The sequence below is a fragment of the Patiria miniata genome, unplaced genomic scaffold (assembly GCF_015706575.1).
Source record: "Patiria miniata isolate m_02_andy unplaced genomic scaffold, ASM1570657v1 HiC_scaffold_5, whole genome shotgun sequence".
NCBI classification, from domain to species: Eukaryota; Metazoa; Echinodermata; class Asteroidea; order Valvatida; family Asterinidae; genus Patiria; species Patiria miniata.
The window spans coordinates 35,867,979-36,012,157 of NW_024037072.1; the positions used below are offsets into that span (position 1 = coordinate 35,867,979).

Sequence of the window (144,179 nt, forward strand, 5' to 3'; positions counted from 1 at the left end):
TGAAAGGGGTTAACCTTGCATTATCCCCGCATGCTACCAAAGACACAAGAGACCGGAATCAGAGGCTGCACACTCAGCATTCTTTGTTACCTGTGGCCTGAGCAGCCGTTTATTCAATATGCCAAACATCATGTTCCCGCCCGAAGCTGATAGCGCAGAACTGCAAATTTATTTGGCAATAACGTAAAAGGTTGTTCCCGCCCGAAGCTGATAGCGCAGAACTGCAATTAAACATAGCAATAAAACACAGATTGTTCAGCAATATTGTCACAGATAGTTCCCGCCCGAAGCTGATAGCGCAGAACTGCAATTACATGTATACATAGCAACAATACCACAGATTGTTCAGCATTATTCTCACAGATTGTTCCCGCCCGAAGCTGATAGCGCAGAACTGCAATTATATATAGCAATAATATCACAGATTGTTTAGCATTATTCTCACAGTTTGTTCCCGCCCGAAGCTGATAGCGCAGAACAGCAATTAGCAATAATATCACAGATTGATAAGCAATATATTAGCACAGATTGTTCCCGCCCGAAGCTGATAGCGCAAAACTGCAATTATACTTAGCACGTATAGTTAAAACAATCTTGTCAAAGTCTGCTCCCCTCCAAAGCTTGATAGCAAAACCGCAATTATAAGCAAAACAGTACTGACACTGTTAGTTCCGGTCCAAAGCTGGTGACGCGGAACTCTGCAATTAGCCATGAGCAACATAATTAATATGCAAATACCATCATCAATAATGATACACAATGCAACCGTCATTAGGTATACAATTACCACGAGCAATATAATAAGAAGCAATTAATAGTCAATTAAACCATATCGCAAGGGCCAACTATTAAAAGCAATATCTTAATACCAAAAGCAATATTTATCTGGCCGTGTTTCGGCCTAAGCTTGCTAGCGATATTGCTCAAATAATGACAGATAAACTTCAAGTGTAACTTATGAATATATCAATCAGCAAAATAGGTAAGAGAATACAGACTGCATGCCTTTTGCGATTAATCCCTTAAACATCTTGTGCCTGAATTACCGACAAAGGCAGGGGTCAAGGGGTTTGCCCCCCAAATCCCAGAAGCATCATAAATAATGAATAAAGTGGCCAATATCTGAGGCCTATTTGCGGTCTTGGAATGCAATTCCCGCCAAACGGACATGCTGCGGGACGGAGTTTCGCAACATGACCGCCGCCAAATAGGCTCAGGTCGTATGCAACCGAGGATAAATAGACATAATCATGTATAGCAATACGCAAATAGTGTTTAGCATCGGTTACCCAAAATAAACGAGCAACCTTCATCGGTCAGGTGAACCTCATCTGTGGGGTGCTGCGGAGTGGTCCAAAGAATACGGTGTTCGACTTGTGTGCCGTGGTACATGGGTTCGAATCCTGACCGTGGGAACACGGTGCTTGTGCTCTTAAGCAAGGCACGTTACCGTTATCGCTTCGCCTTTCGGATGGGACGTAAGCCGTAGGTTCCGTGTGTTGTGCAACGCACATTAAAGAAACCAGTAACACCTATCGCTAAGACTCAGTTACTAAGAGAAGGGGTTTTTCCCGGTGTTTCTGTCAGTGGCTGCAATATGCGCTGCATCACCTTGTAAACCCTGAAAGGTGCTACACAATGGGTCTTATATTTCTCATAAACTTTAATCACCTTCCTGTAATAACTGACATAATGTCAAGCACCTTGAGTATACCTTAATGTTGGTAGATACCTGGCTATATAAGACTCCGGCATTATCATTGTTAATATTAATATCTGTCTGATCATATACTCCAACGACGAATTGGAGGCAGCCAAAAATTAATGACTCCCTATATGCATTCCAGAACAGGGAATTATATGCGTAATGAGCGAAAGTCTAACGGCGGATTGCCTATAAGCGCATTTCGGTACACTGTTATGTAGGTGATGCTTGGCAGAATTTCGGAAAAGAAAATAATGAAATAGGAAAGTGTCACCGTGGTCTTGCTTGTTGTCATAGATACGCTAGCCCGCCGTGAGTTTCCAGAGTTGCTTGTGTTTACCAAGCCGAAGTCAATGGAGCCGACCTATAACACTGCACTATGAAGACAGGCAATGACGAAGCCGCAGACCATGCCTAGTGCATCCATAAAAATTCAATGTACTCGGTCATCTGCATTGTGTGCCGGCTGTTGCAATGGAGGCTCTCTCCCAAGGGCGATGACCCCGCCACCCGCGCAAAACCAGTTCAAGAAAGCGTCTCCATGCTCCAACCATGGAGATCCTTTTTACAGCTACATGCTCCTTTTCATAGCTCCATGCGCCAACTTCCCCAATCGGCCTGTCAGGTGGCGAATCTCATGAAAACAGAAAAAGAAAAGTTGAAAACTCCATTAATACTGGGGATATAGATCTTGTTTGAAAATACTGGGCGAAATACGAGTGAAACGACGATAAATAAATACGAAATAGCCTAAATGTGATAAACCTGTCATTGTGAGGCCCGGCCGGCAAACTCAAGGGCACGACGAAGGACTGCAAACTGAAGACGTGTGTGACCGCGCTCCCATCGAAATGAGACGAAAAATATGTGAAGCAAGTGGTAATGTGGAACCAGCAATGTTATAGCCACCTGCACTGCATGGCAAAGCATGGCATGGCATGACGAGTTTGCAAGGCTGGGAAGGAAATAACGTTACCATAAACTGGTCAGTTTTTGAAATACACAGCTCCAGTTCAAACCTAAATGGCGTTACAATCACAACAGTGACAACGGAGTGACATAGCGGGGAAGGCGAACTGCAGGAGTAGGGCAGTAAAATGCAAATAAACCCGTAAAATGCAACGAAAAAGGCAACTCGATATAAAGGCGAGCATCAAAGTGATTCGTGCATGCAAACGGCCTCTATATACCGACACAATGCGGCATAAGATACCAAAGTGATGGAGCGCCGTCTATCATCGCTTTACTACAAACTGCTTTGTTACTTTTATGAGGAAAACTCAGCTACTATACATTTGAAGAAAAATCAGATAGGTATGAAGTAATCGAAGCAGGGGCATAACTAGATACCGACAATAAAATGAACTTAACAAGCTGCAGCATGGAGGGACAACGCTCGGCATCAAATTCCTGGCGTGCACGGAACTGAAAAGATGTCAAGCCCTCCAATATAAAAGGCTCGTGCGAGGGGCTTGGGCAATGGCGTTTTGGAAACTGATGACGCTTGGACGAAAGTCTATTGATGATCAAACCATGGAGCTACAACACCTTGGTCAAAAAATCCCTGTTCAATGTTGCCATGCAAGCACAAATGGAAACAACTCCATACAAGCGATAGAAAGGAACTTCACCTTAACATGTGCTGACCATTCGGTGTTTTAGTGAGAAATTTTGAAAAACACGTGGTTCTTTTGTAACTGTACTGGTGCTATTGTTGACTGTTTTGCAAATAGTAAATGCTGCGAAACCATGGAAAATGCTAAACCCAAAAAAGTAAGTTCGTTGTCCCGATTTTTTCTCCGTAACGTGGGGGCAAAAGCGCTCCCAAACCACTTGAAAGATTGAAGGGAACGGGCGCACTCATTAGAGCGACTAGCACCCATGCCAGAGAAATTACAGAAAAACTCCAAAATGTTTTTGAGAGCAGCAGCCTTACGAGTACATGAGTACTCAAGGAAAGTACTAAACCGTTCAAACAAGACACATGAAATAGCGCATACCATGGGCACACATTTATCGTAATAAAAATGGCCATAAAAACCCCAGCAAATCAAAATCATCCGGATGAACAGGTAAAAAGCGAAAAGCTAATGTCATATCCGACCGTATTAAAGTGCATCCTAGCTTATCGAAACTAGAAATCCGAGTTATGCATCATCAAACTCGTGTAAATGACGGCAGTGATAGATGGGTCAACGAAGCCGTTCACTGAACTAGTGGTATTGGGGACAAATTGAGAATCAACCGAAATCAGTTGCGTAGGTACCTGTACCAGACCCACCGGTGAACAACGTGAAATTGGGAAGGGCTCAGACAAAAACGGACCGGCCACACGACCCAAGTCAATCTCACAATTGATGTTGCAATGTAAAATGGCTGGATGTTCACGAGCAGACTGAGAATTACGCGCAGAAGAACTAACCCTTGGTCCGGAAAAATCTAGTTGAAAATCATAAAAACCTTCCTTCAAACCGTGTGTAGGCCTACATTGTAACTATGGTAATGGAAAAACACGCAGAAAATTGGAGCATTCGAATTAGTACGATCGCGCTCTGCTGGGACGAAAATTAGGCTGTTGTAAGACGGGTGCCCCGTACAGTGTTAACCAAGTTTCGGCATCGATGTTTGCCCCAGAGCGGGACGGCAAACGCGCCTGCTGCAGGCGCAACTGAAAATCAAAATCTCGCCAGGCATAGCCAACACGTCAGAATGCGGCAGAGCGGATGGTTATTGCCTATAACAGCAAATGACGAGCATGCGAAAAGGGTGTCGGCACAAATAAACCGAAGCAAAAAACTAGAAAGGCAGATGTCAACTACTCGAATGATGTTAAACGGGGAGTTTGCTTATAATGAGGACAAATCAGCCAAGCCGGCGACTCAAAGTAAAACAGTATTACTCAAAGAATCATCAGTAAACTCAACCATGTACATGAAGTGACTGCAAAAGTGCGCCGAACCCTACACACTCCCTTTGCCAAATTATTTCCTGCAAATTAAGGGAGACTCCACACCGCAGATCATCACATACACTAGTTAAAGTGGCATCAATGGCAAAAGAGGAAAGAAGCAGTTGAATCAGCTATGTAGGGGCCGAAGTTACGAGCAATGGGAACTTGTAACCCACTAATTCAGGAGTAAGTTCGACATGAATGGACTTACCGCAACACCAAAGTCGTCATATAGACGAGTTCCCTCCAGGCCGACCGAAGCATGGTGAATGGCGCAGCTAGCAGACGGTCAATAAGGATGCCGCTCCCCAGTCCCACGGTATACAAAGGGACCGCGGAACTTGCAACGTCCGTCGACTACGCGTCGTTTCCCGTGTCCCACCTGATGAACTCCCACGTCAACCGGTGGCTGGGACTGGAACCTGCCGGGCGGACGATCGAGGCTGTCGCCGCCTTCACTTCACCCCATCGACCGGCCAAGAGGCAGCTCGCCCAACAAAAATATCAACTGGATTTTTTTCAGCAAGACAAAACTTTCTTGCCAGACCTAACTGCGTGGCTGCTCAAGCAAAAGTGACCGTGTGCTCGAACTTTCAGTTACAGTCCAATTACAGTGAACTAGTTCATGCACTTAAATCATTGTGGCCACAAGGGGATCGGGAGTGACCTGGAATGGCTAACCTTCCAACCAGCCCTGTCAACGGTCCAGCGGTGATAAATTGTTTGAAGCTTCAATTTCATTTGCCTCAAATCGATTACACTCAGACACGAATACATGTACAATCAAAACATCATTAACCAATATATTGGATTTGCCGCAGCCTGAATGTGTTTATTAAATCTTCATGCCAAATCAAAGCATGTTTTGTTTTCCGTTTTACCATACGCACCACCAACATAAATAGACGGCCAGATACCAGTCTTTCATTGCTGAAATCCTTTGGGCAAACTGACTCTTACAAACCATTGGGTTGATCAGGCCCACCGAACCTGGGGTACATAACCGGGCCCCCACTCCGGATCCACTTTAAACCGTACCTGGGGTAATAACGGTCCCCCACTCCGAAAACCACCTGTGGTATATCCACGCCCCTTCTAAATTGCTCCGAAATTGATAGGACACTTGTAGAAACTTTTAAGGTAATTTCCTTAATTGAAACACAAAGTTCGCTGGCATAAATAACCGGAATGCTTCGCGGTCGGAACCGACTTTGTGGAAGCAAACCCTAGCCGGCACAGGCTGGGTTATTGTTGTAAAGGTTTGGAATTAAACAATTATAAATCAATGTCAACACATTTCACTGGACAGGCTCAGCTACCCGCTACGCGACCTAAGCTAATTTCCTTATTGATATTTTCAATGACTATTTTGGGCTGTAGTGAGGCGGAGGAAAGGCATTTCGCCTCACGCGACACACGGGGACCTTGGTAATGTAAAGTAAACCTCATAAGAAAATCCTACACGTAATTCCGCCGCTCTAACATCGGGATAAACGGAAAGCCATTCGGTTAAAATGTCAAATTTAATTGGGGTTGGAAGAACGAAAATTGTCTCCAGCACGCGATTCTCTGGCTCTAGCCCCCTGCGAAGCCGTCGTAGGGGGTTCCTAGTACTAGCTACGCCAGCAATTTTGTGCTGCGCAGAAGTCATCCCAGAAGAGGGCTGCCGTTTCGGCTCGAAAAAACCTACACGGCAAGTTAGCGCTCTATGGCCAAAACGGTTACAACTTGTGCACTTATATGAGCGAATTTACATTTCGCCCAGTGGCAACCCTTCGCCTGGTTAAAGGCGAAGCAGAAACCACCGCCTTTGGATGTACGATGCGCAAAAGTGGCACCAGAACTAGGTGGTGCAGATGAAGTGGAATTGGCGAGTACGGCAGCGGCTGCTACCGTAACCCACAACTCCATGTCAATGGCCCCCCAGGAACGGCTCGGATTAGCTTCTTGGCGCAGACGAAACTGCTCGTCATACGCGCGCCATCCTAAGCCGCTAAATTGGGAGGCAGCCATCCTCACCGTCTCCGTGTACTTGAGTAATTCGCCTACCCGGAGAGGGTGGCGCACCGCAAAAATGGCCGTAAAGGTGTTAAAGGCAGTGAGCCATTTGTCAATGGTATCGAGTTTCCTTTTAGGAGACTCGAGCTTGCAAACAAAAGCCCCATTTTCAAGCGCTAACTTTAAAGTTTTATCACTTGGTTGCACCAGAGAAGTCGCGGCCGGATCATGAAAAAGTAAGGAAAGATCTATGTACTTCCCACTCCAAATTTTCTCTTTAACCCCAATTGGGTACTTGAAACCCTAACGGAGCCTCGCCCTGGCCTGAAAAGACCGGGTCGGCCGGGCCTATACAAATTCTGCTCAAGTGCTGGCATGGCTGGGGCTGGTACAGGCCGAATATCGCCAAGCTGGGAGACGGAACCGTCAACCCGTGCAAAATTACTAGAACTATTAATATTACCACTACTATCTAGTGAGCCAGTCGTGGCTGGCTCGCAAAAAGAAGCGTGATTAATGTTCATTGCAGGCAAAGATGACACCCCAGACTCACCCCGCCTTGCTTGTTGGCTCTCAGATCCACTCGGTCCTGGTGCAGGTTCGATCGGCAGCTCCGGTTGTCCTCACGCCGGGTGCTGACTTCTGACCACCGGCGTCGGCACATCGTCAATCCGAACACGACGTGCCCTCACCCCAGACTGCGTGGCCCGTGTACGAGGTCTCCCGCGCTGCGCCTCCTGCCAATGCCGGCATCCATTCTGTTCGCAGCTGGAGTTGATGACCGGGTGGATTTAGGCATTCTTGGAAGTTACTCGACGAGATCCAACTTCGACCAGACAACGAAACTACTTTAAGAAATTCGAAGCCAACTTCGGATAAATTTCGAAGTATAACTTGAAGCTGAACAGGAGAAAAGCGATAACGATGTTTCCACATTCAGTTACTGCAACGAAGTGGTCTTCTCCACGTGACAACAGGCCACACCTTGCCTCTGTCTAACCACGTTGCTGCTGGGCTAGCCAATCCGCTGATTAATGCATTATTCATGATCTCCAATAAATCATTAAACATAAAACCCATTCGTGCTGCGTGTAAGATATTTTATCGTTCAGTCGATAAAATTGATTTTTAGCAAAATTCGGCAAAATCAGATGTTTCTGAAAAAAAATCCGATGTAAGGAGTTAACCTTACTTTTTTTAGTGAAATTTGGCAAAATTAGATGTTGATGAACAATTTCAAATTGTAAGGGGTTCACCTTGCATTTTTAGCAAAATTGGGAAAAATGTTAATGTTTATGAAAAATTTCAAATTGTAAGGGATTAACCATTGATTTTTTAGCAAAATAGGGCAAAATCAGGTGTTTATGGAAAATTTCAGATTGTAAGGGGTTAACTTTTCATTTTTTTAGCAAAATAGGGCAAAATCACAGGTTTCTAGATAATTCAGATTGTAAGGGGATAACCGTGCCAAACTAGGGCAAAATCAGATGTTTCTCAAAAATTGCAGATTGTAAGGGCTTAACCTCACATTTTTAGCAAAATTGGGCAAAATAAATGTTTATGAAATGTTAATTTTTTTAGTGAAATTTGGCAAAGTTGGATGTTGATGAAAAATTCAAATTGTAAGGGGTTAACCCTGCATTTTTTTAAGCGAAATTGGGAAAAATCAGATGTTTCTGGAAAATTGCAGAATTGTATGGGGTTAACTTGGCATTTTTAGCAAAATTCGGCAAAATCAGATGTTTCTGAAAAAAAATCCGATGTAAGGAATTAACCTTACTTTTTTTAGTGAAATTCGGCAAAATTAGATGTTGATGAAAAATTTCAAATTGTAAGGGGTTCACCTTGCATTTTTAGCAAAATTGGGAAAAATGTTAATGTTTATGAAAAATTCAAATTGTAAGGGATTAACCATTGATTTTTTAGCAAAATGGGGCAAAATCAGGTGTTTATGGAAAATTTCAGATTGTAAGGGGTTAACTTTTCATTTTTTTTAGCAAAATAGGGCAAAATCACAGGTTTCTAGAAAATTCAGATTGTAAGGGGATAACCTTGCCAAACTATGGCAAAATCAGATGTTTCTCAAAAATTGCAGATTGTAAGGGCTCAACCTCACATTTTTAGCAATATTGGGCAAAAAGAAATGTTTATGAAATGTTTATTTTTTTAGTCAAATTTGGCAAAGTTGGATGTTTATGAAAAATTCAAATTGTAAGGGGTTAACCCTGCATTTTTTAAAGCAAAATTGGGAAAAATCAGATGTTTCTGGAAAATTTCAGAATTGTATGGGGTTAACTTGGCATTTTTAGCAAAATTCGGCAAAATCAGATGTTTCTGAAAAAAAATCCGATGTAAGGAATTAACCTTACTTTTTTTAGTGAAATTTGGCAAAATTAGATGTTGATGAAAAGGTTAACCCCTTACAATTTTTGATTTTTCATACGAATCTGATTTAGCCCAATTTTGCTAAAAATGCAAGGTTAACCCCTTTCAATCTGCAATTTTTTCATAAATACCTGATTTTGCCCTAATTTGGCAAAGGTTAACCCCTTACAATTTGAAATTTTTCATAAAAATATCATTTTGCCGAATTTTGCTAAAATGCAAGGTTAACCCCTGGCTTTTCAATCTGCAATTTTCTAGAAACTTCTCATTTTGCCCTAATTTGGCAAATGTTAACCCCTTACAATTTTTGATTTTTCATAAACACCTGATTTTGCCCTATTTTGCTAAAAAATGCAAGGTTAACCCCTAAAAATTCAAAAAACAAGGGTAACCCCTTACAATTTGAAATGTTTCAGAAACATCTCATTTTGCCCAATTTTGCTAAAAATGCAAGGTTCACGCCTTACAATTCGAGATGTTACATAAAAATCTGATATTGCCCAGTTTTGCTAAAAATGCCAAGTTAACCCAATACAATACTGTAATTTTCCAGAAAGATCAGATTTTTCCCAATTTCGTTTAAAAAAATGCAGGGTTAACCCCTTACAATTTGAACTTTTTCATAAACATCCAACTGTGCCAAATTTCACTAAAAAAGCAAAGTTAACCCCTTTCAATCTGCTTTTTTCCAGAAACATCTGATTTTGCCCTAATTTGGCAAGGTTAACCCCTTACAATTTTTGATTTTCATACAAATCTGACTTTGCCCAGTTTTGCTAAAAATGCAAAGTTAACCCCTTAAAATCTGAAATTTTCCATAAACACCTGATTTTGCCCTATTTTGCTAAAAAAATGCAAGGTTAACCCCTGACAATTTTAAATTTTTCATAAACATTTAAATTTTTCCAATTGTACTAAAAAAGCAAGGTTAACCCCTTACAATTTGAAATTTTTCATAAACATTTGATTGTGCCAAATTTCACTAAAAAAGCAAGGTTAACCCCTTACAATCTGAAATTTTCCAGAAAGATCTGATTTTGCCCAATTTCGCTAAAATATGTAAGGTTCACCCCTTACAATTTGAAATGTTTCATAAACATCTAACCCCATACAATCTGCATTTTTCCAGAAACATCTGAGTTTTCCGAATTTTGCTAAAAATGTAAGGCTAACTCCTTGCAAACTGTTAAATCAATACATGAAGTGTCCCATTTGACTTTTTTAAAACAAATTATATTTCCAGTTTTTAGGGTAAAGGAATTTTTTCTTTTTCCTTTCTCTTTCGTTGTTGCTATATTGTGCGAATTAACTCATTCGTATAGAATGCTCATAGTCAATCAAAGAATATTTCACACATAGGGGCCTAAATTATATTTTGTTTAATTTAATAGAGACGCAATGATCGTGCTATCATATACCATTCTATTGCTATTGCGAATTACTGTATTGTTTGGAATGCTCACAATTAAAGACACGTTATTTGAAAGATGTATCAATAATATTTATATTACAATGTACATCTTTATTCTTTCCCGGTATAATTCATGGCGTTTCTTACGTCAATTGGCAATCGCGTCATTATATAATGATAGTCAAATTGATCAAACGAAATTCCGTTTTGATTATAGTCAATTGTGAAATATTCATTGATTTATGACATACACCTTTGTTTCAATTTTGATACTACCCGTAGACCTACCGAGCAGCTGTAGATATCAAACTAAACCAAAGTATAAAAGATAGAGGGTAAAAAAAATCAAAAAGTTATGTGCTAGTCAAGCTTTCAGGGATCGGTCTGAGCCATAACAATGCCCCAGCCGATCCCTTAGTTCTCTTCCGGGGTCTCGGCGTCCCCGACCAATACACACTTCCTTCCCTATCCATCCATATAACCCCGGAGGGCCAGGCACCATGTAAAAGCAAAGAGCTAAGGGAGGAACAGGGCGGCCCCTAAGCCCTGATCCTCCGAGTGGACCACATGCCCTGAACCTGTACGAAGGCGCCAACCTGGAACTCGCGGACAGTACCAGCAGCAGTGCTTACCGATTAAGCTAAGGTACTTTACGACGGGAAATTAAATCTCTTATAGTAAATGATTGAACTCATACGTTAAAAACCAAAAAGACACCAGCGGGATTCGAACCCGGGACCCCTCTAACCGTGGACGACGAATCATAACCACTCGGCCATTTCGTTACCTTAGAATTTTCCTTAAATTGAGAAAAGTTGTCTTTATAGGTGAGCAAACGCGCCAGGAAGATTACTGGGTCCATTTGCTTTACCTTAATGGGTAAAAACAAGTCGATATAATGAGCCCAGTGTGTTTGGTTTGTTAGGAAGCTGCATAACACAGCCTGATGTGCAAAACAGTCGTGTGCTAGGCGGATCATTACGCAACAATGAACACCGCAATTGTGTATTTTCAAAAGGCAGACGCGTAGATTTCTACTCTTTGTATCTGGGCACATATAGATTCTCACCTCCCTCTTCAGCTATTTGGACTTTCTTAAAAAGAAAAATAGAGACTGTCAGCGAATCTCCGGGAGTTGAAATAAGGATCGTCCCCTCGATAGACCTCAGACTCAGTAAAGTTCAACATTGGGCTCTTTTTCAACAGCTGTTTTTGCGGAAACTTTACATCCGGATTTTTTAGAAGCATCTGATTTTGCCCAATTTTTAAGTAAAATATGCTCCCAATTTTGCTAAAAAAGCAAGCTTAACACCTTAGAATCTGCAATTTTCCAGAAACATTTGATTTTTTCCCATTTTCGCTTTAAAAAAATGCGAGGTTAACCCCTTTCAATTTGAAATTTTTCGTAACATTTTACAAAATTTCACTTAAAAAGCAAGGTTAATCCCTTACATCTGAAATGTTTCGGAAACATCTGATTTTGCCCAATTTTGCTAAAATATGCAATGTTCACGCCTTACAATTTGAAATGTTTCTTAAACAACTAACCCCATACAATCTGCAATTTTCCAGAAACATCTGATTTTTCCCGATTTTGCTAAAAAAATGCAAGGTTAACCCCTTACAATTTGATTTTTTTTCATGAACATCTAATTTTGCCCAATTTTACATCAGCTTATGCTAACAAATTATCAGGTAACTGGATCATTAAACGGGACAGGTGCACATCGGCCTTGGAGCTCAGACCATGTGTCATGCACTCCTCAATGCATGATGCACACAACACTATGGGTAGTACAGGCACAGCTGGGGGTACTGCCCAAACAATGATGAACGCATTGCGTATGCTTAAAGAATTACCCACAACTCCGGTTTTTACCGTTTAGGTCTGGCTCTAATCACGTTACGCGATCCCCTGACGTCTCATACACTGACTTTAGGCAAAATAGTCAGACTTTCGCGGTCTAGTAACCAGACTTTGACTCTTAACGAAACATCGAATGAAAAGGGAAACATCAAATGCATATTGCAAAAGATCGAATGCAAACATACCGATGAAACATCGAATACAAATAGCTCGAAATGCCAAACATAATTATGTGTAAAACATTGCTCACATATTTGAGAATATCGCAAATATATTGTAAAACAACACACACAATTGTATCGAAAAACATCGCACATTTAATGCAAAAAATCGAACATAATATTGAAAACATCGCACATATAAATTGAAAATCGCATATAAATGTAAAACATCGCAGTTCGCACACATATATTGAACATCGCACATATATTGTAAAACATCGCACAAATATATTAAACATCGCGCAAATAATGAAAAACATCGCACACTTATATTGAACATCGCACATAAATGTAAAAGATAACAAACACATATTGAACATCCAACATATATATTGCAAAATATTGAATATTGCAACGTTTGACACGCCATAGGAATGGTGTTCGCATCCAATACTGTATGAAGCGCAAGCATGGCGGTGAGCCGCCCGGTCGAAGTTCGTTGACTGAGATACATGTAGTAGCTTACGAGGTACAACATGTATATAGGGGCGATATGGAACTAAATACTTTAGACTATTACCGCACACGCTCATTAAGGGCATGCAGTCACAGAATATTCACCAGATTGTCAAGGCATATAGTAGCGGCATCATACGAGTATATGCCACATGTTATTAACAGTATTGTGGGTGGCTCCCGAAACACGTAACCGATCATGACTTAGGGGTTCGGGGTTGTCCCCAGTTGAAGTAAAATTGCAGTTAACGTCAACGCATGAGTTATCATATGAACCATACTTGTGAATGGGTGCCTGCAGTACACTTAATGTGCGGGTTACAGACACGGTCGTTCACTACAATTATGGTTTAATTAAGTGTTGTCTTCAATGGAGTCACATACTCACGTTGTAAACGCAAACCAGGTTGATTGCATTACTGAAGCTGTAGTCGATCATTTATGGATACCAGGTTGGTTAGAGACAATTCGTAGTGTATATGACTATTGAAGGGATTATACTTATTTTGCTACTGAATTGTGATTAATTGGCAAACCAGCCGATTGGCGACAAAACATGGTAGTTGATCATGCGGAAGTGGTATTAGAACAAGAGGTATAAGATTTGAGGCTTTGCATGGTGGGGTATCGGTATCGTTTCGGTTTGCGGTAACACCATGTGGTAATAACTACTGCTTAGAAGATATTAGTTCTGAGAAGAACTTGTCCTGCTTATTATCTACTTGCTAAGTAGTTTTTTGTTCTGTTTAGAACAGTCCTGCTGTAAGTTCTAAAAGAACTTGTCTTTGGTTTGAGACCAAAGACAAGTTCTTTTAGAACTTACAGCAGGACTGTTCTAAACAGAACAAAAAACTATTTAGCAAGTTGATAATAAGCAGGACAAGTTCTTCTCAGAACTAATATCTTCTAAGCAGTAGTTATTACCACATGGTGTTACCGCAAACCGAAACGAGAACAAGAGGTGTAACACATAATTGCAGTCGATCGTGACTTAATGGTAAACCAGGTTCAAGTTGTAGTCAATCCCGGCTTATTGGGTAAACCCAGGCTTGTTACGCCATCAATCGAGCAGGTATTACGGTTACACTTGCTGTCGATCATTTGACTGATTAATTCATTATTCTGAACAGTCGTTCAGGATTTGATGGCGAACCAGATTATAACAAAATTGTATTCGAAGTCAATCATGAGGCATTGCTGAACCAGGTTGGTTAAAAACAAGTGGTACGTACGTTGCCGTTCAGGCCTTAGGGGTAATTGGTTGTTATACAATATTCGGTATCCGCTCATGTCGTAATTGTGAAGTGGCCAGTGGGAGTAACTTACAAGGAATTTCATACAACACAACCCGATCAACTCCTGGCTATAATTACATATCATGCGGTTAAGCGCCTTCGATGACTTATCAGTATAGTTGGTTTCCCGGATTTACGATTGTATAGGCGTTCTGGTTCTGGCGTGAACTGCACTTCACGTTGGCTTGCGCCACTAAGTGGACACCCATTTAAATTAGACATAAATAGGGTCATAGGAAAAGTAACCTCGTAATGCAGTCTGTAAATGGGAATCCAATTTTCAGGTTGGCATGAGATAGCAAGCTTGGGGCCAAAAATACGTTCTCATTTTTCTCAACGAGTTTTGAGTTTTCGTAGTCGGCGACTATATCTCGATTGGCTACCCGAGAGTTACGTGAGCGGGAAGAAAAAGGCTGGAAAACTGATGTGGATATTCAATTAATGCGAAGGTTTAATTAATCCCAGACAAGTGGCATTGTCAAGTTGGCAAATTAGATAAAGCAAAGTTTGTGTTAATAATTATCCACAGTAGGCTGTAACATATAAGGACCCGTGGTGCGAAATCAGACCAGCACGATCCAAATTATTGGGTAATGTGTATATTATTAATTTACTAGATTTTGGGTTTATTCAAGGATTAAATGGAGAACAGTATAGCCTCCAGTAAATTACCAGTCGGCCACAACTGGTTCACCAGGCCACAAAAAAAAAATAAAATAATGGAGTTATGGGTGTTTGGATGGTTTGAGCCCAGGGAGAGAGAGGTGAGACACAAACGGACGAGCCACTATCGCCGGGGGTGCTGGCTCACGTCCATTATCCTTGGAATGATGGATCTCAGCCAATCTCCCTCCATGGGCTCTTGTGCTGCGGATAAGTGATTTATCCGCAGCGTTTATCAGCTTGCGAATAGCGATGGCGCTTCTAAGTGTGAGAAGCGATTGCGCTTATTTTTGCGACAAGCGACTGCGCTTCTAAATGTAGGGACATCTATAGTCCCCTGGGACTTGTGAGAAGCGATTGCGTTTCTAACTGCATGTACGGATATCCGTAGTCCATTGGGACTTTTGGAGAAGCGATTGCGCTTCTAACTATACGGATATCCGTAGTCCATTGGGACTTGTGAGAAGTGATTGCGCTTCTAAATTAGTGTAGGGATAGCCGTATAGTCCCTTGGGACTTGGGTGAAGCAATTGCGCTTCTAGGTGTAGGGATATCCGTAGTATTGGAATGTTATAACCGTTAGCATGTAAGTGGTAACTATGGGAATTTAATTAGCCATGCTGGTAGTTACATGGACCTGTTAATTATTAGAACTGGTAGCAGGTAAATTGTACATGTGATTGTTAAACCATGCTTGTTGGACTGTTTCAAGCGAATAAATGATTGCCGAGTGACAACAGTGCTTTTCTCCGGTGTGATTCTCTTCACAAAGTGCTATTTTCATGATTTTTCAGTATTTGAAAGAAAAAGCTCTCAGCTTTAATTTGATACCCAAAACATTAAAATCCAACGATTTTTATCTCAAAAAGGCAAATATTTTAGGGTTGCATTTGGTACGTTCCTGAAAGACCAATCACAAAACAAACACCTACTGGAGTTTAAAACAAACGAACGGGAGCTCCCTCTCATCTCCATTGGTTAAGTCAGCAAAATCATTACTGGACCAAGCCCAGTCTAATGTGGCTTTCGCGAACCCGTGAATCCCGGGTTCGTATTCATGACCCGTGAATCCCGGGTTCGTATTCATGAGCCCCCTACTAAGATAATGGCTATTTAATCAGTTGATGACCATAAATATGTTCTTGATAAGCACTCAGGCTATCCCCAATGTATATGCGTCTGTTGTTTAGAGCCAGCCTGCCTCCCATCAGAATTTGAGTGATGAGTGATGCGCCAGTTAAGTGCTGGAAAGCTACCAACAGCTAAGAAAGCCTCTTTAGACTGGGCTTGGTCCAGTAATGATGTCCTGCCGGATACATCAACGCTAACTTGATAGTATTTTAACATCTTATGATGTTGAAAGGGTTTAAAATAGGACTAAAAAGGATAAGATACCTGTTCAGGTGGAAAATAAAAGGTATTGCCATCAAATTAGTTTGTACTCGTCTCATAATATGTGTCGTGTTGCTTGTATCAGGATTAGGACATGCACAAATAGGTACAGTGAAAATCCCTTTTTATTTTTTGAAAAAAAAATCAAAAAAATAAGAACTATGTCCTGTAAAAGTCATACAGTGTTAAAAACAATGGATTTATCAAAAATACTTTATCATATTTATCAAAAAGCTTGTTCTAGGATCCTGTCTACTTGGCATCCTCACAGGATGCCACTTCACACTTCATTGACTTCGCCTTTTGCTACTTAAGTATTCACTTTCTTAGAGTTTAGGCACTCTCCTGAAGACGGTCAGAGCATACTGACCGGAACGTCGAGTTTATACCTCTGGCTCTTTTCAGAACCATTCTCTTAGTTTAGAAATTATTCGCACATGGTGTTTCCGCAAACCTTTCATTATTCCCTTACATGAGGTAAGTTTTTTGTGTGAATAGGATTAAAAATGACTACTTTTGAAGTGACAAAGTACATGTACCAGTATCCCAAAACTTGGACATGTCATAACCAGCCAATCACAAAGCGGAGACAGAAAATTCAATGTTCTTCTATTTTGTCTCCCCCAAACCATCTCAACAACATTTAACCATTTTGAACTCGAGACCTGAGAGGATAAACGTATTTGTAGCCATCTGAGCATCTTGGTTGGTCATAGCAAGGTATTAAGTGAAAACAGCTATGACCCCCACCCCCAAAAGTTTGCCAATAATACAAACCCTATAGATACTGTAATATCTTTACGGTTTAATTGTAGTAGACAAAGTCTTGGCTAAATGCAAATAGATTTTATACTTTGGTGATTCACCTTTATTCTCTCGGTTGTTAAGAGGAACAGTAAATTCTCAGTTGATTTTTATTTTTTGAAAAAAAAATCAAACAAATAAGGACTATGTTCTGTAAAAGTCATACAATGTTAAAAACAATGGGTTTATCAAAAATACTTCATACAACTTTGTAACCCGCCGTTTTCAAAGTGATTTCGTTAAAGTTAAGTTTAGCATTTCTGCCCAAAAGAATTTCTGATAGATCGAAAAATAAAGTTTTATTATGGAAGCATAACACGTGCTGTATATCAATATACAAGTTATTTTCTTTCAATTAAAACATCTTGAATACCATGCAGGCTACACACTTCAAAACACTTTAAATCTTGTGAAACCTGGACCTTATTATGAAGAACAAACGCAAATGACATAACTTCACTGACAGATATGTGAAAAAAAGACAATCAGGCCAAATACATGTTAATAAAAAAAAACCTGTTTAGCGTCCTGCCTTTTTGAAAAAAAAGGGAGGAGCCCCCTTTTTTTTCTTTTCAAAATGGCCGCACAACCGGGCTTTTTTTCAAGATGGCCGCCAGCTTTTTTTAAATTTATATCCGCCACTTAGACTCAGGAATGACTTACCATTAGGGGGGGGGGGGGGGGGGGGGGGGGGGGCTAGATGCAACGGACAAAGAGGCCAAAATGATGTCACTGTTTGAATTTTATCATTCTTTTTGTGTTAAAAGAAAAAGAAAAAAGGAGGCGGCCTCCGAAAAGGAAGCTGGCGAGGATGCTAAACATTTTTTTTTATTTGGCATAAACAATCAATTTCATCTTTAAGGTACAACTACATTGTATTACAAACGATTACGTTCATAAAATGAGGACCACTAGCGACCATTGAAAAATTTAGATGAACATTGCATCACACACCAAATGGCTGTTAACAAGTTCAATTATGATTTTGAAGATTGTACATGTGTTCGTAATTTAGCTCTATGATTTAGCATTTTGATTGTTGTTACCCCCAATGTATGGTGTAAAACATTAGATAACAATACTCTTTATCATATGAAAAAAAAAACCATCAAAACAACTTTGGTGCACAGCAATCAAACAATAGCAAATGAGTCTATTAATAAATGCCTTTTTATTCAACTTAATTTGTTATACATATGCCTATATATTCTGAGTAAACTTTCGATTAATCTTTTTGATACAAATACCTTTTCACATACATGTAATACCGAAAGATCTAGATGATCAAGTGTTAATACAATTTTTGTTGTCAATAATTAAAATTATTTTTTTTTTGTAGGGCTTTCTTCATCAGTACATTTTAATATTTTTACAACATATTCAGTTATATTATTTTTTTTTCGTAAAATGTAAAACTACTATCTCTAATTCAACAAAACCCTCTTAAAATTTGCTAAACTAAATTCCAAACCTGCAATATTGGCAGTGACTGATATACAAATGGGAGTTTTCACAAGTGAACGGATATTTGTTTAATCGGGTTTGATTTGCTTGAAAGGGGATAAATTGCTCAACATAATGTGCCATTTGTCTGTGTTTCAAAAACAGGATTAGTCGCAGAAACAAGGTTTTCATCGGAGGCTGTCATTTTAGATACTGCTTTTATTGGTAAGGGTTCTGATAACTAAGTGTATGCATATGCGTACATGGTGCGAAAACAATGGAACGGTCAATAGAGTACCGAAGTGTGACGTCATTTAGAACCAGAAAGTGTAGTGCAAACGAATGGAGTGCGCACGTGTTGGTTCACGGGCTGAATCACGCCCTAATGCCTTTTACACACATTTTTGTGCGCCTGATGTATTCACTTCGGTAGTCTATAACGGTTACGGCTAGCTAAACATATCCGTTCAGAAGCGAAACCTCTCTAAATACTAGAATTTTTCAAAATAAAAGAATGAGTACAAACCCACTTTTCAATTAAATAGTTTTATGGGCTACCAGCTATATTTAAAAATTAATAAATGAATGCAAGTATGGAAAAGTAACTCTAATTTTTCTATACTTGCAGAATGGTTAAACAAATTAAAGGGCTATATTAATTTTAAAAAAAGTGAATTTAAAACTCAAAAACATATTTTGTGCATATGTAATGGGGAAACTCTCTTTTGTTTACACAAATGGGCATTTCTAGCATCATGTTATGTCCGTGACTGGGCTTTGGACAGGTCCGTGAATAAACCTGAAAATATATTTTACAAATCTTATACATCCAACATCTAGTAATGGTCAAGGAGATTACAAACCAGGAGTTGTGGATCATGTCTCATTATTTAATTGGCTGTCAAGGACATTACACTTCCTTTCATAATGATAGAACTGCCCGACCGTAAAACTCTTTTATTTATTTTTTGCTTTTTTTTTTATATATATATTTTACCTTTAAAGAGAATCATCAAAACAAAACAAAAAAATGGGAAACTTTTTAAAGATTATAACACAAAAACTGTTTCTACAATGAAAAAGCCCTGTGAAATATTTAATAAAAAAACAAATAATAGTGAGTTTCTTATAGAGGTGAATATAATTTAAAAATGCACCCTCATGTTTACCACCATTCCCCCCCCCCCTCTAAATCGCAGTGAAAACTTTTGTATAGCACAGTTATCCGAATCCCAAGGTAGATTAATAATAACCCAAAGTGAGGAAAAACAGAACATAAATGTACCCGAGTCTTACTACATTCTTTCTGCTCTCGTAACAAACAATATTGACTGCACCATTTCACTGAGAAAATGCATGGTTATTATTTGATATACTGCCGCAGTCGGGTGGGGGTGTTCTCATCCACCCCCTTGCATACTTGAGGTCCCCCTCCCCCGTCCAAACTAGGGGAAGGCAAAAGGACTGATTTATTTTGAAAAATGCATGTAAAAAAATGAGGCCCCCCTACGTGCCATCCTGCAAACTTGACCCCAGTTTAATACACCATTGATTTGATTGTGCACGGTCAACTGTTTTAAGGCACATGGGGCAGAAACATACTATAGGGTGAGTCAAAAAAAGCGGAACCCAAACCCAATAAAATATATTTCATATTTTAAAAAATATGTAGCGCCAAAAATAATAATGACTGAAAAGGTAATTTCATAAGCTACTTTTAGATGAAAAAATTACTGTAATTGCTCAATCCGTTCAAAGAATATCACCATTTAAACGCAATGACCCTAAAACCTGTCTCGTCCAAAAAAGCAATTCATTGTGTGTTTTAAACAACAAAGAAAATGACACATAATACTTGTTTTAACAACTGTCACCAAATGTAAAACACAATATCTTTATTAACAACCCAGGTTAGGCAAACAACATGATTTATAAAAATGTACTTTTTGTAAAGGACGGGTCTCCAAAGGGATTCTGTTGAATATTTTTAACGTTTAAACTGAGATTTTATCGCTGGTGATGTTTAAAGACAATTGCGACAACGATTCTTGAAATCGCATTTTTTTGGACGAGAGGGGTTCTAGGGTCATTGTGTTTAAATGGTGATATTTTCCGAACGGATTGACCAATTTCAGTCATTTTTTTCATCTAAAAGTACCTCATGAAATTGGCTTTCCAGTCGTTATTATTTTTGGTGCAACATATTTTTGTAAATATGAAATATAATTTTTGGGGTTTGGGTTCCGCTTTGTTTGACTCACCCTGTATGGTGATATTTAAGTAGCTGAGCCTGTTTTTTTTTACATAACCTGAATTGCTTCATTTGACATTGAATCAAGGGAAAAAGTCTCCAATTTGAATTGGATCTGAAGGCACTTCGCTACTATGGACGCACAAAGAAGGGTGTGTATGTTCCAGGCTCTGGCGGAGGAAACTGGAGAAAAACAAAATAAAAAGTATATTCTTTAGGAACTTATTTAGGTGGACATTATTATGCACCTGTGAACATTGTAACTTAGATCCAGTATGTTAGCTACCTTGATAAAAGATGTACATGTCGCTGTTTTGAACTGAAAAAGCCCAGAAAAGTATATTTGCTTCAGAGCTTTTCCCCCCAATTTAGTATTAGGCATAATACGTATGTCACTACTGGTTCCTGATTGTAACAAGTGCTTACACTTTGAAGTTCATGGGCCCTTCTTCAATACCCATTAAGCGCCCATGTGCATTGGATAGTTCAGGTTTTCAACTTGGGTTATGTACATCAGTGTTCGATGTCTGACGGACTAACTCACACTGAGGCCAAAAAAAGTCTCCGGTTTCTGGTATGGAGCTTGCCTTAAAAGTAATGCGGCGACGAGTTTTTTTTTCCCCTACTTTTTTTTTCTTCTAATGTCAGCTGATGTTGCACATGTCGCTTCCATCCCTTAAAACTCTCAAAAATATCCTTCTGAGTGGAGCTTGAGGTGACCTCAGTGAGGCCATAAGGCTTGAGAATTCTGCACCCATTTACTGCAAAAATATGGGAGCTGAGAGAGGCCACATAAAGCTTATACTCGATTGTAACCCCATCTAAAAAAACTCTAAAATTGTGCAGCAGCAGGATTCCAGTCAAACCAGTGAGTTTGGCAGTTTTGAGACATCATCTTATATTGAAAAAAAAAAACCTTTTAATTTGGCTGACGCCAAAGCTACAGCTACGCGGACGCAGACCAGAAACCGGAAACTTTTTCTTTTGCCTTATAGATTTCTCTCTTCTTGCCAGAGTTGTAGTCATACATGTACATGTATATCAAGTCCTCACAAGTCTGTCACAAGTCTGTCATATGTCTGTAACAAGTCGGTCAATCCCAAATTAAGTACAAGTCATTCAGTCTTAAGTCAAGTCACAAGCTAGTCAAGTAAATGAAGAAAAAAAAAACATTCCTTGATTTATCATTGTATTACAGGAGGCCGGCCTTGAAATTTGACTTGAGATGGACTTGTGATTTGACTTGAGATGGACTTGTGATTTGACTTTTGATGGACTTGTGACTTGTAGTAGTACAGTAAACTCCGGCTAAACCAACATCGTACAACTCGTCAAATCGTTCAAGTCGGCCGTCTGAATACAGTCCCGATTGTCCGTAATGCATTTCCATTGAATTTTTTATTTCTAAGTCGGCTTTTATAAGTCGCCATTTCGCTCAAGTCGTTGTGTTACTCTCGGTCCCGTTTCCATAAAAAGCATGACAAAATCCTTTGCCTAAGTGGGCATTGAACAAATCACGCATTGGCATCGACTTTCTGTACTGCGGTTTCCAAGAAGTGTCGAGTGAAAAGTGGTTTGGCACGGCCCGTGATCGCTGTATGTATCGTTGTCGAAAAGGGTGTCCTACTGCATACATCGCATATGCATCGTGAGCATATCAATACCAGTACCTCCTCTAGTCTATACGCATGCGCTCTGTCCATTTTGGGGGTCGTCAGTCGTCTTATGAATGACTAGTGCTGCAGTCAATGCGTTCGTGGTATATACCAGACCACGCACGCATTCAATTTGTTACTATGCACGTACATATGTATCGTGGTCTCCACTATCAATACCCCAAATGTGATGATTCAATTCGAGGATTAATTTGCCGGATTCAACTCAAGCATAAAGGAAATGAACCAGGGTAAATCGAAGCCAATTAGTGCAATGAATCATGTGTGCAAAAGGCCATTCATAAAAGTCGTCAAAATGACGATTTACAGCAGATGTCGGCATTCGCGTAAGCCGTCACAATTTCTCGGGTCCCGAGAGTGCCGACTTGGCCGGAGTTTACTGTATTACAAGAATTCTGCTTCATATGACCTATATATATGAACTCAAGTGCCTTGAACTTATTAAATAAGGAGGGTTATTGGTAAATGAGTAAATGAAGAAAATCTCCATTACCTGTTTGGTAAATTGGTCTTGGCAGGCCATGCGGATCCTCTCGGCCGTGGCTGGACTGTCCAGCTTTAAGGTCCCAGGAACACCTGCATCATCCCTGGCTGACTGGATGGCATCCTTGATGGCAAAGAAAACTGATGCTGCCAGGAACAAGGGTGGTTCACCAATCGCCTGCATGCAAGAAAATGTAAGACCGGCAACTTGATTAGAACATGATGTATGTTATCTAAACTATCAAATTAACTGAAAATGCTCAAATTTAAATAAGAAAGCAATTAGGATTTAAAGAAGTTATCAAGCCAACTTTACAGAGCATTTTTTTTAACCCTCAATAACAGAAAATGAGAAAATATGTCAGAAAATGGGGTGATAATATAGCAAGCTTAATCACTGACCGACTGCAGAGTCTGTGGACAAATACTATGGCCCTGTCACACTGTCTGCAATCATACATGTGCTCCCACTGCGTCCTTGAAAAATGGCTGGGGTGCAACAACAACTACTAGATCGCAGCGACAACTACATGTACATAGGTCGCCAGATGGGTGTCAGAGGGTCTTAATGGTCTCCGATGAGCACCAAAGTCTTTGACCATGCTCAAAACAATCGGAACCTCTCTGCACTCTGGCCAGGGCGCCGTAATGACGCAACTTGGGCACTGTGCGAGCGTGAATCGTGCGACATTGACTTGGCATTGACGCAGCCTAGGCGCAAGGTAGTCGATGTAGTCGCCATGAAAAAGTAACTGGACTGCGATGAATTTGTAGAATAAATTTGAAACTGGACTGCGGATCGACCGTTTTGTCGTGGTAATTATACTGCGCAAGTGACGTCACGTGAGCCTATTTTCGTCGGATAGAGAGCGCGACGCAAGCTACTAAGACGTATCAACAGCGAGCAGAGCGTAGTGTGAGCGCAGTGACAGCGCAGCGGCGGCAACTAGATCGAGTAACTGAGCTTGACAGGGGCGCATAGAGAGCGAGATGAGCGCATCGTTAGCGCAAGATGAGCACAGTATGAGCGTAGCTTGAGCTACTTTCTGGCCACTTAAGACAGAAAATTGTCATTTTCTTGCGTCCTCTACAGACTATATAATTGAAGTTAAGCACATACAGCAAATCAATGATAAAACGAGAGAAATGATGGAAATCAAGTTACTCTTCCCCATAGTGCCTATTAAATGCAGAATTCATGCAATGTCTACAGACTTTATGAAAGCTTTGGCATATACAGACGAACAATGGTAAGAACTACGGAACTGATATCAACCAACCTTAGAGGAGCAGACGGCAAACGGATTAGGTGCCCTGGTGAGCAGACTGACGTTGAACTCTGACGGGATGTCGCCAAACCCTGGGATCTTGTAGAAACCAGGCCCTTTAGTCAGCAGTTGACCGGTTGGGGTCACTCGGTAATCCTCCAGGACGAATAGCCCATAGCCCTGAATGAAAGCACCCTCAATCTACCAATGGAAAAAATGAAACATTTGAGTCCGTCAATGCCAGACTTTGCTGTACACATTGCACTTACGTGCTGTATATTTTTCAGTCAGTAGGTAAAGCCTATTAGCCTGGGCTTCACATGACTAATAAAAATTGTTGCACTTTGTATGGAACTCAATACACTGAAGTAAAATAGGGTCGTGCATGGGCAATTCCACGGTTACTCGCGTTACATTTTTGATGTACTTTTGAGTTTCCTTGGGCTGTAATTACCTTACTGAAAAGGTTTAACCCTCCGACGCAGAAACTAGCCCTTTTGGGGACCCAATTTGGTTAATTACCTTAATAAAAAAAAAATTTCCAACCAATTCTGGTGATCTTCCATCTAATCCTAGCCAGAGACACCCACTACGGATATATGCAGTCACCTTTAGTGTGTGACCCCGGGTCAGGCATATCTGAGCCTGACAACCTGGGCTGCCCATATACACGTGCACAAAACAAAGTCACTTGGGGGGTAGCCAAGTGCACGACTTGACCACAGACTATGTATACAACATCTGTTTCCTGTCAATGACCTCCTTATTTATAGTCTACAGACATGTCGAGATTGTATACATATAGATACTGTGTTGTGTAGCCTCAAACCAAGGCGCTAAATATCTGGGTCCCCGGAGGGACCCCTTACTGTAAGCGTGTTAGTAAATGTGCTTTCTGCGTCGGAGGGTTAATAACTGTTATCCCCTTGGTAGATAGAGTAGACCTAGATCTACCTAAGCACCAAAGATGACATCCAGAAAAATGTGTTATGTATGATAAACAAGATGCACAAAATCGGTTACTCAGGTTACATTTTCGTAACGTGAGTAACCAATTTTGTGTAAGGTAAGGTAATTACAGCCCAAGGAAACTCAAAAGTACATCAAAAATGTAACGTGAGTAACCATGGAATTGCCCTTATGGGTAAAATGGGAACAAGGTACACGCTTAAAAATACAAAACCACAGGTACCCGTTAAAGAAGCCCCAAGTCCAAAATTCAAATCTCGGAAGATGTTCAGATAGTTCACAAAGGTCCGCAAAATAATACTACCACATCGGTGTGTCAATGCAACAAGATACAAGTGTGAACAGGGAGCATAGCTTTCATGTGTAAAGTGCAACTTTCAAGAACGTTATAAATGTGAATTATGTTTTGCTTTCACACGAAGCCCTGTTTTCATTTTGAAAATGCTCCATGAATGGCATTCAAAAACTTTCTTTTTCACTGTCTGAGAAGTTACTCAGTAATACGTAAAGTTGGTTACGAGTACACGATTCCATAATCTGAAACCGGTTCCTGACATCAGAGTATGCAAATTATGTAAAAATGTCACATTTAGTAGTCAATAATATGTGACCGGCTCCACCAAAAAGAGTATTAAGTCGCACTGAGCATTATTGTGTAATGGCCTGCTCAACATTGAGAGGGTGAAAATTTCGTCAAAATGTGATATTATATTTTTGTTATGAATGACATCTTTAATGCCTAAAGTTTCAGGTTTCATTCACGAAAATGTGGATTTTGATGAATAAAAAGGGAAAAACAACCATTTTGTGTGCATTGTTCTGTTGTTCTACAACAAAGCCAGCTATTTCAAAGCCTGTTTTCTCAGTTGTGTAATTTGAACTCCAAGGAAGTAATTAATATGTAAATACGTCATATCTCCAAAACAGCAGGAGCTATGGGGCTCTATCATATACCAAATGAAAGCTTACATTGTGGGCTTGCCAGCCACATATATAACTCAATTAACATAATACCCTTTTTTTGTTGAGCTGGTCACATTAATTCCTATGGTATTTCCTATCAGGTGGAAAATGCCGCATATCTTTTGATTATTTTTTTTCTAATTCGGTCACTTTCTTTTTGACTCACCCTGTATGGTCTGTACAATTCATATTTTTTGGGGTTAATTTTAAACTTATTGGAATGATGAAAAAGTGGAATTTTGTGAAGCCTACCTGACCGATATCGATGGCTGGGTTGATACTGTCTCCCACATCCATGACAATATCTGTCCTCAGTACTTGGTGATCCCCAGTCAGACAATCGATCTCAACCTCCGAGACTGCGACGCCGTGGCAGAAATAATTGAATGGCTTGCCGTTGCCGGTTTGCCAATCAAAGTACAAGTTGGGAGTCCTACAAGTGGACAAAGCAAAAGATTTTGTTAGGTCAGAATGCTTCATTTTTGTATTAAGTTAATTAGGTGAACTTTTCTTTTGTATATGTATTCTTTTGTCGAAAGAGGGCGATGTTGCTTACCACCATTAGTAAATCAGTTATGTCAAAACGTTAAGATAATGTCAACTTTCACGTCAGCGTCACATGTTTTGTCAGGAAATATGTTCCTAAAGGACAGCCCGAGGTCGTCATTTTTCGAAACCAACATTTAAAAAAAAATGACTGTAAAACATTTAAAGAACAAGGTCATTAGGTTATTTTGTAGATAATTACGTTATTTTGGTGTTAATTTATTGGGGAAAATTTGTGTAAAAGTGACATGAGAAAATATGCATCATAGGCTTTAATACACAACATTATATGGAGCCCACACATGTAATACACATTTTGTGCAGTAATTTGGATACATGTACATTCGGGACTCACACATATGCCAGCTTATTTACAACTGACTTTGACACATGTTACATTGTTCTATTTTATCAATCTTGATTGGTATTTGTTATTGTCTGTTTTAAGTAGATGAAACCGTGATTGCGTGATTAAAGATACATGTACGTGTTACGTGATATGGATACATGATACACTAAACATCATTCCTTTTTCATGCTAAGGTTAACTGGAGCATTCGCGTGCAAACCTTTACAATGACTTCTTCAATAGGAAAAATAGGAGAAGGAACTTCAACGATAACCTGATTTGCTTGTGAGAGTATCTTATTGATACATATCTTGTTTTCCATGCAGTTACTATGTGTACTATGAGAAGGGAGAAACTACATTAAAAAAGGCATTACATGTTTGGTACATAATTTATTTCTCTGTGAACGTGATTTTGTTCAAATCTTGTTTTCTACAAAGTCATCTTCTGTGTTCTACTTTTTATACATGTACAGCCTGTCTCAAAAAAAAATGGTACAATCGAAAACAATTTTTTTTTTCAATATTAAATCTCAACATAAGTAAGTCGTTTTGAGCATCACATTAAAGAAAAAAGACCAGGCTTTCCAGTACTTTTTGTTTCATCTCATTTGCTTTTGTCAATCCAGAGATAACTCCAGTTACTGCGGAACACAAAAATCGAGTTTTTTTTTTGGCCAAGTTGCAATCTTTTGTGAGCTTCAAGACAGCATGGCACAGCACTCGAAACAACTCTGCCCATGCATAAAAGTGGCACAAAATCGATTTTGGTGTATTGCACTAAATTGATTATATCTCTGAATTGACAAAAGCAAATAAGATCAAACAAACACTATTGGAAAGCCCAGTCTTTGTTCTTTAATATTATGCCAAGTAAGAATGACTTATTTTGAAATTTCATATTTAACCAATTTTTTTTCTGATTGTACCATTTTTTTGAGACAGGCTGTAGTTCAAATGTGAATGTCAAATCTGTCTTTGTCTCTGTAACAAACCAGTTGTTGTTGAAATTTTACTGAATGGGTTAACCAGCTGACATAAATGAGAATATGTACTTTGGAAAATAATCCAGAAGTTAAAAACAATATGTTAATCAACGAGACAGCATCTTTATCACAGAGAAAAAGAAGAAGAAAAAAGTGGTTGACTCACGAGTAGAATCCAGTGGTAGAAAGGCTGACACGATTCATGTAGGCGGCTTTCACCTGAAACAAGGCATTGATTGACAAAGTTTCTTACAGGTAGAGTAGATCATTTGCAGCTATCCAAAAAGTAACTGACCAAATTACTGTTAAAAAGTTTGTACTTGGTTTAAAGATAGTAATGGCACTCCCTGTGAAATAATTCCCTCTGGCATGCTGTCATTTTGAAGAAAACAATAATAGGTCATTTTCAAAGATGAGTCAAGTGACAAATTTTTAGAAATTTCTGTTAGTTGGGTTGTAATTGTGCGAATCCGTGAATGGGTGCGCGCAAGCATTGACAGAACACCAAGCGTGGTTGCTATTATTCGTCGATTCAGTGCTCTAAGAACCCGGCTCTAGATTTTGAGCACTTTTGGCCAAGTTCGGGCAAGGACCATTAGTTGACTAGTGGTTGATTTGTGACGTACCATACGCCGGCGCACTAATAGCAATGTGCGAACGTCTCTAGTCAAATGCCGGTCAAAATGTCATCGCAAAACGTCTGGATCCTGGCTCCCTGCTGTACGTTATGAATGCGTGCGGCTATTGGTTACCAGCCATGTAACCAGCCCCAGTAGGTTGGTTCCAAATAGTCGACTAGCGTAGTCAACCATCATTCGACTAGACAGAGTTCCGGCTAACTTTAGTCGAACTATGGTTAACCAATGGTCAACAACAGTTCTTGCGTGAACTTTTCCTTTGTTGCTTCAAACGAAACAAATGCACAAATGACAAATGATCTACTCTGCCTTTAAACGGAACTTCATAAATAAAAATAACAAAGAGGTCAAATTATTTAAAAAGTGAGACTTGAGGGAGATTCAAACCTGCAGCCTCTAGAATACTGTGCTGGTACAGTGTTTCAAAAGTAAAAGAAGTAACACAACAATTACAATGGAAGGAACTGTTCAGGGCTTGATATTGATAAAACAATCAAAAGAGACAATTGTTGACATGTGCTCACCCACTCTTCCCAGGTTCCTTTGGGGTTGTCGCGCACGAATGGTTCCAAGTTCTGCAACAGTGTTTCGCAAGCAGCCTTGGGAAAACAAACATATATTCATTGATTGCAAGGTATCAAGATTAGTTCAGTAGTTTCCTACTTGGAAAAAGGGGGTGTAGTGTGTGGTCAGAGAACCAAATAACAAAGAGTTGCTAAAATTGCTGATCACCTGAAATTTTCACTTGACGAAACAGGTTACACTGCTTGACAAGTGAAAAATAGTGCTGAGCAAATTTTTGTGATGAGCATAATATAGCCTGGGAATAAGTGAAAAGCAGAACACATTGAAGAGCATGTTTTGCTGTTGATAAAGTCATTCCTTTCACACTCGGCCAATTCTGGTGCCATGTAGATCAGGACATACATAGACAGAAGTGTAACAGGAACATTTTAAGAAGGATCGTTTGCCATTAAATATTGGCATTATCTGCCCATGTTTAGAACATCCATAAGCCTGGTGGTGGAGGTGGTGGTGGTTGGGTGTGTGGATGGGTGGGTGGGTGAGTCTGTTTCTGTGTTCGAACAATAGAAGACAATAGGGTACTAGTTCCCGAGATGTCCCCAATTTGGATTCGTGTACAAAACATATGGGAGGTCTTCTTAAAAAGTTAAAGTAGAAACAAAAGAGGGACAATAGGGGGTCCCCGATTGTAGGCTTACACACTTGTGTGGGTGGGTGGGAGTAGATGTCATTTGGCACACGAGTGGCACTATTCATGACACACACACACATACTGGAATTTGTATCCTTGTGGAGACACTCCTTTGTTCTCGTGTACTAAAATTTTCGAGTTTGAAAGTGTAGTTTAAAAATGCTCTTATTTTATTAACCAGAATTAATTTCCTTAGCTGAAATTTGGACTTAATTTCCCTTTTCTAAAACTCTTCCATTTGCGAGAGATCAACATAGCTTGGAAATTCCTAGTTTTTGAGTGAAATCCATATATCTATTTCATGAAAACCTTGTGGAGACATATTCATCTATAGAAATTGCCCTGTGGAGATGTATACAATCTTTTGTTCCCTATTGAACACACGTCTCCAGAGGGTACAGTGTATCAGATCATTCACAACACACACACTCAACATATGCACACACTCTTGTTTTATAGGCCACATTCCAAAATTTGCTTTACATTTTTATTTATTACTTTTTTAGGGTGACGGTCCAAGCCCCAAAACATCCTCTCATCTAATACGCAACTGAACAATGAGCATATCCTCACCTTGATAGCCATTCCGTTGAGGTCAGAGCCAGAGCTGGCAGCAGTTGGGGAAGTGTTGGGCACCATCGCTGTATTGGTCTCCAGGATGTGGATCTTCTCTTGAGGGATTCTCAACGCCCGACTTGCCACCTGGATCATCTTGGTGTGTAACCCTTGACCCATCTCCACACCGCTGTGACTGATTAACACTGCACCGTCCGTGTAGATGTGTACCAAGGCACCGGCCTATGTGAGAAAAAAACAAGGCTTCATTTTAATACTTGTAACCAGTGTTGCAGTCGAGTTCTTTTTTTCCAAGTACCGAGTACTGCCGAGTACTTAGGGTACCGAGTACGAGTACTTGTATTCCGAGTACGAGTACTGGTACTTCTTTTTCCGAATACGGCCATACGACAAATGGTTCATTGTGCATAATTAGCCCAGGCCCACTCAGACCGATATACAGACCCACTCACGGCTAGCTGTTAAAAGTGTTTGTCTGAACATGCACAGAGAAAATTCAGGAAACTTTGATTTGTCTGCAAGCCAATCAAACATTTCAAACTGAAAGTATCAATAAAATAAGGCTGTGGTTTAAGTCAAGCTATACCATTTGTTTCGAGTGCTGATATTTGAGTACGAGTACTTTGATGATCGAGTACATTTTCGACATGTTGAGTACGAGTACTTTGCTGCCCGAGTACGAGTACCGTCATTTCGAGTATGAGTACTTTGACATTCGAGTACGAGTATGAGTACTCTAAAAAAAGTACTTGAGTAGTAATCGAGTATGAGTACCGAGTACGAGTACTACAACACTGCTTGTTACTTAAGGCCAAAAAAAAAAAGTCTCCGGTTTCTGGTATGCGCGCGCGTCGCCGTAGCCATGCGCGTCGGTAAAATGAAAAAGTTTTTTTTTTCAATGAAAGATGATGTCTCAAAACCGCCAAACTCCCTGGTTTGACTGGAATCCTGCTGCTGCACAATTTTAACGTGTTTTTAGATGGGGTTATGATCGAGAATGAGCTTTATGTGGCCTCTCTGGACTCCCATGTATTTGCACGAAGTTTAGTCGGGCACCATTTGCAGTCATCAGCCGACATTTGAAGCAGAAAAGTCAGGTAAAAAAAAAACAAGCCGCGTCGCCGCACCACTTTTTGGACAAGCTCCATACCAGAAACCGGAGACTTATTTTTTTTGGCCTAACAGTGAATAGGCCCAAATTTGTGATAAGCTTTTACAAAATAATGGTGAAATTACTAATATTTTTGTGCAAAGCTTTTAAAAAATTGATTACATTCACCTTTAAGAACCAGTCCTGTACTACACTATAAAAAGCTCTTACTCAGTTCCATTCATTAGTAAAGCAAAGTCCCCACACGTTTGAGGTGTGGCGCCCTAAAAAATAAATTGTAAATTGAATTGACATTTTCAGCATTATAAAAAGTATGAACTTTCCAATGAGACATCAAACAAAAATTGGTTCACATATTCATATTTTTTTATTTCAACTTTTAAAAAGGAGTGGGACCCTCCTAATTCAGGTTAGACTTGACTCAAGTTGGACTACGTCATAACAACCGAGCCCTAAATTCCTTTATCAACGTCATGTCCAAAGTGAAACAAGTGCCATATTAACTCGAGTACCACTTCATTGTGTGTACGTGTACGCATGCTGCAGCGAGCAAGCGCAACACCTGACTCGGGCCATGTTTAATTCAGCTTGAGCTAAAACAAGCACAGCGTTCAAAACTCTTTTTTAATGGAATCATTGCCTCGTAATGCTCTTTAAAAAAACTTAAGGGGGATAACATAGCCAGATGTGTCCTTTAAAGCCACTAGCATAATTACCCCAATAACTTGAAAGATTTATAAAAGAAAAGACAGCGACATTTTCAAATCTAACAGTTGTAAAATCACACTTTCATTATAAAAATGGCGCAATTGCCTTGCCGCAAAGCGGGCACGGTTGCCTCCTTTGCGGGGGTGAAGTTGCCCACTTTGTGGCTGATCAACTCGTGAACAACTTGTGAACACACACACTTTTTGCGCTTAATAGTATACAGTGATTCAAAAAGAGATAGAGTGACCAATGAATAACAAGCATATTCTTCCACTCATCTTAAAAAACACAGAATCCTTGCTATCAGAAGGTATGCATGTTTAACTAAAAGAAACCATTTTCACAGCTGTCCATGAAACGCTAAATGCTTTGAAGCTATATTAAAGATATATTTTATTTCATTCTCTATTCAAGGTACGCCAAACAATAATGCTCCAAAGTTGAGTCATTTTTACTTTTAGATTTTGTGTGTGTACATGAGGAATAAATCAAAACATTTTCTGGAATGAGAATTGCATGTGTTTTTCCATTGTATTTAAAGGGTATTCATCAATGCGTATCAGTAAAATGACCAGTGGTGGACAACTGAGTTTTGTGATATTTTTATTAAAATAGATATAACTTGTGAATGGAGTATGCAAATTACATGAAATTTTCACAGTTAGTAGTCAATGACTTGTTTTTTATTCCTATGTAATTTTTTTTTATAAATGGAGCGAGCCATCTTTTTAACATTTTTTCTTACTGGGTCACTTTCTTTTTGACTCACACTGTAAGAATAATGGCACTATAAGGAGCACTGAACTAAGCCCACCTGATTCAGAGGTTTGAAGGTGAAGGCGATACCATACTTGGTGGGAATGACTGCGATCCCTCGCTTACGCCAGCGATTCTCACTTGAAAGACAAACCCATGAAACATTATTTATAAGATGAGATTTTTGCACCGGGGTGATGTAAATCAGATTAGGTTTTGCCCTTCAATAGTTAATGCGGTACCCGCTGCTATGTACATCAGATCTGAACCAGCCAACCGATCCTGTTACCTCGGTGGTCGAGTGGTAAGACATCTGCACTAGAAAGCAGGAGGTCGTGGGTTTGAGTCCCACCCGAGTGATTTTTTTCAACTTTCACTCAGGAGGTAACACACTGAGTATACAGTGTTTATACGTCGGTGAAGGGCAAAACCTAATTTGATTTACATGAAACATTGAACATATTTAAAGTCAATAGACTGAACCGTTAGGCCCCATCACCCACTGCACATATGGGCAACAACAAGTGCACCTCTGCAATACCTCTGCAATTCCACACTGCATGGTTCAGCCCCGCATGGCAGCGCGTCACATGTACGTGCAAGCATGTCGGACCATTGTGCAAGCATGTCGGACCATTGTGCAGGCATGTCGGACCATTGTGCACGCATGTCGGACCATTGTGCACGCATGTCGGACCATTGTGCACGCATGTCGGACCATTGTGCAAGCATGTCGGACCATTGTGCACGCATGTCGGACTATTGTGCAAGCATGTCGGACCATTGTGCAAGCATGTCGGACCATTGTGCACGCATGTCGGACCATTGTGCACGCATGTCGGACCATTGTGCACGCATGTCGGACCATTGTGCACGCATGTCGGACCATTGTGCAAGCATGTCGGACCATTGTGCACGCATGTCGGACTATTGTGCAAGCATGTCGGACCATTGTGCAAGCATGTCGGACCATTGTGCAAGCATGTCAGACATTAATCACTCCTGTGATTGGTCAAAGCATCATGGGGCGGGGCTAAGTGGATCGGCCTATTACAAGACTGGACACGAGTAACAAAAGATGAATAGTAACAGTTAATTGTGACAGTTAATCTTAGTAACACTTCATTTGACTTCAGATAGGCCGACTTGTGATGACTGGATTTAAACTCTATTACAGATACATAAGGCAGCCCAATATCACCCAATTTAGATATTTTTCCCCAAGTTTATTAGTTGTTGCAATCAGGGCATACACTGTATGAAAAAATCAACTGGGGTGGGATTTGATTGGGCTGCCCCAGGAACACCACCATTCTGGTACTCTACCAGCCGAGTAATCAGCCCCAAAGTCAGTTTCCGAATTAATTTGTTGATTGCAAATTCACAACTAAGGAGGCAACATGCCAAGATGAACATCTGGGAATTACAAGAGAAAAACATTAAAGCTAAGCTAGAATGGTGCCTAGTTTGAAAGTTGGGCAAAGGTAGCGACTATCTCTGAAAAATACAGTTATTCTCTAGATGATGGTCAAAGGCACACTGACAAAAATGGGATTTGAGGATTCCAGAGAATTGGTTCCAAGAAGAACCAAAATAACCAGATTGGTTTAACTTTGGTTCCTCTCAGATACAAAATAAACACATTGGTTTTCAAAGGAATTAGAGGTGTTAAACCCTTCTGGTTCATCTGATCACTCCTTCACCTGTTGAATTGGTCAACGTCTCGCCGGCGGTTGTCATAGTCACTCTTGGTCAGGCACTCTGTCCAACATCGCTTCAGATTCCAATGTTTCAGTTCTTGGCCAAAGTGAGTGATGTCACCCTCGCAATAGAAGTAGCGTTCACGCATCTACACCGCAAAGTTAGCAAGACATGAGCATTTAACTTTAAAATTACAACACTGACGCTCAGTTATTTGGCTTTTTTCCCTTTTTGTTAGCATTGCCATTAGTATTGCCAAAGGCTGTTTCTGATGTAATATAACAAAGAAAGTACATATGCAGAGTTGCTTTAATCATGAGAAGGGAAACAAAAGGAAGAAAATGGGAGAAGATAAGAAAAGGACCTAACCACCCCCCCCCCCGATATTTTCTCTTTTAATATCAGCAAGTACATTGTGTGGGGTGGGGTGGGGGTTGGGTGGGGGGGGTGGGGTGTGAGGGAGTATAGGCAAATCCAGGCACGTGATCCCTGAACACGCACTTGACCCCCCTTAAATGGCGAAAGCATTGCGCAAGCTATTGTGAAAAGCTACTGCCCCATGATGGATTATCTGAACAATAGCTAGCACAATGCTCTCGCCATTGAAGGGGGCCTTCGCGGTAGAAGCGACAGCGTGCCCGGATTGGTCTGTAGGAGGCAACCTAACTCTTTGACTATGGAATCGCCTTGAATAAATAGATTTAAAGGGAATGTACAACATTTGCTTTTGCTGCAATTTTCAGGAATAAATGGATTTGGAGGATTAGTATGTTATAGCAAATATTGTTAAACTGACTTGTTTCACATTTTGGGCTTGTAGATGCTGGAAAAACCAAGAAAACCAATTATGGTATTGTAGTCTGGTTCCCTGACCCCACTTAAGATGAAACAGAGCAATTTGTAGACTTTGGGGAATTGTAAGGTCAGAGAATCAGTCTAGCAGGCTTGCACCCCTTCACAGGTGTGTAATCAATTGCAAAGAAAATGCGGAATAAATATGAATATAATTAGGAGCAGTTTTAAAAAAAAAAGCCAGTTTTCTCTAATGCTGGTCGGCCCTGGTCAGCCGACCAGCATTGGAAAAATAAACTTTTGTCAGGACACCAGGAGCCATAATTTTACAGGAAAATTTAGATTTCCCTAACAATCCAGTAAAGTATTTTGTGATAATTTGATCATTTTCATTTTTTGATGTTTGCAAATGTTGTATCTTCCCTTTAATGCCCTTTGATGTTCAAGCCATTATATAAGCTCTCAGGGGTATCAGGGGGTGATACAGTGAACAGCAGCTTAGGATCAGGTCTTTCCAATTTCAAAACTCACTTTCAACTCTGACATCCCGTATCTACCAGCAATCTCCGACAGGATAGATTCCATGACAAACAGCCCCTGAGGTCCTCCGAACCCCCGGAAGGCCGTGTTAGACGGCAGATTGGTCTTGCACAGGTGGCCCCGGACTTGGAAGTTGGGGATGTTGTAGCAGTTGTCTGAGTGAAAAACTGCCCTCTCCATAACCTTAAAAAAAAAAAAAAAAAATCAATTTACATGTTCTGTCACAAGTCACTTGGAATAGACAATAATGAAGGAATGCTAGCTGTCACAGATCATCTGAATAGCTTGTGACTTGACTTGGGACTCAAGGACTTCAGAAAGACCTTATGCGTTGCAGTATCTCAGACAGTGTTCTTTGTTATTTCAATTTAGTAACAACAAATGGGCAAATGGATTACTCATGCCTACCCAAGTGGTATTTATACAAAAGCATTGCTCTCTAACTCTGCCTTAAGGCCCTGTCACACTGTCTGTGATCTTATATGCGCTCTCACTGCGTCCTTGAAAAATAGCTGGGGTGCAACAACGACTACTTGATCGCAACGACAACTACATAGGTCGCCAGATGGGCGCCAGAGAGTATTAATGGTCTCCGATGAGCCCAAAGGTCTTTGAACATGCTCAAAACAATCGCAACACCTCTGCGCTCTGGCCAGGGCGCCGTAATGACGCAACTTGGGCGCTGTGCCAGCGTGAATCGTGCGACATTGAAGTGGCATTGAGGCAGCTTATAGGCGCAAGTCTCTATGAGAAAGTATAACTTGACTGCGATGAACTTGTATAATAATTTTTGAAACTGGACTGTGTATTGACCGTTTTGTCGTGGTATTTATATAGCACAAGTGACGTCGCATGAGCGTATATTGGTCAAATAGAGAGCGCGACGCGAGCTACTAAGACGTATCAACAGCGAGCAGAGCGTAGTGTGGGCGCAGTGACAGCGGAGCGGCAGCGACTAGATCGAGTAATTGGGCTTGACAGGGGCGCATAGAGAGCGAGTTGAACGCATCATAAGCGCGGGAAGAGCACAGTATGAGCGTAGCTTGAGCTTCTTTGAGACAGAAAGTTGTTATTTTCTTGCGTCCTCGCTGCGATTGTTCAATTTATGAGAAAAAAAATTGGTCGCTGTAAGGTCTCCTATGAGAGCACATATAACGTGGCAGGCCCTTTAACGTATAAGGTCTACTGACTTGTGATGGTCTTTAATAATGCCATGTGTTCCAAAAACATGAATACATGTCATAAGTTTCCCCTCTGCGCCGAACAGAACCTCCGACGATTCTTTGAAACCCATAAACACCGTCTCATATGAATCATGTCCCATTTCAAATAGCTGCATACTATTTTCTTAATTGGCGAAACTGTTTTTCCTCCCAAGGGCTTTGGACAATTCTACAGAATACATGCATGTTAATCATATGGACATCTATTGAACAAGTTCTTTTGCCTTGCTTCTCTGTTAAAATAACAAAACAAAACTAGAAATGTGTTTGTCACATGGACAAACACAGCTATGACATGTCATGACATCATCATGACGTATGACGTCATTTTAAATTTCATCTACAACAGAGAGTCCCAGTTTAGGTACATACCGAGCTACAACCCAATCGGACCTATAGTTCTATAGGTATACCGGTAGCCCTTAGAAAAATGCCCCTTTAATGTGACGTCACATGACTTGTGATGATGTCATCATGACGTCACTTCAATTTTTATTTAAAACACATCCCGGTTTAGGCACCTACCAAGTTACAACCAAATTGGACATACAGTTCTGTACATGTAGACATACACCTTTAACCATGTTAACCTATGAAGAAGGAAAAACCGAAGAAATAAAACCCCAAAAATCTTAACCAAAACAAAAAATGTTTCGGCAGATTTGCCGAAACAATTAATAACTCACTGCATTGGAAAGATCATTGGAGAATCCACAGTTGGAGTACAGATCAATCTGAAGCGCCCTCATTTCGCCATCTTTAGCCAGTCCCACTTTGTAGCGACCTAGGAATGGATGGCGGGTCCCCGTCATGCTCATATCCTCGTCTCGGTCCAGCATCAACCGCACTGGACGATTGACTCTGTGATGGGATCAAAAAGACTTTTGATTAAACCCTGACTGATGCAACACGGCGCGACAGGTGCTGAAGTCTATGGGACCTAGCTTGCTGCATTAACCCTAACCCACCTCACTCCTCCAAAATCCTCCTGGCGGTTTTGGAGGATTCTAGAGGATTGAGGATGAATGGTGATTGAATCAAATGAGGATTCTGGAGGATTGAGGATGAATGGTGATTGAAGCACATGAGGATTTTGGAGGATTGAGGATGAATGGTGATTGAAGCACAAGAGGATTTTGGAGGATTGAGGATGAATGCATTTTGAGGCAGGACTGTCTGATGATTTTGAAGGATTTGGCATTGGTTATCCTTCATTTAAACACGAGTGCAAAGTTTTGGGATGAGGAGGATTTTGGAGGATTGAGGATGAATGCATTTTGAGGCAGGACTGTCTGACAATTTTGAAAAATTTAGTCGGAGTTGAAAAATTTTGGAGGATTTTGGAGGATTGAGGATGGTTGTAAGCAACAAGGGCCTAGGGGGTTAGGGTTAACTGCCGATGTTGAGACTGTGGGAGTTAAGCCCCCTTGAACAATGCCACAGTTGTGTCCTGCTGCAGTTGGCAACCACATACTCTTAACCCTTCGGGCTGCGCAGGGGCTCACGCGCTTGTCCCTTTTTTGTTTCTTAACTTTTTTTTATGAAGCTATCGCCCAATTCCCTTGAAACTACATGTAATCCTAAAGTGAACCTTGTGGTTTGAGATGGTATGGTCGCTTTTCTTGTAGGAGTTCACTTGGGGGTCAGCCGCCCCTGGGAAAGTTGGGCCTCCAGCCTAAGCCCATTCACTTGTGCACAAAAAAAGTTCTCTGTGTTTTACATACCGCCGTCACAACAATGTCATCAATCGTCCTCTACTGCTGGCCCAGTGACAGCTGTCTAGAGCCACAGAAAGGCTGTCTCGACTGTTTCATGTCCATCTTTTTTGGGGGGATCCAACATGTAATGGTCGATCCAACATGTAATGGTCAATCCAACATGTAATGGTCACAGCGCATGCAGTGTATATGTACATGACTGTGCAGCCACAATGTCTGTGAGTGACCTACTGGAGGGGATTCAATCTTGTGTGGGTTCGGGGGACCTGCATTCATAATATTTAGACTATTAGAGAAAGGACTGTGTCCACAAAATAGTATTTTATACACGAAATCAAAACTGCCTCACGCGTGAGCACCTCAGCTACGCGGCGTAAGTTTTTACGCTTCGCAGCTCGCAGGGTTAAGCAGTTCGGGCATAGAAGTTTTGACCTTGTTTCACAGGGCAGGCTTCTCACTTTGACAACAGTTGTATGTTGTTGCATTGAGCAGGATTCTAGACGAAATACATGTACATGTGTACCTTAAGGTAAGGGTTGATGATTAGCCAAGAAAGAAATATGACGCTTATGGTGTTGGAAGTCCTCCATTTAATTTCTGTGCATAATATGGGCTCCGTGTACAAGTACCCTCTCAACAGACATACATTTACGCGAAGCTGCTATGGTTTTGTGCACATTCAGAATAAAATAGTCTTGCCTACTTCCCCGAGCGAATAATTGTTGTACTTAGTAAATTTCTGGGCTTAGCAGTTCAAAGAAATTGGCTCCTGAATTTCAGGTATTTTCTTTTTTTGCACCCGATTTCACGAAGCGCTGCGACGCATTGCAACTCGAGTTACGACGTGTAACACGTTGCAACTCGTGACGCGTCCTATAATCCATTTCATGAAACATGCGATGAGTTGAACGCGTCGTAAGTTCCTTGACAACGGCTTTTAAACACGTCGCAAGTTACGACGTGTCTAGTGGTCATCGCAAAATAAGAAGAGTCCCTTTCCTAGCCAGTTTAATGCCAAAAACATTACATAAACGAGATTATAATACCGAGGCAATGTGTGTAAAGTTATAAATAGAAAATGCATTGAATAATTATGAATTAGCCTGGAATATTGCAGTTGAAATTTCAAAAAAGCTTCACAGTCCACTGAGAGCTTGTTTTCCTTTAAAATTGCATCACATGGCCGCCATTTTGTTTTACATTTTAACAAATTTTGAGCGGAGATCCGATGACTCTTTGTTGAATATCAGACAACTATTTACTGTACATATAAAATATAATAAAACAGTCACCGAGTTGTGCTATAAATACACCTACGACGCGTCACACTTACGACGTGTTTTGTGAAATGGATCGCAGGACGCGCCGCAGCTGCGACGCATTGTAGGGATACGACGAATCGCATTGCTGCGCGATGCATCATAAGTTACGATGAGTTTCGTGAAATCGGGTGCAGGCCTTGTTACCCTATGCTTAAGACACCAATACGAAGAAATCCAGACAGCAATATAATTAATCTTTTTCTAAACCCTCCATGAAAAGAATATGGAAGAAACTTACTTGTTGGCTGCCACAGCACAGGCTGCTGCATGTACACAGCACCTGGTTTCCTTGCCACCGAAGCCACCGCCGAGCCTCTTGACTTTAGACACAACCCTGTTATTGGGGATCCCAAGGGCTTTGGCTACCAGGTCCTGTGTTCAGAAAAAAAAAGGCAATCGACTAACAAAGTTACACATCAACTTGCTCTAGAAGAATGGAATGGAGCGATTTTCAATGTTTTATGAAGCAACTCAACACAGAAAAGAAAATAGGTTTATTAAGCTATTGCATATTTTGTATTTACATGTCATTTTTGATAGTAAAACTCAACAGCACGGTCGTAATCGGTGGCAAAAATGAAGCATTTGACATCAATCTGGTGTTTTCTCTGTTTTCTCACAATGTTTAGAAATCGAACGGGTCAGTTATTATTCACCCTTCCTAAATTTTGTGTAATTTTTCTAACTTCAATTGAAAATATGAATTGTTTGAAATGATGACACACTTCTATGGACACTTTCACCACAATTTCCTGAGGAATACCAACATCTATTATTTTAACTACTGACTGCAGCAATGGGCCTCATTTCATGAGGAAACCATTTTGATCGTGTTCCCTGTATTTTATTTACACACGTATACATGATTTTGTGGTGCCCACAATTCAATGAGCGCCTTTACAAATCGCGCAATTTGTTTATTTATTAAATTTGTTCACACACGCGCATGTGACATTGCTGCACGACAGAGTGGAAAATCGAAATGGTGGAAATAGGCAAGAGAAGGTAACAATTGTTTTCCTTTCAAAATTTGGCTTACCTAGCTCTCAGTTACTTACTTGGCTCAGTATTTAGCCATCGGTGTATTACTATATTCCGCTTTCAAAATAAACTCAAGATTAACAATTTGTTAAACCTGAATGGTTTCATTATGTCAAACCAGAGCTCCAAACGAGGTGTATTCAAAATGTATTACTCTTTTGATAAACGTCCCCGCTTTTGAATTTTGAACAGGTTTTCACCAGCTACCGAGAAGAAATGTGCGTAGGCCGCCCGGCTTTTCGATGTGTGGAAAGCGGAGAGAAACAAAATGGCCGTAATGAACTCCAAATTATCAGTGCGATACGTGTTGAGCTGGTCGAGATGTCAAAAGATGAATTACAGTAAACTCCGGCTAAACTGGCACTCTCGGGACCCGAGAATTTGTGACGACTTACGCGAATGCCGACATCTGCTGTAAGTCGTCATTTTGCCGACTTACATGAATGGCCTTTTGCACACATGATTCATTGCACTAATTGGCTTCGATTTATCCTGGATTATCTCCTTATAATGCTTGAGTTGAATCCAGCAAATTAATCCTCGAATTGTATCATCACGTTTGGGGTATTGATAGTGGAGACCACGATACATATGTACGTGCACAGTAATGAATTAAATGCGTGCGTGGTGCGGTATATACCACGCAGGGATTGACTGCAGCAGTCGTCATTCAATAAGACGACCCCCAAAATGGACAGAGCACATGCGTACAGCCTAGAGGGGGTACTGGTATTGATATGCTCGCGATGCATATGCGATGTATGCAGCAAAGATCCTTTAGCGCCGCGTAGTGGTATGCAGTAGGACACCCTTTTTCAACACCGATGCATGCAACGATCACGGGCCGTGCGAAACCACTTTTCACGCGACACTTTGCCAACCGCAATACAGGAAGTCGATGCCAATGCGTGATTTGTTGAATGCCGACTTACACAAAGGATTTTATAATGCTTTTCATGGAAAGGGGACCGAGAGTAACACGACGACTTGAGCGAAGTGGCGACTTATAAAAGCCGACTTAGAAATAAAAAATCGAATGGAAATGCATTACGGACAATCGGGACTTTAGTCAGACGGCCGACTTGATCGATTTGACAAGTTGTACGATGTCGGTTTAGCCGGAGTTTACTGTATGTTACTCATTGTGCCGCTTCGTCATGGAAGCTAAGAAGGAGAACAGACAGGATTATCCAGCAGAAACTTTGTACGAACTTGTCATTCCATTACAGCTGTATCTGGAAACAAAGGGGAGAAGCATGAAGCTCCTTAATGAGGAGATTTTCAAGCCGCTCAAGAACACTCTGTCGTCTGTCCGTAAGAAGGCGCCAAGAAGGCCAGCACAAGTGATCTCTGAGGACGAGGAGGCCGAGCTGTGGTACAGAGGACTCCTTGGCACCGACACACCCCAAAAACTGGTGGACCCTGTGCTGTACATGATCGGCCTGCATTTTGCTCTGCGAGCAGGAAAGGAGCATCGCTCACTTCGCTTTGTTAACTTGCAAATGTCTCTCCACACCGACAGTCATGGCAACAGATTGCTGAGATATTCAGAAAGCGTTTCGAAAAACAGCCAAGGAGGGCTGCGCCACAGGAGAGTGCAACCATGCCAAAAGTTGTCGATGCTTACGAACAGAATGACCCCTCGCGATGTATTGTCAACATCTACGAGACCTACATCAAACATCGACCAACGTCTACCAAGTGCTCCCCAGCGTTTTACCTCCGGCCACTGACAAATCTCGACACTGACGTGTGATACTCCTGCCAACTGAGGGGACAACATGAGTTAGCGAAGGTAAAATACATGTGCACTGCCTCTTGTAAAGTTTAAAATCCTTCTCATCTGGGCTCCTAAAACTATGAAATATATTTCCCACTGAAATTCAATATTCTGAAACCTATTACATGTACATATTTTAAAGTGCAAATGCACCCTTTTTCATGGGCGTCGCCAGGATTTTTTTTTCTGGAGGGAGGCAAAGCACATTTTCCCCCCAAAATCCCTATTTTTTTCCAGCAATTTCCTGATTGATCATTTTTTCAAGGGTGGGTATGGACATTTGCCCCACCCCAACCCTACAAGCGTCCGTAGCATCTCGCCTCTACAACAAGGGCTTGGATGAGCAGCTCATCGCAGAAACCACAGGCCACCGGTCGAACGCCATTCGGGCGTACAAGAGAACCAGCGAGGACCAGAAGAAAGCCGTCAGCAGGGCCACGTGCGGGGAACTAAAGCAGGCTTAAGTGCGCGTGGAAACAGCAAAGAGACAGTGCACTGCTGAGAGCAGCTCTGGAAAGACTGTCAGCATAGGTCTCACTGTTAATCTCAACCATTAGATGCCCAGCCAGAATGATAAAGTTGATTTTTTTGCCATGCATGCAGTTGTAATACACATAAAAATAGCAATTTCTGTGTAGATTGTGTCTTTTTTTCTGTTTCGATTTTTTTTTAAAGAATGAACGGTTTACTGTCGATTATTTTTAAGAATGTACAGTTAACTGTAGCACTTTACTGAATAGAGTGACGTCACAAGATTAGTTTAATCATCAGAGCACAATGGTATTAATGTGTAATTATCTTCATTTCATTACTTTCAATAAGCCTCTGTACTGATGACGTTGCACTTTGTTTTCGTGTGTGCTTTCCTATGGTACTTGGTGGGCCTTGGGCCCCCACTGGCTCCATAGGAAAGTGCACATGTAAACAAAGTGTGACGTCATCAGTATACAGAGGCTTATTCTTTTCACAAGTTCCAAAAATGAAGATTTTACCTCACTTTCAATTCAATATGGCCGACCCGTGAATATGGTCAAAGTGCAGAAAGGTTTTGAAAATTGTCATGTATATTTTTTTGCTCTCAGTTATTATTTGGATTTTGTTTAAAAAGAGTAATCATTCATAATGACGATTGTTGTGGAAATCTATAAAAAAGTGCTTCTTCTGAGCCCTGAGAATACACTACGAAACCTACTTGAGTTGTTGTCAATGCCTGGGTTGACGATATGACTTCCACCTCTCCCCCTTCGCCGGGGATGACCAGCGTGCTGGTAGTCTCCAAGTAGAAGTGTTCCTGGGCACCTGTGCGCACCTCTCCCTCAAGGATGTGATCACAGCTCTCGAGGACCTCCTGAACGTTGCCTCGCTTCAGGAAAAGGTTGGAGGGCAGATAGGAGTCTTGCTCGATGGCTTCCTGTTTGAAGCAGGTCAAAGCAAAAAAAAAAAACGAAAGAAAAGTTTGCAAGAGACTGATTGGTTTGTCTTTATTTGAACATGTTATTAAAACCCTAAACAGGTAATTTGGCTTAAAACTTTGCTGAATGCTGTCTTGGGACAAGACTAGTTTTGGATTTTGTTATTATAATGCAACCAGTTTCTAGAAAGCGCAGTCCAGCCCTTGCCATGTCAGAGAGCACTACTGGTCAACAAGATCAATCACGCTAATCGAGCACACGAGGTATGCTTGGAATTTCTCAGTGTTGTAGTCGAGTCTGTCACAAGTCCTCACAAGTCTTGATTCAAGTCACAAGCTATTCAAATGAACTGTGAAAAAGACACTCCTTTGTTATTGTTCATCCCCTGTTGCTTGTGCCTGGACTTGTGAATGGACTTGTGATTTACTAATGAAAGGACTTTAACGGACTTGCGGTGGACTCAACTACATCACTGGTCCCTGTGCCGAATTTCTCAAGACTGGGTTTGATTCATCTCTTTGGTGGTGCCCTCTACCCTCTGGCACGGTTCAGGATCCGGACCAGCTGCATTTAATCACCAATCCTCTACACAAGGATAAACGACTTCCCCAAATTTCCGGTTACTTACATAATACAGCACTTGGGCATCGTGCATGCGTGTGTGCGAGACGCGCACGCACGCACGACTCTACAGTCAAATTTGTAGGGTGCCAGCTAGCTGTCGGGCACGCGCGCACATTGTTCTTCTTCTCTTCTTCCAGTTGAGTGCTAACTTCACAATTGAAAGACTACAGCACTTTTGGTGGGGTGTGATGCGAGAGACGGCTTAATTTTTAGTTAGAGCCCCTTTAAATGTATCGGCAGTTGGTGCCTGGATGACAGATTGTGGCAAGACATTCCAATCCCTCGCAGTGCGAGCAACGCATAGATGTTCTACATGTTCTATGCATTGTTCTATGCGCGGACGCATGTAGACAATCCGCTCCATACATCTTGTACACAAGCTCAGATGAGTCGTTTATCCTTGTGTAGAGGATCCGTGATTTAATAGAGGAATCAAAAACAAACCAAGAAAACAATTCCAAAAAAACCAAAACATGAACAAACAACACATGAAACAGTTGTCAAAGTCAGAAGCTAGACGCCACATTAAAACGGAGTTGTGAGCGAGTTACCACAAGCCAATCCTATGTCATCCAGTCTAAATTGACATCACAAATGATTCAATTGAAATGTGAAACAGGCTTTCCTTTTTTTTAAGTGCTCATCCCCTGTTTGCTGAGACCTGACTTGTGAGTTCGCAACAAACAAATTCCCTCCTACTAACCTCTATGGTGATGATGGCCGGTAGTTCCTCATATTCCACTTGGACGAGTTTAGCTGCCTTCTGGGCAATGGCCTGGCTGTCTGCAACCACCAGACCAATCAGCTGGCCCACGTGAACCACCTGCAATACACAAAGGCATTTGTGGTTAAATAAAATTCAAACCAAAACAGTTTCAGTCACAGCTGAGAAAACAGTTTCAACACTGCACAACTATCAAATCAATATACAATGTAAATGATTCATTAAAAATATCACACTAAGTTTAAACTGAAATTCAAAATATTTAGTTTCACTGGGGGGTTTGTTGCCTTTGTATTAAAGATTTGAGACTTCAAATGTTCTTTTTAACCCTAACTCCCTAGGCCTTTTTGCTAGGATGTAGCCTCAATCCAGCAAAATCCTCCAATTGGCCTCGTGGAAAAATAGCATATAGCATCAATCCTTCAAACTCCTCCATTATTTCTTGAATATGGTCCGTGGAGGGGTGACCACTGCCTGAATCCTGCAAAATGCTGCAGCAGTGACTGTCAATATTTGGCCAGTGACACCCTGGAGCAGTACGGAAGATTTCAAGCATAATCCAGGCCTATATTTATGCACGGCTGAGCAAAAACAACACAAGGTCCGGCCCAAGTCCTTGACAAAGTGCATCCTACGAAATCAGTAATGCACTTTTGCCATGTAACCTCAATCCTCCAAATTCCTCCACTTTGGCAAAGAGGATTTTGAAGGAGTCAGGGTGGTTAGGGTTTTAAAATGAAATTACACTCTCCAAATGAAGCAATTTGCAAGGTTTAATACCTTCACACGTATTCATCTACTTTTAAGGTATAGAAAGATGTAATTAATCTGGGAAGGTTTGTTTATAGTTGGTTATGCGATGATCCGGTTTATAGTAGTCACTATTAAAAGGGCAAGATAACAGTGCCCAAGGATGTTGGCTACATCAAACTAAACCGGCCTGTGTTTAGTTATTTAATTATTGCTTTACAAAATTTGAATTTCTGGCTGCTTGGCAATAATTCCGTAAGCTTGTTCCCACCCCAAAATCAGTGTCGATAATGTACAGACCAGGAACCAGTCTGCTCACAAATCGGATCTGTTTGTACCTAAAACAAAACCCTGGGTTGCAGCTGTCCAAAAAAAGGGGGAAAAGTGATTTGTTTGGTTGGAATAAAAATCCACATGTTAAACATTTAGTAATAGAGGAAAAAAAAACGAATTTGTTGAACAGCATGGGGAACGCAAACTTTCAGGAAGTTAGGTTTCAAGCACTTCCAAAAAAAGAGTAAAGGTCTAGAAATTCTAACCTCTCCATCAGCAAAGACGGGATCATCTTGTGGTGCAGTGGGACCGATCATATTACAGCCTGGCACATCATTAACATCCACAAAGGCATGGACACCCTCTAGTGCCAGGGCTGCAGTCGCATTTACTGACCTGCCAAGATGAGAAATTGTCATTTTAGTTTTTGTATTAAAACTTTTTCCCTAGTTAAAAATCGCATAAATGATTATGATATAGGAATGCCGTAATGAAATCTAAATACATGTATTTATAAAAAACTATGAACAAGGAAAACAAAAACTCCACCTCCTCTCTCTGTGTTCTCTAAAATTATGTCAAAAGGTTAAAAACAGAATGATATTGTACAATCTCCCAAAATCTTTTAAGTTAAGATTACAACGCTGATCTATGCTTGCAAATCGTGGACTGTCTACAGCAGACATGTGAGATGGAAGAACCACTTCCACACAGTCTGCCTTCGCAAACTGATCAGCTGGATACATGTACGTCAGGCGCATGGATGACCAGAGGCTCTCAAAGCTACTCTTGTATGGTGAACTGGCAGATGGCAAGCGTGCCGTCGGACGACCCAAGCTCCGCTTCCAGGACAACCTGAAGACCACCTTGAAGAGCCTTGAGATACCCGTCGAAAGTTGGGAAAACCTGGCAGCAGACCGGCCCTCTTGGTGCAGCCTGACGAAGAGAGGAGCATATAGCTCGCCGAGCAGCATCCCAGAGCTGTAGCTGAAAACAAGCGCACAGCAGGGAAAACCAGAGCAGCGCCAGCCCATCAGCCCAGCCAACCGATGCCCCAAAATGCAAGTCCTGTGGCAGAGAGTTCCGTGCCCGGATAGGACTCATTAGCCACCTTGAACAGCAGTTGAAGTTGGGGTCATCATCAACATCGATGGACGAACATCATCATCTCATGTGGCAACTCTCAAATCTTTAAGGTTAAAATTCAACAAATTTCTTAGCCATATACTGAAAGGGTATCAAATTTGCGCTCATGTCACGCCCGTGTGTTCTGAAAGTTGAGGTGCACGCCTAAATTGGTAAATTTGAAGGATCATCAAGTGCTTCTGTATAATCTGCATGCAAGAGTGGTAGCACCCCAGTATAAATGGCGCGGCGGTTTCCTCTACCCGTGCCCTGACACTCGCGCGACTAAGTGTGGCGCGCACGAGTAGATATGCAGAGGCCGTCCGTTTGGGGAAAATATATTCCGTCTACTGGGAAGACAACGACTGACGAACAAAATGACTGAATCGAGTCAATGAAGCATGCAATGAAGCAGACAGTGACAGAAGTAATCAGGTTCAACACATTTATTGGGTAACACAACCAAACTGGTACAAATGTAGATGACACTCTTTACAGCCTATGCAGCAGACCCACACGCCAAATGCTCACCTCCAACAGCATGTATCACTGCACTTGGCTCAAGTCCGGTGTTGTCCGCAGCTCTGGCAGTATATGCGCGCCTCTCGCATGCTCATCGACGGGTCAACACTGTGATTGATCAGTTAACTGGCTACCAGCAGACTTATGCACTGCGCCTCCTTGTGCAACCATGCCCGCATAACTGCGCCTGATCCAAAAGCTTAAACACAATAAACTAACATTGATAAAAATTACATTGATTAAAAATTACAACAATTTTGTCAAATACCAAAGGTACCTCCTGCGAACTTTAATGCTGGAGATATTCTAAGTCTCGTTTGCTTTAACAGGTTGTATTGAAAACACAATAAGAACAATTTTAAACAATGGAGTATCTCCAACGGGAGCATCACTCATATAGTATTTGATTTGGACTCAATAAGCTCACATTCCTTTCTTCTTCTTAAACTCGGCGTCGAAGATAGACGACGTCAGACACCCTCGTTCTTTCCTGTTCCCCGATTGTGATGCCAGACTGATATTTGGTGACTATGAGTCCCTCTCAATGTTTCCTCAAAGGAGATGTCTGGCACTAACTCAGTCCCGGATTGCTGGATGACAACAGTCACATGTTGTTATTCTGGGGAATATGGGAGCCTCTGAAAGTAATGAAGGTGCTGTAGTAGCAGGACTTGTGGTCAGTATGGTTGGAGGTACTATGCCCTTGGCCATGGTTCCTCAGCAGGGATGATGGCAACTACAGTGTTGGATCTGGACGTGGGGAAGATGTCAACGTGGTAGAAGGGGCCAGAGACAAGTCATTGTCAGGAACGTGAGGTCACTCCTCGATCGTGTCATAAGGGAGAAGTGTCACAAAGGCAGCTACCACTGGAGGTGCACTCATCTCTTTGGTACCACCAGATGGGTCTGGAAGTGTAGCAGTCTCGGGAGCACGATGGCTCTATACCCGCTACAGCTCCGCAGGGCCGGGTTGGTGTAGGCAACCTTGCATGGCAATGTCCTTGGAGGGTTCTGCAAGTTCAATGGCAACGGATGTCTCTCCTGTCTGTGCTGGATATATCAACGATGAAAAACTCCCAGTCATGGTGCGCAGTCGCTGTTCCCTCTCAACTTTGGTCTCCATGCAGATGAGATTCATGTCATCCAGATGAAAAGAATGCTTTCATCTTAATGCCGTCGTAGGTTTAGGGTCAAACTTCATGAAAAAACCCACTGGACCGCAGGGCCAGTTCCTCTTAAAACTTACTAGACTGTAACACATTTTAAAAGACCACTGCAAAAAAAACAAAAGCGATTATGAACAAATGATTTTATTATAGATGTTCATATACATGTTAGAACACATTAAAATTAAAGTAATACATGTGCTTGCACATGTACATTTATCTCAAAAGAAAAAAAAAATTTACTGCCATTCAAACCAGAGTTGTTTACTTGCGAAGTTAGCTTAACTGCTGTGCCATCAATGAATTTCGCGGAAAAGATACCATGCACCTGATCGCCAAACATACTGTTAAGTGCGGCAAACATATCCTAAGAGACTAAAAGTCTGCATGCTCGGGACTATGCGTAAATATAACATGTTGTCGCAACCATGCCACACAACGTTCTTTGCCTGGCGTACATGTACAGGTACATGTACATGTACTGGTACATGTACATGTACTTCTATCATGTCGATGAATGCAAAGAAATTTGGATATCGTCTGAGCATACATAGTCTTGCATGCTTCTCGTGTGCACATTTGTACGTGTATACATGTTTCCTGAATTCCCATCAATGAAACCTAGATATAGACCTACGAGTACCTCCAGTTGAGAGGACTTTGCAGAAGTCTTCCTTCCTTTAAAGAGGGAACATTTTGGATGAATAAAATCTTGTGGCCAAAGTTACTCGTAAAACAGTCTACATGTATTATCTGCCTGCACACATCCCACTTCTGACACCATTTGTGGCGATGCTCTTTACCCACACTCAACACCTGTAGGTCTGAGTGCGGCGCATACAATACAATCAGATGTGGCGGTGCAGTCTGGACGTCTGGAAGTATACATGTATGTGCATCTCTCACATGCTCACCAGTGGGTCGACAGTGCGAGAGCTCAGTTCCCCAGCTACCAGCAGACTGATGCGCTGCACCTCCTTGTGCAACTATGCCCGCGCAACTATGCCGGAAAGCTCAAACACAATAAACTAACAAATTTCAAGGATAAAAATTACAACATTTCATTGAAATACACAAAGGTAGTTCCTGCTAACTTTAATACTGGAGATGTTCTAAAAGTTTGTTTGCTTTAATAATAACTTGTTAGGAGCACATAAAGAATATCTTTAAACAATGAAGTGTCTCCAACGGCAGCATCACTCATACAGTGTTTAACTTGGTGTCGAAGATGACGTCAAACACCCGCATCCTCTTCTGTTCTTCGATTGTGATGTCCAATTGATACTTAGTGATGATGAGTCCCTCTCAATGGCGCTTCAAGGTCGATGTCTGGCACTACATGTAGCTCTTTCCTGGATTGTCGGATGAAAACGGTCAACTTTGGTTGTTCTGGAGAGGAATGCTCATCTGTGACATCACTCTCTTCGGATGGAGAAGACTTCTGTGTCTTTGATGCATCGCCATCCACGCCTCCCAAGGGATTTTCAAGGTTCAAGGTTTGTTCATTTTCACGGTACCAAAACATCAATCAATATAAGAGAAAATAGTTACAAATAATACAACAAACTATACAGAAAGTGAATGTTTTGAAGATACTGCAGAGGAGCACATTGAGAAGCAAAGCCTTTAAGCATGAGCCCCAGACAGGCACGCTAATTGAGCCCGAACCAAGTGAAAGAAGTTACATACACAGAACAATATTGAATGGTCAGTCACACGTAATACATGGTAGGGCTTAATGAGCGTGCTGTTCCAGCTAGGGTCGTTCAGGGGGATCTGGGAGCCTTGGTAGGTAAGAAAGGTGCGGTAGGTAAGGAAGGTGCGGCAGTAGCGGGTCTCTTGGTTGGTATGGTTGGAGGAACTATGCCCTTTGTCATGGCTGGTTTCTCAGCAGGGATGTTGGCAACTAGTGTTTGATCTGGAGGTGGGGTAGACGTCAAAGTGGTACGGTAGATAGAAGGGGCCAGAGACAAGTCATCATCAGGAATGTGAGATTGCTCCTCAATCGTGTTATCAGGGAGTTGAGTCACAAAGGCAGCTACCACTGGAGGTACACTCATCTCTTTGGTACCACCAGATGGGTCTGATCGGTAGCAGTCTCGGGAGCACGATGGGGCCTCGGTGGCTTTAAATCTGCCACAGCTCTGCAGGGCCGGGAACGGTGGTGTAGGCAATTTAGCATGGCGATGTCCTGGGAGGGTTCCGCTAGTACGATGGCAACGGATGTCTCTCCTGTCTGTGCTGGATATATCAAGATGAAAAACTCCCAGTCATGGTGCGCAGTCGCTGTTCCCTCTCAACTTTAGTCTCCATGCAGATGAGATCCATGTCATCCAGATGAACAGAATGCTCTCATCTTTAATGCCCTTGTAGGTTGAGGGATCGAACTTCATGAAAAAACAACAACACTGGACCACAGGGCCAGTTCCTTTTAAAACTTACTGGACTGGAACACATTTTAAAAGACCAACGCATTAAAAACAAAAGCGATTATGAACAAATTGTTTTATTATAGATGTACATGTAAAAACTCACTAAAATTTATGTTATACACGTGCTTGCACATTTATCTCAAAAGAAAAATGACTTTATAACTGCCATTCAAACCAGAGTAATTTAAATGCGAATTTAGCTTAGCCATAAATGAATTTTGCGGAATAAGATACCATGCACGTGATCGCCAAACCTGCTGGTAAGCGCGGCACACATATCCGAAGAGATTTTAAATTCTCGCATGCTCACCAGTTGGTTGACAGTGCAAGAGCTCAGTTCCCTGGCTACCAGCAGACTGACACACTGTGCCTCCTTGTGCAACTATGCCCGGAAGCTTAAACACAATAAACTAACAAATTTCATGGATAAAGATTACAACAATGTCATCGAAATAACACAAAGGTAGTTTCTACTAACTTTAATACTGGAGATATTCTAAAGTCTTGTTTCCTTTAACAACAACTTGTTAGGAACACACTAATAAAATCTTTAAACAATGAAGTGTCTCCTATGGGAGCATCACTCATACAGTATTTAACTCGGCGGGTCGAAGATGACGTCAAAAACCTGCCTCCTCTTCTGTTCCTCGATTGTGATGTCCAATTGATACTTGGTGACGATGAGTCCCTCTCAATATCTCCTCAAGGTCGATATCCAGCTCTTTCCTGGATTGTTGGATGAAAACGGTCAACTTTGGTTGTTCTGGAGAGGAATGCTCATCTGGGACATCACTCTCTTTGGATGGAGAAGACTTCGGTGTCTGATGCATCACAATCCACGCCTCCCGAGGGATTTTCAAGGGTCAAGGTTTATTTATTTGCACAGTATCAAAAAATTAATTTTATTTCAGCCACATCCAACAGCGCAAGCGCCAATAACAGGATGGATTAATGGAGAGAAGACAATGAGAAGAAATTACAGTTTTAGAGGTGGGAGGAAAAGCCAAGAAGAATATTCTGGGGAAAACCCACGGAATCAGGCAGGGACTGAAAACCCAATCCACATATTGGCCCAGGCGGGAAGCGAACCCAGGTCACAGCGGTGGGAGGCGAGGAAAGTACCGCTACGCCAACCTGACTCCCCTCAATCAATCAATAAGAGAAAATAGTTACAAATAATACAACACACTATACAGAAAGTGAATGTTTTGAAGATACTGCAGAGGGACCCATTAAGAAGCAAAGCTTTAAAGCATGAATCCCAGACAGGCACGCTAGCCCGAACCAAGAGAAAGGAAGTAACATACAAAGAACAATATTGAATGGTCAGTCACATGTAACACGAGATAGGGTTCAATGAGCGTGCTGTTCCAGCTACGGTCGTTCAGGGTGATCTGGGACCCTTGGTAGGTAAAAAGGTGCGGTAGGTAAGGAAGATGCAGTAGTAGCGGGTCTCTTGGTTGATATGGCTGGAGGTACTATGCCCATGGTCATGGTTCCTCAGCAGGTATGATGGCAACTATAGTGCTGGATCTGGAGGTGGGGAAGCTGTCAATGTGGTAGAAGGGGCCAGAGACAAGTCATCATCAGGAACTTGAAGTCACTCCTCGATCGTGTCAGCAGGCAGTTGTGTCACAAAGGCAGCTACCACTGGAGGTGCACTCATCTCTTTGGTACCACCACATGGGTCTGTTCGTGTAGCAGTCTTGATGGGAGCACGGTGGCGCCTTGGTGGCTAAATATCTGCCACAGTTACTCAGGGCAGGGGTGGTGTAGGCATCTTGGCATGGCAATGTTCTGGGAGGGTTCCGCTAGTACGATGGCAACGGATGTCTCTCCTGTCTGTGCTGGATTTATCAACGATGAAAAACTCCCAGTCATGGTGCGCAGTCGCTGTTCCCTCTCAACTTTGGTCTCCATGCAGATGAGATTCATGTTATCCAAATGAATGGAATGCTTTCATCTTTAATGCCATCATAGGTTCAGGGGTCAAACATCATGAAAAAAACCCACTGGACCGCAGGGCCAGTTCCTCTTAAAAATTACTGGACTGGAACACATTTTACAAGACCAACACAATAACAACAAAAGGGATCATGAACCAATCGTTTTATTATACATGTAAAAACTCATTAAAAGTAATGTAACAAATGTGCTTGTACATTAATTTAATTTTAACAATTAATTTAACTGCCATTCAAACCAGTTAGTTATTTACCTACAGATTTAGCCATCAATGAATTTCACGGGAAAAAAAATACCATGCACGTGATTGCCAAACCTGCTGGTAAGCACGGCACACATATCCGAAGAGACTTTAAAGTCTGGAGCACGCTCGGGACTATGCCTGATAATAAACACTTCAGTCGCACCCCAGCCACACAATGTTTTATTTGCGCGTACATAGTCTTGCATGCTGCTCATGTGCATGTGTATGCAAGTATTCTGAATCCAGACAACCTGGTATCCACCATAGGTCTTTACATAAGGTGCAGAATTGTGTACCAGCGATCGACTTGCTATCGGTCAACTCCCCACATATTTAAAATCTAGTGGCATAACATAAAGATTATAAAAAGAAAGGAAATGCACTTACTTAACCTCATTTTTCTAAATGTTTACATAAACTTTGAAATTACATGTAAATAAATTTAGCAAATGTTAAGGGGAAAAAAACACTTGTATTGTTATTGATGCTGCAAGACAGATGCCAAAAATCACTGGCCTCAGTCCACTAGTCCAGCGGGTATTTTAAACCCCGAGTTTGTCCTGGCGCTTACTTCGAATAAGGCAACGTCGATACCTGGCATAAAGGGTGGGCCACTCTCAACCTGGAGGTTGTGGTTCAGATTCCAGAATGAACAGCTTCCTGCACTTTCCACACGTGCATACTTGTAGAGGTGTGCTTGAGTCAGTGTCAAGGGCTGTGTTGCACGCCTCACACTGACAGAGGTGTTGGTGCTTACTTTCACTTCCTCCCAGAGTTGTCTATAGTGTCCATACTCTCCTCCAGTGACTGGTTTCGGTTGAGAGTAATTGCTCAATAGCTGAAAACAAATTTGTGGGCTGAACTACATGTGTGTGTCATGGGGTTCCCGTCAATGGAATCTAGAAACGGACCTCCGAGTGTCTCCAGTTGAGAGAACGTTGCAGATGTCTTCCTCTCTTAAAAGAGGGAACTTGTTAGATGAAAAAAATCTTGTGGCAAAAGTTACTTGTACAGCAGCTGATTATCTGCCTGTAAACATCCCACTTCTGACACCATTGGTGGCGGTTCTCTGTACCCGCACCCCGGCACCTGAGCGTCTGAGTGTGGCGAGTGGATATGTATATCCATATCCCCATCCACAGGCACGACAATGGACTGAGGAACAAGACAACTGTATCGAGTCAAAGAAGCATGCAATGATGGAGACAGTGACAGCAGTCATTAGGGTCAACATATTTATTAAGTAACACAACCAAACTGGTAGATTGTACAGCCTATGCAGCGGGTCCACTCGCAAAATGTGTTCCTCAAACAGCATGTATGAGTCTGCAACCAATGCTGCAGCATACCTAAGCAAACACACTCAACAATGTGTACATGTATACTCACAAGGCCCAACCAAGTATGCTGGCTCGTCACTCAGACGTGGTGGTGCAGTCCAGACCTCCGTTATATGCGTGCCTCTCGCACGCTCACCAGCGGGTCAACACTGCAAGTGCTCAGTTCCCTGGCTACCAGTAGACTGATGTACTGCGCCTCGCCGCGCAACTACGTTTTCATTGATCACGCTAACTAAACAGATCACGTGACACGCTTTATAACAACTCACGCAGCAATGTACAATAGCATCTTAATACCTTGGTATGGTCTGCTTGAATAAAAGATTTAATCTTAAGCACTTACAGTAGCTTTGCATGGGCTTTCTTGCTACACACCATGCCAAGATAAAGCTCGTCTGTTAACAAAAATAAAGATAATAAAGTCTACAGGTAAACCTCAACGAATCCCAAAAGTGCTGATATCTACAGTACATTAACAAGTAACAAATTGTTGTTGATATGTATGAAAATAAACTGTTGGAGTTTGCATTGTTGTAGTCGAGTCCATCACAAGTCCTCATAATCCATCACAAGTCCTCATAATCCATCATAATCCATTAAGTCAAGTCACAAGCTTATCGAACAAATGTTGACAAAAACATTTCTGTGTCATTGTTCATCCCCAGTTGCTTGTGACTGGACTTGTGAAAGGGCTTTTTGATTTACTCTTGACTGGACTTGTGTCAGACTTGTGATGGACTCAGCTACAACACTGGGACTCTGTTCAAATTGGTAGGCATTACATTCCAAGTTGCTCAAGAGGTATTAGTTAAGAACTCTTTTTTTTATTTTAAGGAAGGACAGAGATTTGTTCACCTCTTGCTGGTGTAATGTCATCGACGTACAAAGCTTCACCGGTGACCTGCTTGAGGGCAGCAAGGTGGGTCAAAGGTCGGCCCACAGCATCAGAATCAGGCTGACCTGCAGGGACCTCCTGATGAAGAAATGGACATTTTGTTGGGCATGAAAATAGAAGACCCCTGCCAAACGTGGCTGACTAATGCGCTTAATATTCAAATGATTCAAATGCCAGCAATGGAGCTTCTCAATGCCTAACAGGGCATGGGATGACTTATTACTGTACCGTCCCTCATATTTTATGAGCCAAATGTAATTATTCAATTCGGGCGATTCACAATGCAGTGCGCCGCCAAGAGTTTGCCGTGGAGAGTCCATTATTCAAGTTTACGGTCGACAAAACATGGCCCATTTGAATGAGTGTCAGTAGACAACTTGAGCTAATTTGTTATAGATTGGGGCATAGCGTTCAGCCGCCTTACAAAAAAAAGTCTACAGTGATAAAGAGAAAAGAAAAGGGCAAACAGATACTCGAATCATGCTTACGAAACTACTGACTGGAAAAAACTAACTATTTCAAATGACCCGCGCTGCAAATTTGTCGACCATATCCCATAATGCACCGGGAAAAATGAACTCTCTGTGGCTAACTCTTGGTGGCGCACTGCATTGTGAAACGCCCGAATTACTCAATTGGTCAAAGCATTACAGAATTTAAAGGCACTGACTCTTTGATGTGTGATGCCCTTGAAAACAGCCGTGTAGTTGCGAAGTATAGCATCTAATTATGTAATCGGATTAACTTTGTTTGACAAATGGACACTTAGGCCTTCGTAACTACATGGCTGTTGATACCACTCCCAGCAGGAAGAATAGAGACAGTCTGGTGTTCCGCATTCAACAAGCAGATTGTTCAAATCTGTACTGCCTGAGGCCGCCAGAGCAATCTATGGTTTTTTGATTTATCAGTAAACAAACACAATGTAACACTTTGTAGTTCCGGTGCTAATAATGGAATGCCCTACTTCTGTTGGGAACGCCAATTATTTTCAAAATGTGTTCTCATCAGGAGTTCTCCAAATGGCTGAGGAGAGTTCCGGATTTTGGGACGCCCAATATAAAGTCATATGAAATTAATGTGTTGATCAGACCAGCGACAGGAAATGATTCATCATCAATACAGGGTGAGTAAAAAAAACCGAAACCCAAATGTCGGGACCATTGTTTTAGTGAAGTTCTGCATGTAGCACTTTCAAAATCTATGATATGAAAGCCCAATTCATAAGCTTTCTTTTAGTACAATAATCATTCAAATCACTCATGTGCTTTTCAAGTTACAGAATTTTAAACACAACCGCCATTTTAAGATTACCTGATACATCTGCACTCCCCGAGCCGAGTTCTTATGGTACTGCTGATTGGCCGACTTGAAGGACGCAGGGATAGATGTGTCACTCAGACCAGGCTTAATGAGGAGAAATGAAAAAAAGTAAAAATGTCTTACTGCAATAAAAATATTCCTCAAAAATAAAGATATATTACTCAAAAATATAACGGAATCATTTTTATAACAAACAGGCATGATCAAGCAACACGACATTAATGAACCCAAACAGAACTCAACCCATCAAACCCCAACGGCACGTTTTGTTGGAATCTGTCAGGATGGGTACAGTACCCCTAAACTGACAGTCTTTTACATTGTGTTGGCACACCTCCAGAATCAAATTTAGTCAGAAATATGTGTGTGCACTTTCCCATATGGTGTTGGAATTTGCCAGGATGGGTATGGTTCCTAGTAAATCATGCCAGGGAGTTAGGGTCAAGGGATTATTTTTTACATGTACGTGGTTCACGGGGACAGACAGAATTACAGAACAAAATGGTCACTCACCAATTTGAGCTTCAACTCCTCCAAGACCCCAAGGTAGAACTTGAAGAAGAAGCTGAGGGTGAGTGACTGTCGGTAGGGTTCCATGCCGCCCGGTGCCCCAGGGGGTAGGGGCAAATCCTCGGCCAATAACGGGCACATTGCCTCCACTAAACCGTCAGCCCAGTGCCTGGTCAAAAACATAACATAAAAACAGTTGGGTGAAACCAGGGCACAATTTCAAGAGCACACCTAGAATATCCGTCCTCTATATCCCTATCTTGCTATGCAAGAAATCACGAACAGAGTACAACTGACCAAAGCACTGAAATGAATGACAACAAAAATTACTTTTTCAATTCAACACCATTGAGACAAATTTGCCCAATGTATGTCTAATTAGAATGCTAGATGGTTAAATTACACATTACCAAAACTGTCATTGACCAGTTTACCATTAAATGGACACTGGGTCCTGGAACAGTCCAATTGGGCTACAAAACGCACTTTGAACGAGATGATGTTAATCGGAAAGAACGTTTAAAAGTAGGATATAAACATCCACACAACTATCCTTTAAAAACTGGGCGTTTTTGTGTTATTCCTGTAGTATGTGTGCGAAAACAAATTTCGGGGTCCACTTTTGCAACCCCAAAAATTCGAGCTGTTTTGATGCTAGTTGTGATCTCATTCGTAAAGTGTTCGCCTTTTGCGGACGTTGGAGAAACCATATTTTTGGCATTGGTGATTGGTCACCGCTGTTCCTGAGACACACAACGTGTATATCGTACACTGAGAACGACACGAAAAACGTAATCGTACTCCGTCGTGTCCGATGTAAACAAGCGGGTTTTTTTCGTCGTTTCTCGGGAACGGTAAGATATTAGGTTGGTTTCCTTTCAACCAGATGTTTGAAATAGGCTAAGTAAACAATCCAAAACATGAAATTTTCGGGGAATTCAGGACCTAGCGCCCCTTTAACCAGTAATTTACAATTAAGCCTGACGATGTTATTGAAAATTAAATATCTTATTGAAAATCTTTCCTTCTAATATGCATGATACAAGTTTTAAAGCCTGAAAAAAGCAACTGACCTTTCTTTGATGCTTGCCATGGTCTTTGAGGCCAGCACCGATGTAGGAGCCATGCCACCGAATGCCAGGGTACAATCCTCTACCACGTTGGTGCCAGGTTTCATGAGGACCCTCATGCCAGCATTCACTATGGCTATATCATCCTCACGTCGTGGGGCCTGCTTGAAGCCGTAGAAATACTCGTTCTGTGGATTGAATCAAAGTCAACTCAATTCGGGTTTTGTTTATCATTCACGCACAAATAGACATGAAGTGTATTTGTCCATGTCCTAAACACACATTTAAACAAACAAGAACATTTCAAGTTTATATATGGGTCATTCAATAAATGTTAAGTCCATTTTTTGTTCTTTTTTCCTATTATATCAAACATTAAACACCCAGCTAGACAACAGGAATACAAATAAACACCAAAGAATGAAAGCATGCCTTTAGGCACCAAAAAAGTTTTCAAAAATGCAGACATTAAAGAGAAAACAAACAGTCATGCAGGTAAAAAATAAATCCATCAATTTCAGTGGAGTGTCATGGCCTAGCGGTTAAGAGCACTGGACTCATGCTCTGGTGTTTCAGATGCAACGGTGGCATGGGTTTGAGCCCATGCCCGGGCACTTGTGCCCTTAAGCAAGGCACTTAACCATTATTGCTTCGTCCTTCGGATGGGACGTTAAGCCGGAGGTCCCATGTGTTGTATAAGGCCTAACGCACGTAAAAGAACCCAGTAACACTTATCGCTATTAAAAGAGAAGGGGGTTTGCCCCGGTGTTTCTGGCCTCCTAGTTATACTCCCTTGTGGAAGTCCTTAGGAGAAGAACCAACCAATTACCAAGTACCAAGTACCAGACATTGGCATCTTAAAAAGCTTACACTATACATGCAATTACTTTTATTTCTAGCATCTACAATATGTGAGTAGTATTTGTGACTCCCAATTTTTTAAATGGTAACTCTCACCTCTGATGTGAATGGAATATTAACAGCTAGGATGACCTCATTCGGGCCGATGATATTTTTTCGGTAACCAGTGAAAAAGTTGCCATCCATGGTAACTGCGTGTGAACCTGTTCAATAAATGGTCAAAAGTATTTACACTCAAAGTCAAGAAAAATACAGAAGCCATTCCTGCAGTAGGCAGGGCATTGTTCAAGCAGGCCATGTACATGTAGTTACAAAAAGTTCTGTCCAAGTCCTAAATCTGAGTTTGTTTTACTTGGTTAATTCTTGGTTAATTAAGAAATATTTATGAAGAAAAAATTTACAGAAATTGTCCTTTTTATTTTTCAATCCTTGCCAAATATCTTCTGAGATTAGGTGCCTTAAACTAATTACCCCTATGTTTTAGCCCGCCCCGAAAAAGTGAAGTTTCAAACTACGCACGTCATATTTTCAAACTCAATACAATTTGTAGTACATTGTACACAAGGACTCAATACTTGATCAGTTTATATAATTTTAAAGATACGTGGGATCATTTTGTAATTACCCTGAAAAGTGCCTTCCACTTTACTGAGCGAAACATTGCTCAAAGTGAAGATAGGACTGGTATCAAATACATGTACATGTACCCTGTGAAGTTGTTCCCCCTGAAGTGGTGTTGTTTGGACGAAACTAATATTGAAGGTGGTTTCAAAATAGGATGCCTGCGGGCACACGTTTTACGTGCGTAAGCAAGTGAGCGGAAATTTCAACAGGCTAGTTGTTATGTACTCTACTTAAGATTTTCAGCAATTGTGTTGCATCAAATGAAAAAGCAAATGCACAAATTTTTATCTGGACTACTAATTTTTGGGAATTAGAAACCAATTACGAGGTTAAATAAAGACAGACTAAGCTGTTATACATTGACGGTAGCTTGCAGATGGATTTTTGATTCTTACCTTGTTTGGAGGTGAGCTCCAGGGTACACCTTGCAGCCATGAGCAGGGGATTCATGTCCGATATGGGGCTCCCGGTCGCTATGTTACCACCCAAACACTGATTGGATATTGACAACGGGCAGAGGCATAAAATACAAAGATAAAAGTAATTACATCATGTTAACTTCTGCAAAGATCAAAACGAAAGGTGTTTTTGATACATTGATTTGTTTCCTGACAAAATAACGGAGTAAAACTACCGACTGTTTCCCAAAGTGTCTTAACATACATGTGTTTGTCCAGCCACTCGTGAATTTCTATATGCCCGAGGACAATGCTTTGTGTTTCCATTTGTCCCAGTAATATAACACTCTCCCATAGAATAAGCACCTAATCGTATGATCAAGGACCATTTTCAACAAAAAGACCCAACGCTCGAGGACCGAAAGGATCTTTTGTTCTCAAATTGTGTGTCTGTCCTCTATAGATCGTAAAGCCATACATGAACAGAGTCGCATGAGAACTGAAAATCCGTGTTCTGTGGTTTTCAAACAAAACGACAACTTTTCATGCCAACTCACCTACATGTAAAAAGTTACTGAATGTAATTTGAGTTTTCAAATCATGAAATCATATTTGATTCTCATATCATCCATTTCATCATTATTAGGCTACACACCTCACTCTTAATAGTCAATTATCATCCCTGTGGCTTGCCTACAATCCACACCCTCAAAGTTAAATACAAACCACCACTCACTGCTACTATGTGTTAAACTTATGTTGCAATTTGTCAACTCTCTGGGTTTACTCCACTAGCCTTCAGAACAACAAATGTGGAAAAATAAACTCACAGCGACATTCCTGATCTGATGTCCAGCAAACCAGCGAAGCATCTCCACAATGGCTGCATAGATGCGTGTCTTATGTTCTGTCCACATAAAGACCAACAAAATGGGCATTTTTGTTGTACACAGGAAAAACAATGGAAGTTAAAGGGTTAAAATAAACAATTTAAAAAAAATACCTTTTGCTTTCACAATGCACATGATATTTCTTATATTTTCATTCATAATAAACAAAAATGATCTATCATAAGAAGTTCCAAATTACATAGGTGTAGTTAAAAAGAAATTCACAATGGTTCAAAACAAATAAAAAAAAAGAAGACAGACAATCCGAGTTGTTTTATAATTGAGGTCTGGACTCATAATCATGGTATTTCAGGCAAGGTTGTAGCCATAGAGCTGTATTAAATTACTAGAGTGTTAACTTCGTGTACAAAGTAATGCCTGCTGGGCGCATCCATGTTTGTGCACAAACCTATGGAGACCTAGACATTTTGTACGGCTTTTGTACGGCTATTTGCATATCTGTGTTTGTATTCCATACCGGTGCGTTACCGAAGCCAATACGCCCAAAACCGAAACGCATGATCAGCTAATGAGCGTGTCATTTTGCTCTAAGCAACAGTGCAACGCGTGCACGTATTCGCTGCAGATGCTTTTTGCCGTCACGTTTTTTTGAACCGCCAATGACGCGCTTAAGTTGTCTGCGTACGTTCTACTTACGCATTGCATTTAGAGTACACTTTCAAAATTCAATCCATCTACTTTCATTATGTTCTACAGACAGCCACATGAATTCAAAATTTCTGTGCCCAGGACAGCTTCAAAGCGTCTCCGCGAGCAGAATGACGAGTTAGCGCTCTAGTAATTTAACATAGTTCTATGGTTGTAGCTCAACTTCTATCTCGCCCGAAATATTGGTTGGTCTAATAAATGGAATACCAATATTCCTATCCCTAACAATTACTCATTTTCAGCCACTACACATACCTGGCTGGTCTTGGATGACCTTCTTCAGATAACCATCAAGACACGACAGCGACACTGAGGCCCCTACTCTCACCCCATAGGGTGTGGTCTCAATACTGGTCATCTCTGGAATGTGGTTGATATCAATAATGACGGGATAGACTTGATTCTTGAACTTGACTTCAACACCTGAGAGACAAAGCAGACAAAATGTTCAAAATGTGGTCCTCATAAATGTAGATCATTATGAGTTAAATTTAAGGCTCTTCACGTAAGGTTTTGTTTTAGTCTGTACTTCCTTTTACTTTTTACTTTGTCTTTAAATGTATTTAGTAAATTGTAATCTACGCCAGGCCCTACTGGAATCCAGTTTTTTATTTTTTATTATCAGTTTTTTTGGCAAACATTGTGTATTAGGAAATGTAATAAATAAATTTAGTTTTTTATCACATGCGGCCACAGAACATTTGAGTTCACAATCTCTGCACTGTTATTGCTGTTAAATTTGAGTGACCACAATCTTGGCAGTTTTCTATATTTTAAGTCCTTTTTTGTATTTAACTTGAGTCCATTGAGAAAGAATCTCAGGTTGGCGTTACGGTACTTTCCTCGCCTTCCACCTCTGTGACCCGGGTTCGAATCCCGCCTGGGCCAACATGTGGATTGGGTTTTCAGTCCCTGCCTGATTCTGTGGGTTTTCCCCAGAATATTCTTCTGGGCTTTTCCTCCCACCTCTAAAACTGTAATTTCTTCTCATTGTCTTCTCTCTACAGGTTTCTTCAGGCTTGCGAGCTACAGTGCCTTGGGCGCTTTTGAGGAATCCTTGGTTTCATTACCAGAAATGATTAATAATAAATAATAACAATAATAATAAAAATAATCTCAGACCTACGGTATGGAAGATTCCACCACTTCTACAGACCATGTCACATTTTTTAAATAAGTACATGTGAAATGTTTAATGAGGGCAAAGCAACATACAATGTTTACATGTTTGGATTGCTTGTTGGTATGATGCCACAGGTGACATGGTCCATACGTTGTAGGTGCATGTTTTATTGCCTGTTGTAGCAATGCAATTTGGATGCAGCCTGTATTGCATAAAGGTCGGTTCATACTCGGCGCGAAGGCGAACCCGGATGCAAATTTGTGATGCAGGGCAAGCAGTTTTCATGCTGCGAATTCGCAAAAGTTGAACACATTTCAACTCCAATGAATTTCGCAGCAAATGCTCCGTGACACGTCAAATTCGCATCATATATGCTTTCACATGAAGAATGAACCGGGTTTAGGAATCAGTACGGCAGTTTTGATTTAGTGACAAATCTGTAGTCCGAATGTCTCTGCCACCAACAGTCTTTGTGTGCTCAAACAACAACCATTCAGCAGCTTGTTTTCTGGTGCAGTGCATTCTACATCAGGCTCCAGTTGGCACTGAGCTTAATTAAACCTAACTCCCTAGCATAATTTACTAGGAACCATACCCATTCAGGCAAATTCCAACACCCACATGGGAAATCGTACACACACAGTGTGGGACTTAGTTTCTGGAGGTATGCCAAACTCAATGTAAAAGACCATCAGTTTAGGGGTACTGTACCCATTCTAACAGATTTTAACAACACCTGCTGTTGGACTTTGATGGGTTGAGTTCGGTTAGGGTTAACAGGACTTCTTGACAGAGTCAGTTTTAATAATAAAAAGAGGTGTTATGCACCATGGTTTGAGAAGAACTAGAGTGAAACATCCGGTCCTGAGATGTTGACTTATATATCTACCTTTTGATGTGAAGAAAGGCGAGGTTGCAAAATGTTTAAACTGCAAGTCAATCTTGGGTACTTCTTTCCTACTGATTGGTTGTAAGATTATGCACATGCCTATTTCTACTTCCAAAACACACTGGACCAATGATAGAAGCCCATTTGGCTCATTATGTGCGAGGTGCAATAAACAAGGCTTCTTCACTCACCAACTTCAGTGTTTCCGGCGACCATTTTGGCTTGGGGATACTTGACCTTAAGGTCAAGCAGTTGGCTGACTGTGGCTGGGCGTAACCAGATCAAATTGTTACCCTCAAATTTCTGGACTGCTAGAGTCCCTTCATCCAGCATAAGCTGTTAATGTACAAAGAAAGGAACAGTTATTTACAATGCTGCACCACACTCAGTCAGTGAACACACTTGTGCAAGTACATGTAGCTATATTATGATCTGGGATTTAGGGTCTTAGGTTGTTAAGAGAATTCCTAACTGGACAATTAAGGCTAGTTTAAATCACAGCAAGCCTACCAGTATCACTAGACTGTCACAATATAGCATCATTGCAGAAAAAGGGCCAGCATCCACTTTGTAGTATATATTGTTTAATTTAATCGTTCATTATACAGGGTGAGTAAAAACCATGAAACCCAAATGTTGGGACCATTGTTTTAGTAAAGTTCTGCATGTAGCGCTGTCAAAATCTAGGATATACAAGCCCAATTCATAAGCTTTCTTTTAGTACAAGAATCATTCAAATCACTCATGTACTTTTCAAGTTACGGAGTTTTAAACACAACCGCCGTTTTAAGGTTCTGTCCACGGATCACAAAAAGTTCATTGTTCTTTCAGCAAAACGAAAAAAAATCCCATAAGGATGTGTGTGAGTTGTTTACATTTTGCTGAAAGTACGCACACCTTTTTTTGTGATCCGTGGACAAAACTTTAAAACGGTGGTTGTAAAACTCCGTAACTTGAAAAGTAAATGAATGATTTGAATGATTCTTGTACTAAAAGAATGCTTATTAATTGGGCTTTCATATCCTAGATTTTGAAAGTGCTACATGCAGAACTTCACTAAAACAATGGTCCCGACATTTGGGTTGTGTTTTTTTACTCACCCTGTATACAATGTTATGTTCGGAAATAAATCCAATCAAATTTAAAAAAATCAGAAGTCTGAACAAACATTTTGTAAACAAATGCTTTCCATTATTTTTTACACAGTGTACATGTACATGGTGTAAAGGCGTGGATGTATGCATGTACAAATTATGTCTACATTTGATTTTTTTTTGGAGCCTTTGTAGCTCATCTCTTTGGAGAGTTTCATGCAAACTTGCACTATAGTCTATCAATGACACTAAGAGAGGGGTACATTAAGGATCTGGAAATAACCTGATTTCAATGTTTGATTGGTACAACTTACCATCAGTTCTGGAGGGAATATTGGCTCTTGAGTGGGGTCGTAAGGCGTAAACTCACTCGGGTCAAAAAGCTGCGTGGAAACCTTCAAACAGGACCAACCAAAACATAATAATGATAATAAAACTGAATTAAATTGGAAAACACAGTGTCCAACTTATGCAACAATTTTTTTTGGCTTTACATGCATATGGGCAATTCCACGGTTACTCATGTTACATTTTTGATGTACTTTTGAGTTTCCTTGGGCTGTAATTACCTTAAAGGTTTAAAAACTGTTATCCCCATGGTAGATAGAGTAGACCTAGACCTACCTAAGCACCAAAGATGACATCCAGAAAAATGTGTTATGCATGATAAACAAGAAGCACAAAATCAGTTACTCACGTTACAAAAATATAACGTGAGGAACCAAGTTTGTGCGTCTTGTTTATCATGCATAACACATTTTTCTGGATGTCATCTTTGGTGCTTAGGTAGGTCTAGGTCTACTCTATCTACCATGGGGATAACAGTTATTAAACCTTTTCAGTAAGGTAATTACAGCCCAAGGAAACTCAAAAGTACATCAAAAATGTAACGTGAGTAACCGTGGAATTGCCCATATAGCATCTTTTGCTTTTCCAGCATTTTATTCGTTAATAATAACACCACTCTAAATCCAACGACAAATGTTCAAAACCTAATGTGTTGACGTTTCTGCTCACTACATATTACAGTTTTCAAGAAAACTGGAAATCCATGCACAACCTTTTGGTCACAAAACACAACTTCTTCAATAGCACTCTTTATTCCAAAAACCAGTCAAGTGACTGATCGTTGGAAATCACCTTCGTTTCATGATTTCTTTTAAATGACAGCAAGCAACACAGAACAATTTCACGGGGCATTTAGTTTAACTACAGTCCTAAATCCAAGTAAGCTTTTTATAATAATTTAGTTGATTACTTTGGGGACGAGTGCAAAAGATTTTTATTTCAACTTTTGCTTGGGAGGTAGCACGCCGAGTATACATGTACAGTATTTATACGTCTGTGAAGGGCAAAAACCTAATTTGATATATACATCACCCCGATGCAAAATTCCATCTTGTGAATTGCAAATGATGTCTTTAACCAATTCAGTTATCTCAAGGTTGAAAAATCAAAATGTATTATAAAAGGGAATGTACAACATTTGCTTTTGCTGCAATTTTTGAAAATAAATGGATTTGGAGGATTAGTATGTTATAGCAAATATTGTTGAAATGACTTGTTTCACGTTTTGAGCTTGTACATGCTGGAAAAACCATGAAACCAATCGTGTTCTTGTAGTCTGGTTCCCTGACCCCACTTTAGATGAATCGGAGCAATCATGACTATGGGAAATTGTAAGGTCAGAGAAGCAGTCTAGCACGCTTGTACCCCTTCACAGGTGGGTAAACAATTGCAAAGAAAACGCGGAATAACTAATTATGAAAAATTAGTAGCAGTTTTTGAAAAAAAGCCAGTTTTCTCCAACGCTGGTCGGCCAACCAGCGTTGGAAAAATACCATTTTTCTTGAAAATGGCAGCACACCAGGAGCCACAATTTTACAGGATGCTTTAGACTGTCATTCCCCAACAATCTAGTGAGGTATCTCGTGATTATTTGATCGTTTCGTTTTGTGATGTTTGCAAATGTTGTTTCTTCCCTTTAATAGCAAACACACAAAACATCACATTGGTTTGATTCATGATTTTCGTCATTTCAAATGAGTTATTTTGATCAATGAATCTTGTATTTTTCTTTTTTAGTTTGGCTTCTTCCACTCCTTGTCATGCTTGTGTTTACTCTTTGGTAGTCAAAGTGTTTTAGTGATTATCTTACATACCCCTTCTTCCCTGATGCCATTCTGATCGGTGTTCATGCAGCAATTCGTGACATTGCCACCACAGCATCCTTCCTGAAATTTAAAAATGCAAACTTTAAAAATGACAAAATAGTTTATGAGTGGTAATACTTTTCTTTTTAAATGTCAGTTTTCGTGGTTGAGTAAAGTGCAACCTAAGGCATGTATTTGTTTTATTTTCAAGATAACAATCAATAATTTTGTTGTAAGAATACAGAAACTAGCCATTTTGTTCTGAAACTTTCAGATGTTTCAGGTAAATCATAATTTTTTGGAAATTCTGTAACAAATCTATTTCAGTGCAACAAAAGACATAATGTGTTTTTGTGTTTGTGTACTACAAACATATAACGTACATCTTTTGTTGAGAACGGTCCTTGAACGCAAGTCTGTATGCTTGGTCTGTGGCAGCGTGTCATGTTGTACTGCACAAAGGGAAACACAATGCCTCGTCCTCAGATGTAATGGCAAAGTACATGTACCAGAGTGTGTGGGCACGCAGGCTACATGTGTATGTTTCATGAACTGCATGACCAAAGGCAACTAGTGGTAGCTTGAAGAGCTAGAGTCGGACCTACAAACACCAAGGCTTTATGAGGGCAATAGGGATGGGTCCAACCTCGTCCCCAGGGTGTCTCTCGATCAGCCTGGTATTGGATCATTTGCATGTGCAAGATTTTTGAACACATATGCAAATGAGGAATAGTCTGGTGCCTGGATATGCATTACATTGGCGTTTGTGTTTGTATGCCGTGTCTGGGGTAAAAACAGAGTCAATTCGTCGCAGCGCGAGCATGGCATGAGTTACGAAATCACGTTTTTTAAAATCAAACTCTTACGATCTTATCGAGACAACATGCAGTATCATATTTCATATTAATATGAACAAATTGGAAAGGAAATTAGTATTTTCGAGAAGGTGTTTACAAATGATCGCGAAAACATGTATTGCACGTTGTGAATAATAACACCAAGTACACGATAAAAATCCATTACTAGCCAATTGCGGTATCGAATCAGGATACAGGAAGAAAGTTTCCTATCCAGGGTTTACTATTGGAAACGAGGTTGGAAATAAAGTGAGCACTGGGGACAAGGTTGGGGAAGGGTCTATTTCCCCCACTTCCCCCCGCAGAATTTTGAACTGACCATTTACAATAAAAGGGGCCCAAAAACTTGTACACAGGTAGGTCCTTACCTTGGTAAAGGTCTTGTAGCCCTGAAGGATTGGCCGGTACCCCGTACAGCGACACAGGTTGCCCTCGAACGCACTCTCTATGTCCTCCATGGTAGGCTGTGGATTGTTCCTCAACAGGGTGTACATTGACATAACAATGCCGGGAGTACAGAAACCACACTGGGAGCCATGGGCCTTAGCTATACGCTCCTATATATACCAAGAAAAAACAAGGCTCACAATAGTTAACCAAATCTGACATTTTTATAACAACTGTGGTATTTTTTTAAAGGTGGAAGGAAAATCTCTATATTAACAGGACTAGGCAAGTCTAGTAAAGCTGGTCCCAGAGCACACAACAGTTTATTCCATTGATCTGAAATGGCTAAAATGTTTGCAGATCACATGACAACGTGGTGGAAATAGGTAACAATAGTCAATTCACAAGTGAAAAGTCAATCAGTGAGATATGTAATCAGTCTAATCCACAAGTGGAAGCCACGCAGTGCAATAGGTACTAATTAACATGTCTGATTTACAAGTCAGTAAAAGAATTCAGTCCATGAGATAAGTATAATCAGTCTAGTTCACAACTGACAGTCAGCCAGCAAGTCTAATTTACACGTTACAAGTACAATCAGTCATTCTGTCTGTCCGTCAGTCAATCTGTCTGTCAGTCAGTCAGGTATAAAGAGGAGAATCATTCGGCGACAGCCATTTTCTGAGGTGGAACCAGGCTCGTGTGAATTGCGCTCAGGTAGTACGCATGCACTCCGGGCTCCGTCGACCTGGGTTTAATACCCAAATGCATGTGTGCATCGGCTAGACCCTAAACCTTACCAAATTCTCTAAAATCCTCTTTGCAAAATCATGGAGGAGTTTGCAGGATTGAGGCTCTATGGTAAAACAAGTGTTGCTGATTTTCAAGCATGCAGTGTCAAGGTCTTGGGCCGGACCAATTGTGTTGTTTATGCTCAGCTGTGCACAAATTCAGGCCTAAATACATACATGTGTACATATATTAGACAAATACTTGAAGTCCTCTGAGCTGGTCAAGGATGTCACCGGCTCTGCCTCAACATATTGACAGCGATTGCTGGAGGATTTTGCAGGATTGAGGCAGTGGTGCACCCCTCCAAATAACACATTCAAGAAAAACAGAGGATTTTGCAGGGTTGAGGCTGTATGCAATTTCTATAAGGAGGCAGTTGGAGGATTTTGCAGGATTGAGTATGCATCCTAGACTAGTGAATTAGGGTTAAGCCAGCGTGTGGCATGAGTGCAAAATTATGCCACCTTAAAGATATAGTCCATCATTTGTAATTTGTGCATTTTGTTCGTTTGAAGCAACAAACGTACTAAAAATCTGAAGAAGGGTGCTGAACAACTAACCTGATGAAGTTTCAGCTCAGCTTCAGCTGTATATTCCGAGAAAAATAGCATTCTAGGATCCAATTTCATATTAAAAGTTGCTGAATCATGTTTTGAATTGGGCCTGAATTCAGCGTCCGAGACACGTTCTCCGCTGAGCCGAATGCAGCTACGCGATGTTGCGCACCGATGGATGAATTATAGCAACCGCGCGCGCGGGTGCATAGTGCCAACGCTTGCATGCGCTTCGCCGAATGAAAAAAACGAACTACTAACGGAAATTTCCTACGTTGCGTCTTAAGACGCACCGTTGGAAAGGCCTTCTTTCGTTGATTTCTTCAAAACGACAGCTTGCCAGAAAGAATAATTTCACAGGGAGTTTAGTTCCCTTACTATCTTTCAACCAAGCTCGTTTTTCAACAATAATTACGTCAGTTACTTTTTGGATAGCTGCAAATGATGGACTATAGCTTTAAAAAATGGCTTTTAATTTTGTTCGCCAAATTTGTCCACAGACTGGCTTCTCTAGGGACCTGCTAAACCCAAAGGAATAAACTGATCTACATGTACATCTGTACAGCTCCACCACCAACTACGCACTTGCAACACTGAAAAAGTGCATCTCCCTAACGCCACACAGCCTGTTCCAACCACACAGCTTTTTGTCATACATTGAGAACTGTGAGCTTCCACGGCCACTATATTTGTATATTATTCTTGATCCTGAGAGAAATTGGCCTTTAATAAGTTAGCAATATTTTACTGATCCGTAGTAATAACAATAAATTAAGGGTTATTATCATACCATCTGTTGCGCTTATTACTAGCAAGGCAAATGAATTCTGGTGAGGCAGTTGATTTCAGTTCACTAAATTGGAGCATGTTGATAGCAGCAATTAACTTTTATCCTTTCAAACGCTGTGTAAAATTCAACAATAACAATGGCAAAAGATAAATTTATTTTCAAAAAAAAACCCCACCCTAGTACGTGATTTGTAAGTGACGCTGCATCATATTGATGCAGACCCTATACAGTTGACTCACCGGGCCTAAAATGTTAATGAAGTTTTTAGCAGAGGTGTTGCTCTTTGCTGTTTTTTTAAATTACATTTAAACCTCGATTATGAGACATGTTGTTAACACAAATTACCAGTCTGACATTATAACTTTACTCTTGTGTTTGTCATTTGGCAGTGGGTTGTGGTATTAGTCACTGAAACTGCATATATAATGTTGCCTTGGCTGACTAAAACAAATTAAAACGTTTTACAGAGCAAAATTACAACTTCTGTGAAGTGTTTCAATTAATGGAATAGCTCGAGTGGGTTAATTAATGCAACTGTTACATGCTGTACAGTGGCTATTAATCTTATGGGTTATTCCACGGTGACTCGTGTTACATTTAACCCTGCGAGCGGCGAAGCGTAAAAACTTACAAGCGGCCCTGAGGTGCTCACGCGTGAGGCAGTTTTGATTTCGTGTATAAAATACTATTTTGTGGACACAATCCTTTCTCTAATGGTCTAAATATTATGAATGCAGGTCCCCCGAACCCACACAAGATTGAATCCCCTCCAGTAGGTCACTCACAGACATTGTGGCTGCACAGTCATGTACATATAGTTCAGTCGGAAAAGGGGGGTATCGTGCACCCTCGGAAATCAATTTCTAATCAACGTTTCTAGGTCAGAAAAAATGCGTAGAAAACGATTTGCTATGTTAAAAAATTCAAAAAATGTCCCAGGTATTGTTTTTATGCAAATTAGTGCCGCCATTACCGAAAAATCTATTTGTAACTATATCTCAGCCAATATTGCAGATAACTGAACGAACTAGGTGTCTAAACCCATGTTTTCAAGGTCAGAGATCACAATAAAACTATTCTGGAAGTGACCACATGTGTCTGTGGCATAGGAATATGCAAATTACTGCCGCAAATACCGGAAAGTCATGTTTTTGGCATATCTCGGCCAATATAGCACATAACTACACCAGTAAGGTGTCTAAACCCATGTTTTGAGGGTCAAGTATCATTAGAAGACCATTCACGAAGTAACTATGTGTGTCTTTGGCATGAAAATATGTAAATTATAAAGTGTCGGTTTATCAGATATTTGATTTTTAGCCAATATCTCGGCCAATATTGCACATAACTACACAAGTAAGGTGTCTAAACCCATGTTTTGAGGGTCAGGTATCATTAGAAGACCATTCACGAAGTAACTATGTGTGTCCTTGGCAGGTAAATATGTAAATTCTAAAGTGTCGATTTATCAGAAATTTGATTTTTAGCCAATATCTCGGCCAATATTGCAGCTAATGTTGACAGAATGGTTTTTGATAAGCAATAATGATCAAAGTTTATTTTAAGCCATCATATTCAAAATTAACTGTAATATTGGCTGAAATTGAATATAATTTGGCTGAAAATCATTTTTTTGATAAACCGGCAATTTAGAATTTACATATTTTCATGCCAAAGACACACATAGTTACTTCATGAATGGTCTTCTAATGATACCTGACCCTCAAAACATGGGTTTAGACACCTTACTTGTGTAGTTAAGTGCAATATTGGCCGAGATATTGGCTAAAAATCAAATATCTGATAAACCGACACTTCATAATTTACATATTTTCATGCCAAGGACACACATAGTTACTTCGTGAATGGTCTTCTAATGATACTTGACCCTCAAAACATGGGTTTAGACACCTTACTGGTGTAGTTATGTTCTATATTGGCCGAGATATGCCAAAAACATGATTTTCCGGTATTAGCGGCACTAATTTGCATATTCCTATGCCACAGACACATGTGGTCACTTCCAGAATAGTTTTATTGTGATCTCTGACCTTGAAAACATGGGTTTAGACACCTAGTTTGTTCAGTTATCTGCAATATTGGCTGAGATATAGTTACAAATAGATTTTTCGGTAATGGCGGCACTAATTTGCATAAAAACAATACGTGGGACATTTTTTGAATTTTTTAACATAGCAAATCGTTTTCAACGCATTTTTTCTGACCTAGAAACGTTGATTAGAAATTGATTTCCGAGGGTGCACGATACCCCCTTCTTCCGACTAAACTAATTACATGTACACTGCATGCACTGTGACCATTACATGTTGGATCGTCCATTACATGTTGGATCCCCAAAAAAAGATGGACATGAAACAGTCGAGACAGCATCAGTACAGACTGATGACCTTTCTGTGGCTCTAGACAGCTGTCACTGGGCCAGCAGTAGAGGATGATTGATGACATTGTTGTGGCCTAAAACACAGAGAACTTTTTTTGTGCACAAGTGAATGGGCTTTGGCTGGAGGCCCAACTTTCCCAGGGGCGGCTGACCCCCAAGTGAACTCCTACAAGAAAAGCGACCATACCATCTCAAACTACAAGGTTCACTTTATGAATACATGTAGTTTCAAGGGAATTGGGCGATAGCTTCATAAAAAAAAGTAAAGAAACAAAAAAAAAGTAAAGAAACAAAAAAAAAGTGCCTCGCGTGCTCGCAGCTCGCAGGGTTTGGGTGTCCTCTGTCAACACTCTAAGTAATGTTATTCTATAAATTCAAAGAATTTAGGGTGGATTTATCTCACAGAAGACCCCCTTAAACCTAACTCACTACTGACTTTTACTACCGGGTAAGTACTGGACCAGGTCTGCCAAAATCCATCAATCACACTGCTTCCAATGCATGCTTTGCCTTAGGCCTCCAGGCCCAAGTCCATCATACTCCATCAATATTTAGTCACACCAGGCCTGCAGGACCAAGTCCCCCAAACTCCACCAAAATGAGGGGGACAAATTTTGACGGAGTTGGGGAGGTTACCGTGAAGTTAAGTGACTAAACTACACAAAAGAGGCCAACAAAACAAAATTCTGTTGGTTTGGCAATAACTTTTTTATCGGTAACTTGTGTACATAAAAAAGGACATGGCAAAAAAATTAAATACTTTGCATTTGAAAATGTACTCATACTGTGACATGTTGGAAAAATCTTTTCAGTGTCATTTAGTACATCATTAGGATGCGAATCATATGCTACCATAACAATTATTCATTAAGAAATAATCAATCATGACACCTCTAGAGGGATGTATTTCGGTAACTCGTGCTACGGTAACTCGCATCGGTAACAGTTTTTGGACAAAAAATACATTTGATGGTATTCCATCTCACTGGCACACCACTCAAATGAAAGGTCTTGATGTCCCATTGAATTTGATACCACATTTGAGGCTGTGATGCTTTGGACTTTCTGATGATTTTACAAATTGTCCACTTTTCTGCCATGTCCACTTTTGCATGGAATTGACCTTTTTTTTTTTTTTTTTAGTTTTTTGATCTGATCTGAAAACCTAAATGTGTACATCTGTGACATTTTTATCAATGTAAGGTATGTATGTGAATTGTAATCTAAAAATAGACTTCCTTGTTTATTAGATTATTATATTTCTGTATCAAATTGTAATCACCAAACAAGTGTTTACACAACAACATGGGTGTGAACATTTGTCCTAGAAATTCAAGACCACCTGACCCTAATTTTCAAAACAGCCATATATGCCTATAAAACATATTTTAAGATAGAAACTATTTAATGATTAAGTTAATCTTTTGTTGTTTGATCTATTTCGCAAGCAAGGCTAAAGACATCTATTCTGGTAATTCCACTTTACATTCTAGACTGGCACACATGTACCTGTACTGGATGGAGTCTAGTCTTGGTGCTGCCAATCCCCTCCACAGTTGTGACGGCCATACCCTGCACAGAGCAGATGGGCGCCAGGCAGGCGTTGACAGCAAGGTGGCTGAAAAGAAACCAACAAAAAACAGAAATTACAAACTTTACAATGCCAGTTTTAGAGGAAATTTAAAGGGGCAAAGGGTAAGGCCACTAATAGGGTGAGTGAACCGTAACCAAAAAAATCTTTACAAGACTTTGTACCGTGTTTTTCAATTTTTAATGGCATAAGTGTTTAGTGAAAGACGAGGAAACCAGCTGATCCGAGGAAAAGTTAATTGCATGCCCGACTTAGAAATCAATGGTTTTTGAGTCTTGGGTGTTGAAAGGTTATTGCAACCCATGAAAACTGGGGGTAAGGGGGGTAATTTATCCCCCGAATATTTTCTAAAGACTGCCCTTTTCCATTGAAATGCCCTTTCTCACCAGCACTTAACCCCCCCCCCCCCAAATATTTTTGTAGGAGTGGCCTTTTTTTTATTAAAGTACCCTTTTTTCTGAACATTAAGTGCCCTTTTAAAAAATAATTGGTGCCCTTTTTGTGCCAGTGGGCATTCGGGTGCCTTTTTTGTTTAACATGACGGTCGTATCGCTCTGAATAGTCCCATTGTCTGTTAGTTTTGAAAACTGTGTAGTTTCGGACCCCGTGTGCTGGATCTGCCGGTATTTCGCGAGGATCTGCCGGTATTTTGCATACATCCATGATGGCGGCCACTTTTATCGTCGTGGGAATGCCGCTTTCATTCTTGTTTTACTTGCTTTCATACAATGACTTGCCAAGTTATAAGCTATCTGGACAAGGTTGTCCTAAAATAAATAACCCTTGTTTGTTTATATCAAGGTTGCAGCTATACATGTAGGACTTGTCCAGCGTCCATGTTTACACTAGAAAGATAAGGCTTTTCAAACTTACTCTGTTTTATTAATTTTTTTTCTGCCTGTACATTTAACATATTTAATGGAAAGACAGAAGTGGGGATTTTCATGAGAAAGTGACAAACCTCTAGAATCTCTATTGCAACTCAATGAGAATTTCCAGAATTATTTTTATCTACAACAGCAAAAAGTAAACAAATCCTTAATATTCGTAGCCTTGAACATTAGTTAGAGCAAGGGACCAGTGTAGTGTGACATGTGAAATACGTACTGGGATAGTGACAAGGTCACTTGTCAGGTATTAGAGTCCATAAAGGTAAAGAGACCACATTTCATAGGGGCCCAAATTTTCTATGACACCAGTATATAATAATAATACATACATGTAACAAAAATAATATTGAGTTTCTTATATAAAAGCGCTCATACATGTATCCACAATTTAATGGTGCTCATGATCAAGGCACTTCACAATTATTACCCCTGCTCATTGGGCCAATAAAACATTCCAAAGACAAAATCAGCTCCATGGGGAATATACATGTACAGTCTACATGTACAGATGCTGCCATATTCAGAGCAAAATACATGTGTACATGTAGCTCAAATTGATTACAATTACCATCTATGCCATCACAGGCATCCATGTTCACTGTATGTACTCCTATGACAAACACCATAACCCCAGGCTGGACTCGAACCCTCAACCAGCAGGACTATACTAGCAGACCGTGACTTCAATGCATCAAACCACATGGCACAATGTTTTTTTTAAATCCCATTAATTATTCTTTTTCCTATGTTATAATCATGCCCAAATAAATGATGATAATAAACAGCCACTAACTTGATGGTTTTGTCTTTTGGAGAATACTTGGACACCATGACTGTACAAGCTCCACACCCACCTTCCCCGCAGCCAAGCTTGCTACCAGTAAGGCGTACTGTTGGAAGTCACAGTTAAAGGGAAAATACAACATTTGCAAACAGCGAAAATTAAAACGACCAAGTTTTTACGAAATACCTTACAGGATGTTGGTAAATGACAGTCTAAAGTATCCTGTAAAATTATGGCATACATTTCCAACGGTATACATTTCCAACGGTGGTCGGCCGACCACCGTAGGAAAAACCTAACTATTTTTCATTTCTGCTCCAAATTTACCATTTTCTTCAGTCCAAATTTTGTTTGCTATTGGTTTCATGTTCATGAATGGGTGCAGGCCAGCTAGACTGGTTCCCTTACTGAACAATTTTACGGCATCTGTAAATTGATCCATTTCATCTTCAGTGGAGTCGGGGAACCAGACTACTTGAACATTTTTGTTTTTCTTGGTTTTTCCAGCATTTTCGAAAACAAAACTTCAAACATGTCAGTGTAACAATAATTTGATCTATTATACTAACCCCTCAAATAGTTCATTTCTGAAAATTAAAGCAAAAGCCAATGATGTACATTCCCTTTAAGGGCATTCTCTGTATTTGGAATGTGGGTCATTCTGTACATTTGGGGTCCACTGTTTTTCCTGTCCCTGTTACATCTGACATACAGTATATGACATTATAGTTCTGATGTACTCTTTTAATGCAGTCCTCCTCCAAGAGTGATTATGAATAGAAACTACCTACCCAACAAATAAACCATTGTTTAAAGTTGATTCTTTATGATAGTAGAATGGCAAATTACAAAGTACCAAGTTAATAACAGGGACAGGAAACAGGCCTATGTGTACATGTACATGTAGGTCACACTTTGGACTTGGGATATTTATAGAATGACCCACATGCAGCTGCTGTCTCTTTTTCACCCACAACTAGCACATGTAACACACTGTATTACACTGTATTTATTTCCGGAAAAAATAAATAATAAAAAACACAGGTTATGATCATACAGGCAGTGCAGTCATGGGCGTCGCCAGGATTTTTTTCTAGAGGGGGGGCAAAACATATTTTCCCAAAAAATTCTTGTATTTCTCAACCAATTCTCGATTTATCAGTTTTAGAGGGGGGGAGGGACATTTTCCCCCCCTCCCAACTCATTAAATTTACACCACTATGACATCGCGCCTCTTTTTTTTTTTTTTTCCAGGGGGGGGGGGCAAGCGCCCCCCCCCCCCCCCCTTGTCCCCCCCCCCTCGCGACGCCCATGAGTGCAGTTAGCATGGTTAGGGGCAGCAGTACAAGAAACATTGAGTGAAGTAACTGGTTTATATATGCAATCCATTACTCACATAAAAACCTTTAAAATTGGAAAACACTTTTTCATTGTTTTTACTGGTATTTTACCATCTTTGGGAGATAACAAAATTACATTTTGTAGCCGATGAAATGAAAAAAAAAAACCAGATTGGGAAATAACATTTAATCTGAAGTTGCCTTTTTTCATGAATTTGTTCCAACGAACATATTGGGGGCCTACATGTAATTGCACCCCAGACATGCCAGATACAGCATCGTCCGGTCCCAACTATTGTTAGGGTTTTCTCAACTGAAGTTGGGACTGCCCAAACTGTAGTTGGGACCAATGCTGTATTTGGGGCGTATAAACAAACACAAGCAAAACAGTTTTTAAATGCAATGTTACCTGTTTCAAATCGTGCATAATAACCCAAAGTTATGCTGTTTCAGAATAAAAAGATTTCTTTTGACATAAGTTGGCAAAATTATATGAGCCAAAAATTATTTTACCATAGCCCTCACCCAAACACACCAAAAGTTGTGTGCAAAACGGCACCCACAGACAATGACAGACTTTATAAATGAACCCCCACTTGGAATTTGTGATTTAATTAACCGGAACCCCTTACTAGAAAGTATCCTGAATCCACCAAAATCCACCAATTGTGTCATGCACAAACATTTTGGTGTTGGTGACTGCTCAGTATGGAGGTATCCTGAATCCATCAAAATCCTGCAGTACACTAGGCTTACAATCCTAATCCATCAAAATCCCCTGTTTTCAATAATTGAGGTATCCTGAATCCGCCGAAATACTCCAAAACAGGGGTATGGATTTTAATGGATTCAGGGTGGTTAGGGCTAATCTGATGATTAATATGATTGCAATCTGCAACGGGAGACAATGTTAAACAACCACAAAAAAATACAATCCTGGCATCACATGGCATTTCAAAGGATACATTTGGTGCGTAGGTATGCAAGCAATGTAAGTTCTGGCTCCACATGGTGGTCAACAACCTTCAAACATAAACATGAAAAACATCAAAATGATAAACTAAGAAATGAAAACACACTGTAATTCATTATGTGTCATACAGGTAAGACTGAAATTGTGATTACAATTGGAATGTTCTATAATTTACAAAATTCAAGCAATTTGCAAAAATATTACTACCAGAAAGAGACATGATACACGTACCAAATTAAAGGTAATACTGTGAAAATTTCAGATATTGGAATCTTAATCACAGCTTTCAATTTGTGCATTAATGAACACTGAAAGAAATAATAAAATCGTGACTGTTGAAGTTGGGAATGATCATAATGATTCAAAATTCATTTTGTTGTTGTTTAGGTTATTTACTATGCATACACTTTATAGCAAATATTAAAGTTACATGGGAAAGAATGTAGTGTCGTGACGCCACTTCTTTGGTTGTGTACAGACATGACAGATGTCTATGACGAGTCAAGAACATTTTCAAATTATTCTTAACAAAATCAGAAGTTTATGTTTCTCAGTCTTTTAAATTTTATTGCAATGACTGACCTTCACTGAGATGATACAATGTACATATAAAAGTGGCGTCAGGTTGCAACATTCTTTGCTTTATTCTTGTTCACTCTTGTGTTTTTAACACCGAATGCATTTTACAAAATGTTGAAAAGCAATGTAAAAATGCAATTCTTTGTGATAGAAACTCAAAACTTTGCGTAAATAATCTCTGAACCATGCTCTTAACATTAATATTCATGGTTAAAGTAGTTGGTAAGGGATGAGTTGAATATCACAACTTTGAGATATGTAACAGTTTGTAGTAAAATGTACAAATGTTATCATGTTCATGGATGTTTCACAAGTTTAGAGGTAATCCTTACTTTAAGGACACCTCTATTTTGTACGAATTCTGTTCAAAACTGACTTTTGCAGATGACTGTCCAGTACCAAAGTGACTTTTGTAGGCAAGAAGTCTTTTTTCTTCAGACATGTCAGACAAACTCATGTTAGTTATAATTTTGAAAGCACTTTCAAAGAAAATGTGACTTTCCTACCTTTTTTGCAGTTCGCCATCTTGCTTTTAAAATTTATTTTCTGTTTGTCATCGTCGTCTTTAACCCCTCATAAATCAAAACCCTGCCCTCTTTCTACAAAATCAAACCTGCTGATATTCAAGAGGTGTCATTGCCAAATGTTCAAATGCGTCAATAAATATCAGAATGTCACTTTTGAGTGTCATTTAGTCAGCTGTTTTGGTGAGTCTTTTAACCTTATATAGGAAAGGGGTCCTAAAAGTAAGGATTACCAGTTTAGAGTTAGATTTAACATGTTTAAGCTCAGACTTTTACATTTCTTATAAATATAATTAGTTTTGATGCTACAACATGTACAACATGTTTGAAGTGTGCTGACATAGGCCCTATTTTCATTTGTTTACCCTCTTGGTTGACAAAAATACATATTAAAAATACCAGAGCCATAATGTATTGTGAAATAGCATTTTTACATCCATGTTTTAAGTATATATATATTACAAGCATACCGGTACATAATGCGGATGAAGTACGGCAAATATCAGATGTGACACAATGAGAATGATGCTGGACTTCACTGTCATGACTGTTCCAACGACTTTAAGTCTTTATTACCGTCATTCAAAACTTGGAAAGATATCACAGGGAAAGGTAACAACTAACACTCACTTTTTTGCCATTGCAGAAAAACACCAATATATTGGGGGGTTTGTCAGCTGATGAAGCTTTCTCCGCTGTGAACATCTTGAAATCTTTACCGCACGCACCTCCAACCACAGGTTAAAAAGGAAAAGCGTTAGAAAGCTAGGGGCGGCCTAGATAATATTCCAAGTTGATAAACTACTGCAATGAAGCATAGCAAATAAGCCGTACGTGGTACTATACTGTGACCTTGAAACCTGATCATTAGAGTAAGGGGGTATTAATGATATAAACTACGGGGTTGAAAAAAGGGGCAAAATAGTTGGAAAAAAAATTAAAAGGAAAAAGATGAATCCCTAAAGCATAATTAGTCTGGACTATTTTCGAAATGTTGATTTTAGTATGCACCGTAAAGATTTATGCAACATGCACAACGTGGCAATCTCCCTACCTCCTAATGGTAAAACCTACTTTATCTTAGACTAGTTTCCAGTCGTCTCTGAGACCTTTGGTATCTGCATGCATCGACTCCGGCCGGGCCCAGTGAGGTTGTTTATTACCTAGAGCATTTGCGGGAGGCTAGGGACGAGGCGAGGTCAACCTGTGTTTTCCCTGTTCGGTACCTAGACTGCAGTACGCCTAATAGAACGGTTTTCAATGTCAAAACAAACAGGTATCAGTCGATCAGCCGGTCGTTTTGGTGTGTCATCATCATTTCCTAAAATAGACCACAGGTTTTATTGTTCGTGTAGGAAAACGCTGTTTTTACTCGGATTTCCCCAAATGATGGACACGGTTTAGGTTTATCAGTATTCGGAGAGGTGTTTTGTAGTATGGCAACTCGTTCTAGAACCACAGATCATCATAAAATCCCCGGTTCGAAACGTATCTGCCAAGAGCGATTTTCCTGCAACGGATCCAAGGCAGAGTTCGATTGTTTTGACTGCGGGACAAGGCAGTGCAGTGAATGCGCGACACGGCTTCATGCGAGCGATCCTCGGTTCGTAGACCACGACCGCGTCCGGATTCAACAGCCAGTGTTCCCACCATCAGTCCAGCAATGTGGCATGTGGTGTAACCCCATCAATCCTGCCGAGTATTCTTGTATTGAGTGCAAGGGAGTTTTATGCGGGGAATGCAATCGGGTTTTTCACAGGGGTAAACTGTCCAAACATCACCGCCGACCCATTGTCATTTCGACCCCAACATGTGTTGATGCATCTGATGCAAATAAAGTCTTGACCGTACTGGCATCTCCCGTCACTGACAATCATTCTGACCACGAGCAGACTTTCTATGAAACTTCTCCAACAAGCCCGAGCGTAAACTCACTTTCTGAGGATCAGTTTCAAAGTGCAGTTGGCATCAGCTCAGATGAAACTTTGCCAGTCTTGCAGAAGTTAGAAAGCCCACCAGAATTCAACCTGAAGCTGGCACAAGGATGCTTTGAGGAACTGACAACTGTTGCCATGGATGAGGTGTCCAGCAATGAATTCCTTAGTCTTGAGGAAGGCCTCGAGAAAGTGATGAAGGAGAATCCCCAAACGGCTGAGCTAGATATTGACCGCTTTGGAACGTCTGAAGAACCAAGTGCTCTTCCCTTGAGCTCAGGACATTTCACCTCCGGGGCTGATACTAGTGGTCCGCATGCTCATCAAGCTGTAAAACCGACACCCAAAGCACGAACTACAAAGCAGGTGGTATCTTCTCAGTCTGGAAAAGACACAGCCTTCCCGAAACAAGAAGTAAACCCATCACATCTGAGTGCCACAGCTCAACAGGTCCTTCTCCACCCTGTTGATGACAAACAGGATAAGCGGAAGAGTGGCTCCCATTCTAAAATGGATTCTCAACAAAGACCTCCCGTTTTGTCCAATCCAAGTCGTGAGCCAAACTTGGTCCGGCCAGTAGCATCCGTTATGGGCACCTCTCAGAACTCCACCAGTTCCAATGATGGGGATGGAGAGATGGAATCCCCAAGGGGTAGTTTCAGTCGGAGGCAGGGCAGCATTCAAGAAGCAGGGAGGGATGATTCTGTCTTGTCTAGACCTCAGCTCAAGGACAAAGAACCTGTCATCAAATACAAGCCAGGCTTCCTTCTGGTTGATGACAATGAAAATCTTCAGGTGCTTAATGTTTGCCTTTATACATGTACATCTACATGAACATGTACCTGTCACTATAGCTAGGCATGTAAGAAGCCAGTGGTTTTGTCAACACATCACAATCATGCAGCTATAATCATGTGTCACTTCATTTTAATAGGAAAACATTAGAAAACAGTGGATACATTCAAAGCTCTAGTTTTTCGTTAAAGCAAAACTAATTTGACGCAAAGTGGCCTACATTTTACAACCATGCAAATAGTGGCTCACAATCATCCATACGAAAAAAGTAATGGTGGGAGAAATTGGGATTTCAAAATCGTGTTGTCCTACTTTTTTTTCAAACCAAGTTACAGTTGTCTGATTTCACTGGGAGTTCTCATCCAGCTCACAGTCATGTTAATAAAATGTGACAGAAAGCTTGAGAGATTCATTGACCACTTGGCCTTCACAAAAACACTGAAGAATTGCAGTGGTGATCAAAACTCTCTGATCAGTTGAATGAGCAGGCTATTCATGAACCAAGAAGACCATTAAGCGAGTGAATGCGGTCACAATCAGAGACCATGGAGCAAATTGGGAGATGTTCCAACAAGTATTTCCTTTAGCTTGTGTCACAAAAAAAATGAAACCTTAAGATTGGTTTCATTCACCTACTCTTAAAGGGAAAATACAACATTTGCAAACATCAAAAAATAAAACTACCAAATCATTTTGAAATACCTTGCTGGACTGTTAGTGAATGACAGTGTAAAGCATCCTGTAAAATCATGGCACCTGGTATACTGTCATTTTCAAGAAAAGTGGTATTTTGTATCAATATCCAACGCTGATCGGCCGATCAGCGTTGGAAAAAAAATGGCTTTTTTTTCAAATACTGGCCCCAATTGACCATCGCACTTGTTTGCAATTGATTACAAACCTATGAACGGGTACGAGCCAGCTAGACTGGTTCCCTGACCTTACAATTCCCCAATGTATGTAAACTGCTCTGTTTCTTCTTATATGGAGTCAGGGTACCAGACTACAGGAAAATGATTGTTTTTCTTGGTTTTTATAGCATATTCGAACCCAAAACCTCAAAAAAGTCAGTGTAACTATATTTGCTATATATTTCCAACCCCCCAATTCCATCCAATTCTGAAAATTACAGTAAAAGCAAATGATGTATATTCCCTTTAAAGTTGAATTGGGTCTGGATGGCATGTGATTACCTTGTATTGACTTGTGATCAATATTACAAGTATCTCGACTAAAACACTGCTAGTCATGACCCTTTGCTGTTTATTTGATGAAAATTACTTCAACGTTTAAATATTTCAGGTTGAGACAGCAGCCAGATTTGCAGAGCATCTTGGTTGCCCGGCAGACACGCCAGTCAAGGTGGTCTCCATCTTTGGCAACACCGGAGACGGCAAGTCGCACTCTCTCAACCACACCTTCTTTGGCGGGCAGGATGTGTTCCGCACCTCCCCAGCTCAGGATTCTTGCACCATTGGCATCTGGGCTGCTTACGACGACGCCACAAGCGTCATTGTCACAGACACCGAGGGCCTCCAGGTAGGGTTTAGTTAGACCTGTAAACGGGGCTTGGGCTACAACGCCCCATCTCAGAAGCATGGGGAAACGTTCAAAAAGTCACTTTCGCATCCTCTACATTTATGAGCTGAAATTTCATCTAAATGTTTAGTCCTTTACATTGTACATATGAGGCTATCCACAAATTACAATTTGCGCAGTATTCGTTCCTTCCACAAAAAAGAAGGTACATTAATTGGTCCCAATATTCACCACATACAATTTCTGGATGCTACAGAATTTCTGAACGATCAGACACGGTACTGTCACTCCTAAATGGTAGGAGCCTTTGAGGCACCATTGTTTGGCAGTGGTGGCAACTGTCGAAATACTAACAGCTGTTGTGTCATGTCACAGTACTATAGACCTGCACCCGATTTCACGAAGCGCTGCGACGCGTCGCAACTCGAGTTACGACTTGTAACACGTCGCAACTCGCGACGCGTCGTATAATCCATTTCACGAAAGTTGCCATGTGTTGAACACTTCGTAAGTTGCTTGACAATGGCTTAAAACACGTCGCAAGTTACGACGTGTCTAGTTGTCGTCGCAAAATAAGAAGAGTCCGTTTTTAGCCAGTTTTGTGCCATAAACAATACATAAACGAGATAATAATACTGAGGCAAGGTGTGTAAAGTTCTAAATAGAAATTTCATTCAATAATTATGAATTACCCTGGAATATTGCAGTTGAAATTCCAAAGTAGCTACACAGTCCACTGAGAGCTCGTTTTCGTTTAAAATTGCATCACACGGCCGCCATTTTGTCCTACGTTTTAACAAATTTCGAGCGGAGATCCGACGACTCTTTGTTGAATACCAGACGACTATTTACTGTACGCTGACTTAATACATAAAACAGTCACCGAGTTGTGCTATAAATACACATACGCTGCGTCGCACTTACATGTACGACGCGTTTTGTGAAATGGATCGCAGGATGCGTCGCAGCTGCGACGCATCGTAGGGATACGATGCGTTGCATCGTTGCGACGCATCGTAAGTTACGAAGAGTTTCGTGAAATCGGGTGCTGGTCGAAGTGACACAGAGTAAGTGACTTTTCAAACATTTTCTCATGCTTCTGAGACAACACCCCCTGTACCGGTCCAGAGTTTAAGGGGAAAATGCAAAATTAACATGATTAAACTGGTGGTAATTTGAGGTTTACCTCAAGCTTTTATTGGGTTTTACTGGGTACCTCGGTGTTCAACCATTGGCCTTTTACATTAAACAAGTTAATGAAATTTTTTTTTAAAAATTACGAATACATATTACCCAAAAAACACAGTACATGTACTTCACTAAGAAGAATGATATAAAAATATGTCATTAATCAAAATTCAGTAAAGATAAAATACCACACAGAACCTAAAAAAGCTTGTTTAAAGTTATGTGGGTACAATTAAAATCCTGTTTTGGTCTCTGTAATATTAACTACTTTAACAAATGTTCGTGAAATTTAAGGACCCTCCATATTCACTATTCCAATCCCATAAATTCGGAAGGCTACGTTGAAAGATAAAATACTGCACAGAACCTAAAAAAGCCTGTTTAAAATTCCACGTGGGAACATTAAAATCCACTGTTGGTCTCTGTAGTAATTAGAAAGTAATGAAAATAAATATAAGTATAAAAAACGTACAAACCAGTAAAAAGATTGCATTCTCCCTAAATGTGGAACAAACTATTGGAGAACCACCAGCAATACAAAGTCACCTTGTCTCAGTAAGTGCTTACTGTATAGCAAAGTACCAGCATCAGTTATAATCTCATTCGAATATGCATTAGCCATGAGGATATCCGTTTGGACATGTTGGATGCACTCAATAAGTGCTTTATAACAATACCACTTTGTTCACCAGAGACTCACCATGCATAACAAAAGGTGGAGCTCCCCAAAACCGAATGGAAAATTGAGAAATTCCCTATAGTGAAAAAATGGTACACCACTCTGGAAAATTATGTGCCACATGAAAAACAACAGACATTGTTAATACTTCCCCCACCCTTTTAGATAAAAGAGGGGTATCGCATGCAAGTGGCTTCGCATATACGTTTTGCTACCCGTAACCATGATCACTCACTTCACATTGTTTTTCATCATGTACATTTACGCATACGTTTAAAATCCGTCAGACATCCGTACCATGTGCACCTATTGCAGATAACGAGTTGTGTACACGTATGACGTCACGAGACCGCACAAACTTACCCAGCACGCTAGTTAACCCTATCCGTTTGCTTGCAAATCCTCTCTAATCTTCCGCCCTCATCTTTGTCATAAAGCCACCATTTTAAATATCAAGCCTGCACTTTGAATGAAACTCCTGGTGAGACCACTGTTCTTCACATTTCTTTATATTTGATTTGCTACGCTCCAACTAGACTATCAGTCCTAACTAAAGTGTTCCAGCTGGAATGCCCAAGTTGGGAGGTCCCAGCTTAAGTTGAGACCATGCATGGGCTAGTTGCGGCATAACATGTTCTCGATGATTAGCTGGTTGTGTCAGTCATTCATCTGTGGCATTCTGTTTGGTTCAATATATTGAATATCGCTTTGTGAATATGAAGGCTTCAGTTTAAATCCACGCATGCAAGCTTGCTCAGGTAGGATTCGAACCCACAACCTCCTGCTCACTAGTGCAGACATATTAACCACCTGACAACCAAGCTTGTCAGGGTCAGTTATTGATACATTGATAAATCTTTTAACACTTGTACATACCTGCAGGGTATATCTACCAATGAGAATCAGCGCACCCGACTACTGCTTAAAGTCCTAGCCATCTCGGACGTGGTGGTGTACCGCACCCGAGCCGACCGCCTCCACAGGGACCTGTTCCAGTTTCTGGGTGACGCCTCCAAGGCCTACAGCCGTCATTTCAATCGGGAGCTGAAGGCGGCCTCGGAGAGGGGTCACCTGAGTGGCTCCCTGACCAGCCTGGGGCCGGCTGTCATTGTATTCCAGGAGACAACCCATACTGTGCCCCTGGGATCTGGTAAGATCAGGGCCATATAGGATTACACACTGATTATTCCACTTCAGTTTGAAACAGCAGACATCACATCGTCGTGTCCGTGCAACAAGGTCGTATCTCCTAAAATGGGCCGTACATGAACATGATGAAACGCGAGTTTCAGAATGTCAAAAGGTCGAATCACTTAATATAACCCGGATGTACACACAGAGTCAACGGACGTCGCGATACGACCTTGTTGCACAGAGCGTATTCGCGCGAGATACGACTTTGTTGCAGAATGGAGTTACGACCTTGTTGCACTGACACGATAACATTTTGAAATGAAATTGAGCTTTTTTGGAAAACCCTACATGGTGTTTGTGCAAAAAGAGAAACAAAACATCTGTATTATCAATCACACAAATAAAGTGCACAGCTCAGTTGGTTTTGAAAAAAAAAAAAAATCACACAAAAAGTTTGTGTAGCCATTTTCAAAGCACACAGGAACGCAATGAAAGGAGACTTTGACTTGTTTCCAGTGTACTAATGGTTGAAACAGAATTTAGCTTTTTCCACAAAAAGTAACCCTGCTGCTATCAACATCAACTATTTAGGTGATTCTAGCAAGACAAAAGTGAGGTTTTAACTATAGGAGTAGGGTCCTAAACTATAATTTTGCAAAGAATAATAAAACTTGATTCCAGACTTTTAGATTACATACATTTATGTGAAGAAATATACCTTTATTTGGCATAGAATTTTCATTTGACAGTTACTTTGTGTCTTCCAGACCAACCCGCACAAGGCGACAGCCTTGGTGTTTCAGCCGACGCCATCCTGCGAGAACGCTTCAAGGAATACGGCCACAGCATCGAAGCCTTCAGCTGCGTCCAGTACATCGGCACTCAGACCATCGCGCCTCCGACGGACTTCAGAGGCCTACGCAAGGCCATATTGGCCCACGTGAGGAACGGCAGTGTCAGGTCCCCGCGGCTATCAACAGTTGTCTACAATGCTCTCAAGGTACGTATTCAGTTTTTATGGTCCACTTTAAAAATGGTGAACTCGTGAGCTTTTGTTAACTGCCTCAGTAAGATTGTCTAAGGTGCTTTTTATTTTCCAAATCTTAGTTTCGTCTGCAGGTTTGGCTTCAGGAGAATTTACAAAATGTAGGCTCCTACTTTCTGTTCAATTCAGTGCGATTTGGTTCAGTTAATTTTATTAATTTTTTTCACTTTAATGCTGGACAGTAAAATACTGCTAAAACACCGCTACAATTGACTATAACAAACATCCCTTTGGCTCCCGACGTATTACATTCTATTATAATGCACAATCACTATAAAGAACGACCACTATAACAAACTTTTTTTTTATGAACCGCACCGTGTTTGCCATATAGTGGCGTTCTACTGTATCACCACTTGTGCATTGAGCACTTACATGTACTTGTTACAGTGCCGATTTTGACCTCTTTCATAAAGGTCACATTCAGTCATTCATGACAATGATGACCTTAATACCATTGGATAGTAGAGGACATCCTGGCCTTTTTTCTTGTTGCCTCTTTCTAAAATATTCTGTGCATTCCTGATAAATTGCAAGTAAAAATGAGCATTGTTTTTTTTTTGGAGAGGCCTGTTCACCTATGGTATGAATGTAACCGACTTTCGTTCATATTCATGTATGTAATTGTTTTACTTTGATGGCTGTAGGTCCTGAATGACAAATTCAGTGGTGAGATAGACGCTACCGTGCCGTCCACCTTCCCTGATGAGTACTTCACATGCTCAGATCGTTGTCTGTCCTGCGATGCCCGCTGTGGTCGCACCATGAACCACACCAAGGACAACCTGTCGCATGACTCAGAGTCGCGCTGCCGATACCAACACCAGTATGACAACCAGGTGTTTACTTGCAAGGTAGGTCAACAATGGAGCTGAAACCAGGAGTCCTTAGTCTGATCCATTAGGCTATGCCCACTACTTTTACGGAGGAGAAAGTTCACAGAAAAACACCTCTGCCATAAATATTCGTTGACGAGTGATATGTAACGCAACAGTTACTGCTGGTCACAAAGGAACAGCCTACTGTCCCCTTTGGATGTATCTCACTGGTCACCGACTATGTCCCTTGTGAATTACACTAGGCTGGGAGCACCATTACAAGGCTTGTTTATTCATGTCTTGTAGAATTATACCACATGTGCATTAGTCTTGCCACTTTCATGATGCGTGTGTAGGCTATGGGCTCCGTGCACCAACAAAAGAGGGCGAGTTTTTACCTCTTTTGAGAGTTCCGTGGACAGGACACACAGGTGCGGGTACTGTTCTGTACTGGTTCGCACGCGAAGTACGCACGACTTCCTGAATGTGCAAATTCCACTTGCGATAGTCTCTGAGACTAATCCTCACCTCCAATAACTTTGGATACATTAGAAATATGCAGTGAGTGGATCGGGAACCAGTCTAGGTCACCCCCAACTCTCCTTTTCTGGCAATTGATGGGGTACTTGTCCACAGAGGCCATAAGTCAAGTCTTCATGTGAACAGTGAAAGTGGATTTTTCAGTTCCATTATTTAACCACTACATCTTATTCTACAAAGTTTTTAGCCATTCTGATTCAATTGAAAAGAATTTTGCACACTCCGAGACTGTCGTCATTTTCTTTTAACTTCATTGCAATCGCTTTGAGGCTAATAATAGAGGCATGCAACTTTCCCTCGGATCCGCTGATGTCCTCGTTTTCTTTAGTTCTCATTAATACCATTACAAATTGAAAAACACTGTATGAAGTCTTGTGTGGTTTGGAATTTCAGGTTTTTTTCTCTTATACTTCCCAGTTGCATGCGTGATGATAGGTCTTGCTAGCTTGTAAAGAATGGATCTCTGAGACATTTTGTTCTGATGGTTTTTTTTCTTGCCGATTAATGACAGTCTTGCTATGAGCGTGGCGAGGAAGTATTAGTGGTTCCCAAGACTTCATCCTCGGGAGATACATCATGGCTAGGCCTTGTCAAATATGCCTGGTCAGGGTGAGTTGGCTTTATGTGATGTATTCTATTCAATATTTAGTTTTGCTTTTCATATAGACCACATTTGAGCATGTAAACAGCACTTTGTATCGACCATGTTACCTGTGATGTTATACATGTACCCGCAGACAATAAGCAACCCAAACATGTTATTTTGCCCACATTAAACATTGTTTATCCACCACTTTTACACCAATCATAGAGATACACATGCACTTTGCTGAAAGTTAGCGTCACATACCTTTAGAAAGAAAAAAAACATCGTGTGAAAGTTTTGAACCCGCAATCTTTGGTATAACATGTATAAGGGTCCCATTGCCTTCCCTGTGGAGCGAATTTATGATGTTATATATGCCAAGAGCATTACGTACACGCACATACATGTACATACATGAATAAAAGGATTGTAGGGCCCTGCTACGCGACGTTCTACTTTAATATGGCAACATCCTCCCTTCTATGGAACATGCACTCTGAGCCATGCTGTTACTTGGGTAAATTTTGGTCAAGTGACCCTTTGTTTTGTTAAAAGTATGCCAAGGGAAGTGGAATAAAACTTTAACTGTTTGTGTCCTTTTATAGAGCAGGAGGGTTAATGGTCATCCTTTAATATGGCAAAAAGGCTAACATTATAGGGCAGTCCCACAATTGGGTCAACCCACCTATTCAAATAATATTACAATTAGTTCAGTTTGTAACCTTTTATCGTGATGTGATTTTGTAGATATGTTTTGGAGTGTCCCTACTGTGGGATCATCTACCGCAGTCGACAGCACTGGTATGGGAACCTAGATCCTGAGCAGACTGCCGTGAGAACAGAAATCAGACACGTGTGGCCAGGGGTACGTAAAATTCTCTACCTACAATGAATTGTAGTAGACATGTGATACACAGTAAACTCGTGAGGCCCCCTTCAATGGAGAAACCATTGTGTTTGCTATTGTACTAAGCAACTGCATGGTGATAGATTATCTGAACAATAGGTAGCTCAATGCTTTTGCCATTGAAGAGGGCCTACATGCTTGGATTGGTCTGTATACCAGCAGCAGATTTTTTTTACTGACTTTGTGCAGCGCACATATGTTTGATTTTTGAGTGGTGATAGTAAGCATAAACATGTCCTGTAAGCAGAACCACACACACACGTCTTACAACCACGTTTTATCACTCGTCAGGGTTGCACCGTGCTGCAAGGTACCCACAATGCAGCCAGGCGTGTTCTGGATGGACTCTCCTCCGTCATGGAGTCAGTAGGGTCAGTCAGCGCTCGCCCCACCCAGATGGTGACGCAATGGATGACAGACCAGATAGCACCAGCATACTGGCGACCCAACGCACAGATTACGGTATGTGAATAAGATGCAAATTTACTTGGTGGCATATTAGTACACCAATTTCCATAGAAACCAGGGGCGGCGGAACCGGGGGGCAGGGAGGCACTCTCCCCCCCCCCCCCTCAGATTTACCCAAGGGCCCTCTTGCGGACATACATGTGTCCCTTGGAGCGTAAATATGCCCCCTCAAGATAAAAAACAAAACTGGCCCTAAAATTTCAGACAATTTATTTTCAGTAACCATTTCCCAAAATGGTATAGAAAGTTCTGATATGAACGAGGAATATGAAAACCAAGCCCCAAAACCCTTACATGTACAATGCGCCCTGAAAATGGGCACATAATGTGTAGTTTGCGTAATGGCCAGTTTTGAAGAGCGCCCCCTATTTTGGAAGATGCTACCAGCCCACCCCCCTCCCCCACCCCACACACACTATTTGATTTTACGGAGGTCAAGCGTCCAGTGTAGTGCTTTGCAAAATTTACCTACGATCTCTTAAAGCTACAGTCCATCAGTTCAGTTGAAGCTATCCAATAAGTAACTGACGTATTTATTGTTGAAAAAAATACTTGGTTGAAAGATAGTAAGGGAACTAAACTCCCTGTTATATTCTTTCTTGCATGCTGTCATTTTGAAGAAATCAACGAAAGAAGGCCTTTCCAACGATGCGTCCAAAGACGCATCATTGAAAATTTCCGTTTTAGTAGTTCGTTTTTTTTATTCAGCGACGCGCGCAAGTGTTGACACGACACACACACGCACGCGGTTGCTATAATTTATCGGATCAGTGCGTGACATCGCGTAGCTGCAATCGGCTCAGTGAGAACATGTCTCGGATGCTGAATTCAGGCCCAATTCAAAACATGATTAAGCAACTTTTGATTTGAAATCAAGATCCTAGAATGTTGTTTTTCTCGAAATAAACAGCTGAAGCTGAGCTGAAACTTCATCAGGTTAGTTGTTCAGCATCCTTCTTTAGATTTTGAGCACTTTTGTTGCTTCAATCAAACAAAATGCACAAATTACAATTGATGGACAGTACCTTTAACAGTTTCCTGTTATGAAACTAGACTAATTGTGTAAGTATTTTTCACCAGAATTTGAAATAATGGTCGGACATCCTTTATTTTCAAACACAGCCGGACGTGTCAAGTCTCAGTGCATTAGATAGTGAAGGAATTTGACACCCTGCATGTGACAGCTCAAAGCCGATTGTACAAGTTTGTTTTTCGCAGTAGTTTGTGTGTCTTAATTTCACCCTCTGTCTCACTGTCTTTGTCACCAGGTCTGCCGTGATTGCGAGCGTCCGTTTGATGAGGGAGAGAAGATCCACCATTGCAGGGCCTGCGGGGAAGGGTTCTGTGACGACTGTTCATCCCATCAGATGGCGGTACCGGAGCGAGGCTGGGGGGACAAGCTCGTCAGGGTGTGCGAGCACTGCTACAATGCGAAATGCCAGGGTAAACGCTGAAGAAAAGCAGTGTTGTATAGTCATGATACATCTCAAGTCCTGTTATAAGTAAATTAATGAATACATTGGAGAGTTGATAGCTTCTGATTGGTCGAGACTTGATCACGCGGGGGTGCATTAAAATGTGATATGAAGACCGGCTGCAAGAACAAGCGACTAAATGGCCCCTGAACCAGCATTGATCCAGCATCATGAAAGTCAAATGATTGGCCAAAGTTACAACAGTCCTACTGTAGCTTGTTACAATACAGCAGCACACATGCGCTCAACCACCATAGTGTAAAGACTTACGTGCCCATCCACAACTCAGTTGCTATGTGTGGTTGTACGCTTGTAAGGAAGTTTTCAAATGACATGTTCATACTGCATTGCCGAGGATGTTTACGATGAAAGCGTGGATCGATCTGCAGTATATTTACTGTAAACACTTCGCCCACGGACATATTTACATTTTCTAAACCGAGCATTCTGCAAACAAGGAATGTGTAAAAGAAATTTCAGCTTCCTCCATCAGGTAAAAAGATGAAAAAAATTGTTGTAATTGGTTTCGCTACGGCAGCAGAAGTTCATACCCTGGACGTCAGTGGTCGTAATGCAATGAAGACGTCATCTTTGCACAGCCTGGGCCCAGCTAGGGTGGTATATAACAATGCATATTGAAGAAGCAGGGTACCACGTATAAGCTAAAATATGGCCACTGAACATGAACACAAAAAAAGGTCTGGAAATATCACCGAAAGAAAAGTCACAAAATTGAAGCATTTTGACTGTTTATTTCGTTAAAAAGCCAGTGATAATGGACCTCGCCTCTGGCTCTGTCTATAAACACAGACCATCCCCCAACCCAGTCATTTTCACGCAGTGAAGACTGGCTCCTCACACTGTTATTTCCTAATTTCCAAGTTACTGTTATTCCCAAGTCTAGTCACACATGAGGGGACGAACGGTAACGAACAATTCCTTTGTCACAGTTAATTTGAATAGCTTGTGATCACTTGTGATCACGAGTACCTCGACTAAAACACTGTTTACAGGGAACGAATCACGGAACTTGAAATGTGCTCAGTGTGAATTCAATTGTGGGGTGCTGTGGTTCAGTGGTTACGGTGTTCGATTTGTGTGCCGTGGTACATGGGTTCGAATCCTGACCGTGGGAACATGGTGCTTGTGCTCTTAAACAAGGCACTTTACCATTCTTGCTTCGTCCTTCGGATGGGACGTAAAGCCGTAGGTCCCGTGTGTTGTGTAATGCACGTTAAAGAACCCAGTAACACTTATCGCTAAGAGAAGGGGTTTGCCCCTGTGTTTCTGGCAGTGGCTGCAATATGCGCCGCAGCACCTTGTCAACCCTTATAAGGTGCTACATAATGGGTCTCATATTTCTCATATACTTTATTTACCTTTCTTTAATTATAGACATAATAACCAGCGCCTTGAGTACCTAATTGTTGGTAGATACGTGCGTTATATAAGACTCCGTTGTTATTATTATTATTATATTATTATTAATCAATTTCCATTATGAAAGTTGTTTTTGTTTCATATTTCATCCTTAATTGTGGCGGACACTTCATATTCCTTGCCACATTTGCATGAAGTTGGCCAATCTTGTTAGATCATGTTTATCTACTGAGCAATATGTCTAACTTTTCAACTTTAAGCTTTTAATGGTTGAGAAGTTTGCAGATACACTCCACACTATTGAAACTTACTACATATATCACTGGGGAAAAAAAGGCGGTTCAGAGATGAACCAGCGGTAGTGACTTGAAATGGACACTTTAATGTAGGTTCAGATTTAGTTCACATCTTGGGCTGCTTGGTCTCAAAAATGTCAAAGTCTTTGTACTTAGTATACAGTTTGTAACTTGTTGCATTTTTTTCTTTAGATCCTAGTTCAGAGAAGATCACTCCAGAGGGAGTAGCAGAGGAGCCTGTAACAGTCAGGAAAGTTGGAGAAGTTGTACAGTCCACGTTCAGTGTGCTTGGAAATGCCATGCAATATCCTCTTGGTAAGAAATATGAACAGTAGATTTGAATTATCAGTGTTAAGTCATTCGGAAATATGAAACTTTATGGTCATATGGCTTTTGGGCATGTTTAGATCCCATGATTAGCAAAGCTTTTCTTTTTCCGCAAGAGCTGTAAGCACAAATGGCGATTGTAAGCACAGAATTCCGAGGTTAGTCGAGCCATGAAAATTGGCCCTGCACTGCCCTGCCGACTTGCACATCTGTTCTGAAGTCAAATTACAAGCTATTGAAATACACTGTGCTGTAAGGCATTCCTTTTTTCATTGCTCATCCCCTGTTCCTGCTGACCTGAATTGTGATTTACTTGGCTTGTGGTGGACTTCACTACAGCTCTGGTACTTCTATACCATACAGAGCAGAGGTTTCAGCAGGAGTCAGTGTTATGTTTTCTCACGGTTCCTCCCAATGTTCATAGGTTTCATGGTAGATGCTGCACGTCCTGCGTACTGGATACCAGACAGCGAGATCACCGTCTGCTCCTGCTGTCAGGTAGAGTTTACCAGCAAGATGCGCAAGCACCACTGCCGTGCCTGCGGGAAGGGGGTGTGCGATGAGTGTTCGGGGAAACGTTCCCCTGTGCCGTCACGGGGTTGGGATGAGGCTGTCAGGGTGTGCGACAACTGTGACAAGAAACAAGGCCCACTGTAGTGGCTACAGTCTGGTTTGGTAGGACACAGGGGGAGTTACAAACACACTATATATGCATGTATTTATCTTCAAGCAAACTTAAATCCTTGATCCTGATTGGTCTATTCATGGCAACAACAGTGTGATATACCTAATAGCACGGTCGATATTGCACTTTGCGTATCACGCTTTTCCAAGATGCGCGTGTCGTTCCTTCTGCATGCACGTATAATGGGATAACCGCTCGTGTACCACGTACATGTTCATTTTACTGTGCTACAAGTTTGCTTGAAGATATGAAGATAGATTTTTTGTCCCGCTTGGCTCATTGAACCCCTAAAATGTAGTCTTGTGTCCTACATACCTTAGTCCTCATGGTATGTGGGACACAGATGAACTACATTATTCGGTGTTCCGCACATACTCGTAGGATAACTCATAATATAGTTTTTCTTGCAAGCGTTTGTCCAAGAAAGAAATTGAGTTTTCTATTACATTGAGAAAAAAGTAGTTTTTTTTTTTTTTGTTTTTGTTTTTTTTTAAGTTTTTTTAGCCAGAAAGAATAGGATGGGATGATGTCTGTGTCATTTTAAAATTGTTTTTTTTTCTGTTTTTTTTTGGTATGCATGCATAGCAACTGTTCATTCTGCCTTTGCTTCGCTGTTTATAGGCTTCACTACACGGTGTGGTGAGACCACACGGCTGACCGACTTACGGAAAATGAAATAACATTTTGAAACATGAGAAAAACGTGCGCAAAAACAGGGATTTTATTATTTAAAACATTTTTTTTGATTGAAAAGATTTAGATTCTGCATGATTTTTGGGTTGTTTTGCATTATAGGAAACAAGTATTTTTTTCCCCTTCACGTTAGATTTGACATCTGCATATCAGATAATTGTATCAATGCATTATGTTGCCTCAAATGCTGCCATTGCAGAATGTACATAATTTACCTGTTTTTGTGAAAAAAAACAGAATTCCCAGAAAAGGAGACAGGGAACTTGTCCCCCGATCAGTTGCATTCGTCTCTTGTTTATGGCCCTTTAAAATGAATTTTTTTATCACTGGTTCAGCGTTTTCTAAGGAGTAGTTTTCTCCACTTCTGTTAGTTTGTTGTTGTGTAAGTCTTAGAAACCCAACTGCTTTTTCACTTTCAATTTAATTGATTCTCAGTCTCCTGTCAGAATTATCGAGTCAAAAATAAAATTATCGAGTCAAATTCAGTTGTCTGTTCAGCAGTGTTCTGTAGGGCTGTCCAAAATATAAACCTGAATATATAATAATCGACCGAATATCCCAATATTCTTTTTGTTTTCTTCAAATATTTGAAAAATTTGAGCAGTCTTGACTCTCGAGGAGATGATGAAAAACATCCACATTGTTTTTTTAATTGTAAGTTTCATGGTTTTATTGTTTGTAAAATGCCACACTTTTGTTGAAAGCGACTTGACAAATGATTGGAGAGCTTCCATGAGGAATATGAGCCGAACTTTTTTTTTTTAAATCAACCATTCAGCTCTATACGATGTTCTGTATATTATTGTAATGTGCCGTGTCAGTTTTCGGCATATTCAGATGCATGCAAATCCCGATCGGCAGCCAATTTTGGCTCGTGCGTGCTTACTTTGATCAGTGCATTTAAAAAATAGAAAAAAATAAATAACCGTAGGAATAATCGAATACTAAATTATTTGAAAATGCCCAGCCCTAGTGTACTGAGGCAGAAAAGCTCCAGTGCAGTTACTTAAAGTAGTTCAAAATAATGTCAGATTTAAAGTTAAAGGTTTACATGGTGCAGTCTCCAACAAGAATAGTACGTTTGTGGTTGCACTATGTGACAAGAGATCTCTTTTGTGAGATTGTGTGGTTCTAAAATGAACTAGGAAAAACTCAACATTTCAGTGAGTATGCTCTACTCATCACGGGAGACTCGCTCTCACAAAGGAGATTTCTAGGCACACGATGCAAATCTGCGGACTTTAGTTCAAAATTTAGATGATGTCTATTCGGTGATCTCATAATTATGTTAAACAGGTTTGCACCCTATTTCATAGCTGGAGTTATGCATGTCTTGTAAATTGTAAAAAAAGTCATTTAATATGCATTAACCAACTTAATCCAACTAGAGTCTGTATTTGCACCTACAAGTAGTAAACTTAGATACAGAATTCTCAGCTTGTTGCGTTGTTATAGATACTTGTGATTTTTTGGAACTCGAGCGGCTGGTCTTCTGTAGACAAACCAGACGGCAGTAGTGAAATGCTTGAGGGCGCCTGAGTATTTAGCTCACTGTTCATGCACTGTACTTTGTATCTGGCCTATTGAGTCCATTGAAGTCAACACAACACTGGGAATTTTCATCCAAATGCATGCAAGAAGGGACACTCAGCAAGAAGCTATGCTGTTAACAAAATATACCAGCGACAGTATAAAGATCAAAAGTGATCGCAAAGTCCACACATGAGTTTTGGGGTTACAGGACATTCATGAGCCTATGGGAAAAACAGTATACAGTTGAGTCTGGTTAATACAAACTCATTCGGACCTAGCCAAATTGTTTGTTTTATCAGAATTTTGGGAAAGATTTCCATATACGAAGTTCACTAATTTTCCTCTGTATTGAATAACAATCCCCCAGATAGCAATTTCATGTCATCAAAGTCAATTTGAGCAGTGAGAAAATACAAGCATTTTCTTAGAAAACACTTAGAATTTTTCAGTCCAATCTCATAGGGTTTGTACACAGGGTGTTGAGTGAACTTCGTGTATGGAAATCTTTCCGAATTTTGTATTAAGAGGAACATCAGTCCCATTCATTGTGCACAACTGCACATAAATGCACAGTCGGGACTAAGGCTTTATATTTGTTATAACCAGGATTTTGTATTAACAGAGTTTGTACTAACGAGATTCGACTGTATATGCTGATCAACTTTGTAACCAGGAACTTAAGGTTTTTTTGTCCACACTAAATCAGCTTCAGCCTTATGAATAACCTTCAGCCTGTCTGTTGCTACCAGTAAACTGTACATACTTTCTGACCAAAAAAACTTTCGAAATTTATGAGTCTCAAACTGATCTTTGTAATGTGAATGCAGATGTAGGAATACATGACTGTATAATGTAAGGCCAGTCAATATCCTTCTATCATACTCATACATATAAAGAATGTGCTTTAAATATTTCATCATTAATGATACTGTATATTAAGGTAAACTCTGTTAAAAGATTTTACTGAATTTGCTGAGAGGTACATGTTAAAGTATTAAGTTAATGAATGGAATGAAGATTATTATCAGGTATTTTTTTTCAGATCATATCTTGGTGATTAAGTATATTCTTATTGTGTAAGATATTTTTAATCCTTGGATTATTCTGTGCTTTTCTTCTCTCATGTTCACACGTTTAAACATGTTTATATTAATCATTTCGAATTTAAATCCAGATCACATTCAGTAAAGTTAGAATGAAATTATTTTAAAAAAAATTTGAAGAGTTTTAAAGGTTTTTTTTCACAACATTCTCTGTGGATTTGTGCTTTTTAATTTATTTTCCATTTGTTTGCATTAATATTTATGAAAGTTCGCATTCTAAAATGACTGTTGTTACATTCATGGGACAAGTTGTATCTGCAGCTTGGACTGCCTTCAAATCTTTCCTCGTATACAGAGACATGCATTAACCTCATTTAGAAATTGCAAATAGGCCGAACATCTGGATTTTTCAACAACCTAAATTTCACCCTTAAACTTGAACTTAAAACTTCTAAAAGCCTGGGGGGGTTTTGGTGAAAAAAAATCCACATTTTTGGAAAGTCTTAAATGTTCTTAAGATTTGGTATTGCTTTTGAATTGGGATCGTGAATAACGGTACCGGTTTTGAAGTTATAGATTTTGTTTTTAAATTACAATGCGCATGATACTTGAAATTGTTTTTTTTTAAGTCTGAATTGTACTTGCTTACCCAGACTGCATGAAATGTTTTTGGATCTGAAATGATTTCAAAGAAATGGTTTTTAATAGACTGTTTACGAAGGGAGTGTATATAATGTAATAATGTCTTGCCGTGATTGAATAAAGGCAAATATGAATTGATATTTTGTCATTCGGTTCATGTCCTCAACTGTGCACATCTCACCAGTGCAACTGAAGAGAGAAAAAAACACAAGGTCTTTTTATGACTTGAGTAGCCCTGCCTTTCCGAGAGTTCTGTTCTGTTTATACATTTCTTTGGTCATCACGTAATACAGCGTGAACTGATAATTTTGCAATTAACAACAAACCGAATCCAGTCAAAGTTGCACTGTATGTGCTATTTCCGAGTTTCACCCGGAAAAATGTGTTTAATAGCTCCATGGTTAATCGAACCATTGTGGCCGAGTCGCCATTGAACAAAATATAACCATTATGGCCGAGTCGCCAATGAACAAAATATAATACACTGCAGCGGAAATTTTATGTGCAACTTCTTGCCCTAAATTGGTGTAAATATCAACTTCCCATCTTTTGGTCACTTATACATTGACCAACTGTCATTGGCAGGCAATTTCGACCAGAAGATGAGTAAAACAAAGATTGCCAGCTGATGATCAGACATCCTTTCCCAATTAGGTGGTCAATTAATAATATCCATTTTATTGGTCAAATTAATTAACTTACACAATTCGATGGCATTTTGGCTTTGACCAATACATGGAACATTTACTCAATTAATTAATGGTCAACTTTACTTCAACAACATTGGTCGAGTGTCTCTCATACCTTCTCATAAAGTGGTTACTGGCTTTTCACCAACGTTTATTTACATTTAACGGTCAACTATGATTGCAAGAAAATTGGTCAGGCTTATTTTCACATTGTGCAACAAGACACATTTTCATACATCAAACGTTGGGCAAACTAGGTTGATATGTAGACCAGTGCTAGTCAACATATTAACAGGTTAAACTCTTGCGCAAATATTTCCCAATAGCTGGACATTTTTTACCCAAATCAACCCACAATTAATGGGGTAATTTCAAACCAATGTTGTAAAATTACATTGCCCAACAATGTTTTACCCAACATATTTTTTTTATAGTTGTCAAGAAACGCACTTGCGCTCACGTCCTACATCACATATGTCAAAACGAGCATCACTTAACAAAGTATTATTCAGCACTTTACGCCCAGCTTATCCGTGGACAGAACCTTAAAACGGCGGTTGTGTTTAAAACTCCGTAACTTGAAAAGTACATGAGTGATTTGAATGATTCTTGTACTAAAAGAAAGCTTAATTATGAATTGGGCTTTTATATCCTAGATTTTGAAAGTGCTATATGCACAACTTCACTAAAACAATGGCCCCGACATTTGGGTTTAGTTTTTTTTTACTCGCCCTGTAGAATGGACCGTGACGTATTGGAAAATTATGTAGTCCTTAACCACGCTTGCACTTCATTGTACTGCAATTTATTTATCACTGACAAAACAATGAAACCATTCATGATCAACATTAAATAACTTGTGTGTAATATCTTGGTGTGTAAATGTATAGGTTGAACCCAGATTGCATTGGCTTATTCAATTAAATCAATTTGGTTGTGAGCTGTGAAATAATCCGAGGTACCTGGGGCGGATCTTGCTTTCAGGAAACCGGGAGGCGGGGGGGGGTTGAGTAACACGCCTTAGGACGTCCTGCAGGGTACTGGGGGCTTGCCCCGGGATTGTTTTTTTTAACGATGCTTTCTCCTACATATTCTGGTAATTTGAGAATTTAGAAAGGAACTTTAGCATTCCAGTTTTTATTTTGGACTTCATTTTACTAGTTTCATGACACTAGTCAGCGGCTGAACGGGGGAAGGTGTGCAACCTCCCCCCCCCCCCCGAAGATCCGCTACTGGGTATCATGGAGAAAGGAATAGACCATGGAGGTATACGTAACGGCCCCAGTCTTTCCCCGGTAGATCACTTAAAAGTTCCCCTTATGTTGTCTCAATATGTATCGCAATGCATGGTTGGTGGACCAAAGCGAGTATTTATACCTGTGTCGTCTAACTTGTCAAACATCAGGAGGCATACCATCAATATCCCCTTCATGCCATCACTATAGGCCTATTCATCGATTTTCGGCAGACTACTTCCGTGACTGCTTTACTAAAATATTCTCCGCCGCTTTTGAATGATAAAAGTTCATAGTTGCTCAAAAATCTGTTTTTAAGTTCAAGTCCATGGAATGACACAGATTACCATTCAGGTATCGAGCTCTCGTTTGTACCGTACCATTATACCAGTAACAAAAAAAAGGATTTATTTCCTGATGGCCTAGGGAAGCTATAGGTAGTCGTTTAGAGAGTTTCTTCTCTCTGAAGTTAGATGGCCGGCTAAAAGCAAAACCAAAAACACTTATCAAATAAGTTGCTTTTGCTCTAAAACAACAACAAACCTCCCAGAATAAATATTTGGCGAGTTTAAATGGATCACAAAATGACAAGACCGTGAACGAGATCATCGCACAGAGGAGGGCTAACAGCTATACCGCTATACCGTTAACTGTGTTCAGCTGACAGGGGAGTGTCAACATCCAGCCACGCAACAACAGACTGCCGCACACGGTGTTTGCTGTCTCTGTGAGTTTCAATACGTTTAAGGCCAAGGGGAAATAGATGTTTTGATTTGAAATTAATATGTTTTGGCAAAACACAAAATTGTTAATAAGTATCTGCCAAAGTTGATAAAATGCTTAGGAAGTTGGTGACACAAACATATTGTCTACAATTACATTTTGCCTTAATTATTTGTTTTATCAAGTACACTATTTTACATTTGATTTCATCATGTGTTATAGCGATTCTCATTTAACGGGCTATTTATAATGATGTGAATGAGTGCGTAAAAACGTGAACGATCGCCAGTAATCTTCCGACCAGGAAGGTATCTGGCCCGGTGGACGAGCCGTTCACTGTGTTCGGCTGACGGAACGTACACGACGAGAACAAACTGTCTGAGGATGAGGGGTTATTATTAGGTTTTTAGCACTTTTAAAAAGCTGAATTAAATGAAACGACATTCCAATTCCAATATTAAACAGTAAATGTGAATTCTACAGTTTTTATGTTTGGCACATGCACCCCAATTCCCGACGTTTGAGAAGCGATCGATGAAACATAATACATATAAACTAGTCGAATCTGCTTTAGATGTCACAAAAGTTTGAAGTAGAATATACCAGAATGTGAAAGACCAATCACATTTCAAGTCTCACGTCGAGTAGCAAGCACTTCGGTAAATCGGCGACAATTGTCTTTTTTTATTTTATTGTTCATCCCATAATTCGTTTTACCTTATTATACTTGTGATTTGAATTGTTCGAACAGTAACATTTGTTTTGACTGACGAGTAATGGACTTGAATAGGCTACATCTTTGGCATATTCTCAGTGCAAAAACAGCCTCAGCCATCGCATCGTCCTCCTCAGTTGAACGGAATTTGTGATATAACATAACCGGTGGAGCACAAAAAGCAATGATCTTATGATCTTTATTATTTATTCGCAATCTATAAAGGTCTTACAAATATTCATTGATTGATTGAACTTGCAGACTAAGTCTCTGCAGACTAAGGGCACTGTTTTAACAATCATTTTATCTAAAGAAAAATGGCTTGCTAATTCGGTTTGTCAGATTCAGTGAAACTGGAAAAGATTCGCATTCGCTCCTATATCCATCCTACGACGTCATTTGTGTTAGTTAGCCTGTATTAATGTTATATTTAGGCTATTCACGATTACAGTAAAAACTATTCGTTGCTTGTCTTACTCATGTAGAGTCATACTATAAGGAACTTTATACGCAAGAATTACCGCCCATAACAGGGGATCTATCCCCCTTTAATGCACAAATCATTTTCAAAAATATATTTGCTCCAGGTACCGGTATGTAGTAGGCCTCTCAACCGCCATTTAGGCCTTATGGCCATTGTTCATTTTATATCTTAGGACATTGATATAAAATAAAGTAAAGACAAATTGTCCACACCAGCTCAGAACAAACGTTTGTAAACATTTCAGATCAGCGATGTGTCTGACCGAAGTAAAATCATAATTAATATGAATGGAAAATTCTGATTAATATGGTGGAAATAATTAAGTTTGTCATATTATTTCACGCATTGATCTTGTCTTTCAAGCCCTAATCGCACCGAGGCCGTACCATAAGTCCGACACCTCATAAGTCCGACGCCTCATTGGCCCGACGCCTCATAATTCCGACGCCGGAAAAAACGAGGCGTCGGACATATGAGGCGTTGGAGCTATGGACTGTTACCAGAAAAGGTTCAAGGCAAGAACGAGATGTATACAAAAAAAATACGACGTTTTAAGTCCGCGAGGTTGTCTACTTGTCTACTCACGAACGGCGCACTGTGAATGGCATGAACTAACTTGCCGCAGATCAGTCCGCCAGCGCTGGCGTAGTATTTGGCGAAAGGGTTGATGCTACGGGCGCAAATTTCTTGTGTGTTTTTTTGCAAGTAGGAATACCGAACTGTATTGGGTGACATTTGTGAGATCATTCGTATGGGAACGTCCCCAATCGTTCCCATTTTCGCAATACCGAAGTTCCTCCTGATAACCCCTCCCCCAATTTACCTTTTGTCAAACACGCCATGTCATCGATGCAGACCAAAGCAGCTGGCAATTATTATCTCTTCTTTTTTTTTACTCGTCAAACATCAATAGCCACTTTATCCCCTACATTTTCATAAATGCATTGTATGCAAATACTTTCATCGATTTTGCAGTCAAAAATAAAATATGTCCGTAATGCAGACCTACTCTGTTCTATCTCCGTTGAAATGAAGCTCACGCCTTTTGAAACGGCAGTTCACATGATTGATCACAAAACTCGCGTGTGCGTCACATACCATGTACTTCGCAACTATGGATTTTTTACTTCCTCGTCGAACTTATTTCTCGGTTGAACCTATCTGCTCATGACTTGGATGGCAGCAGGGACAACTGGTTAAGTTTTGTTGGGTGTAAAAGCTTTACAAAGCAAAATTTGATAGCTTAATTGTGTATAACTTAAATGTTCAAGACAACGGCGGTGATCGTCAAGAAGGTGCACCGCAGCCTGCAGGCACCTGAAGCTTATTAAGCTGAAATTGGAACATAGTGACTGATGCCCGCATTGGCGGAGGGGGCGGGGGGAGGGGGTTGCTTGATTCAAAAGAGATCGAGAGCGAAGAACAGGCACTGGGTGTTTAAGAAAAACACACACAAAATACGTTACGCAACAGATCGCAACTATAATTGGCGCGCTGCACCGTCGCTCTACAACGGAAATGACAAAATAACCCGTAAACAATTGAAACCAATCACGTTTCAAGTCTCACGTCGAGTAGCAAGCGCTTCGGGGAATCGGTGACAGTTCTTTTTCTTCTTCTTCTTCTTCTTAACTGTTCATCCCTAAATTCTTTTACCTTATTTTACTTGTGATTTGAATCGTGCGAACAATGATTCTTTGTTTTGACTGACGAGTAATGGACTTGACTAAATCTCTGAATGCTCAGTGCAGACTGAAGCAAACCAAAAACTCAGAAGCATCCGCATCGTCCTCTTTATGCATTTTAAAGGAATTTGTGACATATTAACTAACTTGTTGAGTACAAACAGAAGATGATCTTATGACCTTTAATATTTATTTGCGATCTAAAACGTCTTACAACTATGCCTTGATTGATTGAACTTGCCATCTTTGCAGACTGACGGCACCGTTTTTAACATGCAGACTGACGGCATTGTTTTTAACAATCATTTTATCTAAAGAAAAATGGCTTGCTAATTCGGTTTGACAGATTCAGTGAAACTGGAAAAGATTCGCATTCGCTCCTATATCCATCCTACGACGTCATCTGTGTTAGTTATAGCCTGTATTAATTGTATAACAATTAAATAACTAAGATTCAGCCCTCTCTTCCTTTCTAAGGTGTATTTATTCACGATTACAGTGGAAACTATTCGTTGCTTGTCTTACTCATGTAAGTCTGTACCCAAACCCAACCAAGTACACTGACTTTAAATTAACTGTTATATAAGAGCATATAACAGACTCTTTATATGTGCACGTCGAGGACAGAGAAAGAGTCATACTATAAGGAACTTTATACGCAAGAATGACCGCCCATAACAGGGGATCTATCCCCCTAGAATGTACAAATCATTTTCAAAATTATATTTGCTCCAGGTACCGGTATGTAGTAGGCCTCTCAACCGCCACTTAGGCCCTATGGCCATTGTTCATTTTATATCTTAGGACATTGATATAAAATAAAGTAAAAACAAATTGTCCACACCAGTTCAGGACAAACATTTGCAAACATTTCAGACCAGCGATGTGTCTGACCGAAGTAAAATCATAATTAATATGAATAGAAAATTCTGATTAATATGGTGGAAATAATTAAGTTTCTCATTTTATTTCACGCATTGATTTTGTTATTCAAGCCCTCGTCGCACCGCGGCCGTACCATAAGTCCGACGCCTCATAGGCCCGACGCTTCATAAGTCCGACGCCTCATAAGTCCGACGTCTGAAAAACGAGGCGTCGGACATATGAGGCGTCGGAGCTATGGACTGTTACCAGAAAAGGTTCAAGGCGAGAACGAGGTGTAAAAAAAAAAATTACGAAGTTTTAAGTCCGCGATGTTGTCTACTTGTCTACTCACGAATGGCGCACTGTGAATGACCTTGCCGCAGATCAGTCCGCCAGCGCTGGCGCAGTATTTGGCGAAAGGGTTGATGCTACGGGCGCAAATTTCTTGTGTGTTTTTTTGCAAGTAGGAATACCGAACTGTATTGGGTGACATTTGTGAGATCATTCGCATGGGAACGTCCCCAATCTTTCCCATTTTCGCAATACCAAAGTTCCTCCTGATAACCCCTCCCCCAATTTACCTTTTGTCAAACACGCCATCGGTGCAGACCAAAGCAGCTGGCAATTATTTTCTCTTTCTTTCTTTTTTACTCGTCAAACATCAATAGCCACTTTATCCCCTACATTTTCATAAATGCATTGTATGCAAATACTTTCATCGATTTTGCAGTCAAAAATAAAATATGTCCGTATAAAAAAAATGCAGACCTACTCTGTTCCATCTCCGTTGAAATGAAGCTCACGCCTTTTGAAACGGCAGTTCACATGATTGATCACAAAACTCGCGTGTGCGTCACATACCATGTACTTCGCAACTATGGATTTTTTACTTCCTCGTCGAACTTATTTCTCGGTTGAACCTATCTGCTCATGACTTGGATGGCAGCAGGGACAACTGGTTAAGTTTTGTTGGGTGTAAAAGCTTTACAAAGCAAAATTTGAAAGCTTAATTGTGTATAACTTACATGTTCAAGACAACGGCGGTGATCGTCAAGAAGGTGCACCGCGGCCTGCAGGCACCTGAAGCTTATTAAGCTGAAATTGGAACATAGTGACTGATGCCCGCATTGGCGGAGGGGGCGGGGGGAGGGGGTTGCTTGATTCAAAAGAGATCGAGAGCGAAGAACAGGCACTGGGTGTAAAAAAAATAACACACACAAAATACGTTACGCAACAGATCGCGACTATAATTGGCGCGCTGCACCGTCGCTCTACAACGGAAATGACAAAATAACCCGTAAACAATTGAAACCAATTTAACGTCCCGATCTTAAGAATACAATGAATGGTTCTTAGTTTTTAAACTCGAACGTAACTGTAACTAAAGTGAAATAGCCTAGTGGTTAAATTGCTGACCCACGGGTGGAGAATCGGAGGTTCGATTCCCGCATGTGTAATTTTAATTTTGCACACGCGCTGTCCGACACTTTCTATAAAGGATTTAATTTACCGTCCTAAAATATCAATAGTACCTTAGCTTAATCGTTAAGCACTGCTGTTGGGACTGTCTGCGAAGTCCAGGTTGGCATCTTCGTACAGGTTAAATGTATGTGGTCCACTCGGGTTATCAGAGCTTGGGGTGCCGCCTTGTTCCTCCCTTTTACATGGTGCCTGGCCCTCGGGTTACATGGATGGACAGGGAAGGAAATGTGTGGGCCGGGATCGCCGAGATCCCAGAAGAGTCCTATAAGGGATCGGCATGGGTTTATTGCGATGGCTCATCTGACCCCTGAATGCTTGGTCAGCACATAACTTTTTGTTTTATTCAGCACAGTTTTTTTTTCAAACACTTGCAACAAGTGTTAATTCATGGATTTTGTTTTACTTTTTGCAGGAAAGAAACAAATTACAGTCTCGGCATTAAGCATTTAATACTATCTGCAAAAAACTTCAGTGAAATAGGCCTAGTCAAGTTTTGAAAACAAAATGAAAACATAATGCATACAGACTGAGGTCAGCAAATCTGCAAACAAATGTGCACATGATAACGCTTTTAATCTTACGCGATTACATCCACTTATACTATTACAGTCTCACTATAATTTTCTCTAACCGTTACAAAATATTTACGAAGAACTCTCTGATATATCGGTAGCTCTTATTTCTATAACAAGTTTCCAACAATGTCCGTCACCTTTAGTAGTTCCACGATATTTGCAGCCTGATTACAATTCGGGCAAAATTACAGGCCCGGATTATAGGATAGTATATGCACTGTGCCTCATGCCTACGAAAAATTCGGGGGCCTACGAAAAAATCGAGGGCCTACGAAAATACCGCAGGGTGCAATAAAACACGTAAATAGGCCTACCCAGCACACGCACCCACACGCAGAGAAAAGTTTTAAAAATTTAAGGGTCTCTCTCGGAATTTTCGATTTCACCAACTGACGCTGTATACAACGTGTAAAGTCTGTCGTTCTGAAGCACGGTGCCAACTATGGACGTCAATCGGGATTCGGTGGGGGACGGGGGACATGTCGTTTCCCACCCCCAACTTTTTTCGCCCCCGAATAAACAATTGTTGCCTACACTATCACTCAGAATACCTTATTCAATTACTCCAAACTCAAAAATGATGTTCTTTTGGATAAAGTGGTCAGAAATTGCCCCAGATCGCACCACAGAGCATGTACACTCATTTTTTTCCCCGGGGCCCTCTAGCGGGCCCCGAACTCCACGCCGTTAGGCTTTGCACTCGCATTAGTTCTGATCAGATGTATACCACCCCCACTTTTGAGACTGAGCGATTGACGCCCTTGGTGTCACAGGCTTTTAGAGCTAGTCGGACCTATACCAGTTTGCCCTTGCTTGATTTGTAGTACAGTGCTCTGTACTTTAATAGCATGAATTTTGTGCCGGTGTCTAGGGTGAAGAATAGGGCCTATAAGGGTGAAGTATAGGGCCTAGCGGAACACATGGTGCCTAGGGTCTACGAAACACTTAACCCGGGCCATGGCATGCTGGCTCGCAAAGAATGGACAAAGATTCGACAGCAGTAACCAACCACCCAGCTTTTATTTTGATGACTTTAAAATAAATATATATAATTTATGTACCCTCAAAACAAATGCTTAATTGCTACTCATTGCCACTTCTAACAAAATTGCTCAAGATAATATAGATAGGGCACGTAACAACAACGTGAAACAATAATGGTAACGCCTTAGTTTCAGACGCGTTTCTGATAACACTTTATGAACTTGAAAGACTTTAGTTCAGTACATGTAGGCTATATTGCCTAAAACATTGATGATGTTTATTACTTTAAATCTAATAGTAAACATATACACATAAACGTGGTAATAACCTATTGCTCATTGCAAGTGATATTATTGGGACATGTTGTTTTGAACTTAGGCCTATATTTGAATTTAAAGGATTTTGCAGAAACTGAATCACTTATATAATTTGGTATTATAATAATGTAATTGCAGTTGATATTATGAATATTTTCCAATAACAATAACTTGAAAACGAAAGAAGTTTAGTTGCCATCCACTGACAACTCACCGTCTGTGCACGCTGATGGGTGGTACTGCCTTCTCGTGTAAACACTGAAGGAAGTCATTTTGCCAAATCAGAAAAAAGAGTTTGACGAGGGTGCCCCTTGATAACTATCTCAGTGCTTCTATTTCATATAGCTGGTTGCTTTCATTTTGTTTTAACGGACAACGTAATTTTGAACACTCATTGATTCTATAAGAATATCAATAACACAATATGTAAACAGGCCTACATGTAGGCCTACTCCCACCCCGAACTTTTTAAGTTTACTTTTCTCGACCTATAAGGAATCGCTTGAAGCATTTTGCGACCACAAAATTGACTAGTGTCTCCCTGTAAAATAGTTTACTAGAACATGTAAAATAATTGAATAGAAAGTGTCTCCCCAAGGTACCAACTGTAATTATATGCCTTATTTGTAAATACTACAAGACTCAAGTTCAGCATTTGCTTCGGAGGCTTGTGATAAATAAGCTTAGATTGATACGGTTGGAATAAAAGCATGTTTTCATGTGTTTAAATCACAGGCTATAGAAAGGGAAGGGGGTGAACGTTATGCCTCAACGCACTCATTTACCTTGGGACTCCCCCGAAAATGTCCAAATCATAAATTTACATAGTTGTAAATGGTGTAAGTATTGTATGCAAATAAGAAAAAAAACCTTTGTCTAAGCCATGTTAGAAAGGGGGGAATGGACACAAAGGGTACGTTATGCCTGAACGCCCACATTCACCTTGGGATTTCCCCCGAAAATTTCCAAATTAATATAAATTTCCCTTGCAATCCCATTGCAAATGGGAAAAGCACCCTTTCCCGAACTAAATTTAAAAATCGTTTCAAAGCCAGGTACTACCCTGCACCATATTAAGTTTCCACGTGATGTTTTTCTTTTGAACGGCAGGAATGTATGCTTATGAAAAGTGTCTATGCATGTTGCTCATGTTAGTCTATTTACACCAATGCAGTAGGCCTATGCTGGTGCGATTCCAAAGATTGACGCATGAGCTTGAGAAAAAAAATGAAATGTAGAAGTAATTTTTCTATTTTTTGGAACAGTCAAACCAAATAGTACTTGATAGAAGTTGTGGATACCCCTTATTGTGAGTACCTGTAGAGCTTCATCCTTGCAGGAATCATTTAGTTTTAATATACATGTACATATAGGCCAATAGTTGCCATTTTATCAACTACTTTTAACCTTGATAATATACACGGAACATCCAGCACTGTACTATTATTTCCAATGTTCGATCCCTTTATTTGCTTTTGCGAAAGGTTTCTTTTACTTTTTGTGATCTGTAAAATTCAGGATGTCCGTGCCTCTTAAAAGTAATCCCTTTGGGTGATTCTTTAAGGGTAAGTTCAAATTTGGCCAAGTCCATAACTTAGATTTTTCGAGACAGTGTTTGGTCGTGGCTATGTTCTTGTGTAAAGCCGTAAATAAAGCCCCATTGTTGTATTGATCTTTTGATCGTCAGAAATATAATGGTTCGTGTCATGCTATGCATGTTTTAAACTCGATTATTTTGTTTTATTATTACCCTCGCACATCATTGACTCCATGTCGGTACATTTCAGGTAACTATGAGTACAACACGGCGAGCAAGTGGGACAGACGCCACAGCACCGGCCTCGCCCAAACCATTCCGGCATTCTTCTCTGATCGAAGATCCCAGGGGTAAAATCCCAATCGACAATAACATGTCTAGCGATCGCACAAACTCGGATGCAGGATTCGCATCGATGGATGAATTGAGCGTGGGAGATATTCATCACAAACAGGGCCCGTCCTGCGAATATCGGAAACACAGCAGCGACTTCTCGTTGGCCATGCCTACCCAGAAACATACATTCGGCACAGACAACTTGGGAATGACAGAAGACGAATCAGGTGCGAAGGGTGGAGAATCCGATATGTACCTCGACGATCAAGGTGGGCCATTGCAGGCGCAGGACGGTAATCGGAGCTCAGTGGAAGGCCCTGGGCTAGACAACAATGTCAGAGTGCCTCGTCCTAAGTCAGTTATCTCCATGGGGACCAATGACAGCGGACATCTGTCCACTCCCTCTCCAAGATCATCTAATTACACTGAGGATGAGAATACGGGAGAGCCATCAGTGACAACTGGCCATGAGGAGGGGCTGGTGACTCGGGTTGAGGTGGGTCATAACTCAAGAATCTTCTCCTGGGGAGGGGATTCACGGAAAGGAAGCGACGTCAGTAATTTCTCTCTCGCGGACGTCGAGTCATTCCGGAGTGGCAGTGTGGACAGCGCCATCGACGTGAATTCTTGGAAGCCCGGACCTAGAGCCAGGAGTATGCAAAGATCCTCTCTTTACGAGCCTATTTTGGAGCATGTCGTTACGGAGGAGAGAGAAGCGGAGCCCAGTTCCAGTGCCGAGGGAGGCCAAGAACTGCAGGTGCATTCAGCCACTCCAGATCAGCCGCAGCAACGTGCCCCTGACACGGTGCGGTTAGACCTGGTGGAAAACACCGTCGACTATCCATCCCGTTGGTTTCGCCCAGCACTACGGTTGATCCGATTCATTTTGCGCATAGTGACCATCTGCATTCCACGCGCACATGCAAGGTCTGTCGAGGCGTCATATGAAAATGAAGCATACGTGGAGGGTGCAGAAGTCGCGAACTGCAGGTCAACTGACGTGGAGCAAACTTTACCACTGTCGTCCGCCGCACCGACATCACCGCCATCACCGCCATCACCGCCATCACCGCCATCTCCACCAGCACAATTCAGCGGTGCTGCTTCCTCCAAGAAAGACGAGGTCCTCGCGTCGTTTGTTCGAATATGTTCTAAGGCGAAAGACAAGAACATAGATGTGGTTGGCCGCGTAATTCAGATCGACAACTTCGCTGCTGCAGTGCTGGATAGCCGCGGTGGCTCTCTGTCCATTAACGCCTTGGATGTTCATCTGTTCATTCCACCTGGTGCAATACCAGCCGAGGAATCTCCCCAGAAAGTCTATATTTTTGCCCAAGGCAGCTCAGCTGGTGGCCGCAACCACCTCACCCCGTATGTCCACTGTGGACCATCGGGATTCCACTTCCGCACAGATGTCTTCCTGACCCTTCCGCACTGCGCCAAGGATGCACTCGACAAACAGTTCACTTTCGAGAGGTCAACATCAAAGGGAACTGAAAGCATTCAGCATCCCGAAGATAGGATTGTCATTGTTGACCGCCACTCCCTGACTTTGTCGATGGATCATTTCTGCGGATTTGGAGCAAGTGGTAAAATTGAGAAGTTCATGCTGGTATGTCCGTTCATTAAACAAAGCAGTGATGCGGAAAAGGTAGACATCCATGTTCGAGTCTTCGACAACCTCGAAGTCAATATGCAGGTAGGTCCATTGAAACAAACAATCCCCTTAAGTGTCGTTCCTCTCTGTTGTGTTGGTCATTGATTAACAGTTAACCATCATGATTATGTCCCCATGATTTTGTTTATGTGTCGATATTATTAGTGATGAATGAACTAGCCAAAAAATGTTTTCTTTAGTAGGCAAACATTGCTATTAGGATTATTGACATTCTTGAAAGAATAATTTTTGTATGTGTGTATGTGAAATCTTAAAAAAACCTTTCATTCATCAGTCACGATCAAGTTACAAATTCACGATCAAGTCACGATCAAGTTACATATTCCTTGTAATTGCTATTAGGATTATTGATATTCTTGAAAAAATAATTTTTGTATGTGTGTATGTGATATCTTAAAAAAACTTTCATTCATTCTGATGTCCTAACATGACGTAACGCAAATCCCCTCTAACCTTTACAATGAACCACATCGGATGTTCATGAGTTTTCTTCTGAGTTTGATTCGAAAGCGGTTCAATTTTTCCTAAATAGGAAGTGAATAGGGAAGAGAACGCCCTTGGTTTCGTTTTTGGAGAAAAACGGGAATTGACAGTGCAGAAGACGGACCAGGAAGTTGTCGTCAATCTCAGCTCAAAAGCGGACTCCTGGAAAATCACTTATCCGGAGACTGCATGTTGCGAACAGGTATGTCTTCGAAATTACAACACCGCGCAGCCACCGCAGATCAGTCACGATCAAGTTACATATTCCTATATGTAGTCGACTTGCTATAGTCGAGTTACCCTGAAATCAATGTTTCAATTATCTGTTGATTTTCTAAGAGCATTTGCCAGAAAAAAATATGATCGCCCGATGAATTGATCGGCTACAAACTTTCAGATTTCGTCAGACCACAAATCAAGTCACAAGTAACAGATGTCTCATGCCCTGTTCACAACTTGTGGCTTGAAACGTGACTGAATGACACGTGAATGACATGAGATGGTATCAATTGATTACAACACTTCTTATTTTTTGTTCCCTTGCTATAGACCATTCAATCCGAGTACCTATGGAGGGAGTACGATCGACAGAACGTACGCGCCTTCCCATGTAAGCCATTTCGTGCAAGAAACAGCTCGTCCTCAGACACTAGCCCTTTCAACGCCGTCCTGAAAGTCTTCCAAGTACAACGAGAAGGACACGGCGTGGATTTTATGTTGGAGGTTCCCACGGGTGTCAAGATCCAACAGGTGAGACTTTCTTCTGTACTAGATTTTTCTTTTAGTTATCTTGGCAAACGGTACAAGTGCCGATTTCAGTCAAAGGTTTTATCGACACTGTCTTGGCTGTATTTTAAGGGGCCATGACCTATATATCAGTTTCAGAAAACTCATCTCCGAGTCTACTTGCCAAACCAGTTTCAGTGTAGTTCCCCGAAGGCATCGGTCATGCATTGATGGCATTGGGCGCTAATCTTCCAAAGTTGTGCTCACTTAATCATGCTGAGTATTTTTCTTTTAATGTGTTCTCATTTAGAAACCATGCGAAACATTGGATGACTTGATGTGGAGGCAAATGCAACCAAAAAGCGGTTGCGACACCGAGCCATGCATGTGGTTGGCTCAAGATAAATGCGTGAGCATTTGCAAGGCGTTAGACGAGCCCAATACTCTTCAAAAGGACTGGCACGTTCTCGCCGAGCATCTGTTCGGGGCGGACGGGGTTCACGGACACAGCTGGGTAGATGACGTCGAAAAGAGGGCGAAACGTCATTTATGTAGTCCGACAAAATACGTCCTGGACGCGTTTTTCAAAGCTTCAGCAAATAAGGGAAAAGAGAAAACCCTGAGGGTGCTGGTCGAAGGACTCTCCGAACTGTGCACTGATAGACCAGATATAAAACCAATCGTCGATGCCATCAAAAGGCAGTCGAGAAAAGGGGACAGTCAATATTATTCAATTGGAAGCATGAGTGACCAGGACAACGCGCCCGTTGAAGTGTCAAACTATGAGGATGAAATCTGAACTCGTTTTCGATTGTTTCTCTAAATTTAGAACGGCTCCTTCAGGGTTTGCTTTATTCGCAGACATATACAGTAACAGGAGGGAATGTTTAGTGATCATTGAAGTTGCATTCTCATTTATGCCTTATTTACCAGTATACCGACGCCGTATTATCTGGAATAGTCTTATTTTGGTCAGTGATCTTGCACATTGCCGCCATATTTTCCCAGTTTCCAATAGCTGCTCTCGTGTATGAAGACCCACTGTAAATGTTCCGTTATATACCCAATTGAAGACTGATAACCTCCTGTCAGGACTGTTCAATATCATATTGTAAATGTTTACAATAATAATGATATGGTAATTATGTGAAATCGGAATTTTATCAATATGTATTGATACAAAGTTAAGCATAAAGCATAAAGTTAATTTTGTACTTATCCATACACAACCCCAAACGATTTGCTTATAAGTTGTAACGAAATTCTTTAACATTTCTATATCTAATAAGTTTTCTTGTAGTCATCGCGTTACTACACAGAAATGTAAATAGAATATAAGTAAAACATATATGTAAAGAGAGAGACAGTGTGTGCTGGGAGAACGAAATCTGTCTTTTGTGAAAGGTGTGATGAAAATATTAAATGATAAATTAAGTTACAATACTTTTTACCCGTATATTTATACACAGAACAAATGATGCGTATAATGTAAACTATTTGCAATGATATGGTGATATACACTCGGTATATTTAAGTCATTTCCATTCATCCTTGTTTCATTCTGAATGTTTTGTTATTGTGAAAATAAAATATGTAAAATAAGGGGGAAAGAATTAATGTATCTGATATTATATAAAAGTAAGATTTGTGTAGTAATTTTGTTACTTTACAATTTATCTTCAGCAATTGAAAACAAACATAAAAAGGTTAGCCAAAGAGAAGTTTGGCGGTGGCTGTCATTGACATGGGCGTCGCGAGGGGGGGGGGCAAGGGGGGGGGCACTTGCCCCCCCCCCCTCCTGGAAAAGCCCCCCCCCCCAAAAAAAAAGGAAGAAAAAAGAAAAGAAAAGAAAAAGAGGCGCGAAGACAAAGTGGTGTAAATTTAATGAGTTGGGGGGGGGGGCAAAATGTCCCTGCCCCCCTCTTAAACTGAAAAATCAAGAATGTGTTGAAAAATACAAGCATTGTTTGGCAAAAAAAAAATGTTTGCCCCCCTCTAGAAAAAATCCTGGCGACGCCCATGGTCATTGAGTGCAGCATCTAAAGGAGAATGTTGCTCTGAAAAGTGCCGGTGTTATCATCGACGTCATTTTTACAAAGTTGTACACTTCGCCTTGCAACGCCTGATATCCTACATGTAAATCTCAAGCAAAAAACGGTAATGAAATGGGAACTTGTTCATGTTAATTATCAGTGTTTATTCAAGAAGAAACATTTGCATTGCATATTGCTTTAAATGACATAGGCCTATACATGCCTTTACTCACACCTGTTTATATAGATACTTCAGTATAAGAAGTCAGTTACAACGTTGAAAATATATCTTAACTTGCCCAAAATGTCAGAATATTACAAGATTAACTGTTACTGAAGAACAAAGGTACTATATTGAGCTGGAGTCGGGACCAGGAATTTTAAAAGTCGAAACTGGCGACGGATTCACAATCAATAATACAATTCTCGGTAAACTACATTGATCAGTATTTCATGTTAACCTTTACTCAGTCATTGTTTTTTCTTTTTTTATTATTAATTACAAAATAGAGTTGAAAATGCAAAACAAATATAAGTATATATGAACAGGAGTATTGAAAGGCAGTATTGATAAAAAGGAGAAGAATTACCTGTACAAAATAATGAAATTATATAGAAGATCAAAATTAGTTAATAGAAACTAGATTATTCATCTTTGATTATTTCAAAAAGGAAGAAGAATGCGTATTATACTTTTATTCAAATAAGTATTTTTGTTTGCAAACTTACATCTTGTTTAAATACAAACTTCATGGGAAGACCTTGGGTAGACCGAGAAATTCTTGCAAAATGTGCGAGGCTTGGCGAGAATCATCAATACATTTATGTGATCTGCATCCAACATAATTATTGGATACAAGTTCCGTACCCAGAAAGAAACATTCATTGTCACCAAATATTAGCTTACAGTGTAAAGGAAATTCGGTATTTACTCATACACAACCCCAAATCGTTTGTTTAAGTAATCTTTCGTAAAGAAAAGTCCGTGTCCTCAAAATAAGTTATCTTCTGGTCATCGCGTTAATATAAAAAGAAAATGTAAAGAAAATGTATGTACAAAAAAAAAATAATTAAGAGACAATGTGCTGGGAGAATGAAATCTGTCTTTTTTGTGAAAAATTGATGAAAACATTAAATGATTAACTTAGTTACGGTATTTTATAACAAAAAAACTATTAAACAAAATTTCCTTAGCCCTATATTTACACCCAGAACAGATGATGCTTAATCTAGACTATTTGCAATGGTGGTGATATGCCTAGTATAATTATATAATTCGTTTCCATCCATCCTGGTTTCTGTATTTCCTAATGGTAAAAATACAATGTCAAATAGGGGCCTAAGGGTAAAAAGAATTAATGTACGTGAAATTTTGAGTAAGATTTGTGTAATTTTGTTACGTTACAATTTATCATCAGCATTTGAAAAAAAGTTGGCGGTGACTGTCATTGAGTGAAGTCTCTAAAGAAAAATGTGGTTCCGAAAGGAGCAAGAGGTGTTAAGTCGACGTCATTTTTACAAAGCTGTACACTCCGCCAATGCAAAGCCTAATATCCTATATAAGTTTTAAGCAAAAAAATAATAATAAAATGGGAACTTTTCAATGTTTTCTGGTTGTTGCCACTGGAGTACCACTGTGCCTTTTCATGAATGCAAAAAAAATCGATAAGCACCGAGTTGCTTTTTACTCCTTGCGGGTTTTGTTTCCAGTTGTGGCTTGGTCTCTGACTCCAGAGTGGCCTTTGATACTTTTATAAATGTCACAAGTCAACGGTACTGCTTTTAATTTGCCCAAAATGTCGGAAATTACAAGATTTATTGTTCCTGAAGAACAAAGGTACCATCTTGAGCTGGAGTCGGGACCAGGAATTTTAAAAGCCGAAACCGGCGACGGATTCACAATCAATAATTAACTTCTCGGTAAACTACATTGATCAGTATTACATGTTTACTTTTATTCAGTCATTCTGTTCTGTTTTCTTATTAATTACAAAATAGAGTTGAAAATGCAAAACAAATATAAGTATATATAAAAAGGAGTAATGAACTGCGGTATTGATAAAAAACAATTACCTGTACAAAATAATGAAATAATTATAAAATATAGACTTAATTATTCATATTTGATTATTTCAAAAAAAGAAGCAGAATACGTATCATACTTTTATTAATATACAGTGAAATCTTGATAAGTCAAACCTCAGGGGAACAGATTCAAAATTTGACTTTAAAGCAGAGTTTTGAGTTAAGCTGGGTTGTATATCACTGTTACTCTACTGAAGGCAATGGACTCTTTGTTTGACTAAACGGTTGTTTTGAGTTATCAGCGTTTGACTTACCGAGATTTCACTGTAATATATATCTTTTTGCAAACTTATAACTCTTTTCAATACAAACTTCATTACTTAAAATATCGCAATGATTTCAATCGTTTGGGTAGACTGAGAATAAAAGTACATTTGTATTTTTCCAAAATGTGCGAGACTTGTCAAGAATCATCAATACTTTTGCGTGATCTGCATCCATCATAATTATTGCGTTTGATCACTGATCTCCATATATAAACACATGGATGACCCATTGATTGTCAGACGTGAAACCAACGTCCGCTATATTACCACTCCAAGAACAACAGAATGATATCTAATTTAATTAACATGTACACATTTCACTCAAGGAATTATTTTTGTAAAAAAAAAATATATATATTTTATATAAAAATTTCCGCCAAAAAAGGAGAGTTTAGGTATACATTGTACTTTAGAAGACTCTGTTTTCATTATTTTGAACAATTGGAGTGGTTGTGACTGGTTCCCTCACCACATTCGAATGGAGTGAACCAGTGCGTAGCTTCACTTTCTTCAACAGCTCGGACTGGCCACCGAGCTATCTTTTTTTTTAACATGGAGATCAATGGGTTCGATGCATGTCGAGGTTATTGTGGAAATATGACAAATACACAATTTGTTTGAAACAAAATTACATTAAAATAATAGCATTTCATAAAATTTTAAAATCATTCAAGTTGTCGCTAAGATAATTTCATAGTATGTTGGCATAAAGAGTTACAAAAAACAAACAGCACTTTACGGAAATAGCATACATGCGGGGGTAACAATTCACAACATAATTGAAGACAGCCCCTAAAACTTAAACGAAGAGTTCAAAACCTGTTATTCAAATATCTTGTACTGGTTTGAATGCAATTAACCATTGGTCCATTACAAAAATCATAGAAAACACATATTATATTTAATTCTGGACAAAAAAAATAAGCTTGCCTGCAAGAAAATAAGAACAGCAATGAGAATACATTACCTGATTTCAAACAAATTAAATTGTCCCCGCAGCACATGCAGCTTTTAAGAGTTAAGTTTATCATCAAACCAGACATCCTAGCTCACATGTGCATGGTTTAATACTAATTACCAGTTTCGGTTTACCTTTGAAAACCACAAGTTAAATTGAAAAAATCCTTCCTGCTCCGGGACATTGGAACTTTCTCATATGACAAACAAGTATCATTAAGAATAACTATTGTTTATTTTACGGTTTGGTAAGTAATTTGCTATACATAATCACTCTTGGTGGACGAATGCATTATAACAGAGTTATGACAGGATGTTTGACAGGGAAAAGTGGACCCCAAATTTATAGAATGACGCAACAATACGTGCATAAGTCAATTCAACTTGAAAGGGGTAACTACATGAAGCAGCATGGATACATGTACATGCTATCCATGTTGATATGCATGAAGTCCATTTCTTCAATTGGAAATATCAACAGTAATTGTCCAGGAATGTTTTCCCCCAGACAGAATTATCTTGCATCATCCAAATTTCCAATTCATCAATACGCAAAAGGAATTTGATAAAAAAAAAACACGTAAAAAAAAACTTGAAATGAAAATTCCTTCGCATTGAAAAAAAAAACACCTCGGGCTCGCACGAAAAAGTGTTTTCAAGAACATGTATGTCCACTGCATAAACAGTTGTTTACTGTGAAAGTAACCAAGTGCCCCACATATTGACAAAAACATTGCGGTTAAAGTTGCATTCATCATGGCTGGCTTTGTGGCAACGTGGTGCAACCATGACCCCAAAAAAGAACCCAGACATTTTTTGGGCATTGTTGAGAACACAAAAGCTGTGAAAACTGCTGTGTACTGCAGGTTTCTTGGAGTTTGTTGATTTAGATATTACATGTACAATGTACACATGCACGTGTATGTTTGTTGCGCTACTTTTATCCATAATGCACCACAGAGTGGCGACTTTGCGCAATTCGGACTTCGGAATTGCGCAACTTTCAGTCGCCACTCTGTGGTGCTTTATTTGGAATACAAATAGCATAACAAACATTACACATGCATGTGTACATGTAATATCTAAATCAGTTTGAGATGCAATATAGTTGGGGCCCAACATATTCAAGGTACATTTGTGACTAACCCTAACTCCCTAGGGGGTGTGCAAAATCATATTGAATTTGGAGGATTCAGGACTGTCAGGGATAGCTATTTGTATTTTTTTCAAACAAGAAAACATCCTGTACGCATACTCTACAGACACTGTAGTAAAATTGGGAAAAATTAAAGTTCATCCCTATATATAAACCTCATTATAGTGTAAAATTGTTATGTCTGCTTACCTAAGTGCAACTACAGTAGGCAAATAAAAGTGAACAAAAAAGCCTGTTTGTATACAACAGTAGTCATTGAGTGTATAGCACCAATTAAACCATACAAATTTCAACGGATGACTCCGAAAAAGTTCAATAAAACAGCCTTAATTTTCATTTTGGAACAACTGAATGGAACACATACATGTACACGTACAAAACAAACCCCAAGACATTGAAATTCAAGCCTATCTAAAAAAAAAAAGGGAATACTATACACTTTCAGTTTGTCAATGACCACAAATCGTTGGTTAAGAACATATCAGTAAAACTTGTTTGAAACTTTTGGTCAGTAATCTTGCACATTGCCGCCATATTTTCCCAGTTTCCAATAGCTGCTCTCGTGTATAAAGACCCACTGTAAATGTTCCGTTATATACCCAATTGAAGACTGATAACCTCCTGTCAGGACTGTTCAATATCATATTGTAAATGTTTACAATAATAATATGGTAATTATGTGAAATCGGATTTTTTTTCAATATGTATTGGAGATAAAGCAAAGTCTGCAACAATGCTTGTATATTATTGTAAATACAAAGTATAATTTCATATTGATGAAGAACTAAATAGGCCTAGTCAAGGTCCTTCAGATGGTTTTTCAGTTGTCCAAGAAGTGTCGCATTTAAAAAAAAATTTTTTAAAAGTCTTATTTATTAATATATTGTAAAGATCTCAATTTAAATAATAGGGAAAATGATAATGATTAGTATTAAGTAACAAATAACATGTCTGGATTTTAAGTATATAGTCAGACATGTTCAACAATATATTTGTTTGAAATGGCTAGGGTACACGACTTGATCAACAAAAGTTGTATTTTGAAAATAGCTCATGTGCAGTGTATCACTTGATTAAAACCTGCAAAATTGACAAAAATGCTGTAAACTGCATTTGATTGGATAACCTGTAAATTACAAATCAAAACAGTTGGAGGGCGTGCATGATGTTTGGTCCTATTAGTGAGGTACCTTAGTGAAAAAATCGTGACACAGTGGACAAAAGCACCATTTTTTCACCAAAGCATCTCCATGGTATACCTTTTCGAAAAATAGACGGACGCAAAAAATTGGATGATGGGAAGGGCATGTATGACGTCATTATGACGTCATCAGCTAATTATTACATGAAATATATATAAATTGATAATATCTTCTGAACTACAAACATCACAACAACAAAAGTCGCACCAAATGAAAGGAAACAACAAGATCTTTCATTTAAGTGGTATGTCAGGGGCGTGGAATGTAGTAAAGGGTGGTCTTTTGGGGCCAAAAAGCACTTTTTGGGTCAAAAAACCTGATTTTTGGCTAAAATCATGTATTTTTGTTTGGCACCTTGTTTAACATGCAAACCGTATTTGTTATTGTGAGATTTTGTTTTTAAGTCAGAGAAAAAGGTTCAAATTCTATACCAAAAGAGTTTTTGCAATTGATTATTATTTTTTTATAATTGATTATTAGTATCTTAAATGCTTGCACTTGTTCCTTAGATAGGTGGAAAAACTGCAGTTACCGTAAGGAAAGTTATCACCATTTTAGGGTATGGGCCAAAATGGGACTTAAGATTTCCTGTATAACCTTGATAAGGCCCAAAAAATAGTTCTGCTTCCCATTACATGGCATTTGAAACCAGGGTTGGAAGGTAAGGATTTTTTGTTTGTGTACAATCATATATGGAGGCGTCTGCGTGTAGTCAAGGGTGAAAGGGAGAAATTGATTGTTTTGGGTTCTTTTTTCCTCATTTTTCCCATATAACAAATTAGGGTAGGGGCTGTCAGAATAGAGTAGGTAGGGGAACCGGAAGCGGAACAGTTTACAATCATTTTTTGGGCCTAATACATAGTTTAGTTACCAGCAAATAGATGGTGTGCATTACTTTTATCAATGCATGCCCAGTTTGAGGAGACTTTTGAATCAAGACCTCCAACAAATCATGCATAGGCATACGTTCTTTTTATATATCGAAAGTAAAAAAGCTTAAACTGTTGTGCAACAGCCCACTAATAAAAGCTTACCACTTTGTATTCATTATGTTGAAATTGATTTTTGAAACCAATGCAATTAGTGGTGAGACTCCTTTTTGCGTCTCAAAGTGCCTGAAAATGTAAAGTTGTCGTGGAATCGCCCAGAAACAATCAGAATATGTCAGGAGTAGGCCTAATCCATTTGGGGTCAAATCGGTTAGGATGTGCTGGGATGAAATTTAAAAATGAGCAGCCCTATCTCCACTGAAATACTCCATTACATAGCACAGCGTCTAAACATTAGCCTCTTCCAATAAAATTCTAAGGACCAGTTCTACGAGGAACTCAACACCACCATCAGAGGTATCCCTGTCGTAGAACAACTGTACCTCCTTGGCGAATTCAACGCCCGAGTGGGATCTGACCCCAACTCCTGGCCCCGCTGCATTGCTCACGTTGGCATTGGCAAGCTAACTGAGAATGGGCAGAGGCTGCAGCTTCTGGCTTCAGCTTCATCTCATCATCACAGGAAGACCCTCACGAAACTGCGTTCTCATCACACGCAGCGCTGACTGTAATACAGACCACTCCCAAATAAACAGATCCACCGCTCAAGGCAAAAAAAGACGCCCATATTTTAAACATCGCCAGGACGTCAATCCAGATCTGTGCAACACGAGGAATCGCCCTCCTCGGTATCGTTAGAAGGCCTTCGCCCTTGTAGTGCTGAACAGATCGCAGCTGTTAGCTGAGTGCATATACCCTGAGAGGCAGTGCGGTTTCAGAGCTGAAAGATTAAAGATCGACATTATCTTCTCCATTGTCTTCGACTTACGGCAGCTCCAGGAGAAGTGCCGAGAGCAGGGACGATCGATATACTGACCGCTGACCTAGCCAATGAAACCCTTTGACCTTCGTCAGTAGAAAAGGCCTCTTCAGGCTACTGCAGAAGATTGGATGTCTCCAAGTCATCAAAACATTCAACTCCATTACCTTATCAGCATCGGACATATGATGTGCACAACAGCTGAGCACCACCAAACACTGGATGTGATCTGTCCGGATCATCTCTAGCAACATGTCTGCGACGAGGTTAACACAAACTCGAGTGTAAATACCTTACCAGTTCGTTGATGCGTCAAAAATACGGAGACAATTGGAGAAACCAACCCTCCCAATGAAGGCATATAATGTTTCCGGAATCATCTGCCATGGTTCGATACACCTTATGGGTATACCAGCAGAATGACTGGCAACGTGAGAAGTTCCAAGTAGTCAATGTGCCAGGACCAGCTATCAATGGGCTCCCTACTATACGAGCCGCACGTACCCTACGAGCCGCACCCTACACTTGGTCAAAACCTACACTGGCACACTGCCCCAAAGCCTCAGGCCCCCACAGGAACCAAAGGGCTGACCACTACCACTCCGGTGAGAGACATACAAGACCTGAAGGACCGGCTCCCAACGCAGTTTGATACTTTCAACGACTTAGATACGCGCTCTCCTACACCTCAAGCCAGATACTCAGTCCCACATAAATCCGCCACATAGGTGCAGCTTTCATGCCAAACCAAAACCGCAGGCCGAGCTGAAAAAGACTGAGAAAGGCTGGGTCGTGCGAAAAGTCTCCCATCACACGGACGGGTGCAGCTCTATCACAGCAACTGCCAAAAAAGACGGCCCGTTCAGGATGTGTCCGGATCCCAATCAGCTAAACACATAATGTTTTCTAAAGATCCTCACTCTTGAGGAGCACAAGCCAGAATTTGCACTGGAAAGGTTCTCCTCCAAGCTAGACGTCAAAAGCAGGGTATTGTATGCTCATCTAGGACAGTCTGAAAAACTGACAACATACCATTTGGTTGTTAACAGCTTTCGTCGCCCATTCATCGACTTATCAGTAAGCCAAGATAATGGTCCCAAAAATATTGTTGGCAAAATACGCTAGATGCCTTGATGCGTTGGAACAATCACCGTGACGACATTGCAGTATTCGGTCTCCCTTGACGAGCATGACGAGCGGCCGAATGTCTCATCGCCCTGATGGAAACTGCTGGTTCCTTAGCATAGTCAACAATGTCTCACACTGTACACCCCAAATTGCGCAGACAAAGTTGCTCCCTTCAGCGATCTTCTTCGAAAAGATGTACCATTTCTCTGGGAAGAGGACCATCAAGCTTCTTTTACAACCCTTAAACACTCCATCTGAACTCAGTCCTGGATACGATTCTCCGACACACAGGTATAGAAACCATCCTCAAAGTAGATGCATCTGAAAGAGGATTGGGCAACACCCAGGAAAGTAAACCCATCGCATTTTCCTCAAAGAGCCTATAGATCCTCTTCCCAGAGCATATTCTCGAATACCGAGAAGGAAGCTGTGGCACTGCTGCAACTTCATTCGGCTCCAACTTCATTGTTGTCACTGACCATTAAAACCATTGGTTACGATCTGGCGCAAAATCCTAGCCAGTACACCACACCGCTTGCAGCGTCTTAAGCTACAAGGATACAACTTCGACGATGTCTACAAACCTGGTGCTATGATGGTGATCGCAGACGCACCCAGCAGATTGCCCAACCCCTCCAAGCTCGACAACGAGACATGTGGTGAATCTGTATTGAGATCCACTGGGATGGGCACCCGACTGTAACTTATGTTACATTTTTTTGTCCGCCTATCTTTGGAATAAGTGTAAACATTTAAGATACCAATAATCAATTACGAAAACTCTTTTGGCATAGTATTTGAACCATTCTCTCTGACTTAAGAACCAAAACTCACAATACCACTTACGGTTTGCATGTTAAAACAAGGTGCCAAAATGATTACCCCAAATCCATGATTTAAGCACCAATTTTTTTTTTTTTTTTTTACCAAAAAGGGTTTTTTGGGGCAAAAAACCCACCCTGTACTACATTCCATCCCACTGACATACCACTCAAATGAAAGATCTTGTTGTTCCCTTTAATTTGATACCACATTTGTTGTTGTGATGCTTGTCGTTCTGAAGATATTATCAATTTATATGTTTTTCAAGTGTAAGCATTTAAGATACTAATAATCAATAACAAAAAATAATAATCAATTGCAAAAACTCTTTTGGCATAGAATTTGAACCTTTTTCTCTGACTTAAAAACAAAATCTCACAATAACAAATACGGTTTGCATGTTAAACAAGGTGCCAAACACCCAAAAACACCCTTTACTACATTTCACGCCCCTGACATACCACTTAAATGAAAGATCTTGTTGTTCCCTTTCATTTGATGCAATTTTTGTTGTTGTGATGCTTGTAGTTCAGAAGATACTATCAATTTATATATATTTCATGTAATAATTAGCTGATGACGTCATAATGACGTCATACATGCCCTTCCCATCATCCAATTTTTTGCGTCCGTCTTTTTTTCGAAAAGGTATACCATGGAGATGCTTTGGTGAAAAAATGGTGCTTTTGTCCACCGTGTCACGATCCTTGGCATTTATGTCACTAAGGTACCTCACTATATAGCATCTTTCTGTCTTTGAAAAGGATCCTGTGAGGATATAAATGTGGGTTCAACTGACTTTTTAAATTGATTAATCTACAAATAAACCCCCATGGGGAACTGACTAGGTTCGTAATGATAATTTTGAAAGTTGGACAAAGAAATTGACTAGAGCGAGGTTTGAATCTGCGACATCCGGATTACAGTTCCGGCGCTCTATCAACTGAGCCCGGCCCTTATTGTTTATAAAGTGTTTGTCAAAAATGTACTAAGTAATGAACTGAGTAACTTTAAAAGCTGTTCATCTGTAATATGAAAACTGCTGATTTTTACAAGTCTGTAGATATAAGATAAAAGTTCCGTACCCAGAAAGAAATATTAATTTTTACCAAATATAAACTTAAAACATTAAGTTAATTTGGTACTTACCCATACACAACCCCAAACGATTTGCTTAAGTTGTAACGAAATTCTTTAACTGTTCTATATCTAATAAGTTTTCTTGTAGTCATCGCGTTACTACACAGAAAATGTAAATAGAATAGTTGTAAAACATATATGTATTTTTTTGAGAGACAGTGTGTGCTGGGAGAACGAAATCTGTCTTTTTGTGAAAGGTGTGATGAAAATATTAAATGATAAATTAAGTTACAATACTTCTTACTCGTATATTTATACTCAGAACAAATGATGCGAATAATGTAAACTATTTGCAATGATATGGTGATATACACTTGGTATATTTAAGTCATTTCCATTTATCCTTGTTTCATTCTGAATGTTTTGTTATTGTGAAGAAAAAAATATCTAAAATAAGGGGGAAAGAATTAATGTATCTGATATTATATAAAAGTAAGATTTGTGTAGTAATTTTGTTACTTTACAATTTATCTTCAGCAATTGAAAACAAACATAAAAAGGTTAGCCAAAGAGAAGTTTGGCGGTGGCTGTCATTGAGTGCAGGATCTAAAGGAGAATGTTGCTCTGAAAAGTGCCGGTGTTATCATCGACGTCATTTTTACAAAGTTGTACACTCCGCCTTGCAACGCCTTATATCCTACATGTAAATCTCAAGCAAAAAACGGTAATGAAATGGGAACTTGTTCATGTTAATTATCAGTGTTTATTCAAGAAGAAACATTTGCATTGCATATTGCTTTAAATGACATAGGCCTATTCATGCCTTTACTCACACCTGTTTATATAGATACTTCAGTATAAGAAGTCAGTTACAACGTTGAAAATATATCTTAACTTGCCCAAAATGTCAGAATATTACAAGATTAACTGTTACTGAAGAACAAAGGTACTATATTGAGCTGGAGTCGGGACCAGGAATTTCAAAAGCCGAAACTGGCGACGGATTCACAATCAATAATACACTTCTCGGTAAACTACATTGATCAGTATTTCATGTTTACTTTTACTCAGTCATTGTTTTTTCTTTTTTTATAATTAATTACAAAATAGAGTTGAAAATGCAAAACAAATATAAGTATATATGAACAGGAGTTTTGAACTGCAGTATTGATAAAAAGGAGAAGAAGAATTACCTGTACAAAATAATCAAATTATACAGATGATCAAAATTAGTTAATAGAAACTTGATTATTCATCTTTGATTATTTCAAAAAGGAAGCAGAATACGTATTATACTTTTATTAATATAAGTATTTTTTTTGCATACATCTTGTTTTAGTACAAACTTCATTAATTAAAATATCACAATGATTTCGGTCGCTTGGGTAGACTGAGAAATTCTTGCAAAATGTGCGAGCCTTGGCGAGAATCATCAATACATTTATATGATCTGCATCCAACATAATTATTGGATGCAAGTTCCGTACCCAGAAAGAAACATTCATTAGGCCCAAAAAAAAGTCTCCGGTTTCTGGTATGCGCGCGCGTCGCCGTAGCCATGCGCGTCGGCAAAATGAAAAAGTTTTTTTTTCAATACAAGATGATGTTTAAAAACCGCCAAACTCACTGGTTTGACTGGAATTCTGCTGCTGCACAATTTTAACGTGTTTTTAGAAGGGGTTATGATCGAGAATAAGATTTATGTGGCCTCTCTGGACTCCCATATATTTGCACTAAGTTTAGTCGGGCACCATTTGCAGTCATCAGCCGACATTTGAAGCCCAAAAAAAAAAACAAGTAAAAAAAAAAAAAAAAAAAGCCGCGTCGCCGCACCACTTTTGGGGCAAGCTCCATACCAGAAACCGGAGACTTTTTTCTTTTGGCCTTATCACCAAATATTAGCTTAAGGTGTAAAGGAAATTCGGTATTTACTCATACACAACCCCCAATCGTTTGTTTAAGTAATCTTTCGTAAAGAAAAGTCCGTGTCCTCAAAATAACTTATCTTCTGGTCATCGCGTTAATATAAGGAAAATGTAAAGAAAATGTATGTAAAAAAAACCAAAAATTAAGAGACAATGTGCTGAGAGAATGAAATCTGTCTTTTTTGTGAAAAATTGATGAAAACATTAAATGCTTAACTTAGTTATAAAAAAAATATTAAACAAAATTTCCTTCGCCCTATATTTACACACAGAACAGATGATACTTAATCTAGACTATTTGCAATGGTGGTGATATGCCTAGTATAATTATATAATTCGTTTCCATCCATCCTAGTTTCTGTATTTCCTAATGGTAAAAATACAATGTCAAATAGGGGCCTAAGGGTAAAAAGAATTATTGTACGTGATATTTTGAGTAAGATTTGTGTAATTTTGTTACTTTACAAGGTATTATCAGTATTTGAAAAAAGTTGGCGGTGACTGTCATTGAGTGAAGACTCTAAAGAAAAATGTGGTTCTGAAAGGAGCAAGAGGTGTTAAGTCGACGTCATTTTTACAAAGCTGTACACTCCGCCAATGCAAAGCCTAACATCCTATATAAGTTTTAAGCAAAAAAAAAATAATAACATGGGAACTTTTCAATGTTTTCTGGATTGTTGCCACCGGAGTACCACTGTGCCTTTTCATGAATGCAAAAAAAAAAATTCGATAAGCACCGAGTTGCTTTTTACTCCTTGCGGGTTTTGTTTCCGGTTGTGGCTTGGTCTCTGACTCCAGAGTGGACTTTGATACTTTTATAAATGTCACAACTCAACGGTACTACTTTTAATTTGCCCAAAATGTCGGAATATTACAAGATGTATTGTTCCTGAAGAACAAAGGAACCATCTTGAGCTGGAGTCGGGACCAGGAATTTTAAAAGCCGAAACCGGCGACGGATTCACAATCAATAATACACTTCTCGGTAAACTACACTGATCAGTATTTCACGTTTACTTTTATTCAGTCATTCTGTTCTGTTTTCTTATTCATTACAAAATAGAGTTGAAAATGCAAAACAAATATAAGTATATATAAAAAGGAGTAATGAACTGCGGTATTGATAAAAAAGAACAATTACCTGTACAAAATAATGAAATAATTATAAAATATAAACTTAATTATTCATCTTTGATTATTTCAAAAAAGAAGCAGAATACGTATTATACTTTTATTAATATACAGTGAAATCTTGATAAGTCAAACCTCAGGGGAACAGATTCAAAATTTGACTTTAAAGCAGAGTTTTGAGTTAAGCTGGGTTGTATATCATTGTTACTCTACTGAAGGCAATGGATTCTTTGTTTGACTAAATAGTTGTTTTGAGTTATCAGCGTTTGACTTATCGAGATTTCACTGTAATATATATTTTTTGCAAACTTATAATTCTTTTTAATACAAACTTCATTAATTAAAATATCGCAATGATTTCAATCGCTTTTGTAGACTGAGAATAAAAGTACATTTGTATTTTTCCAAAATGTGCGAGACTTGTCAAGAATCATCAATACTTTTGCGTGATCTGCATCCATCATAGTTATTGCGTTTGATCACTGATCTCCATATAAACACATGGACGACCCATTGATTGTTAGACGTGAAGCCAACGTCCGCTATATTACCACTCCAAGAACAACAGAAAGATACCTAATTTAATTACCATGTACACGTTCCACTCAAGGAATTATTTTTGTAAAAAAACAAAATATATTTTATATAAAAATTTCTGCCAAAAAAAGGAGAGTTTACGTATACTTTAGAAGACTCTGTTTTCATTATTTTGAACAATTGGAGTGGTTGTGACTGGTTCCCTCCCCACATTCGAATGGAGGGATTGGGAACCAGTGCGTAGCTTCACTTTCTTCAACAGCTCGGACTGGCCACCGAGCTATCTTTTTTTTTAACATGGAGATCAATGGTTTCGATGCATGTTGAGGTTATTGTGGAAATATGACAAATACACAATTTGTTTGAAACAAAATTACATTAAAATAATAGCATTTCATAAAATTTTTAAATCATACAAGTTGTCGCTAAGATAATTTCATAGTATGTTGGCATAAAGAGTTACAAAAAACAAACAGCACTTTACGGAAATAGCATACATGCGGGGGTAACAATTCACAACATTATTGAAGACAGCCCCTAAAGCTTAAACGAAGAGTTCAAAACCTGTTATGCAAATATCTTGTACTGGTTTGAATGCAATTACCCATTGGTCCATTACAAAAATCATAGAAAACACTTTTATTATATTTAATGCTGGCCAAAAAAAAATAAGCTTGCCTGCAAGAAAATAAGAACAGCAATGAGAATACATCACTTGATTTCAAACAAATTAAATTGTCCCCGAAGCACATGCAGTTTTTAAGAGTTAGGTTTATCATCAAACCAGACATCCTAGCTCACATTGTGCATGGTTTAATACTAATTCCCAGTTTCAGTTTACCTTTGAAAACCACAAGTTAGATTGAAAACTTCCTTCCTGCTCCAGGACATTGGAACTTTGTCATATGACAAACAAGTATTAGTAAGAATAACTATTGTTTATTTTACGGTTTGGTAAGTAATTTGCTATAAATAATCACTCTTGGTGGACGAATGCATTATAACAGAGTTATAACAGGATGTATGACAGGGGAAAGTGGACCCCAAATTTATAGAATGACGCAACAATACGTGCATAAGTCAATTCAACTTGAAAGCTTTAAGGGGTAACTATATGAAGCAGCATGGATACATGTACATGCTATCCATGTTGATATGCATGAAGTCCATTTCTTTAATTGGAAATATCAACAGAAATTGTCCAGGAATGTTTTCCCCCAGACAGAATTATCTTGCATCATCCAAATTTCCAATTCATCAATATGTTAAAAGGAATCCGATTAAAAAAAACACATGAAAAATAAACTTGAAATGAAAGTTCCTTGGCATTGTAAAAAAAAAACAACCTCGGGGCCAAACTGTATGCTTAACTGCATAAACGGTTGTTTACTGTGAAAGGAACCAAGTGCGCCACATATTGACAAAAACATTGCGGTTAAAGTTGCGTTCATGGGGCTGGCTTCGTGACAACGTGCATCCATGACCTCAAAAAATAACCCAGACATTTTTTGGGCATTGTTGAGAACACAAAAGGTGTGAAAACTGCTGAGTACTGCAGGTTCCTTGGAGTTTGTTGATTTAGATATTACACGTACAATGTACACATGCATGTGCATGTTTGTTGTGCTACTTTTATCCATAATGCACCACAGATCAGTGGCGACTTTGCGCAATTCGGACCGTCAAAACCTCACGCCACCCAATGGAGTTCGAATTCGTTCATGCTCACTGTTAATACAGTGTGCTATGTAATGTATAATTGTTACCGTATGTGCCAACGAAAGCAATGGCCCCAGCTATAAAAGTTGTGGAAGTCCCAAGTACAGAAGTTTTGACGGTCGGAATCGAGCAACTTTCAGTCGCCACTCTGTGGTGCTTTATTTGGAATACAAATAGCATAACAAACATTACACATGCATGTGTACATAATATCTAAATCAGTTTGAGATGCAATATAGTTGGGGCCCAACATATTCAATGTACATTTGTGAGTAACTCCCTGTGCAAAATCATATTGAATTTGGAGGATTCAGGACTGTTGGGGATTGTAATTTTTTCAAACAAGAAAACATCCTGTACGCATACTCTATATACATGTACACTCCTATTATTATATATTTGAATTTAATTGGTGTAGTAAAATTGGGAAAAATTAAAGTTCATCCCTATATAAAAACCTCATTATAGTGTAAAATTTGTATGTCTGCTTACCTAAGTGCAACTACAAGTAGGCAAATAAAAGAGACTGTTTGTATACAACAGTAGTCATTTAGTGTATAGCACCAATTAAACCATAAAAATTTCAACGGATGACTCCAAAAAAGTTCAATAAAACAGCCTTAATTTTCACTTTGGAACAACTGAATGGAACACATACATGTACATGTACATGACAAAACAAACCCCAGGACATTGATATTCAAGCCTATCGGAAAAAGGGAATACTATACACTTTCAGTTTGTCAATGACCACAAATCGTTGGTTAAGAACATATCAGTAAAACTTCTTTGAAACATTCATACCAGAGTTCAAAACTAAAAACTGTAAAATCGAATGAGTAGATTTGAAATCCACAATTAAACATGTTTCTAAAATAAAAAAGGTACATTCCATTAGAACCATAAAATTATTTCAACCTTGCATTTTTAATTTAAAAAAATGTTATAGGGTAGTGGAAAGTGCAACAAAAAAGGTAAAAACAAAATACTGAATAAAGTTCATGTCAACAGGTCAAGTTACTTTAATATTTACAGTAACAGTATTTCAGATCTGTGCATTGTAATTTGTCTAAGTACATCCATTTTATTTTGGCAAAAAAAAATTCATCTGGTTGCTATTTGGTATACAACTAGAGAATTTCCAACCATTATTAAGAATAGGCACTGAAAACTGAATTGCCTTGTACATGAAACACAAGAGGGCGCTATTCATGTTTCAACTGACTGTTTGGCAACATGGGGAGATCCTTTTATCTTGACACTCACAAGTCATGTAGATGTACAGTCGAGTCTCGTTAATACAAACTCGTTCGGACCTAACCAAATTGTTTGTTATATCAGAATTTTGTATTAAGAGGAACATCAGTCCCATTCATTGTGCACATAAATGCACAGTCGGGACCAAGGCTTTATGTTTGTTATAACCAGAATTTTGTATTAACAGAGTTTGTACTAACGAGATTCGACTGTATTTGGAAAATGGTTTCCTTTTTTAAACTGTTCGAAAATTCAAAATATACAACAATACCATGACTTCAATTCACAAATACGTACTTGGAATCATATTTGAAATTGAAGTCATACACGCATGCAAATTTTTAAATACAGGTGGGAGTACTGTAGTACTTGGGACCAGCTGGGCTATTGAGGTTGGCCACATATGCTGGTTGCCAGTAGCCGACTGTATTGCAATGAACAGCAGGGCGCCAGTAAGGAGACGTTTTGAGCTGACTTTGACCGTCACTCGACAAGAGACGCTTGCAATTTGTACATTGACCTTGCTCTATCACATCCTCGTATTCATTTCAATATTTGCCCAAAGCGAATTTCCATCCTTTCCAATATCTGCCACTGCAACAAGTCTTCTGCTCTGAGCCAGAGTTGCATGACTCGTGACTCAGACTCAGACTCCAGTCTGACTCCGAATCACGAGTCATGCTCAGCAAAAGACTTGGTGCAGTGGCAAATATCGGACTCGAGTCACGACGACAAATGACTCGGATTCGGACTTGGACTCGACCTGTGTGACTGGGGACTCGACCAAAATTACAACAAATCACTGATTTCTTCAACATAATAACCTTTTGAAGACAATCCTTTCCTGAGCAAGCGATACAGTCAGTGTGGTGTTGAAGAAAAAGTACTGTACCTGTACACACACAGCGAGTCCGGCGGGCTTGTTTAAGATATTGTGCTTTGGGAAATCAACGTGAGGTTTTAGTAGTGCCTCAACATTTATTTCCAATATATAGTATGGTACTTAAAAGACTTGTGACTTGGACTCAGACTTGCGACCTGCATGACTCAGGTCTCGGGAGAGGTGACTCGACTCGGACTCAACTTGGCGACTTGTAAACAGACCAAAGTAAACAAGTCTGTTACGAGCTCCTCAGGCCCGACTAATCCCTCTAAACGAGTACTGTACCTGACCAGCAGATAATTCACTTGCCTTATGAGTCGAAGCATGCTTCAATCACTTCAGCATAACCCTAACCCCCTGGGATATTCTGGCTAGAAACCCTGGTAAATGCAGCAATATGCATCAACTGTCAAAACGACAAGACTGCCGAGTGTAGCAAGATCCATCAGGTCAAAAAACTCAAGGCCAGGCTGCCTCAGAGTCTGTGGTCACCAACTGCATCAAGACACATTACTCTGGCGTTGTTGAATGGGACTAGCCCTCATTGTTTCAGAATTGGTGGTTTATGCACTGGTTTTGATGGCTCAATGCACAAGCTTAGGCCCCGTAGACTTTTATCCTGATGCACTACATGTATGTTGCATCTGGCAAAGTTTGGGTTTTTAGACCAATCAACTAAACCCCGCCCCATAATGTTTTGACCACAAACAGACATGGTCCAAATTGCATGCAAAATTGTGAGCCGTTTTGGCAAAATGAGAGAGAGCTGGGCACAGGCCGTAGTGGAGAAAAATGCAAAAACAAATTCCAGATTTATTGACATTTGTAATCTTAGATATGTCTACTACACATATTTAAAGGGAATGAACAACATTTGCTTTTGCTGCAGTTTTCAGAAATTAATGGGTTTGGAGATTAGTATGTTATAGCAAATATTGTTACACTGACTTGTTTCACGTTTTGGGTTCGTAGATGCTGGAAAAAACAAGAAAACCAATCATATTCTTGTAGTCTGGTTCCCTCACCCCACTCAAGATGAAACGGAGCAATTTATAGACTTTGGGGAATTGTAAGTTCAGAGAATCAGTCTAGCAGGCTTGTAGTCTTCACAGGTGTGTAATCAATTGCAAAGAAAATGCAGATGAACTACATATGAAAATTAGAAGCATGTTTTGAAAAAAAGCCAGTATTTTTCCAACGCTGGTCGGCTGACCAGCATTGGAAAAAATACAGTTTTTCTTGAAAATGTCAGCACACCAGGAGCCACAACTTTACATGATGCTTTAGACTGTCATTCCCTAACAATCCAGTAAGGTATTTCGTGATAATTTGATCATTTCGTTTTTTTGATGTTTGCAAATGTTGTATCTTCCCTTTAAGGGATAAAGTATAAAAATCATGGAATGAAAGTGTTTTTAAGGAAATGCAAATTGCACTTTTCATTTTCCCCAACTGCAAATTCAAAACTTTGTAAGCCCTTTTCTCAATATTTTACTTTTTGAAATGTCGATAAACGCATACTCATAAAACGCATATCAGCATTAACTTTTTAAATGGAGTAACCAATTGACCGATTGAAAGTGCAAATAAAAGTCGCATTTTATTCTCTTTCCTAATACCTGCAAAGCCCAATTTCGATCTCCGCCCAGTTCTGTCTCAGAATGCCTCCTAACTGTGTGAAGTGCCAACAAAATTGTCTAACATGTGCGCACTTGCATATGACGCGCTCATTGGAACATATGCAGAGTGGCCAATGCAACCAAAATAGGGTATTTTGTTATCCTAAATATTGAGGTGTTTTCAGAAACATCTAGGTTTGTGGTACTGGAGGGCAGGGGCGGGGGCAGGGATGCGGAAGAGCAAAAGTAGATTAATTTTGTGAGATGTGATGCTTTCATTTTCTTAAACAAATAAAATAAAAAGGCAACATTCTGCCAGAGGGACAAGTTGTTGTGTCTTGTTTTGGACGATTCATAGAGCAAGGGTTAATCAATAGCTTTTAAAGACCAACCTAACCAACCTGCACCTCTTCAGCAGATCATCTCAAACAGGTGCAAGAGCCTGGACATGGCCCTGTTGTTCTGGTTGCAGCGGTATAGGCTGTCCCGCTTGCTGAAGAAGACATCCACCACCAGGCAGGCGTTGGACAGGACCGACAGGTTCAGGGACTCCGTCTCTGGGTCCTTCCTCTGGGACTCCTGGCTGGCTGTGTGGAAGACCGCCAGAATGACCTCTGCGTCGCCTGAGAGAGACAGACACACGAGGAAGACAGTGTCAGTGACAAAGTACAAGCCGTGGAGCATCAAGGATAAACAAAGTGATAAAGTAGGAATACAAAATCACTAACTCCACCTTACTATGAGGTCTTGGCTTCTGGCACTGGCAAGCCACAATCATTACTTCTGAGGCAGTAAATGTCAAGGAGAAGTATAACTTTGAACTTACTACTGACGCCATCCACAGCCTTCATGATGTTCTGGGTCAGATCATTGGATGCCAAGCAGAACACCAAGGTGACCATATGATGATCTCGCCCGGGAGACCACTCCTTCAAGACTAGGTCAACCCCCTTAGCCGCCATGTGGGACTTCAGGCGTTCCTCCAACATCTCATCGCAGTCGTGGAAGTTACCGTCTGACTTGCGGAGACAGTTCACTGTAAAGAGACGATGGTGGACAAGGTGATGGTTTCAATTCTGTCTTTCTGGATTCTGTTTTGCAAGGGATGCAAGTGGGTTTTTGCTCAAGGACCAAAAAAATTGCACGATCGCAATACAACATGTACTCACATTGCAATACTGCACACGTGTTTAGTATGTCCCCAATGAATGTACAATACATGTATACATTTGTGTAACATTTGTGCTAGTCTTGGCCCAAGAGGTCAGTGATTGATGGCTGAATTGTTGAAGAGCGCCCTTGCACAATTGTTTTTTAGTTTTTTCGCGCTAACGTCTTGGGGAACTTGCAGCAACGGGGGCTAGGCCATCCCATTTGATACCGGAAGTCGCATGTGCGGCGGTATCACTGTGTTGCATACATGTATCTAATAAGCGATGCTTGATCACTACACGTGTACATGTTTGTTTACAAAGCTGTCCTGCGAAGATATATATTCAAAAAAAAAAGGCTTAGCGTTCAGTGCCGATACTTCATTATTGCGCTATAAACCACTTCATGATCGCTGATTAGCTTCCTAAGAAAGCCTTAACCCCCTAACCCACCTCACTCCTCCAAAATCCTTCTGGCGGTTTTGGAGGATTCTAGAGGATTGAGGATGAATGGTGATTGAATCAAATGAGGATTCTGGAGGATTGAGGATGAATAGTGATTGAAGCACATGAGGATTTTGGAGGATTGAGGATGAATGGTGATTGAAGCACAAGAGGATTTTGGAGGATTGAGGATGAATGCATTTTGAGGCAGGACTGTCTGATGATTTTGAAGGATTTGGCGTTGGGTTATCCTTCATATAAACACGAGTGCAAAATTTTGGGATGAGGAGGATTTTGGAGGATTGAGGATGAATGCATTTTGAGGCAGGACTGTCTGACAATTTTGAAAAATTTAGGCGGAGTTGCAAAATTTTGGAGGATTGAGGATGGTTGTAAGCAACAAGGGCCTAGGGGGTTAGGGTTAATCTCTTAGTAACGAAGGGTTATATACCATATGGAGTCAATGGGCTCCATGCCTGAATTACAGAGGGCCCTTTTGACCACTTTCAATTTTAGTTTGAATGTGCACAAACCCATAGTGCCTTCGAGTGACAGTCAGGTTTTGTCAGCAATGCATTCAAATGTCTCTCTCAGTGGTCTCCCAAACTGTCCAAATCAATTGGCCACGGCTTGAAATAATACGTGCACCTGAGGAAGCCACTGGCATGCAGCTGCAGCCATTTCCCCAGTCTCGTCTGTTATTGCCAGCTGTAGCCAAGTGATTTGAACACGGCCTAAGACTCAAACTACACTGTTCTGCAAATTGTGTGTATACATGAACATCAGTGCCTGGTATTTAACAAAAGTATTACCTGTGACCAGACTGGTCCCACTTGTGCCAGCTCCATTATCGTTCCCCTTCTTTAGGACGGGTCTCTGCTTCTTTCCATGGCTCGGCGACTGCCTCCCGTTTTGACCATTCACATCCTCCTCCCGTGCCACCCCATTGGTCCCCTCATGTCCGTTGGCTTCCCCATTGGTCAGTCCATTGGTGGCACTGTTTTGCTTCTTGTGCTCATCCAGGCAATTCTGGAGCTGATCGTTGCTCTTTCTCAGCCTCTCGTTCTCCATCTTGAGCGAGGTGATGTTTTTCGACGAGTCCTCTTCCAGTGTCTCGGTCTCTGAGACGTCTCCGTTGCTGACTCCGTTCTTGGCCTTGGCGCCGTTGGCCAGTTTCTTTGACTGTGACTTCTCGGCCTCTTTCTTCAGTTTGGTGTTCTCTCTTCTCAGAAGCTCTACTTGGTGTCGGAGGAGACGGAGGGCTCCGTTCTCCCGCCTGAGGGCATCAATCAGATACTTCTGAGTTGTGATGACTACCTCAGGGTCACGGTGGGTCAAATCACTCTCAAGTATCTGGGAAGACCAACAATGAAAACAAACTAGATAAGAAACTTCCCATGGATATGAAAAGACTCACAGGTACATGTATCTTAAGTTCAAATCATTCTAAAGTCTATACAATGTTTCAATTCCCAAAGAAGCATATTAACGTCTTAAGGGCTCTTTGGGGGTCAAGGACCAAATACCACAGAATACTACAAGTGTTGTGCACACTTGTATGGAAAGAAATGCATACTACAGGTTGCTACTGAGTAGTATGTTGTAGCTTTAGGTGAGGTCAGGGTCAAGTTGGCCTTCTCAAACTGAATGCACAATTGGAAGGTTAACATGTAAATCAGCAGAAACTCAATAATTAAGACCTCAAAAGTTTTTACGTCAACTCAAGTCAAAATTGGAACTTTCCTTGCCTTCCTTGCACCCCTGTACCTCTATTTTCTGCAACTCTTTCGGTTTTCTGTACTTTTCCCACACCTTTCTCTTCTCGCCTTTACTCAAAGATACAACTGGCTACATGTGGCTGTTGTTTGAATGAACAGATGCCATAATGGGCAATACCAGCATTATGTAATGTCCATGATCGAGCTTTTAGAGCTCAGTGAATTAACCTGAAAATGTATTTTCAAATCTTATATTATGGCATGTATGGTCTGGGAGATTACGAATCAAGTTTTGGATCATTTCTGTGAATGGGAAGATGTCTTGGTAAATTGGCTCCGTCATGGAATTCCTTTCATAATGCTAAAGACATGAAAGACTGTTATAAAAACTTCAACCTTTTTCCGGAATTGTTTTGGGTAACATTTTCCAGTATTTAGTTAAGTCGTAAAAAAAAAAACAGTGAAAGAAGGATACAGTACAAAATAATGTAATGAATGAACATGTAATGATAAAAATGAGAGTATACACATGCCTGACATGCATTCCTGTCAACAAACACAGCATGCGTGCATGTTCTCTTGTCATGGTGACTTTTTTTTAAGGATATTTTTTTTATAATCAAGCACAGGTAGGCCTATGCTGTATGCAAGTTGAGTCTCCATACATGTATGTACATTCCATCCCAGGTTTGAGTAAACTACATACAAGTACATCCCCTCCCTTGTGATACGCCAAGCAAAGTCCTTGAATAACAATGCACCAAATTCACCCCTAACTGCACTTTACAAGGTCCTTCCCAATCAGGAGCCTGTATTACTCTAGTACATGTATTAATAAGGCAACTTTCTAGGCTTCGCTACCCACCATCCATGCGACCATTGTGAACTTGCCCCAGCACTTTCAAGGTGCAAAAGTGAGTCATCCACCCACTGTTTCTAACAATGCAAAACTAGAAAATGGGCCATAGTGAGAGTGCAGCCAACCGACCAGGTCAATCAATTGCATGTTCAGGGGAGCCCTTGGCCTGGTATTACTATTAAATTTTTCCATAATCAAGGTACAATGCACATGCCATTTTAGTTTAACACTTTGTGAACAGTAACAATTTACCCAAATGTACTACATGTAGTACACATGGTACCTACACTATCCCAGTGTCACGCAAATTCTATTTCATGATTAGATTTCCAATCATGTTGATTTGATAATGACCGAATTTCTTTTCCTTTAATACTAGAGTGGCCCCATTTTCATGAACCAGTTTATTGCAGACATTGCTGATTGATGTTGGGTCGGGGTTAAGGTTAAAGGGTTCCATAGCATCAAGCTGTGCATGTACACATGTGTACAATAATTCCCATGTGGAAAATAGTTTGACAATAACCAATGTACTTGTAATATGTACAACATGTAAATGTTGTGTAAATAACACACAATGTACATGTACATGTACAAGGAAGTTGTATTTTATGTTCTGAATTTGAGATAATGTTGTATCCAACTGCAATGCGTATTTCTGTGGATGCGGTTTGAAGTACAAACTTTTGTACTGTGTACAATTATCATTACAATCGAGGTTCGGAAGACATGTAATGTAAGCTCCTGTGCCAAATATTTAACATCCACTGAATGTCCAAACGCCGTTTTAGCAAAATATATGTAGAATGGGTTCCGTGCACAAGTACCCCCTCAACGGTAAGGAAGGAAGAGTCGGGGGAGACAACTTGAAGTGCCATACATTGTACGAACGCATCGCTGATGAAGCATAGGACGCCTGACCCTCAGGCGAGGATGCTGATGGCTTTCTGTACATTTAGAATAAACTGAGAAGTGCATATTTAGCGCCATACGAGATTGTCTAATAACGGTATATAATCTAGTTTGATACCCCAACAGAATCAATTACTTTGAAGCTTGCATCACAGCCATGGTCAATTTGCTAAGGGTCAAATTGGTCATAACACAAACGGCACATCACAAAATGGTCGAGTAACTCAAGTTGCCCTTGGACTATTACAAAGGTCTTTGTAAAGGCATTCTTTGAGTTCTATGACTTTGGTGTGCCCCACTATAGCGTCTTTCATGCAGGGATGTTTGAAAAGAAAGGGTATGGCGCAAAACCAGCTTGTATCCTTTTTACATGTATCTAGAGCAATTGCAGGAAAATTTGGCCAGTGTGTACATGCCCATGTAAACCCAGAAAGAACCTTTATAAAGACATGAATACATTCCATGTACAAAGGAATGACAAACTAATTGGGTGTCGAGTCAAGGAATGAGTGATGTACATAAATGTGTAGCATATTTGTATGTTTGTTTAAAGGCACATGTACACGAGTACATATTTACACCTGGTGCAAAAAGAAACTAAGCAGTTTTTATAATCACCTTGGCTTGGACATTTCGCAGTGAACAAAAAATCAGAAATTTATACATTTCGTCACGAAAACTTTCCGGTTTTGATTTGGAGCACTGTGTAAAAAATAACAACAGCGCAAGCGCTGAAGCTCCTGAAACCCCAAAACTAAAAGTTGCACTTTATAGCAAGATTGTCAATGGGCATTGCAACACCCAACTGAATGCGGGGCCTGCATCATTGCATTCAACTGTGTGTTGCAATGCCCATTGAAAATCTCGCTAAGAGCAACTTTTTAGTTTTGGGGTTTCAGGAGCTTCAGCACTTGGGCTCTTGTTATTTCTTACACAAATTATCTGTTATAAACAGGCATGCAACTTTTCCTCGGATCAGCTGATTTCCTCTTTTTTTTAAATTCTCATTTCTACCATTCAAAATTGAAAATCACTGTACAAAGTCTTCTGAATTTAGGAATTTCCTCTTTTTTGGTGAATTTACAGTTGCATGCCTGTATAAAGGTCAATTATCTGTATACTGACAGATCTTTACAAGAGGTTTATTTATCAATCCATCTGTTTATCCGCTCTGTTCACAAGTACCCCCTCACCAGCAAAGAAAGTACAGTTGGGGGTGACCGACCGATGCCATCTTGCCTGACTGCAATTTTGCTGCGACGCGCAGCCGTACCACTGCATGTACATAGTACAAGTACAAATCCCCTGGTGTACGTGCGTCACACACAAGGAACAGTGCTCGTCAACCAGCTAAATGTCCTGCCCATAGGCATGATAGGACGTCGTTGCTAGGTAAAAGGGCGCCCTCTTTCGTTGGCGCGCAGAGCCCATAGTCCGTCTGTCCCCAAACTTGAGGATTGCTTTTTTCAAATCCATTTGGTGCAATGCCCGATTGGCATTGATCCGTCAACATTTCAGGTCATTGCTGTTGCTGTCAATCCATCTGTCCTCGATCATTAGCTGGACATGCTCGAGGTGACCAAATAAAACCAGCAAAGGCATCCAAGAGCTTTGCTGAACAAATGAATGCTTTGAATTTTAGACCCAAAAGTGCCCCACCCGGCAAAATGTATTAATTACTGAGAAAATTGAGGAAAGAATGTTGCAACCTGATGCTTCCGTACATGTACTTCAGCGGTTGTGTTCAAATCTATGGAGAGTCAAGACAATTTTTAAGTACTTCCTTACAAAATTGAAAATGTTTTTCAGTCGCAGATTCATGTCTTATCATCATTTTTGCAATGACTGACCTTCATTGAGATGATATAAAAAGCAGCATCAGGTTGCAGAACTCTTTCCAAAATTGCAACTACTCCGGTCCGCCTGGATTTTGCACAGCCATCTTCATGCAGAAACATGTTGAACGAATGGGGAAGAGTTCCATACTGGGCCAAACACATCCATTTTCACCTCAACTTGTGATTTCACGCAAGATGAATCCAGGAAGACTCGCAAATTATGCGAAATTCTTTTAGGAACAATGTGTTTTTAGAGCACGTTTTGGACGCACACGTCGTGCAATTAAGTTGGAGGCAGCCGGTCAAATTGATTGAAGTGTCTGGAAGACAGCGGTGCGTTATACGCATGACATCACCAACTGTGACAATACATGAGCCGGTCAATGATAGTGCAATACGTCAATTTCTCATGAATATATATTTACAATGTAGTTTATTTCAATGGATTCTTCAGATACGTCCAAAGATTAATCATTGCAATGTCAATGAATGTGAATGCGATCGTGTGCGTGGTAATGCAATGCAATGAAGACATTGTCCAACCTGGCTAGCTAGTACTACTTTTTAGTTAAGAACACTGGACTCATGCATGTTTCAGAGGCAAGAGTGGTGTGGGTTCAAGCCCGGGGCTGGACACTTGTGCCCTTGAGCAAGGCACTTAACCATTATTGCTTCGTCCTTCGGATGG

At 40.2% G+C, this 144,179-nt stretch overlaps 3 protein-coding genes across 3 annotated transcripts in view; 1 reads left to right on the plus strand and 2 right to left on the minus strand.

Moving 5' to 3' along the window:
• Nucleotides 1-20,888: 20,888 nt before the first annotated feature.
• LOC119742029 (xanthine dehydrogenase/oxidase-like) lies at nt 20,889-81,566 on the minus strand. Its single transcript, XM_038218046.1, has 32 exons — nt 81,371-81,566; nt 79,630-79,687; nt 77,334-77,430; nt 75,569-75,677; nt 69,504-69,692; nt 68,288-68,359; nt 66,440-66,520; nt 65,223-65,367; nt 63,275-63,442; nt 62,291-62,367; nt 61,458-61,554; nt 60,535-60,641; nt 59,581-59,765; nt 58,511-58,676; nt 57,989-58,081; nt 56,635-56,752; nt 56,123-56,174; nt 47,252-47,381; nt 45,942-46,061; nt 44,395-44,613; nt 40,620-40,753; nt 38,028-38,202; nt 36,110-36,301; nt 34,789-34,934; nt 33,144-33,225; nt 30,508-30,732; nt 29,243-29,317; nt 28,247-28,299; nt 26,453-26,633; nt 24,281-24,469; nt 23,011-23,178; nt 20,889-21,024 (listed from the first exon to the last, which is right to left on the minus strand). The coding sequence occupies exons 1-32, from the start codon at nt 81,443-81,445 to the stop codon at nt 20,974-20,976; spliced, it is 4,029 nt and encodes a 1,342-aa protein (XP_038073974.1). The 5' UTR covers nt 81,446-81,566; the 3' UTR covers nt 20,889-20,973.
• A 363-nt stretch (nt 81,567-81,929) lies between these two features.
• On the plus strand, nt 81,930-97,672 carry LOC119742028 (zinc finger FYVE domain-containing protein 1-like). Its single transcript, XM_038218045.1, has 11 exons — nt 81,930-83,469; nt 84,772-85,008; nt 87,758-88,025; nt 88,777-89,009; nt 89,702-89,908; nt 90,924-91,021; nt 91,746-91,863; nt 92,197-92,367; nt 93,642-93,816; nt 95,717-95,839; nt 96,276-97,672. The coding sequence occupies exons 1-11, from the start codon at nt 82,177-82,179 to the stop codon at nt 96,506-96,508; spliced, it is 3,156 nt and encodes a 1,051-aa protein (XP_038073973.1). The 5' UTR covers nt 81,930-82,176; the 3' UTR covers nt 96,509-97,672.
• A 38,596-nt stretch (nt 97,673-136,268) lies between these two features.
• Nucleotides 136,269-144,179, minus strand: part of LOC119741711 — a 9,878-nt gene continuing 1,967 nt past the window's right edge. Inside the window, exons 2-4 of the mRNA XM_038217576.1 lie at nt 138,977-139,517; nt 137,396-137,605; nt 136,269-137,192 (exon numbers count right to left, since the gene is read on the minus strand). Of these exons, the coding sequence (XP_038073504.1) occupies nt 136,981-137,192; nt 137,396-137,605; nt 138,977-139,517 (963 nt within the window). The 3' untranslated portion in view covers nt 136,269-136,980. The remainder of the gene's footprint in view (nt 137,193-137,395; nt 137,606-138,976; nt 139,518-144,179) is intronic.

What these genes read in the sequence shown, in the direction of transcription:
- LOC119742029 (XM_038218046.1), bottom strand. Translation starts at nt 81,445, where the DNA reads ATGTTCACAGCGGAGAAAGCTTCATCAGCTGACAAACCCCCCAATATA. An exon ending in CTAGACTCCATCCAGTACAG is followed by an intron (nt 69,693 to 75,568) that starts GTACATGTGTGC and finishes TGGTATATATAG; the next exon opens with GAGCGTATAGCTAAGGCCCA. An exon ending in AAGACCAATTTACCAAACAG is followed by an intron (nt 21,025 to 23,010) that starts GTAATGGAGATT and finishes GTTTTTCTCCAG; the next exon opens with TTTCCTCCGCCAGAGCCTGG.
- LOC119742028 (XM_038218045.1), top strand. Translation starts at nt 82,177, where the DNA reads ATGGCAACTCGTTCTAGAACCACAGATCATCATAAAATCCCCGGTTCG. An exon ending in TTGTCTACAATGCTCTCAAG is followed by an intron (nt 89,010 to 89,701) that starts GTACGTATTCAG and finishes TGATGGCTGTAG; the next exon opens with GTCCTGAATGACAAATTCAG. An exon ending in GACCCAACGCACAGATTACG is followed by an intron (nt 92,368 to 93,641) that starts GTATGTGAATAA and finishes CTTTGTCACCAG; the next exon opens with GTCTGCCGTGATTGCGAGCG.